This window comes from Strongylocentrotus purpuratus, unplaced genomic scaffold (genome assembly GCF_000002235.5).
Source record: "Strongylocentrotus purpuratus isolate Spur 01 unplaced genomic scaffold, Spur_5.0 spur5_scaffold_17, whole genome shotgun sequence".
NCBI lineage: Eukaryota > Metazoa > Echinodermata > Echinoidea > Camarodonta > Strongylocentrotidae > Strongylocentrotus > Strongylocentrotus purpuratus.
Genome location: NW_022145602.1, coordinates 4,873,668 through 5,017,846, shown reverse-complemented (window position 1 = coordinate 5,017,846; position 144,179 = coordinate 4,873,668). Strand labels below are relative to the sequence as shown.

At 37.9% G+C, this 144,179-nt stretch overlaps 8 protein-coding genes across 10 annotated transcripts; 3 read left to right on the top strand and 5 right to left on the bottom strand.

Moving 5' to 3' along the window:
- The first annotated feature begins 6,718 nt into the window (after window positions 1-6,718).
- LOC591260 (30 kDa spicule matrix protein) lies at window positions 6,719-10,931 on the top strand. The gene is made up of 2 exons (XM_790831.4): window positions 6,719-7,392; window positions 9,377-10,931. The coding sequence occupies exons 1-2, from the start codon at window positions 6,983-6,985 to the stop codon at window positions 9,993-9,995; spliced, it is 1,029 nt and encodes a 342-aa protein (XP_795924.3). The 5' UTR covers window positions 6,719-6,982; the 3' UTR covers window positions 9,996-10,931.
- Window positions 10,932-14,388: 3,457 nt separating this feature from the next.
- On the top strand, window positions 14,389-18,093 carry LOC592067 (30 kDa spicule matrix protein). The gene is made up of 2 exons (XM_791608.4): window positions 14,389-15,050; window positions 16,802-18,093. Exons 1-2 carry the CDS (start codon window positions 14,632-14,634, stop codon window positions 17,475-17,477), a joined length of 1,095 nt encoding a protein of 364 aa, XP_796701.2. The 5' UTR covers window positions 14,389-14,631; the 3' UTR covers window positions 17,478-18,093.
- Window positions 18,094-20,479: 2,386 nt separating this feature from the next.
- Window positions 20,480-26,324, bottom strand: LOC592088 (collagen alpha-1(X) chain). The gene is made up of 2 exons (XM_030988522.1): window positions 25,267-26,324; window positions 20,480-21,915 (listed from the first exon to the last, which is right to left on the bottom strand). Exons 1-2 carry the CDS (start codon window positions 26,190-26,192, stop codon window positions 21,240-21,242), a joined length of 1,602 nt encoding a protein of 533 aa, XP_030844382.1. The 5' UTR covers window positions 26,193-26,324; the 3' UTR covers window positions 20,480-21,239.
- An 8,216-nt stretch (window positions 26,325-34,540) lies between these two features.
- LOC100892335 (beta-1,3-galactosyl-O-glycosyl-glycoprotein beta-1,6-N-acetylglucosaminyltransferase) lies at window positions 34,541-36,974 on the top strand. Its single transcript, XM_003729365.3, has one exon. It carries the CDS (start codon window positions 35,183-35,185, stop codon window positions 36,707-36,709), a length of 1,527 nt encoding a protein of 508 aa, XP_003729413.1. The 5' UTR covers window positions 34,541-35,182; the 3' UTR covers window positions 36,710-36,974.
- Window positions 36,975-45,265: 8,291 nt separating this feature from the next.
- LOC581094 (tyrosine 3-monooxygenase) lies at window positions 45,266-79,800 on the bottom strand. The gene is made up of 14 exons (XM_781113.4): window positions 78,992-79,800; window positions 69,369-69,611; window positions 59,783-59,957; window positions 59,245-59,333; window positions 57,822-57,889; window positions 57,394-57,444; window positions 52,737-52,835; window positions 51,767-51,813; window positions 50,655-50,790; window positions 49,961-50,030; window positions 49,304-49,360; window positions 48,709-48,804; window positions 48,031-48,164; window positions 45,266-47,417 (listed from the first exon to the last, which is right to left on the bottom strand). The coding sequence occupies exons 1-14, from the start codon at window positions 79,133-79,135 to the stop codon at window positions 47,258-47,260; spliced, it is 1,569 nt and encodes a 522-aa protein (XP_786206.2). The 5' UTR covers window positions 79,136-79,800; the 3' UTR covers window positions 45,266-47,257.
- Window positions 79,801-84,579: 4,779 nt separating this feature from the next.
- On the bottom strand, window positions 84,580-108,616 carry LOC581035 (protein henna). Of its 2 annotated transcripts, XM_030988519.1 has the most exons (14): window positions 108,393-108,616; window positions 107,057-107,164; window positions 103,804-103,984; window positions 100,275-100,277; window positions 97,272-97,360; window positions 96,352-96,419; window positions 95,290-95,486; window positions 94,042-94,177; window positions 91,955-92,024; window positions 91,488-91,544; window positions 90,117-90,212; window positions 87,745-87,878; window positions 87,035-87,150; window positions 84,580-85,666 (listed from the first exon to the last, which is right to left on the bottom strand). In XM_030988519.1, the coding sequence occupies exons 1-14, from the start codon at window positions 108,471-108,473 to the stop codon at window positions 85,623-85,625; spliced, it is 1,380 nt and encodes a 459-aa protein (XP_030844379.1). In that variant the 5' UTR covers window positions 108,474-108,616; the 3' UTR covers window positions 84,580-85,622. The 2 variants fall into 2 exon arrangements, with proteins under 2 accessions (XP_030844379.1, XP_030844380.1); XM_030988520.1 differs by lacking the exon at window positions 100,275-100,277.
- Window positions 108,617-116,354: 7,738 nt separating this feature from the next.
- On the bottom strand, window positions 116,355-121,788 carry LOC584386 (protein henna-like). The gene is made up of 7 exons (XM_030988125.1): window positions 121,769-121,788; window positions 120,186-120,382; window positions 119,703-119,838; window positions 119,175-119,244; window positions 118,856-118,912; window positions 117,279-117,374; window positions 116,355-116,493 (listed from the first exon to the last, which is right to left on the bottom strand). Exons 1-7 carry the CDS (start codon window positions 121,786-121,788, stop codon window positions 116,356-116,358), a joined length of 714 nt encoding a protein of 237 aa, XP_030843985.1. The 3' UTR covers window position 116,355.
- A 4,332-nt stretch (window positions 121,789-126,120) lies between these two features.
- On the bottom strand, window positions 126,121-140,518 carry LOC764407 (putative thiamine transporter SLC35F3). 2 transcript variants are annotated; one of them, XM_001200693.4, is made up of 7 exons: window positions 139,811-140,518; window positions 133,005-133,383; window positions 131,865-132,090; window positions 130,377-130,502; window positions 129,452-129,641; window positions 128,676-128,765; window positions 126,121-127,938 (listed from the first exon to the last, which is right to left on the bottom strand). In XM_001200693.4, the coding sequence occupies exons 1-7, from the start codon at window positions 139,923-139,925 to the stop codon at window positions 127,691-127,693; spliced, it is 1,374 nt and encodes a 457-aa protein (XP_001200693.3). In that variant the 5' UTR covers window positions 139,926-140,518; the 3' UTR covers window positions 126,121-127,690. The 2 variants fall into 2 exon arrangements, with proteins under 2 accessions (XP_001200693.3, XP_030844377.1); XM_030988517.1 differs by lacking the exon at window positions 139,811-140,518 and adding an exon at window positions 137,241-137,329.
- Window positions 140,519-144,179: the final 3,661 nt, after the last annotated feature.

Sequence of the window (144,179 nt, the reverse complement as noted above, 5' to 3'; positions counted from 1 at the left end):
TGAATTCATAATTAGTGCCTGAATTATGTGGCCGAATGACAAAATTATGTTACACAACTATCAAAAAAGGGTGTCTCTAAAATATAAAAAAAATATAAAAATAAAAAAATGTGCATATTAAAGGCGGGATGCGCTTTTTGTATTCTCCTTTTGTTTTACACAACGGCCTAGCCTTATTTGTCAATTAATTTGTAGAAGTGCTCCGTTCGAAAGAAACTACGTCATTAGTTAATTTTAACGTTCGCATAGCTGTATAAACTTGTATGCCCAACGCGCATGTATGAACGTTAGTGTTGTGCACTGACGTCTGGTTCACAGCAGTATCGTCTACTGAATGATCGTTTCATAAAAATAACAAATAAATAATAACAACCAGAACAACAGCAAACAATGCGTCTTTAATGAGCTAATGACGAAGTCTTTTTCGCCAGAGTAGGATAATGGATAAGCCGCTGTGTAGACAAAAATGCGCGGGCTGGATTTTGGACAAAATGTGCAAAAACAGATGGCAGCAGAGGAGTGAACAGTGACGTTTTTATTTAAAGTAATGCCAATAAAATTACAGACTGGCTTTCAGAAAAAAACTAAAAGAAACATTATCTATTTTTTTCTTATTTTGTCGAACGATTTTCGAACATGTATTCCTAATTAAGGGGTCACCCCCGCATTTAATAGCGACTCCCAAGTAATTCATAACGTAACACTTTTTTACTTGCAATTGGGGACATGGTGGTCGTATAATCGAATTACAAGGAATATACAAGTACTATGTAAACGAATAAACGAAATTATAACGATACTAATTGTAATAATGATGAAGATTATGGTGGTGATTGTGATGTGATAATGATAATGATGATAATGATGATGATGATGATCATGATCATGATGATAGTGATAATGATGAGGATGATGATGATGATGATGATGATGATGATAATAATGATATTGATGAAAATGTTAATATACTTTTAATAATTACAACAATTTCAACAACAGTATTAATATCAACGGTAGTAATAATGCACTACAAGAAATAAATTTATTGATAAACATAATGATAGTAATAATAACGATGTAGTGACTTTGATCATTATTGAAGTGATTAATCATATATCAGGTCGCGCAAGGTACCAAGGGATGACTTCCGAAGTTTTTGTAAAAGTCATGATAGAGAAAGAAAATAAAGTAGTATCAATTCAAAACAATGCAATTCAATTCAAAACCATTTTGTTATTAAACATCAAATAAAACATCAGATTGTACATTCGTAAATGATTACATTTGAAAAAGAAAAGGAGGACAACAAAACGTATACACTTGACACTAAAAAGCCTCCAGCAAATTCAACTTACACACATTACGACACTTAAAGCCACACTGTCCTACTTGTAGCTACTTGCTCCCTCTATATAGAAAACTTCCCCAATCGATGCCTGTTGGTCCCCATGATCCTCTTTTTCTTATGTTAGTTGAGAGCTGAGTTAATGAGATAGCCACCTGTCAGTGACCTCGCTGTGTGGTCTAATCCCTTTTGGCCCAGTAGTATTGACGGTCTTTAAAAGAGCTATAAAATTGATATTTTAAAAAGAAAGAAGTGAAACTAACAATGTCAGTATCAGCAAGTTCAAGGTCAGTCATAGGTCTGATTAAAAACAACATGTGCTCCAAACTTTAGTAGATACATATTATTCTTTTACTTAAAAAAGGTATAGTTCACAGGAATGGTTATTATAATTGAGGAAGTCGGATGTGTCTTGCAGTGTCTGCCGCAACTCAAACATCCTATGGCCAGGCGTTGATCTAATTTTGCCACACTCTACCTAGGTGTAGTAACTGGGTACCTTAAGCCCATCTGTACGAGTTTACAGGAGGGATTTAACCAACCTGCAAGGTCACTGGCAGGTGGTTATCTCATCAAATCATCTCTCACTTAACATAAAAAATAAGTTCATGGAGACCAATGGTCACCGATTAGGCTTTGTTTGCTATATAGAGGGCGCATGTAGCTTTAAGTAGTACAGTGGGGCTAATAAAGGATTTATTCCTTGAACTCACTGAGCGCTCCGGTAACTGGAGCTGAAGTAGGGGTCATAATATTCCAAATCCTTAGAAAGCGCATAGAAGATATTAATATCATAATGTATGCGCTATACAAGAACGCTTAATTAGTATATAGTTATCCTGATGTGGATGCATTTGATGACAGGGAGGTAAAGTGGATGTTTGTGAAGAATTCTGTAGGGGTGAGTGTCCCTCCTGCACTGTTGTGAACTCTAAAATCGAAATATCATGAGGTCTTTAGCAAGCAGACTTGTCCAGCTGTGGCTTAGCTAAATTGAAATGGGGGACATATACCCCTCCCCTAATCGAATGTCGAAGTAAAAAAAGAACAGGGGGCCGAAGATTGTTTTTATTTTGTATTGAAATGGGTAAATGACGAGAAAGAAAAGAACACGCTGGGATCCCTCTTATATCCACCACTTACCACAGAACTTTTAAACATTAAAATGAGCGAATAATTGTTCGAGTTACCCCTCCCCTAATAGAATGACGTAAGTAAAAAAGGAAGAGGAGCCCGAAGATTGTTTTTATTTTGTATTGAAATGGGGAAATGACGAGAAAGAAAAGAACACGCTGGGATCCCTCTTATATCCAACCCCTTACCACAGAACTTTTAAACATTAAAATGAGCTAATAATTGTTCGAGTTACCCCTCCCCTAATAGAATGACGTAAAAAAGGAAGAGGAGCCCGAAGATTGTTTTTATTTTGTATTGAAATGGGGGAATGACGAGAAAGAAAAGAACACGCTGGGATCCCTCTAATATCCACCCCATTAATATCACATAACTTGTTAACATTAAAATGAGCATATGTTTATTCATTTAGTGCAATCGTCCCCCCCCCCCTAGTTGGATTTACGCTACACCGCTGTCGTAATTGTCCAATTTAGAAGTAACATATGTATACAATATGGTGGGGATTCTGTTCATATCTTGAACACGAATTCTTCCGAACTTCTTGATGGTCAACACAACCATGGAAAACATTTACAATCCAGGGAAAAACATATACGACACATGGAAAAACATTTATGACGCTTGGATATAATTTGCGACATAGCGATATCATTTACGACACAAGAAGAACATTATACAACACATGGAGATAATTTGCGACACATGGAGATGTTTTACAACACATTTATATCATTTACAACCAATGGAAAAACATGTATGGCGCTTGGAAATAACTAACGATTCATGGATATCATTTACGACACAAGAAGAACATATACAACACATGGAGATAATTTGCGACACTTGGAGATCTTTTACAACACATGGATAACATTTACGACACAAGAAGAATATTATACAACACATGGAGATAATTTGCGACACATAAAGATCTTTTACAACACAAGAAGAACATATACAACACATGGAGATAATTTGCGACACATGGAGATCTTTAACAACACATGCATATCATTTACAACCAATGGAAAAACATGTATGGCGCTTGGAAATAACTTGTGACACATGGAGATCATATACGACAAATGGAGAAAATTTACGACCCATGGAAAACATATACAGTACGACGCTTGAAGATAATTTGCGCACATAGATATCATTTACGACACATGAAGAACATGTACGACCACTGGCGTACTGGTGGGGGGGGGGGGCTTGGGGGCGCCAGCCCCCCCCCCCCCCCCCCCCAAATGAAATTGAACCATGACTTATTTGCACAAGTAATGTATAAATGTTCGTGATATCACATGATTTTCAACAAAATCCTATAGTTTCTCCATTATTTCTTGCAAACTGACCCATTCCCAAATAGCCAGGAAGAGCATATGTTTTTTTTATAGTCACTAAGGGCCTTATAGTGGCCACTAACAGTAACACTAATTCCTTTCCAGAAGCTACTGTGCAAAGCACTGTCGGGAGATAACATGCTACCCACCACTCGGGCTGAGCATGCACAGATTTGCGAACGAGCGTTTCATACTTACATCATGTAACACTGCACATATACCGTTAAGGGGCCCAGTGGGGGGAATTGAATTCAGACAAGATTAAGAGTAGAGAACGGCACAACGAATCGTCTTCTTTCTCTAATAATTTAATGAAATAGCAAAGCTTCCGCGCTTCGCGCCGGAGAGGGGGCGGGGGAATTATTTCATACTAGGATTAAGAGTCGAGAACGGTACAACGAATCGTCTTAATCTTTCTCTAATAATAACGAAACGCGAAAATTGCGACAAGGATTAAGAGTAATAATTAAATGAAAACGACAAAGCTTCCGCGCTTCGCGTGGGAGGGGGAACTGAATTCAGAAAAAGACACAATAAAATTATTCGTCTTCTTTCTCTAATAATTTAATCAAACTTGAAGGCTTCCGCGTTTCGCGCGGGATGGGCGAAAAAGAATTCCGACAAGGATTAACAGAATTAATTTATTGAAACGTCAAAGCTTCCGCGCTTTGCGCGAAAGGGGGGGGGGGAAACGGAATTCAGACAAGGATTAAGAGTCGAGAACGGTTCAACAGGACAATGAAAATGAATGAATCGTCTTCTTTCTCTATAAATTTAATGAAACGTGAAAGCTTCCGCGCTTCGCGTGGGAGGATGGAACTGAATTCAGACAAAGACAAAAGATTCGTCTTCTGTCTCTAATGATTTAATGAAACTTGAAAGGTTCCGCGTTTCGCGCGGGATGGGCGAAAATGAATTCAGACAAGGATTAATAGTATTAATTTATTGAAACGTCAAATCAAGTCGAGAACGGTTCAACGGTAGAATGAAAATGAATGATTCGTCTTCTTTAATTCTCTAATAATTTAATGAAACTTGAAAACTTCCGCGTTTCGCGCGGGATGGTCGAAAGTGAATTCAGACAAGGGTTAAGAGTCGAGACCGGTACAATGAATCGTCTTCTTTCTCTAATAATTAAATTAAACGTCATAGCTTCCGCGCTTTGCGCGGGAGGGGCGAAACAAGCTTTAAGAGTCGAGAACAGTACAACGGATCGTCTTCTTTCTCTAATAATTTAATAAAGTGTCTAAGCTTCCGCGCTTTGCGCGGGAGGGGAAAACTGAAAAATAACCTAGTTCCTGGCCCCGGGTTTAAAGGGTTAAATTTGCAGACATTTGGACATTGGCATTTTTATATTTGTCGGTAATAATTTTGGTGGCTCGTTTTGTCGGTAATCGGCGGCCTCTACACCCCTCCTCCCCCCCCCTCCCCCACTGAAAGATATCTAGCGACGCCCCTAATAACGACAGAGTTTATAACTCTAACTTTCTGACTTATCAGAAGGCCTCTTTTTTCATGAAGTGCCGGTGGACATTAATGCGCCAAATGTGGTTTTCAAATTGATGCTAATGCCCATACCCCTTGAGCTTCGGGGGCTTCGCCCCTTCGCCCCCACCGGGGCTTTGCCCCTAGACCCCACTTTAAGAAACGTAGTTCAGCGGGGCCTGCATGTTAGAGTGGGGTGATTCGGATTTTTTTTTTGTCAGCCCCCCCCCCCCAAACGTTTTGGCCCATTACGCCACTGTGTACGACACACGCCCCTGGGTAGCCACACGATGTTTCCCTATATTAGAGCCCCTGATTACACCCTTGGGCATGTCGTTTTACCCTAATCTGTTCCTCTCTAGCAGGGATTGGGTAAGAAGAATGACACGTCCCTCGAACAGGAAGAATACTGATGACGCACCCCTAAGTAATTGTTGTTGTTGTTGTTTCTTCTTTTCTTCTCCTTCATATTCTCCTTCTTCTTCTACTACTTCTTCTTCTTCTTCTTCTTCTACTACTTCTTTTCTTGCTTCTTCTACTTCTTCTTCTTTTTCTTCTTCTACTTCTTCTTCTTCCTCTTCTTCTTCTTCTTCTTCTTCTTCTTCTTCTTCTTCTTCTTCTTCTTCTTCTTCTTCTTCTTCTTCTTCCGCTTCTTCTGCTTCGCCTTCTTCTTCTTAGCGCTGTAAGACTTCGGTGGTAAGCGCTTTATAAGTAACGTTTTATTATATATATTTTTTTTTTCTTCTTCTTCTTCTTCTTCTTCTTCTCCTTCTTCTTCCTTTTCTTCTTACCCTTATCGTGTTATCAATATTATCATTAATGTAATTATCAACGTCATTATCATGATTATTGTATTATTATAACCATTATTATTATTATCAGTATCATTATGATTATTATTATTCTCATAATCATTTCATTATAATTATTATGCCATTTTAAGACGAAGTAACAGTGATAGTAATGGTAGTATTAGTAGTACTACTAGTGGTGGTATTACTTTTGTTGTTGTTGTTAATGCTGAATAACGTTGTTATTATAATCATTATAGTTATCGTAACAATTACCATTATTTTACTGCAGTAGTATTTTTTCGAAATATTTCAGTTGGTTCCCTCATCAACCAATTTGAAATATGAACGGCTAATTGCCTTGACGATGGCATGAGGCATTAAAATGAGTAGATTAAACAATATCTCGTTTGTTGCGTGAAATGAAAGGGGCGAAGAACTTTTGCTTTCGTGCAATTGATCACGCGATTAACGAATACAAACATTAAAGGCTTTGAAACATGACTAAATGTTACTCATCAGGGATTACCTTCTCTTACCCCCTCCACATCAATGTTCCCCTGTCCCAAACCATTGTTTTCAAACTGGAGACCCAGCCTTGTCCCTACGTTTCCCCCAAGACCTGGCATCAAATGTCAACAGAATTTAAAACAAAAGAGTATTCATTGCGCAATGTCACCTTCAGTCGCAAGGAAAACTGTTAGATCGGCCAAGATAGATTTGTATAAATAGCACTTTAGCAACGATCAGATCAGAGCATTATCATCATTGTTGGTTCGACTTGGTCTCGTAAAGAACGACTGTCTTCCACACTTGAAGCTTCATTCGAATATCTTTACGGAATCTTCTTCAAGGAGTCTTGTCCGTTTGAGGAGAAGATGCAGGGTTTCGTTTGTGTGTTAGTGTGTCTAGCAGCTTTAGCTGCTCAAACTCAAGGGCAGGTTGGACAACCGGGAGGACAACCGGGGAGACAACCGGGGAGACAACCGACTGGACAACCGACTGGACAACCGCGTATGCAACCGACTGGACAACCACGACAACCTGGAAGACAACCGGGACAACCGGGCGGACAACCGGGAGGGCAACCGGGAGGACAACCGGGGCTTCCCGGTGGACAACCCGGACTACCCGGTGGACAACCAGGATTTCCGCGTTGGCAACCAGGACAACCGGGTGGACAGCCCGGTGGTCAACCCGGTGGTCAGCCCGGTGGTCAACCCGGTATCCGCCCAACTGCTATATCATGTCCCGAACTATGGATACAACACAAGGGCAGCTGCTATCGGTAAGTTTTGCCAATTCCAATCATTTTTCTCTCCCCCAAATAGCAACGGGATTTTACTCATGGTCGCAGAACCATTGCACATTTTATAATAATGTTACTGCAATTCCGATGTTATCGCAAAACAAAGCGGTACACTAGGACAATGCCCTACTAAAAATCAACCTGAGACAATTTTAAATAGCCTTTTTGTATCACTGATCGGACTGTGCATTAGGTAAACCCAACAATGAGTCATTATACAAACTGAACATCATATCAATGCGATATCTTCGAAAGTATTTGTGATCGTGTTCATTATCTTTTATTTTCCCTTGTCATGAATTATCATCTAAATGGATGTCTGGCATGTGGATTCTAACTACAAATCATAGATATGGGCCTGCCCTAAATCCCATTGTTTGCGTTCCCCCCCCCCCCAAAAAAAAATAATAATAATAATAATAATAATGATAATAATAATAATAATAATAAACAAATAAATAAATAAATAAATATATAAATAAATAAATACGAAAAAAAAAAAACCTACTCTGACACACGCAAAATTAGATGAGAAACAGTTTTGGTATGGAAAACTGCTTTAGGGATAAACTCGTCAAGGTTCAGGAAGACAGATTTCAAATAATATCAAGCCTTAGAAATCGATCAATAACTGATTCTTTTAAGAAGCAAGAATAAAATCAAAAGTGAAAAACAAAGAAAAATACATAGAAACAAACATGAAAACAAAAGGAATCAAAAACAAATGTTTGCTCTCAACCATTTACTGGCATTTGTCTCTCCAGGTACGTACAAATCATGGTCACAAATCTACATTATTTATTTTTGTTGATGATTCATTATTGAAGGGGAAAATCATATCTAAAGATCAAAATGGTGAGAGCAAACAGAGGCATGAACGGCAAGCCATATTTTAGTCCAACTTAAAGTCGATTTTACTTTGTAAAATACTCCCCCGGTCTACATTTGCAGGGAACTTTTTTCAGGGACAGGGAGTTAATTTCCTGGCATTAATTCAGGTCCCTGGAAGTAGCAGTTACGGTACAGGCTCAAGAAACTGGTTATTGTAACCAAGGCGACAAGAGGAAGAAGAAAAAAAGACAGACAGAGGGAGAGAAAGAGGTTAAATCTTATGTCTGTTTTGTAAACTGCCAGACGAACTTCCAGTACAGAAGCTTTTATGTTGTCACGACTCCAGAAATGCCAATAAAATGACAAACTGGATACAAAAAATAACAGACTGGATACAAAAATAGAAAACGCTAATTTGAAAGTCATATCGAGGCTCCTGTAAGCACAAAGTTTAGCAACGAATCTACGATAAATTGCTGAGAGTTGTGTTACGGAGCCAAGATACCAGTGGAGTGTTTCACAAAGACTAAGATCGATTTAAGTTGAACTTAATTATGACAGGCCGTTCATGCCACCGTTCGCTCTCACCATAATGACCTTTAAATAATATTTGTTTCCTTCAATAAGTGAATTATCAAAAAATGTAAATTCTGTAGATTTGTGACCATGATTTGTACGTCCTTTGAGAGACCAATGTCATTTTTAAATGGTGAGATCAAACAGTGGCATGAATGGCCTGCCATTTTAATTTTTTTTACCAAATATCAGATTCCTTTCGATATGCTTTAACTCATTTTAACAGCTGAATTTACCATGTGTATATTGGTAAATAATTTCCATTCATAGATATGCAAGGAGACTGCTATTAATTATGAAAATTAAGGAAACGTAACGAGCCATAACCAAACGCAAATCAATATATTGTTTGCTTATTCCTTTGTCACCACCAAAATATATCCATATTTTGTATACTGTTTATTTTCTTTGTAATCTATGTATGAGCCCTTATTTTCATGTGAGCGAAACAAATATCTATGTTGAACGTACATTGGACAAATAGATACACTGAATGAATGAATGAATATATTCAAATATTTGATCATAGTGTCCTTTTTTTCCCTCCTGCTGGTAGTATGGAGAGTGGCGCTTCAAGTCAGATGCGGTTTGGCGCTACAGGACCTACCTTCTATGGTTACAACGAAGGGCTGACGCAGGCTAGCGCTAATAGCTACTGTGGAGTGTTACAACCCGGCTCCTCCCTCGTGACCGTCAACACCTTGGAAGAGAACAACTTCCTCTACAAGTGGGTGGTAGGGATGCTGGGTCACAACGCTAGACCCGTCTGGATTGGTCTTCATGTTGGGCCTACTGGACTGATGCAGTGGTACAGCGGGGAAACGTCTGCGTACACCAACTGGGAAGAGATCCCTGAGCCGTTCGATGGAGCTACGATGTTCGATGTTCAACCTAATAACCAAATGAATAACCAGGTTGACCTAACATCCCAGTGGAGCCGAGAGGATCCTTATAACGAGCGGATGTTTATCTGTGAGCACCGACCGAGGGGGCTGGGGGCTCCAGCACCAACGCAGCCAGGAGCTACCATGCGACCTTTCATGCTGAGTAACAATCGTAATAGCCTTATGGGTGTTCTCAGAGGAGGAGCTTTCGGAGGGTCTCGGCTCCAGGAGGTACGACGTGGACGGCCTGCAAGCTTTAGGATGAACCCATATTTCGCTGTGCGACCATAACTTTCAAACCTATTCATTGAACTGTTCAGTCTTATGCCTCAGTCACACCGCCCAACCGATTCCACACCGACCCCAAACCAAACCGACTGATTCTGCGTCGTTCGGTGTAATGTAATTGCTCCGTTTGTTGTTGGTCAGCGCCCTGTTGCACAGAACTTACCATTGATGGTAACTTTGCCATCAATGGAAACTATTATGGTAACAGGGCTCAACAGCCAATCAAAATCAAGGTTTCCATGGTAGTTACCACTGATGGCAAAGTTATCATCAATGGTAAGGTTTGTGCAACAGGGCCCTAATGTCGGTCCCGTCGGTGTGACTGGAGTATTGCAATTTTCATCCCAATGTTAATAGTCGATGGAAGGCGCAAGATCGCCAACCATATGCCACTTGAAAAACCATATACCTTTTGCCTATGTTAGCTATATATGTTTCCTTCCTGCTGTTGCACAGCAGTTCGTTTATTAAAGCTCATAGCCCCAAAATAGTGATAGTTGCATAACCGGAAGTCGTGCATCACCGAAATAGTTTCATCCCATATAGATTGTAAATTGGACGAAACTATAGAATTTTGTACACCTTGAAATAATGACCTTTAAATGAGCCCACACGTGTGCGTCACAAAATTGAGGTCCATGGTCACAACTATATCTCTTAATACCCTATATTTAAGGCCACCTCTGTGAGTTGGTCTAGCAGAAGACGGTCGGCTATCTGTTTCTCCTACAATTTGAATCTGACTGACCCCTATTTGAAACTGAGTCATGTTTTTCGGATGATGACGTTAAAGGTCAGTCCCGAGTTCGCGCCTGTCAAGAAATTTTATATTTTCAACGTTCTTGGATTGTGTACTCGTGTACGCGATTCTGTTGTACGTATTGTTTCGTTGTTGCTTTGTAAATTTTGTTCAAGAAAAGAAAACAAGTATATTACATATATTGTCTAGGCTTTTGTTGATTCTTTTCCTTGTGTGACATGACATGCTTGGTTCCGGATCGTTCGTGTGAGTAAATAGGGGCTTTTAGATTTGCACGTCGACATAGTGGACTGCTACGTGTGACGTCCTAAAAAAAAGGACGTCACACGTAGCAGTCCACTATCAGTCCACTATGTCGACGTGCAAATCTAATAGTTCATAATGGATGTAGGGTGATCAACTATACTAAACATCCCAAACCAAAATCGAAATCGAACAAATAAAACGAGATGAAAGAAAGCGATTGAACTAAACGAAACTTACAACTGGAATTAAAAACTAAGATAGATTTATATGGCCTTGATAAAAGATTGATTCTCGCTGACCCCTCCCTCGAAATTCAATTTAGCATACCCCCCCCCCCCCCCCAGGTCCCCAGGAAATCCATAAATTTGAATATTTGAGAAAGAAACTGGGCGTGTTAATAGGAACGTTGATTGTTATGTAAACTAATGTGCGTGTTATGAAGTTAGTGTTTGATATATTAAGATAATTTATGAGGTCTGGAAAATAGTGAACGTATTATGAGAGACGGTTCTGTGGTATGTAAAACTGGGTATGCTAATGTGGGAATATAGTATGTTGCATAAGACAGCAGACATCAGTGGAATGAAAAGACGAGTTTGTTACATGTGAATTTGGTGTGTGAGTCAGGAGGGCATCAGTGACTTGAGCGACCTTTCAAACGTAATGGCCCGAATTCACAAAGGAGGTTTGTAGACAAACCTAAGCTTATGTATGTCATATGACGCGTTTCAGACCAAGTTTTGTCTGAACCTTGGTCTGAAACGCATCGAAACGCTTCATATGACGCACATAAACCTAGATTTCAGTTGTCAACAAACCTCCTTTGTGAATTCGGGGCAATGAGACAGTGAGATTGTTTCAAGAGAAGATGCACAATAAAAAGCTGAATCAATTCTTATGATTTTCTTTTGAACTAGTAATATCCTTCACACGCTTTATTAGCGCAGGGGGGTGTTTCACAAAGATTCTAAGTCGAACTTAACTCTAAGTTGGACTTAAATATTATGGAGAGCCATTTGTAGCCCTTTAATGAAATATATTCAAATGCAAAACTGCAAGTATTTTAGACTTTTCATAAATTCCACATCAAGAACAAGAAATCTCCCATGATAATAACAAATATGAATGATTTAAAACAACATTTTATGCCTTTTAAAATAACTGTTACAAAATATTTTCAAGGATGCCAACGGCTCTCCATAATGTTTAAGTCCAACTTAGAGATAAGTTCAACTTAGGATCTTCGTGAAACACCCCCCAGGTGATGATGTTATCGCGATGATACCATGCCGCAGCTGGTGTTATACCCGTGGTTGAAGTTCATGGACGGAGCCTCATTTTGTCGCAGACGTGTAACTGGCACTGCGTCAGTGACTGACGCAGTCTCTAAACCGCAACGTGAGAGTGACATATCCAACACCCGCCCCCCCCCCCCCGTCTCCAAGGGGTACAAAAGGGTGCAAAGGGTATGATGGATCAGAGGCACATAAAATGCATTGATAGTCTCAATACGAAGCTAGGTAATGCGTTTGAATGGGCTACATTTAAAGCCCCACTGTACTACTTGTAACTACTTGCTCCCTCTATATAGAAAATAATGCCTAATCGGTGACCTTTGGTCCCCCATGATCCTCTTTTTATTATGTTACTTGAGAGCTGAGTTGATGAGATAGCCACCTGTCAGTGACTACCCTGGGTGGTCTAACACCTCCTAGCCAAACTAGTATAGACGGTCTTTAAATAAAAACAAAGTTTAGTTTCACAACCAAACGTTAGTATGTATTGATGCGTTGGGTAGACTCATTTCGTTTCTTTACACCTATACAGTACATTATGTTCCGTCGAGAAATTTCCGTAGAATCGTGACCACTCACAACGAAGCAACCAGTAGCTTTCATTAATGGTATTTTGGTTAGCATGATAACATTTAATTTTTCACAATATATAAATCATTAAAGGATGTGAGAGCCGTTGCTTTAATTACATATATATATGTACATATTTTTAAAATATGTATTCATATACACCTTACAACGTCATTAGAAGAACATATGTAGTGACACAAAGGAGTCATTAAGTAGACATGGTCATTAGCAGGACATTTTCGTGTCCTGTTAACGATTGTAAAAAGGATTGTCCTCTTACGTACGTTAGGCAGAGTAAATTTGAAATCCTCACAAGAAAACAATAGGTTTATTCATTAGTCTTAGTTTAATTAGTATATTGTTTTGAATTTAGGATTAGGGTCAGGGTTAGGGTAATATACCATTTTTTATGATTTCCTGTTAATGTACCATTTGGGGTTATAATATATAGATGTCCTGTGAATACAACATGTAAGGTTATTTATATATATATATATATATAAACATATACATTTACAATTTATATTTAAATATGCCCATGTGTGTCTGATCAAGAATTTCTTTGAGACCATAGCTACACGTCTCATTTTGATGCCACATTAACCTCGAATAGAATAAGCTGATGGGTTGATTCTTAGACATGCTAATAGACAGGATATGCTCATTAAATTCTCAAGTTAAAGGATAATCTTGTAATCTCTTCAGAAAGAAATTATAATTATATCGAGCACTATAATCCACCATTTGCCCCTCTTCAAAACCCCTTATGGCTTTAAATAGACACCAAACTTACGATGTTTTTGTCGGAGGGGGGCGGGGGATTGACAATTTCTCACCACTTGCTGGGTTAAGAAGACTTTACAAGCTTTCTTGATGAGGTACTTGAGAAATGTCAATGTGTTTAGTTCATTTGTCCAATGTTCGTTCAACATGGATATTTGTTTCGCTCTTATGGAAAATAAAGGCGCAGACATAGTTTACAAAGAATGGAAATAGCATAAAAAGTGGGATACATCTGGCGATGACAAAGTAGTAGTATGCAGTATATTGATTTTCGATTGGTTATGGTCTGTTTCGTTTCTTTGAAATACATAGTTTAATTGTCTTCATGCATATTTATAAGCAAAACCATTTACTATTAAACACAAAGGAGGGTCAGCTTTTGAACTGAATTGAAGTCTATCGGAATAAAACTGATAAGCTTAAACAAAAAAATACTGAATTATATTGCCAAATGATAACAGTGTTAACGATTATGAATGATTCTTATGACTTGAATAGTGTGTTTTTGTAGAAAATTAGATTATGAATCGTATATCATATTCCTTATCACCTGAAAAACGTGCTCGTATTTCGTAGATCCCATCATACACCTATGGTTGTCTTAACCGCGTGAAATAATTTTAGAAACTTGACTGATTATTAATCATCAAGCATTACTAATTGAACACCAGTCTTTTTTGTCTTACTTCCGGGAGAACCGCCCCTTACCCTTTTGTTGCCCCGGCCCAGAACTTGACGTTTGATAATGACGGATGAGGAACACATGAGTGAGCGATCTTCCATGTCATCTAAATGGAGAAGGAGACTTTCTAACAGCGGCAAGACGTTTGTATAAATAGGACCAGTACGACAGTTAAGACAGGATATACCACTATTGTAGTCGTTCGAGTTGGTCACATACAAAACCATTTCCAGTTTCCTCTTTACAGTTTTAGTCGAACCTCTTTCCGGGATTTTTGTCAAGAAGTCTCGCCCGTTTGAGAAGATGCGGGGTTTAGTTTGTGTGTTGGTGTGTCTAGCGGCTCTGGCTGATCAGACTCAAGGGCAGGTTGGACAACCGGTGCCAACTGGTGGCCAGCCCAGTGGACAACCGGTTACTCCTACAGGTGGACAACCAGTTACTCCAACAGGAGGACAAACGGGAACACCCTTTGGAACGACAGGACAACCAGGTACTACTGGAATGCCAGGACAAACGGGAATGCCGGGACAACCAGGACGTCCAGGACAACCAGGAATGCCAGGACAACCCGGTGTGCCAGGAGTACCCGGTGGGCAACCAGGACAACCTTTACAACCTCACGGCCACACGCCCCCAAACCACCCCATCACAGCTGGTCCCAATCTTAATGGCCCCGGAAAATGTCGCCCGAAGTGGACTGAATACAAAGGCCACTGCTATCTGTAAGTTCTACCAATGATTACCATTTATCTTAAATTTACTATCAGGAACCAAATGAAATCTGAAATTTGTATTGGAAAACCACCTAACACATTGCCATTCGGTCACACGAGGACATCAATAACTACGTGTACCTTTTACTTTGCGAAGAGAACCTTAGTATGAAGTTTATTTTTTGATTTGTAAATATATGTGATTTGAAATTGATGCAATTTGGCATTGGCTTACTGTTTTCAAAATAGGACCGTAAACCAGTTCGAAGTGAAGGCATACAACTCGGTATCATAAGCATGTTACAATGACTGTTACAAGTAACTGAAATCGTGGGATCTGATTTAACTATTTATTTTTTATGGAGTTCTATGAAACAGAGTCCTTGTCGTGGATAATAATTGCCAAGATTTCCGCTGAATTAAATTCCCGCACATTCTCTATTGGCATTTATGCTCGTAATAATTATGGATTTTATCATATACTATTAAGGTGAGGTTTGTATATTAGTGAGGAGAATTACTGTGAAATTTGTAAGGATCATCTTATGCAGGAACTGTGTACATCAAAGGGCAGGAATAAATCTCATTTTTCAGAATACCTACACTTATTTTGGGAGATAAGGTTTTCTGTAAGCTTTCGTTCAAAATTGGGTTTTAAAAAAAGAACTTGATCGAGGATTGCCCTTTCCTCTGTTGAACGTGATCTCAAACATGCTGCACCCATGTTCGGAATCGACTGAATAGACAGGTTTGATAACATATTCTTACCTGGGGTCCTAGTGACGAGTGATTCCATTAACCTGGAATCCAGTCTGCATACATTATTAGTTGCTATGTCGAGCAAGCCTCGGGCAATATTCCAAGTTGTCAAGAATAATCGTTGTTTAAAAAGTATGCATAACATTTGAAAATGTTATTTTACCAGTCTAGTGAAAGAATAAGGGACTATATATTTGACTAAAGAAAGTTCGGATTGTATCCGAAGTAAAGAAGAAAAAAAATATCGGTGCAAATGTATGTTTTTTGTACCTAACATGGGCTGATGACAAGCTCGTGAAATTGGTCTATTCTAATGAACGTGTTGAGTTGGAATGCTCGGATATTGAATTTGAAGTAACCTAACCAAGGGCAATATGTATGAGTTTTGGTGTCAAGACAATTGAGAAGAAAGAAATCCAGAACAAGATATACTACTACTACTACTACTACTACTACTACTACTTCTACCCATCCTAATACTACTACAACCTATTATACTACTTACTACTACTACTACTACTACTACTACTACTTCTACTACAACCTATTATACTTCTTACTACTAATACTAATACTACTTCTACTACTAACCACTACTGGTACTACTAATTCTACTACTTCAACAAAAACTCCAACTACTAATACTTTTAATACTACTTCTACTACATGTACTTACCACTACTGGTACTACTAATTCTACTACTTCAACAAAAACTCCAACTACTAATACTTTTAATACTACTTCTACTACTTACCACTTCTGGTACTACTAATTCTACTACTTCAACAAAAACTCCAACTACTAATACTTTTAATACTACTAGTCTACTAGACTTCTACCACTGCTATTCATAATTATTATTATATCTCATATGCAGTAAATGTTCATAAAATCGTAGTCTTTGATTCGTATGCCAAAAATATCGTGTGCGCTCAATTTTATATTCCTAATTGCATTGTTGTGTAATCCATCTATTTCGATTTTTTTTCTTTGACCATAGTTATTCAAGTGGCGCAGTCGAGCAGGTAGGGAATCCTGTGACACATCTTGGTGTCAACGCACAAGAAGGAAAGACCCAGGATGCGGCCAACCTGTTCTGTGCTTCTCAGCAGCTTGGCGCTACACTGGTGACACTCAATGATGTAGAGGAGAACGACTTTCTCTATAGCTGGGCTGTAGACATGATGGTTGAACCAGTCCCGGTGTGGATCGGTCTCCATGCCCACCCTACCCCGACCGGGTATGCGTGGCAGTGGTTCGACGAGAAAGAGCCAGTCCTCTTCACCAACTGGGATCGCCTTCCTGCACCTGTGGTCAGGGCTGGTTTAGGAGCAGTGCTGTTCGATGCTGACTTAACTGTGGTACCACCCAATGCAATCGAAATCAGCGGAAAATGGCTTCCGGTCGAAGGATTAGGACCGCAAGCTGAGCCTCTAGGGTTGATCTGCGAGTATTCCCTGCATGCTGGTCATATCCACACACCAACCGGAACCACCAACGGTTATGGGACAACTAAACTGCCAGCAACACCCTTCCAGCCTGTCTTGCTCAAAAACAATCCTGCTAACCTAAGAGATATTCTGAGAGGAGGACCTTTCGGAGGATCACAGCTCCATGAGGTACCACGAAAACCTGCCAGCTATAGGAAGAACCCCTACTTCGCTGTCCAGCCATAACTGCATCTTAAGCTGAACTATTTTATTTCCAGATTTCTCCATTCATACCGAGGACACCAAACCGGTGATAGCCCGAATTATGAATGACCTGTCCGTGAATGGTCAACATTATGGGTTGGTTTGGAGTCGGTTGAGAATGATTCCCTCTTTAACTTTCTGTTAACACTTCAACGGGAGTCGTAACACTTCCCAGGTACAATCTGTTATTAAGCTATCGTAGAGGGCGTCGTGCAAAGCACTGTAAGAAGGCATGTCTTTGCTTTTAAGGGTACTGTGTATAAAGCCGTTAAAAACAAAAGCAATTGCGACTGTCACACGAGCACCGGAGTCCATTGATGATGTTTGCGATAAATTGTTTTCTTAAAGCTACTACCTTGCTGTATACTGCATTTGACATTTACACCCTTTATCTCAATTGTAAGGCAAAATTGTATAGCTGTGTTCTCTCATAAAAGCAATTTCTGTCCTGTATGCAGAAGATGTCATATGACACTATTCATGTGACAATTTTAATATTTGTGTCAATTAATGCGCTGTAACGTGCGTGATCTATACGTTGTATCATTACTTCTTTGTAAATTGCATTATGAAGTAAAAATTAAAGAATTATTTCAGATATCTAGTGTGCATTGATTCTTTTTTGTTTAAGGTGAACCGGTAAAGCTCATTCGAGAAAATTGGTTCCCGAAGGCATGTGTGGGTGAATACCGCAATCGTTCTAGACAGAATGACAGAATCCAAGTCCATAATATTGACATTGCAAAGTAGTATAGGTGCAACCTCGGCCTGGTTTCTCGAAACGTCATAATAACATGATAGTTCGCTAATATACGCGTTTCAATAGGTTGTTGCCAAACTTGTCGGTTTCATGAAACTCTGCCCTGGCCTAACATTGTCCTATTGGTGACCTGACATTTGCGCCTTACAGAATTTCTATAACCGGAAGTCCTTTTATATATTATTCATAAAGAGGAAAGTGATGGGTCTCGGATTCCTCACTGCAATGAAAGGAGATACAAATACACGCTCAAAGTCCTTGATAATCATTTTAGAAAGAGAACACATTTTCAAAGGCATTTTCATTCTTTAATACGGTGTCCCTCTGACAGTGAAAATGCCCTAAAAATCATAAAGTATTACTGCCATAAATGTTCTCCAAGATTTTCAAACGTTGGCTTCATAGTGTAAAAAGGCCCACCAGAAATTAAACTTCAAAACAACTGTATATATTACAACTTTAAGCGGGTATATTGTGTAATGCCAATATGCACAAACAAATTGACGCACACACGCACACACGCGCACGCGCGCGCGCATACACATTTTAATGCAATTACGCGCTCAAAATACGTGCAATTTAAGAAGAAAAATGATGTTTTAAAAGGCATTTCATTCGGTAATCTGGTGTACCAGTCCACTGACAGAGGAAATATCGGTATAAATCAGCATTTCAAAAACATAAAGTACCAAACCTTTGATCCCTGTCAATCCTACTTGTTGTCATACGATGAAACTCGATTGAATTTTTTTTTTTTTTTTATCATTATGTACATTGTCTGCATAAATTCAGAGATCATTTTATATTTTGAAATTTATAATGCGGTTTAGCCTTTGAAAGTTTGATTGTTTGTTAGTTGATGTTACTTTTTTGTTTGTATTTTAAATTGCCACTCCCTTTTCTCAATCTCCATCTCTCTCCCCTTTCTAAATCTCGCTCTCCTTGAACAATCTGCCTCTCTCTCTCTCTCTCTCTCTCTCTCTCTTTCTCTCAATCTTTCTCTGTCTCTTCCTATCTATCTCTGCCTCTCATCTTAACCACATTTCCCCCTCTGCCCCTACAAGCTCTCGAAATAGCTCGCAATGACAAAACCACCACCTGATGCGGCAAGCAGTGCTAATTTATGATTTCCCACCTTTTTTTTATTTCGCCCTTAAAATAGAAACACGGAGCACCTCTGAGTAACCCTGGCCCAGGTTAAGGTCGGCACCAGAGTATGAATCACTAGTATTTTTCCCCACTTCACCTTGAAATAGGATCAACAGAATATTGCTATATATCAACGATAATGATATTGAGAAGTCATCGCAGCTGGACCTATTCGCTTGACGCATTGGTTCTTGACACCATTCGAAAGATGTAGACATAATAGTAAGAGTAAAGAAGATTGGGAAAATGAGATAAAAGGAGTGGACAGACAATGAACATACCAATATACATTTCAGGTGAAATGAGGAACCGGAAACGGGACACGATCGCAACTGCCTCCGAAAGATTAGGATAATTTCAATGGCCTGGTACGTCATTTTTTCAAAAGTGCAAATATTAAAAATACGTAATATGTATCACCTCCCCCCGGATGTTTTTAAGAAAGTAGTTTTAATCGTGTTATAGAATGAAAGAGAGGGTGAAAGAGAGAGGGGAAGGGGAGGTGACACCGGGAGAGAAATATACGCTTGGCGATATAGTAATAGATAGAAAATGAGAGGGGATAAAGAGAGAGGGGGAAGAGAGAGAGAGAACAAAAAAGGGGGAGGGCCCGTAAAGAGAACTACCGAGATTGATCGACAGATGGAGTTGATTCAGAGAAACGAGAGAAAGAGAGATAGAGACAGACAGACAGGGACAGAGACAGAGATAGGGAGAGAGACAGAGCGAGAGAGAGAGATGGGGAGAGGGGGAGAGGTTGGGGAAAAACGAAACGAGATGAGAGAACAGTAGTAGAAAAACGGCGTAAACAGTACCATGGACCGCAAAAAAGGACATGGAGGAAATACATTTATTAAGGAGAAGAAACCAGACAAAAGAGAGAAAATGTGGGCGTACTTAGAGTGCACTTATACATAACACAGCAACATTCAGGTACACAACAGAAGATTTACCATGCTCTTGGGTCACCTGACTCGTCCGTTCATTAACGTAGGTTTGCCACAGATTCTCCCGACAGATAATCATTCCACTATGTGGTCACAAAGCAATCACAAAAAGGATAGTCAGGAAAAGAAATGTTTAAAATAAAAAACGTGATTTTATTACTGAACAAAATGTACAATAGAAGCGATAAAGCAAACATAGGTAAATTATTTCCCAAAAGCCACTCTGTTTGACGGTGATATTCATATACACAAACGATTTGTCCTATTCTATTATGTACATACATCATACTTTCAGATATATTCTGAGAAAAAGATTGCATTACATAACAATATATTCTATATACTCTGATCAATGTCAAAAAGGTGATTTTTCCCTTTTTATGAGGCACACACAATTTCGAAAGAAAACAGTCAAGAACCATTAAGGACGAAGGTGTAATAATTTCGGTAAACATTATGGAAAGGGTTCAGTATCGGTGTTTCTGGAACAAATTGAGGAACCACTGTCTGCAATTTGACTAAATCACAAACAATTTTAACTAATGTACCCTTATCGGAAATTGTTAAAGTCTCTAGAACATTTGTTCTGCTGACAGTATGTGGAGAGAATCACTTTCAAGACTCTGAAAATACAAAGAAGGTCTTCTTTTCTAAAGAACTATTTCATTATTGCTCATTCGAGGTGGAATTCCTTCTAGCTCGGCACTAAGGACAATTAATTAGGATAGACGAGGATAGACGACGCCCTCACAGATGTCTAAGAGAGTTCCTTTTACTGTTCAATGGTAACTGTATTTGAAGGGCGACCTTGCGCCACCGATTGAGCGTTGTCTAAAGTAAGTTGAAATGAGAGTGTTACTGGATTATGAGTCCAGTGCAACTCTATGTTCATGGCTGGACGGCATAGACTAGGTTGGCATTTAGGTTTCCTGGTCTGCTCCGCGGTACCTCATGTAGCCGAGAACCTCCGAAACCACTCAGAAGACTCATGAGGTTGGAATTGCTGTTCATCATGGCAGGTCGTCGACCGGGTATACGGGGACCAGGCATCCTGGTGACAGGCATCCTAGTGGTTCGAGGGGGGTAATTCCCATGGGGGTAATTCCCAGGCAGAAGATCTTGAGGATGATATTCACAGATCAAAGCATGGGGCTCATTCCTACCCTGCTCTGGAACCCACTGCGGGGTGATCTCCACCTGGTTGTTGAATATCTGATTGATGATATCAGCATCAAAGATCATGGCTCCAAGACCCGGCTCAGCCATGGGGGCCCTGAACCCTTCCCAGTTGGTGTAGTTAACTGGTTCTCCGCTGTACCACTGCCATCGTCCCATTGGGCCAACGTGAAGACCAATCCAAACTGGAACAGGCTCAACCATCATCCTGACAGCCCACTCGTACAAGAGGTTGTTTTCTGCCAGGCTATTGACTGTGACAAGGGAGGCGTTGGGGTGCATCTGCGAGCAGTACGTATTGGCGGCGGCCTGGAAAAGCCCATCTTGGTTGTTGACGACAATGGGGGCGTTGGCGGCAACACGTCTTAAGAAGGCACCACTGTCAAATCTGTAGTCCAGCAAAATAAAGAAGAAGAAAAAAGACAATTGAAAATAATTATATGAACATATGAACATAAAAGCTATATTTAATATTGAGCACGATGTGGATGCTCAAGGCACCCACAAAGTTAAATTACCACCCTGGTTTCAGCCCAGCTGCTCTAATTTGCTATAAAAGCAATATATTCCTACCAGGTGCCCATTTACTACAATATGGGTGGAGAGTGGCAAATGTAAACTAATGTCTTGCTCTAAAAGGCATGGAGCCGTGGATGGAGGGACTCGAACCGCGAACCATGTAATCTACAGTCCGGTGACGTATCCACTAGTCTACGACACCTCTACTTAAATACACTTATCTTCCTCATTCTTTACTTCTGAGACTTTATCATACGCGTGTTTGTAATCTGAAGCGATCTACATCAAATCTTAAAATCACTCAAAACAGAAGGAAAAAGGAGGTCCCTTTTCATCACGGGTTAAAATGGTAATTAAAATGTCGGCATGCATGCCGGTGGTTTCCCGTCTCCGGCATTCGGGGGGCGGATAGGGTAGAAAGTGGTGACTCATTACCCCTGTCTCTCCCAGCGGAAAGTGAGTTTCTATCGCTGTACCTCCTGTGCGCTCCCTTTGCTACCCTATCTGAACCCCTTGCGCTCATTAAGGGGTAAAAAGAGGGTGAAGCGCCGCACCCCTAAAGGAGGTCACGCCCCACGCACCATGCGCACGCTTACGTTATCTTTAAAGGCTATCGAACACCTGCCAACAATTCCCATGTTGGAGGAGCAATTTCTATTTTTGTCTTCAAGCTATAAATGCCATGAACCCTAAATTCCAACTCTCTTTTTTCTGGAAGGTGGGTGGGTAAAATATCCGATTTCTTGAATATCATAATCAGATATATATTCCTTTGTCCACATAATACTGTAATAATGTGCCAGAAACGCTCGTGATATCCGTTACAGAGAAAAGGATAACAACCCACCCCCCCCCCCCCCCCCCATCGCCTTCGTTATGGCGATAAATATACTGCAACAAAAGTAAAGTAATGGACACTTTTCCTCTAAGGTCATAGTCGCTGGGATAAAAATTAATATCCTCAATTATTGGATGTTTTGATAAACACTAATGGGTTTGAAAGAAGAAAAAACATGGGGTAATTGATGATTAGGATTTTATTCTTGCTCACGGGGGCTAGTCGGATTTGTTAAGGGCTTGGGGATATCTAATCTGAAAGCACTATACTATCTTTTGTATCCTATAGGCCTAGTTATCAGGTTTGATTGCGGGATCACGTTATAACTTATTGTAAAGTTCACATATTGCAAAAGGTGAAGGGCAAAACTATTGCCTCATGTTTATTTTTTGAAAGTCTTCGGGCTTGTCCTTATCATTTTACAAGGATATTAATTTCAGCAAATTGGCAGGTAATCAACCCTTTCCGATGCAGGTACTACCGTTTTACTATTAGCCGTCAACTGGTAATTACCAATCCATCCTTTGCCCTTAGGTCGACTTTGTCATGTAGAATAGAAAAAATGAGCCCAAGCGAATATTTGTTCATTACGTGTGATGCAGACCACTACGGATTAGACAAGTATTGAGAGAGCCTGTTTCATCCCTGAGAAAAGTTATTTTCATCTTTATTTAAAAAAATTATTTTGTATAGAACACTTTCAAAATATCAACTTAAGGAGATTTCAAAAGTTTGTGCGTCATCTTCTGAATTGTGCGAACATTGCAATTAAATTTAACATAACCCAAACATGATTTATATGGGCAATACAAAAATTTAGTGAAAGCACCCTAAAAAAAAACTCTGGAAAATTCTTTGCGACCGTATTGCATCATGTTTCTAGTATGATCTGGAAAGGTCCCTATAGTTTCAAAGATAGCTTAGTTTTCATTAATAATGTTACTAGTCTTTTCGTGGTCGAGTGGTTAAAGCACTTCACTTAAATTGCAAAGGTCGTGGGTTCGATCCCCGGCCGACACGGTACTGATGCCCTTTCGCACGGCATTAATCTACATTTGCCACTCCATACCCAGGAGAGAAATGGGGACCTTGTAGAATGACGAAAGCCTTTGAGTTAGTAACTTCTACACGCATTGTTAACAAAATGCTGCAACTAATTTTATTCTAGGCCCCGGTGAAGCAAAATCAACCCATAACACTAACGTCCTTTAGCAAGACACTACGGACTTTTAGATTTGCATGTCGACAGCTTTGACTGCAACGTGTGACGTCATTTTAAGGCACTGCGCATGCGTCACGTCGTCTCAGTCGGCGATCGAGAATGCGTCAATCTTGATTTTCCTAAATCTAGTACGGTACTAGTATGCCGCGTGCGCATAAAATATACAGTTCCTCAGGTAGACGAAGGAACATCCGCCTTCCCTGCTATTATTTAAAAATGTGTAGAACAGGTGTCACATGCATTTTCACCTGTTGACGGTAGAATGAGGAACTGTATATTTTGTCCTCCTTCTTTGTCCATCATGATCATAGTGTTACTTCATGCATGCAAGTATATCGTCGAGTGCAATCTAAAAGATTTCTAATTGTAGTCAACATGGGCAGTTGAGTACGTTGACACGCATAATCAATCGGCGTTCGTCGTGTTCTCGTCCACTCAATCTAAAAGTCCCTACTAATTCACATGAGCCACACTCGACCGAGTCCGTCGCACTGAGCGCTCCAGTTGGAGCTAAAGCAAATATCCAAAGTTTAAACTTTCCTGATGAAACTGAAATCCTAGTTCGCCAATGAGCTATAACACATTCCCGTTTATAAATATAGGTATTTATATTGCAAACTAAGAAGGAATCTTCATGATATCGTATTGTTCATCAAAGATTTTGTTTGTGTGTGGTTAGTTTCCCCCATTTCATCATATTAACTACTCCGTTATGAGTATTTGTATGTAATAGTTGGTTTCTTGGGAAGCCCGAGTTTTACACGATAAAAATAAACCAATGTTAACCTGAAATGGCAGTTTTCTAGATTAGTTAAATAATAATAATAATGATGATGATGAAACATCGTAATAATCATTAACCCAGTAAAATTCAATTTAAGTTTAAATTTAAATTTATTGTCCAATATTGGAAATTTGTTTTGCTCACATTTTACAATTGTACAAAGAATCAAAATAAGTTTACATACACAATTTATCTTATACTTTGACATATACTCAAAAAGTTATCCTTACTTTATTACACATGTATCAAACGTAAGTTTACTTTGTCTTTCATCGATATATATATATATATATATATATATATATATATAGCAAAAGAGTATAAAATTATATTTGAATTCACAAATTGTTGGCTTTGAATGTGGTTTAAAACTTACAGATAGCAGCTGTTTCCTTCCTCCATCCAGAACTTAGCACATCTCTCCTTCCGGTTAGGATCGTGAACTACGGGATCAATACGACCAGGAAAACCAGGTTGTCCTGCACCGGGACCTGCTCCAGGCCATCCACCTCCAGGTTGGCCACCTGCTCCTGGCCATCCACCTCCCGGCTGTCCACCTGCTCCTGGCCATCCGCCTCCAGGCTGTCCAACACCAGGTTGTCCAAAACCAGGTTGTCCGGCACCAGGCTGTCCCCATCCAGGTTGTCCGACGCCAGGTTGTCCAACTCCGGGTTGTCCCCAACCAGGTCTACCGGGCTGTCCTACACCGGGCTGTCCAAAACCAGGTCTATTGGGCTGTCCAACACCGGGTCTATTGGGCTGTCCAACACCGGGTTGTCCAAAACCAGGTCTATTGGGTTGACCAACACCGGGTTGTCCAAAACCAGGTTGACCCCATCCTGGTTGTCCACCACCAGGTTGTCCGGCACCAGGCTGTCCGACACCAGGTTGACCCCATCCAGGTTGTCTACCACCGGGTGTTCCAGGGTTACCAAACCCAGGTTGTCTTCCACCGGGTGTTCCAGGCTGCCCGACACCAGGTTGACCCCATCCAGGTTGTCTTCCACCGGGTGTTCCAGGGTTACCAAAGCCAGGTTGTCTTCCACCGGGTGTTCCAGGGTTACCAAAGCCAGGTTGTCCACCGACACCAGGCTGTCGTCCGCCTACACCGGGTTGTCCACCGACACCAGGCTGTCGTCCGCCTACACCGGGTTGCCCACCAACTCCAGGTTGTCCAGGTTGGCGATTACCAGGTTGATTTGGTCGACCACCGACAGGCGGTTGCGGTCGTCCTGGGAACTGGGCTTGGGAATGTACAGCAAAAGCTGCTAAACACACCAACACACAGAGAAACCCCCTCATCTTTAACCACAACGACGGTGTCTCAACTATAAAAAAATCCTTACAGTGACTCAACTAAAGTTTCAATTGGCTAAAGTGGTTGTCGGGGTGACCAACTCGATCCTGCGATATTGGTACTGAGTGCTCTCCGTCGAGCAGGAACGGGCTTATTTATACAAGCCCCCCATGATGAAAAAAGTAGCGCTCTTCCTTCTACGTAATTCTGGTCGGAGACAGCGCACGCTCATCTGTTTAGCAGCATCCGTCATCATCAATTTCTAAATCCAATGAGGGATACCCTTGAGGAAAGGGGCGGGGCTTCACCGAGATGCCAGATAAGGGGAAAGTATCAAACGGGGATGGGGGGCAACCGCTATGGTGATGTTCAGAACTAAAATACGCCTTCACCTTTTCAAATGTCACTGTGAGTAATGCTTCCTAATTTAGAAACGTTTATAACGATTCGTTTCTACTTCTCGAGTCCCTGTATTTGACTCTCTTTTGTTTTTTAGTGATGAGGTGATTATATACAACAAGTGTTGTTTTAACAGTATTGTATTATTGTCTTTTGTTACGTTTGTTCAGTTTCTTTATTTAGATCATCCCGGATTTCCTGATATGCGAAACAAATGAAATGTTAAATAGATCGAAGTGAACTGTTGTTGAATTACTGATTTAAATAACGTATAATAATTACGACAATCAATCTTTCCCCAAAAGGAATGTACACTATCTTGTTTCTGCTCACTGTGTTTTCCTTTCTTTTGTGTTTCACCTTATTTCCAAGAAGACAGCGAAACATCAACAAAGAATACTCTGTACAACACATAAGAAATAGTGAGCCAATGTTGGCCTTCCAAAATTTCTAGGAGCATCGAGTCCGTGTCAGGGTTTACGTCAACCCTCAAGACTTTCCTGTTCCCAGATGCGACATTAGCCTCAAGAATAATACTAATACCAACAAAGAACGCCTTCTTTTCATTTCGCCCCCCCCCCCTTCCTCTCCCTCTCTTTAATTCTCACTCCTTTTTATCTCTTTCGCTCTGTCTTTCATAATGTCCCTCCTAAGCAAACTCTCTCTCTCTCTTTCTCTTTCTTATTTCACCTAATTGGGTTTCTTTCTTGGTTTCCCCCTTCTGCAATCTCGATTCCTCTCATCTATTTATCTCTTTCTTTCTCGACCTTTATATCTATTGCATTACATGTCCAGAGGCCCCTGTGATTCCTCTCTCTCTCTCTCTCTCTCTCTCTCGCTCTCTCTTCCTGTCTCTCCCTCTCTCTCTCTCTCTCTCTCTCTACCACCCAGCTGTATCTATTGAAAAGCATCCCGCGGCGAGTTTTATTGCTAATATCTCTCACTTCAGACAAGACGGGAAAAACGCAATAATGATTAATTCATATTTCCCGTTTCTGTGGTATTTAGGGTAGGCAAAAAAGGTCACTGTTGTTTTTTTTTATTCCCGCAGTGTCACAATATAGCTCAGAATAATTCCAGTGTAGAAATATATCATATATTACACCGAGTATCAGAGAAAAGGGGAATTCCTTTTTTCCGAGGAGTAATGATAGATTTTGCTCTGTGAAGTGTCTACATTTTGATTAATTCAAGAAGAAAAGTGGCAAGTGTTTGAATATAGGGAAGGGTCCGGAATGAAATCTATTTCTTGCTGTTTCGATCGGACTAATCATTTCTAGAGCCTGGCGATCTCTCTAAAACTCTTGTTCTTGAAAATATGTATCAACGCTCTGTGGTATTTAGGTAAGGCAAGAAAGGTCAGCGTTGTTCTTGGAATATTCAGGCATACATATCCATCTAATTCACATTTTGACAAAACATGTATAGTGCCTCGAGGACACGACGCATTTCCCGTTTCCAGAGGGCGGTGTTTCCTTTTCAACCATAGCGTCCTGGGATAGGTAGTTGTAACATGCGCACGCGACCGCGTTTAATGGTCACCTCACGGAGCGCCAACGCGTCCTTCGCACATGCAATCCCCATGGACATGGTAAGAGGGGACTGTCAAGGTGCTTCACTCACGATTAATTTGACGTACGAACGAGCGTGACTTCCCTTGACCTAACTCTGCTAGCTATACAGTAATTACCCCTTGCATAAGTACTAGTTAATTGATCGTAAATAGCCATAAAGTGAAGCCATCCGCAAGAGATAACTCCCTGTCTTCTCACCAAGGAATTTCCGTGATTTTGATCATCTTGATTTGAACCACGTTCGCTTTCCATATCAATAGATACATGCTCTATAATTATATCGGTCTGATTGGGGGGAAATCGTGAACAATACATACCCCTGCGACAACTGCTCATCTTAAGTTTCGTGTAATAAGCCTAAACCTAACTTGGTCCCGACAACATCCTGAAACCTAGACCCCAATCATAAACTCAATCTTAACCCTCATTCTCGCATTCTGATGTTATAAAGCCTGATGCTACTTTTTTTTCCTTCATTTTTTCATTATGTTAGCATGTGTTATTGATAACATGTTTTGTAGGGGGATATGAGGGCGAACGGTAGTCATTAATTAATCAGTAGTAGAGGGTTGGTTTCAAATACAGACAAAGCGTAATGAAGCCATGGTACCTAATACATTATGTCGTGCATCAGTTAGGGTTATGGTTTCTTACACTACTACTACTACTACTACTACTACTACTACTACTACTACTACTACTAAGTAGTAGTCGTAGTAATGATAATGATAATAATGATAACAATATTAATACAAATAAGCGTCTCAGAGCTTAGCACAACTTTTCTGTTATTGTATATTTATTCCATCCCTTATATTTCCAAAACAGCAGTCGCATTTAAATGGATATCTTTATTTTGCTTATTCCTGTCACCGAAACACTTGTTTCAAATCCTGTTTCCTTCTTATAAGGTTGCCTCTGTGTTCCACAAAGCCCACATCAACACATGGTGTCGATTGCAACAAAGGAGTTGTCACACCGCCAAACAAATCCCACATAGTCTTATCCGATTGATGCAATTGTCAATTCAGGGGAACATTATGGGGAACAGTATATTTTTCTTCTTTAAAGATGAAGTTGAGTTCTGGTCATGCGATTGCATTGTGAAAGAAACGGTGTGGAACCGACCAGAAAAGGTTGATCATCTAGCATATAAGAATTTGTGTGTATTGCAAGGTTCTGGAATCATCAAAATGATAAGAAATTTGGCAAGTCTTGGTAAAGTTACAAACACTTGCACAGAAAGATGTATATGGGACTACACGAACACGTGGCGTAAAAAGCCGGCCCCCGATTTTTACGATATAACATGCATATTTAGAATATGAAGGCATTTGAAGAGCCATGCTTTTCAGGGAACATGTCTTAACTGATGTTCTCCCACACTTGCATAATAAGAATGAGTAACGCTCACAAATTATTTTTCACCTCTTCCCAGAACTCAACCTTCTCTTTAAAGATATAAATGAAATAGTACTCCGAATCGTCCACGCATGAATGTGTCACTAATTCACGATACTTCGACTTTTGTCATTGCCTCTACAAATCCCTATGTTTTCTGTCAAGCTCTTGAATTTCCACGAGATGTTTATTTTTAAAGATAAAACATACGAATTTGAAATGATCGGATTGGATTTTCCTTGAAAGACTTCATGAATGGCTGATCATCAACGAAACGGATTTAAGTCTTTTGTCGATTATGTTTGTTACTACGGCAGGAAGCCAGGGAAAACGAATTCGTTTTAAGCATTACTTTTAACAAACGTTTTTTTTTTTTATTATTATTATTCCTAGCTCATTTTTCCTGATTGAGGTGTCATATGAAAGGGCAGAAAATTAACTTTCTAGAAATGTGATTTTCTCCTTGAAATTCAGACACCGTCCGCCAAATATCTTTTTGGTACCCTTTCTTCAAATTCATTTTAAACACTTATGCGTGAAATATGCATCATATGGTTTGCATCACATGAAATCTAAGCCTTACAAATATGTGTTCTTTATTAATTACAATTGTGTTTAGGTTATGATAAAACATCGATAATTCTCGGTTTTGTTTTTCTTGGACGCACAGTATAGCAATATGCACCTTATTCTGGGTTAACTTTCGACGAAAACAGAAAGGTTTTAGAAATTCTGTAATTTTTGCAGTCCCTCTTTTCGGGGGCTCTCCTCGCTCCCACGCGCTTCCGAAACTGCTGTTTGTATTTATCAGCGCAGCAGATACTGATCTCCAGAAAACTATTTATACCTATGACCTTTTTCCAACTTTGTTATGCTGTATTGATGTGATAGAGCTCCCTCTATAAGAATAGACAGAGACAACCTTTTCTTTTCCTTTAACTCTTGGCACCGAAACGAAAGACCCCGCACTGAAGTAATGTAGTTAAGATTATAATGTCGTTTTGCTCGTGAGATAAGTGAATCTGACGTTATAAAAAAAAGAATTTTGGAAACTTGGGAAGGATTCGATAGTTAGAAATCTCATCTGATTCCATTATGGCACACCTGGAAAATCAGAGGTGCAACATCTTGTAATAGGTATGAAAGGGATTGATATTACTCGGGCTATAACTCCGGGGGGGTGTTTCACAAAGACTAAGAACGACAATAAGTTGGACTTAACTATGGCAGACCATTCATGCCACTGTATCTTTATATCATATTTTTCCTTCAATAATGAATCATCAAAAAATGTAAATTCTGTAGATTCGTGACCATGATTTGTACGTCCCTTGAAAGACCAATGCCAGTAAATGGTGAGAGCTAAGAGTGGCATGAACGGCCTGCCATAGTTAAGTTCAACTTTAAGTCGATCTAGTGTTTGTGAAACACCCCATGCGATATTATCACGATTATCAAGGCATGGTGCACTTCTTGAGTTTATAAGGTGGCGCTGTATTGGGAAACGGGCGACAAAACTGTCATTTAAAACAAAAAAACTGTTTGGTGGCTCTCAGTTTTTTTGTTATTTTCCACCGTTTTTACCTCTGTATCAAGTAAATTCCTGTTTCTTCTGAATTTACTTTATTGTTTTCCTCAGCCTTTCTTTCCTTTCCCTTTCTGTCCTGCTTCATTTTGGTCTTCTTTTTTCTCGCTTTGGTCATGTATCTTCGCTTCCCTTCTTCACCTTTATTTATCTTCTTTTTTTTTCTTCTTTCTTGCTTCCTGAACACTGTCATTTTTGTTAAATCCTGTCTGCACAAGTTTGGCCTGGAGGGATTAGACCTCCCTGCGCAGTCACTGGCAGGTGGTTATCTCATCCAATCAGCTCTCACTTAACATTTTAAATAGGGGATCATGGGGGACCAACGGGTATCGCTTAGGCACTATCTGCTATATAGAGGGCGCAAGTAGCTGTAAGTAGTGTAGGTCAGCTTTAAAGAAAATATGATAATACTGTAAAATGTTAGTTGTTTTTCTTTGAGTATTGACATTTTTAAATCTTACATTGCTTTCCATTACGTAATTATGATAAGCATTTTATGTTGTTTTAGAACTGCAATCAATAATTGTTCAGTACAAATTTCGTTTGTATTTGCAAGCTAGGGACAAATACATGCATTTATCTTGAAATTGAGGGGTAGCTAGACGTGGTTTATGGGGGCTAACCCCTCTGAGTCATTGCAACCCGAAACATATGCAAGACAAATATAGCATAAGACAATGTTTGTAATTGGAGGGAGACGATTTTCAGACGGTGACTATCCCAGCGAGAACCGATAAATCATATTTCCTGTGTCTACAGATGCCCGGGTATTAAAAGATGGCACTTTGAACCTTCAAGAGAAGATTTAGTTCTGGTAGAGATCATATGATTTTTAAACTTTCTCGATCCTTTTTTGTTGTGATACTTTGGTGTGTTGGGGTACCAGACAGGTAAAGCACTTAATGCTATTTTCTGGTCCCATTAATCCTTTCGAAGTTAAACATTCACATTTTATATTGATGTACTTTTTGTTTGGATAATAAGACATTCAAACTCAAACTCATGTCAGTTTATAAGGAAATAATAGAAGTGTTAGGAGGATGGCTGTTAGAAATGTGACGAGAATTGGCTGACTTTAATAAGTTATTAATCTTTGTTACCAAGTCCCTCGGATAGTTGAATTTTGTTACCGAGGGCGCTACACAATTATTTTTGTTTGTGAGATAATGAAAAAATGGGTGTCAAATTTGAAAAAAAACATACAATTCTGATGACAACGTCATCGTTGTTGGATCAAAATCGGTTCAGAGACGGCTGAAATATTCATAAATATAACCCTTTCTAATATTTGTGGGGCACCACACATATTCAATAATTTTGAACCAGCCGTTGAAAAAACGAGATAACGCCTTGTACGTTTTATTTCAGCCAATGCCAATGTTGGCTTTTTGTGGGCTTTTTCGTGTTGGTTATGATACGCACAACCAGCCAGCCCGTGAATTGTTATTATTGATTAATTAATTAACGGTCACCGTATTTTTCTGAAAGCGGAGCTGATTTGGTATAATCGTATTTGATCTAAATTTCACACATTTGGGGTAAAAAAAAAATACCTTCATAGCAATTTTAGGGTCTAAAAGGGCACTAGGAATGTCATATATAAGAATAAGAGCACTAAACGTGCACTTTGAAGACATTTGAAGTCCTAGAAAAGAACTCAACTATCCCTTTAACACTGACGATCCACAGGTTGCTTACTCCGCTTTTCTCTTTAACTGCGAGCAAGCTTCAAAACCGATTTCATGTTTCGGATTATCTTCCGGGATACTCTATTGGAAATGGCAGCATTAAATATCACTTCTTGTATGCTTACCACGAGTTCACTAAAGACGATATAACTTGTGAACAGATTATAAAGCAGACTAGAAGCGGTCTTGACTGGTAAAGGAGGGGCCTAGACTGCGTTTGTGAAAGCTAAGAAGTCTGTTCAACATAATTATTGAACAAAATGGCCATTTTTTTTTTTTTTTAAGCCGACGATTTTTTAAGACAGATTTTCTAGAATCTCCACAAATTATTGTGGAAAAATAAGAGCGTAGAATGTTTTGGAGGCTCAAGCTGTACATTATTTTGATAATGGTGGTTATTTTACCTGACAGCTAAAAAAGCGATAAATGCTTGTTAGTAAGCAACCACAAGACCGACGGGTTTAGGTCCTTTCCGAGGGACCTGGTTATGAGGATTAATGCCTTTATACCAAAGGGCACTAGCGCGTCGTCTAAGTTTCGAACCCGGGTCACCGGATTACGAAACCACTGCTCTCCCGACTGAGCTATCGCGGTGAAAGACGAAATGGAGAAGAAGGAAATCTTGTTGGTGTATCTTCAAACTTGTAATCAAATTAAGATTATTTTTGCATTAACGAACAATAATCTGCATTAAGTATTTATACATACAACAATCTACGTATATAAAGGATGATAATATGTCATCGCAGAAACACAATTTTCACCTCGTTATGGTTATATTTAAAGGTAATACAAAGTTTGGGGAATTTTTGAAAATTGGGTGGATAGTGATTCATTACAATTTTGATATATTTGGATGCCCCTGTGGATGTAATTATAAGCACTAGAAAATTTAGCCCCTAAACCACTTTTGCTTTCGAGAAAAATTGAATATAAAAATTTACCGGTGCTCCCGGTAAATTTTGATAAATTTAAAATAGCGCCTACGGCCGTACAAAGGTAGCTGCGACCATGAAAATCTCAGAATATGTAGTTATGATATATAATTTCCAAAGGGGAATAGCTAAACGGTCGGTTTTAGTCAAGAAACATTGTTTTATTGCTTAATTAATATCTTGACCTTGAGAGGGAGCTATACAACATAAAGAGTTTATTATTTACAATTTCATAACTTTAGAATCGATTTCAACCGCGACAACGAGAACTGAATATTGTAGGATCGCATATGCTTCCAATATGTTCATTTGAACCAAATTGATGACCCAATACCAAAACTTTGTATTACCTTTCAGATGTAAAGAACAACAATCCTTACAAAGTATGCAATTCATTCCTGTATTTCATTGAATCAGCTTAATTCTCTTCCCAAATATGATCACATTCCTTATTTTATTAGTATCAACATGATCAATGCCCATTCCTTTCCTCTGAAAATATCGAATCTTAGAGTTTCAATTCGATAAAATTACTAGGAAACGACTTGAATGCCATTGCATTCGTGGTGAAATTAGCTAAACGTACCCTAGGCTTGGCACAACCATAGGACTTTAAGATACTTCTTATCAAAACAAGACACTCATCTTTCCCTTGTACAGACACATGTCTGATTACCAGGGCTCAATACAAACGTGACTTTTACGTTCCTCTTTTTTTATTTATTGTTCACCTTCTAGCTCGTCTTGCTAAGAGCTGATACATGATCGGAACTGTCATCAGGAGCCTACTGGCATCCCTCATACTTCCGGTTGCAACGAGTTGGCCATGGTGTCATGGTGATAACACGGTGATTAACTGGGAATTAATTTTCTGGAATAATCACAGGTTCCTTTTTTAGGATGGAGGTTAGCGGAAGGGGCAAAGAGACTCGTCGAGTCAGCTGAAATGATTAAAGACGAATCTCAAGGATTTGAACTCGAGGGTATCTTTCTTCAACCACGAGGACATGTCTCATTATGGTTTCATCAAAAACTTCCTCTCGGTGTAATTTGGGAAAAGTAAATCTAAGTTAAGTTAACTTGCTGGAAGTCTGCATTCTGTCTCCCCTCACACGTTAATTGAACAGAAGTTGAGAAGACATCATGTTGTCGTGCTTTATTGAAAGAGCTGTATTGCTTTACAATAGGGGTTGAATAGTGCATAATATATATGCCAAGGACTGCAGTTTCCATTTCATCAGATTTCAGTCTACACCTGGTCCTTGACCCATATGTGGTTCTTGATCCGGAAGCTGTATACGCGTTTGACAAACTGTATGCTGGTCGCTGCAGTTCAAAGTCGCTCGCTGCAAAGGGAAAACTGCTCTTTTTATAACTTTCTGTCCTCTTTTGAAATTAAACATATGTGTTAACATGTTTCTTGGTGGCTCACGGAATTCTTTGGGAATTCGATTTCCGAAAAAGTTGAAAATTGCCATCCTTATCTGCTTTATAACTTTTGTTTTATACGCCCTCGCACATGAACTGATGAGAACATTATGGATAAACCCTGACCAGAACTCCAATGGTATTGTGCGGGAAGCCTACAGCGGAAATATTGTGAACGCTTCAATAGGCCATGAATGTACGGAGGGTAACTGTCTCAATGAGATCGAAGGTAAGATTACTGTTGCAACAACTGTGATCGAAAGCAATGACCCAATGGGGGAAGATTTGAAGGTCAGGTTCAATGGTGGGTGGTGGGTGTCTTCTACAGTATCCCGTGAACATCATCTGCACTATGCTGTCAACTGTAGCGGTATCATCCAAGGTGACCCTGTGGCCTTAGACATGGCAGAGACCACCCTTAACTGGACTAGAGAGGAAAGACGAACGCAGATGCCTTCGGATGAGGTAGTGGCCTCATGGACACGAAACTGTGATTATTACCGGACGAAACGGAAGTACCCAACGCAGGCAATGTCACAGGAAGAGTTAGACTTTCCTTTGGCGTTTATCCTCCTCGTGCATAAGGATTCCGCTCAGGTTGAACGGTTGCTGAGGGCCATCTATTATCCGCAGAACATATACTGCTTCCATGTCGATGCCAAAGCGGATCAGGATTTCTGGACAGCCATCCTTGGACTGACGCGTTGCTTCGACAATGTCTTTATAGCTTCAAGACTTGAGAAAGTCCAATACAGGGGGTTCTCCCGTCTCCAGGCGGACATCAACTGCATGGAGGATCTGGTCTCTCGGAAAGAATTCAACTGGAAGTACGTCATCAACCTATGCGGCCAGGACTTTCCCCTGAAGACGAATCTTGAGATCGTCCGGCAGGTGAAAGCGTACGGAGGCCTTAATGACATCCCGGGTGTGTATCCGAAGCAAGATGAATGGTTCGTCACCCGAACCGAGAATCATCATCGGGTCGTAGATGGAAAATTGCAGAAAACAAAGATAAGGAAACCGCCACCGCCTCATAATGCTAAAATGTACTTTGGAAACGCCTACTACGTCGCAAGAAGACCGTTCGTAGAATACATTCTCAATAATAAAACCGCAAAGGATATCTTGTATTATCTAGAAGATGCGAACAGTCCTGATGAGCATTACTGGGTCACCATGAGTCGCTATCCGGGTGCACCGGGTGGATATCCATACTCGTCATGGAAATCAAGCACTCGGTTTATCCGATGGACTGTAGGAGACGAGTATCCGCCATGTATTGGAAAGTACGTGCGACAAGTTTGTGTTATCGGATTCAGATATCTGCCTTTTGTCACGAGTATACCACATCTGTATGTAAACAAAATACATTACGAATTTGACCCACTTGCGTTACAATGTATTGAAGAAATGTTGGACTACCGGACAGCATATCCGAGTGCAATTGCCGATTTTGTTCCGGATTACCCATTGACCGATTTGTTTCCAGACAATCCGCCGAAAAACACATAAATGAAGTCGAGAGAGGGGGGTTCCTTGGAGCCTTGTAACGTTTATTATGATTGAGAGCAGGTTCTCTTACCAATTCTCGTTTTTTATTGAATTATAGTTGTAAAATGATCATGAACATCGTAGCAAAGACTTTGAAAAGGGGATTATTATTAACAGCCATGCGTCACAGTCTACATGTATTATACTGACCATGGTTCTACATAGGCATCACAAAGGGTTATTGAGATTTCCCATGATATACTTTCTAGAAAGTCTCAGCGTCTTTTAGTCTTTACATAGATATTATAATAAATTTGCTCTCTTGAAAATTGTAACATGTATGTTTCGTTTAAATAATGTATGCTATGCTCTCAGCTTCAGTGCTCTCGCTCTAAGCCAATAATTTATTTTGAAAGTAGGACTATTTGATGTTTTCACCATTGGTATTTTCTCAAGAATTTGTCATGTTTTTATTGATTTTTGTCTTATTATCTAGAACGTAGGAAGGGCCTTCGGGTATGGTAGGAAGAGAATAGCACCCCGTCCCACCGCTTAAAGTTTGGGTTTACAAATTCACCATTTTGGGTAGCAAAATTGTGCTCCTTCTTCTTCTCCTGTATAAAGTGTATGGGAGGTATTCTCGAAAGCTTTAGTCCATGGTTTAATCCCCCAACTGAGTTTTTGAATGTTTGATATGTACCTAAATTACCATGATAATATAATTATGTTATAGTTATATTGTTGCTTATTAATTATGTTATTACATTTTATTTTAATTTAGTGACAGATTTAATTATTCAAAAACATATTTATATGGACACTTGGCATTCAATACTTAGTCGGAGGATAAATTTTCTTTCATCGTTGAAGATCAGCACACTGCAGAGTTGTGTGCATGCAGTCAGTATGGCACCAACATACTTCAGGTGCAGACCTTCTTCCTGGCGCCAGCCAACTAAATAGATCTTAACCCATTAATACTATATTTAAAAAATCATCTGGCCCTTGCATAACAAAATGATTGTCATGAAAAGTGCTTCCAAAGAAATTTGGCTACTAGTTGTTGCTGTTGCTGATGTTGTTTTTGCTGGTCGAGTTGTTGTTGTTGTTGTTGTTGTTGTTGTTGTTGTTGTTGTTGTTGTTTGCTTATCTGTTAATATGTTTGTTTATGTGTTTGGTTGGTTGGTTGTTGTTATTGTAAACGTTGTGTATGACTAAGCACTTTCAATAACTTATACCTTTTCTTTTGCAATTAATTCTGTATATACATTGGTAATAAATTAAATGACCCCAAATATTAACGTGTTTGGTTGAATCCACTGCCCTCTTTATCTAGAAAAGCACACGAAGCGATACCCCTACGTGATTTTTGCTATCCTTGACTATAGCGGTCAAATTCATGACGTATGTACAGCCATCAACCACGAACGGAAATGACCTTAGTACCCATAACGGAAGTTGTCATTTGGTACCTGATCTTAGCGATTGGTCATCCTTGGCCAAATTTCATTTTGTCTGGACAGGACGCTAGCATTCAGCTTTGGTCATCCGAGATTGTGTTTACTAGGCCATTTAATGACCTGACTCACCTTGGTTTAATATTTATGTTATGAATCATATTTTGCTGTCCCCAAGGTGTGAGATCTCACACCAAGTTTGTAAGTAGGCCCAGATATCTCATTGCGGACAGCGAATTGAATATTAATTTCGCTGTACCCACGATTTGAGACATCTCGCCGTTATGAGGAACGCGTTGTGAGATATCGTAGCGTTGGGACAGCGAAATATCATACTAAATCAAGCCTTATTGAACCAGGTTATAAAGTACCTTATAGACTAATAAATAGGGCTCACCCAAACAGTGCAGTGTTCAAGTTGAGATATTGTTATTGTCAGTTTTTAAAGGAAAAACGTTTGGTTGTGAAAGCTCTGATGGGGTCAGTCGTACATTCATGAATTTGATAATTTAATTATTCTTGTCCATAAATGTGGAAATATGCTTTCCATCAGCAATAACATACAATACAGGGAATCAAGACAGCAAAAGTACAATAAAAACACATATATAATGTAAAAAACAACCAAACCAATATCACCTGTTTACATTCTAAATAGAGATGTTATTCTACTCGTTATTGATATTCATCTTCTTAAATTTCTCTCCTCATTAAATTATAAGTGTGCTACTACTACTACTCTTCATTCATTTACATGAAAGCTATCATTAAATGTAGTAATGTCTTTCTTTTATAAATTACGTTCTCTGCTGCTCATGCATGCATATGTACATGTATATTATATCTATGGATTTATTCATATGTAGTTTGTGTATACACCAATGTTAAAGGCAACTTTTTCGTTTTGTAGCGTGGGGGGGGGGGATTACCTAAGCATTTGTATACATATATCTTTTAATTATATTACAGAGCACTTGTAACTATTTTTTTTCTCAAGGGTCTATAAAATACAAGCCATGCTTTTTAATAGACTCCTCCACTATGTTTTACCACTGTGCCAATCTTAAATCATTTATTTAAATAGTTGTATAATCATTTGTAAAATGTTTGGTCAATATTATGTTATTGAATTTATATATATTGCATATTCATTTGATTATGTTATATCATGCGGAAAAAAATAAAGAAAGCTTGAAACATTGTAGTTCATATCAAATATAGTATACTTCTCTTAATTAAACAATGGCTTATAGACTAGTTTATGTAGAAGAAAATAAACACAAAAACTAACGATTGAAGTGCGAGGCGGAAATGCCGGAGGTGGACCCCAGCTGAGCAGCGCCCTCCTTAGGTCTCACTAAAAGAGAGAATCATTAGTCTGCGGAAATTAGCGCCTGTTCTCAGGTAATTGGAGAGTACAAAATAGGGCGGTTCAGTGATACAGTAAATCTATAGCGCTAGTTCAAATGACCTGGCCGTCAAAGTTAATTTATTTGACTTGAGATGCCTTTCGCTATCCTTATTTATCAGTGCTTTCATTCATTTTATAGCCTTTAAAGTGAAACGGTAATATTGTTGAAGGTTAATGAAAAAGAATTGTACGAAATTGTACTTATTATATTCGTTTTACTGTACTAACCCTCTGAAATGCAAAAAATCCAGAAAAATTCTCAAACCACATATATATTTAAAGTTTTCTTTGGAGGCGTTATGTGTACCTCCCTCTAACAGTAAATGAATTATCCCAACCGTTGTTCATGAAATTAAGACATAAAACAGGCTCTTTAAAATCGTGTAACACTTAAAAGTTTGGAATGGTATATAAAGCCAATTCATTGCTTTGTGGCAATATACATACACCTAAAATTTATTTTAATATAATTGGGAGATTAACGAATCGATCAGACCATTTTTCCCATTGTTTATCATTAATAATGGCCTGTTTTCACTCAAAATGTTTTCACTCAAAATTTCAGATTATCTTTAATTGCACATCTAGCATTGAGGTCACTACATTAGCCCCATGTTCTCTCATCTTAACAATGTTACCAAGTTCATTAAAGTGGATCGTGGACCTATAATAATATTTTCAAAACTCAAAATGTGAACACAATATCCAATTAAAATGGTAACTGCTAGATTGCGTCCTTTGAATTAAGCGATTTATGGAGGTTTCTATATGTAGGCTCTATATCACCTTCCCCCCCCCCCCCCTCTGACTCTCTTTCTCTCTCTTTTCTTTCTTTCTCTCTCTCTCTCTCTCTCTCTTTCTCTCTTTGATTCGCTCTGTCCGTCTCTCTCGCTCACTTTCAATTCCAATCCCTCTTCCCATCTCTCTCCAATTTCTCCTCTTAATTTTATACACCCCTTCCTCGATTCTCATGCTCCTTCTCACACTCTCTACCCCTCTCTCCCGAACCCCAACCCCCCTCCCCCTCTCTCTCTCTCTCTCTCTCTCACTCTCTCTCTCTCTCTTTCTCTCTCTCTCTATCTCCCCCTCTTCCCTCTCTCTCTCTCTCTATCTCTTTATTTTTCTTTCTCTCCCACCTCTCTATCTCTCTCTCTCTCTCTCTCTCTCCCACCCCCTCTTTTCTTCCCTTACTCTCGCCCCTCCTCGTCTCCATTATTTATCAACTTCACGTTCAACAATATGTTTCCTCAAATTCACATGACTAGTCTACCATGCCCATATATGGCGCCAGAACTTTAAGAGACCACGTGATTCAAAAATAGTCGGATATGATGACGTCATAATAGATTGCCCCCTTCCTCGCCTTCGGTCCTCCGCGTCAACAATAAATTGAACCGTTCGACATTTCTAACCATTGCAACTCATTATTAGAAGACATACATCCAATGCGTCATTCTATTAAATGATTTCCTCAAATCAGTCAAACATCATTTCGACGTTAAATGATAATCAAACTCATCATGTGGTAGATCGTGCACTTTTTTGTTTTCAATTGTTACGTCATATTGTCCCTGAATCCATCAACGAAATTATGACATTTGCATGGTAACAACAATAACGATAATGAAATTAATAATGATAAAAATGATAGCAACAATAATAATAACATATATACTATAGCAATATCTTATTACAAGATTTACACCTCTTCCGCCAAAATATTACTATCCCATTAAACTGATTATCATCTTCAATTTCGGATTTTCGGATACCCATCTATGTTAAGCATGTACCGTTTCATTCCAATTGGAGATTTAACAGTTTGTTTAATAGTTTCAAATTATTTGCGTGTATGTCTGTGTATGTCTGGGGTGCGTGTGTAATTTGATTTTTTTTTAAAATAATTTTCAGATGGAAGTTGTATTCAGTCATGACAAGTATAGCTTTACAAATTTAAAATAATGTCATGTCAAAACCGAATAGTTTATTTTGTATTGACTGATATATCGGCCTCTTAGATATATCAGGAATGTATACTGGTTTTGTTATAATCATTCAAAAAATGTGTTTTTGACGCAACATTAGATGATTATGAGAAATTTAACTCTGTCAGATTGCGCCTATTAAAGCCTATCTGCAATAGTTCGGCCGGGAGGGATTAGACCTCCCTGCCTGGTCACTGGCAGGTGGTTATCTCATCAAATCAGCTGTCAATTAACATGAGAAAAGGGGGATCATGGGGGATCAACGGGTACCGCTTAGGCATTGTTGGCGATAAAGAGGGCGCAAGAGGCTACAAGTAGTGCAGTCCCGCATATAAGCTCCCCGTAAACACGTTGCGTTGTATCCGAGGGGGTGAGAGAGATGACACCCCCCCCCCCCTCCCCGGCCTCCCTATCTCTCCCCCGCCCATTGAGCTATAAATGTATTCAGACAGTGTTTTTCCGTTGGCAAAATAAGAGATTGTCATGAATTGGATTAGACTGCACCAATCATGGAAAGCCTAGCCATATGCACACAACATTAAGGTTTGGTATTTCCTCCGTCACTTCAAATGTTTAGTGACACATTTTAAAGGTGGCCCATTACCAGAATAAAGAAATTTTAAATTATCCTTCGATTAGTTAAGTCACTCCTGCCAAAGATGAGATTCGAATGATAAAGGAGTAATGATGCTAGGGAATGATGGGTAATATGGTTCAAAGCCCGCCCTCAAATTAAGTTCGCATCCATGCGCATGCACGGGTGCATGGTTATTGATTAGGAGAGTTTGGCTATCCCGGTTCGAATTGGGGGAAAATGATATGGCGAATACTGCTTTGTTGGGCAAGCACAAAACAAAAGAGAATACGCCGTGTATAGACCAACTGAAACCAAATTGGCCAAACTCTGTGTATATGTGGCTCTGAACCGGTGCGTCGACTAGCGTGTTGATAATTCGCTGTTTGTCTACATTATGTTTGAAAAACATCATGATATTTATACAGTAATTATACTACTTTTCCGGATCGACACTTATTGATAAAGTATACCGGCATGGAACCCTGAACCTTGAGAGCAAAATATTTCAGAGATGAGGAGGCCCGTCGTTTAACTTTAAAGCCCATCAGTACTAGTGTACAAGAGGGATTAGACCACACTGCAAGGTCACTGGACAGGTGGTTATCTCATCAAATCAGCTCTCAATGAACATAAGACAAGAGGATCATGGGGTACCAGCGATCACCAATTAGGCATTCTTTGCTATAAAGAGGGTGCAAGTAGCTATAAGTAGTGCAGTGGGGCTTTAACTTCAACTAACCTCAACCCCTTCAACAATAGAGGTGGGGAGAGATTTTATTAAATGAGTTAGGGAGTCTGGCAGCTAGGGTCTCTATGCGGTGCTCCGGAGTCGTCTTCTCGATATAGAATGCACACTCATCCCGAGGATTTCCGTAGCTAGACATGATCGGCGAACATTCGTGACACGTGTTTGATGCCCCAAGGATGTCATGAGGTTGACAGGAGGGTGAGGGGTAAGGCGTAGGGGAAGGGGTAAAGGAAAGGGGGTAAGGGGTAGGGGTAAGGGTAGGGGGTAAGGGGTAGGGGGTAAGGGTGAGGGGTAAGGGCTAAGGGTGGGGGTAAGGGCTAAGGGATAAGTATGATTGGGTAAGGGGAATGGGAAATGGGTAGGGTAGGGTGAACAGGGGGAGGGGTAAGGTGGAAGGGGTAGGGAAAGAGTGGGAGACTGCTGCTTTCTGTTTCGTTGCCTTTCTACTCACTTTTTCTTCTCATTGATGAATTTTTTATTTCGTATGTCCCCTTGTATTTCTTAATTCTCTCTCACTGTTTCTCCCCGTCACCGTCTGGATGTCTCTCTCTCTCTCTCTCTCTAGACTCTCCCTCTGTTTCTCTCTCTCTCTCTCTCTCTCTCTCTCTCTCTCTCTCTCTCTCTCTCTCTCTCTCTCCCTCACACACATTTCCCCCTCTCATTTCTTAATTGTCTGTCTGTCTCTATAAATATATCTCTCCCTATCTTTCTCCCCCTCGCATTCTCTTTTTCTCTCTCTCTCTCCCTCTCTCTCTCTCTCTCTCTCTCTCTCCCTCACTCACATTTCCCCCTCTCATTTCTTTTTTTGTCTATCTGTCACTATATAATCTCCCTATCTTTCACCCCCCCCCCCTCCCCCTCCCCCCCCCCCCACCCTCTCTCTCTCTCTCTCTCTCTCTCTCTCTCCCTCTATGTCTATATTTATTTTAAAAAATGCAAAATCATTCACACATAGGTTTCATTGTACATCGTTAGGGGCAGACACAGGGTGCACCGTGCATCATCCGGAAAAGGTGTGACACTTGCGTTTCAAAGGAAAGGGGGCGCGGGGCGGGTGTGCCCCCCCCCCCCCCCCCCACCCCCGCTTCGCCCTCTATCCAGCAGAGTGCATCGTCATAACATTTCAAAGTAATTTCCTTTCATAAGAGGTTAATCTGTTGTTGTTTTTTTCTAGTCTGCCCCGCGCCTAGATAAGGACAATACTGCCCCAAACATGTGATACGTGTTACGGTTAGATATATTTCATAGGAATTGAATGATCTGACATTGTTCCGGCGATGCTTGCTCCAGGATATAAATCTATAAAGAAATGATCGTTTATGGATTTCGTTGCGCTATTGTTTTATCAAGTTTATCCTAAGTTTCAATAAAGTTAGGTACGTTGTATATCTGTGTTTAGGGTCAAACTTAAAAGAGTTCAACTGGTTTTCATTCCCTATATAAAGTGTTATTATAGTCATAGTCATGACCAGTATGAAAAAGGCTCAGGGTCTGTTATGGACAGGGATTGTTGAGATTACTGACCGGATTGATTAATTTCCCCAAAAAACAACGGTTACCTACATCAAAATTTAGAATGTGATGGACACTAATATTGGTTTGAAATGCGTCATGATTTTATGGTCAATCATGTCTCTCCCTTGACCCATATTTTTATCATTCATTGTTCATCGTTCTTCTTCTTTTTCTTCCACTTCTTCTTCTCCTTGTCCTTCTTCTTCTTCCTTTTCTTTTTCTTCTTCATCTTCTTCATCTTCTGCTTCTTCTTCTTCTTCTTCTTCTTCTTCTTCTTCTTCTTCTTCTTCTGCTTCTTCTGCTTCTTCTTTTTCTGCTTCTTCTTATGCTTCTTCTTCTTCTTCTTCTTCTTCTTCTTCTTCTTCTTCTTCTTTTTCTTCTTCTTCTTCTGCTTCTTCGTATTCTTCTTCTTCTTCTTCTTCTTCTTTTTATTCTTCTTCTGCTTCTTCTTCCTCTTCTTCTTCTTCTTCTTCTTCTTCTTCTTCTTCTTCTTCTTCTTCTTCTTCTTCTTCTTTTTATTCTTCTTCTGCTTCTTCTTCCTCTTCTTCTTCTTCTTCTTCTTCTTCTTCTTTTTCTTCTTCCTCTTCTTCTTCTTCTTCTTCTTCTTCTTCTTCTTCTTCTTCTTCTTCTTCTTCTTCCTCTTCTTCTTCTTCTCCCTCTACTTCTTCTTTAATTAAACCTACCCTCTGACATAACATGTATATGCAGGAATTAGCAATATAAGAAAGAAGAAACACACTGTATTCCCCTCCAATCCTCTATCTCAGTAATCTCACTATCATTTTGTATCACACTTCACTATCATTAGTAATATTACTTGCATTTTTAAAGTACCAATTAAATCACGTGAGGAGTTAATGACAAATAACAAAGAACAACCATAATTCAAGTCTACGTTGCTACTTTATTGCTCAATAAATAACATCTAGCAGGCTTCGTTTTTTCATAAGTTTATAGACCGACAGAGATAGACTGAGGCTTAAGGAAAAACATGACGTCATTACGAAAATTATCCGATGTGTATTTCCAATCAAAATTGGCAACAATGACAAATATCTTGCAGATCAATTTCATAATTCCTAAATCACAGTAGATATCAAATTTACATACAAAGGTTACTTACTTACACACGATTTACTTTTACATTTGTCTCCCTTTTATGTTACATTCATCTTACGTCTTTTATCGACAACAAAAGTACTCTAATTCTAAAACATTTATATTCCAACCATAAATTTCTTATTGTTGAATTAATTATACACAATAATACATATTAAGTACATAAGAATTATTCTTTATGGGAAAATAAATATATATATTTGTCAATCTATAAATGGAAGCTTGCCGACAACGTATATGCCCAAATCGTAGGAACAGTAAACTTATTCGAACAAGTGGTGGCGCTCGACTTTCTGTAGGAACTCGAAAAGTTTGCTCCGAGCCCCCTTCTAATTAGGCCTTCTATCCTGTCAAAACCGTCTCTCTCCCTCCCTCTCTCTCTCTCTCTCTCTCTCTCTCTCTCTCTCTCTTTCTCTCCGTCACTTTCTCCCTTTCTTATTTCCTCTCTATATTCATGTACCTCATGATCTTTACTGTATTTAGTCATAAAATTGATATTTTGTTAATATATTGCAAGTTTCCAACACTATTCACATACTTTGTGTTTGGCATGTTCTGTACACATTTCTTTTTCACGTTATCAAAATTACAGCTTTATTTTTTTGTTCTATATAATCTACTTACAGAAAGTTTCCACTTGGGCTAATAAAAAAATGTCAAAATTTGCTCTTAACCACGATTGCAAAGACTTTCGAGAAAAAAAATCATCCTAAGGTGCTTTTAAAAGTGAAAAAAAGTTGCTCTGAGTTGACTGAAGTTATCAAGGTAATCAAAGGAATATTCACCACATGAATGTAATGATGTACAAAAGTGCACGAAAATCTTGTGTTGTCACGCAATAGGGTAAATGATTCACTTATCATTTCCATTCGAGGTTATGTTTTTAAGTAACATCTTATCAAAGTATTTTAGGAAATGATAAGAAAAAAAAAATAGGAAAAAATCTGCAAAACTATGTGAGAGACGCGAGTCATTGGCTGTGGTCAACATGAATAATCAAAACAACAAAGTGAAACGTGCCAAGTCATGTGACACCTGTCCGAAACACGTGATAGGTGACTCAGTCATGTGACGTGGGATCGCGAGGCGGAAAGATGATGGAAGCTAAACAACTTGTGAAAAAAATTAAGATCATAATCTTTATCTTAGACATATCGAAGGTCTGTCGATTAAATTTCAATCAGTCAATTTTTCCTTCTCCAAAACTCATTCCCTTTCTTTTATCGTTATACGAAAGATTACGTCACAATGGTCAACTGTCTGCTTTTACATATTTTATCGTCATGTATATCTCAAATATTTTTCACGGTTCACCTTTAATTAGGACTATTTCCCCGATTACAGAAATCTGGGCTCCATCTTGTAAAATTTGCGATTGATTCAAATCAATTGCAACTTAAAACTAATCGAAACTGTGTATTTAACTTGATTTTAGGATGGTGATAGCGTTATTTACAGTAACTGTGTGAAGTTAAAGCCCCGCTGCACTACTTATATCTACTTGCGCCCTCTATATAGCAAACAATGCCTAATCGGTGCCTGTTGGTCCCCCATGATCTCAATTTTCTTATGTTAATTGAGAGCTGATTTGATGAGATAACCACCTACCAGTGATCTTGCAGGGAGGTCTAATCTCCCTGGCTAAACTAGTGCAGAGGGGCTTTAAGCATTCTCTTGGTGTTGGAAATTGCACGCAGAGCAACTGTCGTCGGAGCATGATTGTGTCGTACGACCTTAGACCTATCATCACTTGTTGTCTACATGAGTTTCTCGATAGCGGAGGTGAGTACGACCATCTGGCCGTTGAGATCCCTGATGGCGTCACGTAGCTTGTCGACCTTGTCTATAACCTGGATACTCTGGGTGTATGGGTCGTAGCGGACGTTGTAGGGACGGGCCATCTTCATGGCATACAGCCTGGGTGATTAAAGTTTGGAGGGGGTCGGGTGAGAGAAAAGGGTAAAATATCAGATTAAAACACAATCGCAAGTATTTTTGAAAATCAACTCAATAGCAATTTTGATACCCTTATGTATGCCACGTAGAAATCATTTTCGGATTAAGGCGATTTTCAATGATAATGGTGATGCTAATGATGATGATGATGACGATGATGATGATAACGATAACTTTTTCGTGATGTACAATATGGCGATTATAAAAGGAAGAGAAAAAAAGAAAAACGAGATGAGCTAACCTCCAGAAAATGTTCAACTATCGATGCCGCAGAATTAATGCGACTGAAACGAAATTGGTGTTGCTCATACTGATGAAAGTTAATAGTTCTAAAATTAGAATTGCTTCTTTCTTATCGATGTCAACTTCGAAGCCTATGGAACTGATGGTGACGATGATGATGATGATTTTATGTCGGAGATTGGGTGATAATGTAAATATAGATGACGACGATCATGATGATTTAATTAATAATATCAAAGATGAAATTATTAATTTAAATGAAATTAATAACAAAAATAACGAAGATACAATGGTAATTACTGACATAATTCCTAACAGCTTTGTGACCTACCTGAGCTTTGACTGTGCATCACTAAAAGAATCTGCCACAAAGTAGATGGGCTGGTAATTCTTATCCTGATACTCCTGTATGGCTGTCTTATTTGGTTCAAAAGGACGATGCTCAGGCTTGTCGGAGAGGGCGTACTACACAAAATACAAACAGTGTACAAAAAACATCAAGGCTCGATGTGCAACGTGGTAAACGTTTGGAGAAAACAAAATATTTCCTTATGAACAATATTGGGTAGCTATGAAAGCATTTTTTAACGATCTTAATCCTCAATCAGTTGATCATTTCTAGCATAAATTAGAGAGGCATAGAGCAACTAGAGGTCAGTAGTGGTTCTAGAGAGGGGAAAGGGACTGGGGTTAAGCCCTCAGAATCTCCAAGAGACACATGTAAAAAATGAATGCAAGAATCTCCAAGGCCCCAATCCCCTGAAGCTCCCCCCCCCCCACCCCTTCCCTTCTTCAAAAGTAATTCTTCTATAGCCACTCTTGCTGAAGATGATTGTGTAAATAAAGATGAGAGTCGCATTGTGGACAAGCACTTTTGCTTCGAACAATAAAACGGTGCAATGATTTTCACGCTTGCTTTTTCCTCTTTAAATTCATACCCTAGCATTATCAGCTGTCAACTGTAGGAATTTGTTTTTTAAAAGAAACACTCATTTTTTATTTTACCTACCTGCAGTTCGCCAAATGCAGAGAGTAACCCAGCCCCACATGCCCGCGTCTCCCCGTTCTGCCTGCATAAGCCAAACTCTACCGTAAACCAATAGAGCTGTGACCACAAGAAACATACAGGAAAAAACAAATGAGAAATTAAAATTTAAGAATTGATGGAGGTGGACTGAGAAAGGTTTTCAACAGAGCGATGATCTGAAAAACTGTTTTATTGTAAACATGGTAAAAACGTCGGGGAGGCTAGGGCTTTACTATAAGGACGTGGCGCTGCGTCGGTCATAATATGCAAGAGAACAAAGCAATCGTGTTGCGAATGAGGGAACACCTCACATCACCTTCTTTTCAGAGCTCCTTCACACACCCTCTCCTTAAAATAATCGTTCTCTTTTCATTTCATTTTGTTTTCATTAACCTCTGAAATATTTTCTCCTCTGACAATTATCTTCTGAAATTCTTTCACGAAACCTTGCCCTCGTGCTTTTATGGCTTCACCACAAAAACAGGATTAAGCAATTCATTACCTAAGACAAAATAATTTATTTAAAATGTTTAAGATCTTTCAAATAGGAATTGTATTTAGATTGTTCTTATCCTACCGTGGCCAGTCTTGTAATGTCCTCATCTGCAACGCCTAGAGATGCGAGCCCGATCTCCTGAAAAAAGAGAAATGGTGTATTATGGTACACAAATTCACATTTCATCATTCAGTATTAGAGCCCGAATAATATGTATGTTACCTGATTTAAACTTTTGAAAATACACCTATTACGGATAGGAAAATTTCAGCAACGTAGAAGTGTCGTAGTCGAGTGATTTAAGCACTTGGCTTGAAATTCAAAGGTCGTGGTTCGATCCCCGATACGGCACTAATGTCCTTTGGCAAGGCATTAATCTTCACTTGCCACACTCGACCCAGGTGAGGTAAATGGGTCCCTGGCAGGAATTACTTCCTTGAAATGCTAGAGCGCTGTAATGACAGCTAGGGTATAGAATTTCTAGATAGACGGCGCTATAGAAATGCCTATAATTATTATCATTATTAAGGTATAATTTTTTTTAATAAAACACGCATTATGAAATGTAATTAGCGATGGATTGGATATACATTCAATAACAAATAGAATGATATGCTTACCACTGTGACAGTGATGCTTTCGAATAATTATCAAACATAATGAGTTACGGGTCACATTTTATGCTGCCTCATTGTCTAAGTAAGGCTAGTTTAAAAAATCGGTTTAGATAACAATTACCTGTGAGAACTGTGCGAAAGTTGGATCAGCTAACATTGGCACGTGCCCAAGAAGCTCATGACAACAGTCTCTGTAAAACAAAATAGAACGCATCACCATCGGTAGACAATGAAAGAATATTATTAGTCATGTATATTGATGAACTGGAGCTTTTAAAAGCTATTTCCTAAATATACAACGCTCTTTTTTCTAATAATAATAATAATAATATTTTGTGGAATAATTCAAACACCCTTGATTAATGTGCCGTTTGTCAAAAACGTTGCATTTTCACTTTTATTGATGTATAATTATATTAAGAATTAATGTATCGACTTTATCTGTAGTGATTGTAAAAGAATCTGTGATTCGGCCACCTGGCTCCAAATGATTTTCTTTTACCAATAAACCGTTTAAAATAAATAAAATTGTTTTTAATGGACTATACCGAGTTTATGGACGAATTGGAGATGTCATGTTATTGACATGGAATTAGACATTGATAATCAACTGAAAAAAATATAAGTAAAAATATATGAAAAGTAAACAATGCCGTAAAAATTGAATATAAATTATAGCAATATTGTTCATATTGCAAGGAAAATAACATGCCCCCAATAAAACGCTGTGACATAATATTATCGGATCTTATATTCAAGGTAACTATGATGCCCGTGAATGAATAAATGATTTAAATAAAATCTAGGGGACCTACGGCTCGGGTGTGTGCATGGGTGCTGATGAATGGCGCACGTACTGTGTGGCCTGAAACACCCTGAAAGCAAGACTAGCTAGGAAGTCACGTGCTGAGAGGAGTCCAGCTACTGGGCGGAGCTGAAAACCTGTCTTGCCTACGATGAACAAGAACAAATGTCATTCATATTTTTATTTATGTCTTTGTTAATTTTTACATATTCATTTTATTTCACTTGAACACAATTGCAGAGACTTTCATTAAATCAACGTGTATATAGGGACAATTTTAATAAATTATGTCGGCATTACGTAATAATAGGTAATTACGATATTCGCAGATATGTGACGCACAAGGGGGGGGGGTATAAAAAAATCTTTATCATTGTGCCTTAGTAATTGATAAATGAATATACTTAGTTTTGGTCCTGCTAGAGTCAATTATTTCAGCTAATAAGCCTATCCGTTACTCTGTAAATTCGTTATTTCTATCAATCATGACGGGTTAACCTTTTTTTATTATTATTAATACATTTATGCTTAACATTTTAAAATTTATTTTGTATTAATATATTTATTTAACGTATTTCGTATTCATATGTACACAATAGTTTTTTTTTCAGAGAAAACTGCAATAAAAAAAAAGTTCTTGCATTTCTGCCCAGTCAGTGCCAAGTGCACATAAGTCAGCAAACCTGAATATTTTTCCTAAACAATTGAAGATGTGTGGATCCAAAATGTTACTTCATTCATTCATAAGTATTTTAACATAATTATACCAATCCCAGTTATTACAAGAAATATGTATCATGATAACGTAACGTATATATTGTATCAGGGAAATCAGTAAATAAGTATATAAAAGAATGTTCAGTTATGAAATAAAACAGAAAACAGACATAACGGATTCCAGCATTCGTCATTCTTTATGATTACTGTATCTGAATGTTTGCACCGTGCACAATGTGTTATGTCTTTCCATAGGCAGACAATATCATAATTAAAAGTCATTCGCTAAATTTAGACAAATCTCTAACAGTATGATTGCCAAACATCCGCGTGTTTTATTAAGCAATAATAAGTGTTAATTAGTATTCCCGACATGGGAATGTCATCGGAAAAGTGATGACCTACCTTTCAGGAAGTTTGAGACGTCCTCATGCTGTGGAATGAATGATTCACTAGTAAGAAAATAGAAAAGGAATATGCATTAATTGGCAATGGGAGAATATTAGAGAATGTCGCATAATGATTAGAGAATACATGACTATAACAATGGTAAAAGGAAAAGAAAGAAATTACATCAATAAAAATGAGGTGGCAATTAGATGGAGGGAATGGGACAGAAGAAGAACAGAGGATGACAGTGGCATGTGATGCTATTTTGAGGATTATTCTTATAGTACGAGGTCTGAACTAGTTCTGCTTTTGAATATGATTTAACGTAATATTATGTATGTATACATATTTATATAAAACGTCCACTTTGTGACACTATGCAACCCGCAACAGTCCCCTTTTTCATCTGTCTCTATGTCTCTTTCTCTCTATAACTCCCTCCATACCCTCCGTACCCACCTCTCTCTCTCTCTCTCTCTCTCCCTCTCCCTGATTATCATTCTACCTTACCGTATTTGAAACATGGACCTAACGCGTTTGAACCCAACCGTTCCAATAGATAGAAACGACTTGCATATTTACACAATTTAGAGCTTGATTACAAAATTTAGATGAAGGAAACCAAGTTAGCCATAAACAAACGAAAGTCAATATAATTTCATAATCAATTCTTATTATAAATTATGCGTTCTTGTTAACTATGTGTAAACGAAACAAATATCCATAAACAAATTCAAGTAATACCGAACTGATGAAGTTCCTTCCTTTACCGTACTGTTTGTTGCACAGCGCCATCTCATGGTCTATTTGCCAACAGTGCGTAACCCAATCCATACTTCTCACTTCGACAAAAGAGGGCTCGAGGCAAAAATCAACACCCCAGCTACTTTACGTGACCATATACTGCTACATTTGACCTGAGATGGCGCTAGATCGGATATTGCGGTAGTGCTTCACGTAAGTACAGTACGGCTTTAATGTTTACCTGTACAACCCTTCCTTCTCGAGTATGTTGAAGGCATCAATGTGCTCTTTACATGCGTGTGTAGGGAAGAGAGCCTTCAGCTGGCGATATATCAGTCCCCTGTAGCGAAAAGAAGAAAAAGTGAATGTAAGAAATTGTTGCGTCTGTGTTGGTTTTAAAAAAACATAACCATCTAACCTTTAAACCAGGTTTCCGGTCTTTTAGAGCTCATGCACTCTTTCACCAGGTTTTTAAACATTTATTGTAGATATGATTCTGTGAGACAGGAGTTCGATGCTATAAAGGTTGGATCATGCAAACACAGGAGATATTCCGTTGGTTTTAGATTGATTTTTCATTTCGTCCTTTAGTTTCAGAATTGGATGCAATTTATCAAGATTTTAGCAGTCAACACACAAATAAAAATTTAAAAAATTTAGCAGTCAAAACAACTAAAGGCAACAGAAGGGCAAAATAATGTTAAACTCCATATTTGAATTATTTGGTGGCATTTATCGTGCACACTCAAACTTTTATTGAAATCATATGTTTACATTTTGTTTTCTGTTTTCGTGCGGGTTCTTCGTGACAAAAAATTGCTATCACGTTAACATACATTCTGTGCACACCTGCCAGAGATGGCGACATTTTTTTTACGGAAATTGCTAAATTCACACACAGATAACTCTGCCAGAGTATTGCGATTAACAGATTAAATTTCCAGACTCTTTGGTATCTCATTAAACACTTCGGCAGAGTATAATGAGATCGAATAAAAAGTAATCACTTTCGTTGCTAGTGGCCTCTTTATATTTTTGCAATGAAAACCTTTTATTTTTATTTCATAACATGGGAAATAGGCTTACTCTGTATTGTTAAACTTTACTTTCCATTGTAAAATCCGCCATTAAAAAAATGAATTAAGACTAAATGTAGAAAATTTCTGTTTGCTCTTTCAAAACATATTTGTTTGTTTTATGCATAAACCAACATTGTTCTCTCTATCTCACTCGCCCCACTTTCACTCTCTCTCTCTCTCTCTCTCTTTCTCTCTCTAAAAAATAACACATTCACAACGTACGCTCATAATTATGCGCGCTCACCTAGAGAGAAAAACATACGCAACAATACACAAAATAACGCAACAATACACAAAATAACACACCTCGTCACAAACACACGCACACAACTCATTCGCACCCACACGAAGACGCGCACATGACATCGGGAAGGACTAGGCGTTCGTTCTATAACGATAAGGATCTGTTTGGCGCGAAAGATATTTGTCTTTCTGAAGTGTCAAAAATTATATTTAGTTTCGATCGATACCGAACCACTCTACTCATCAAAATGATTTTGTCTTCACTCTCTCTTTCTCTTCTTTCTCGTTAAATACTAATTTTCGGGGGCATCTATCATTGTCTTGTCAAACCAGCTTCCAGCTCTGCAAAGCTAAAAAGTTACCATGTGCTATGATTGGCATTAATTGCAGAATAACGATTTTTGTTGGGTTATAAAGACTGGAATAATACTATCCGGTGCCATACCATCAATCACTTCCATAGAAGAATCTCCCTCTCTCTCTCTCTCTCTCTCTCTCTCTCTCTCGTTATCTTTCTTTCTCTCGCTTCTTCCTGTCCCATAGTCTCTCACTCTCTCACCTTCCTGCTCTCCTAACTCCTTTCCTCTTTTTTTTCCCTCTCATTATTATCCATCTTGTTTTCCGTCTATTTGTTTTTTCTTTTTACATTTAAATACTTTTTATCTTTTATTCATGCCTCTGTTCTTTGCTTAAAGTCTTTCACTTGTATATATGTTATGGCAAGCCAAGGGTGTGCATTATTTCTTACTTCTAACTTATGCCAGCAGTGTTTTCTCTCTTTTTTGTTGGTCCTTTTTTGTTGTTGTTGTTGTAAAATGAATTTATTGATAAATATATGCTTTTGAACAAATTAAACAATCATAGACAATCAATTGAAATAACATCGTAGCATCTGAACATAGTTCAAATAAAACATCTTTCGTTTTCTTGAATAACAGTGTTTTCAAAAATGCATAGCGTTTTTGTTTGACAGTACTTTGCCATCTTTAATCGGTTGTGGATTAATCCTTTGAAAATACAAAGAATAGAGACTTTATGAAACATAAGTTTGCGATTTTCTGCTTGAATAAAACGACTGAGTTTTCTCTCTATTCTAATACTGGAGGCTATTTTCGTCTCCCCCCCCCCCCCCTCTCTCTCTCTCTCTCTCTCTCTCTCTCTATATATATATATATATATATATATATATATACCTCTGAGTGTGTCTCTCTCTACTATATCGGTGTGTCTCTCTCTATATCTCTCTCTTTATATTTCATTATCTTCATGTCAAAAGTAATATCGTGTCTGCGTTCGCCCCTCAAGTTCGTTATGACCGATGACGTCATACCAAGAAAAGAGCGCCGCTTGACGTTCAGTGTAACGCATCCAAAATAAATAGACGGAGGGAGAAATGAAGACTTTGTGTAGACAAGATTCTTTACACGATTCCGCCTCCAAGATGACTGTCACGTGATGCCCCATGAAAAAAATTCCATGATGTGGTTCGTCTCTTTTCATATGACTAGTTTCATCTTCCCTTTTTCGTCTTGGGTTTTTGCTTCACTTGTGTTGGCATCATAACTCATACCATGTTTGATGAGTCTTTTCCTTGCACTTGTCTGCCCGATTCCATATTGCGTCATCCTTGTTTATCAATGAGAATGATCACTTAACAGAGATTGTTTGCTATTTTCTCGATCAATCATCATTGCCTAGCTGTCCTCCGTCCTAGCGCGCGGTAAATTGCCTGCTCAGTTTCATTTGATATGCAACAGGTCATGACAAAGCGAACAGACGGCGGGTTGTGTACAAATATCCATGACAAATTTTCCCGCACTTTTGTGAACCAGATATATCTTCTTTTCCATTTCAAATAACCCCGATGTTCCGCACTCGAATCGTTTGCCTTCATCAAGGAATACGTGTTTGTTCCCCCGGGCCGACAGGTGGCGCTGTAATTATACCACGGCAATCGATAATCTTCGATTACGACAATCGATCATATAGTATCTCATGGCAGGCGTCTGAATACTAAGATGTAAAGTTATGTAGATAGAGAGAGAAAGAGAGACGGACAGACATGTGATATACAAAGGTACAGGGGAGACAGAGAGAGACAGGGAGATACAGATAGAGAGAAAGAGATAGACAGAGAGAGACTGAGAGAGACTGTGAGGTGAGGAGAAAGAGACAAAGACGCTGAAGGAAAGAAAGAGAGAGACGAAGACAGCGAGAGAAAGAGAGAGAGAGAGAGAGAGAGAGACAGGAGGAGACAGGAAGACAGAAAGAGGCACACATCATGAGACAGAGAGAATGAACAAACATTTTTTCAAAAAATATTTTGAAAAGGGGAAGGAAGAGAGACATAGAGAGGGAGAGAAGAGGGAGAGGGAGGGAAGAAATGAAAAAAAGAGAAAAAGAAAGAGGCAGATACCTAAAAACAAATTGTGATTCGGTGTCGGCCTTTTCGAGAACTTCTATATCAGTATACCTCAAAGGTATATCATAGGCGGACCGGATGTATTTTGAATACGAATGAAGATTGTTTTGTGAAACTCCTATGCTATTTTCTTGTCGGGTATGTGAACTCTATGGTTCAATAAATATTTATTCATCCATTTACATCCGAACTGTTCAAATTTCGTCTCCTTTTAGTCAGACATATTTTCTCCTCCCTCTTCTTCTCCTTCTTCTTCTCCTTCTTATTCTCCTTCTTATTCTTTTTCAGTTTTGTTTTCTTTAATAATTTCTTTTAATCCATTTTTCATTTGTCTTCATCAATTTCTTTTTCTTCTCTGAAGTTTCCTAGCATGGGGGCAGGGGTTAATTTGTTATCATCCTTCTTTTTCCGTCTTCTTGTTACCCTATGCTCATCACTTTATCTATTTTAAAGAATTGTTTTGATTTAGTTTTCATAATAGTGAATTCAGTCATTAACACCTTCCGAACTATTACACGTAATAAGCACACGAGTATTGGTAGGCTTAATAACACGGGTAGCTTGGTCAATAAACGTACAGAGCTATAGTATACTTTCACGGACTTAGGCAAAACAAACAGGAATATTTGACTGCTAGTGTAATTAAGTTTGGTGCACATCTGCATGTAGATTACATTAAATAACCATTAAAACGGTGTCTGTTTAAAATCCAATTATGTAAAGTGAGTTATTGGTTTTAAAGGACCAATGGCAATATATAATTATAATTACAAGGATGAATGAAACAATACGATTTGAAGTTAGTTATGATGCAAAAGAAAATACATCTGCATGTACGTATAGTAAACATGGTATAATAAGACACTCTTCCTCCTTTCCCCTCCCCTCTCTCTCTCTCTCTCTTTCTCTCTCTCTTTCTCTCTCCCTCTATCTATCTCTCTCTCTCTCTCTATCTCATTCTCTTTCTCTATCTCTCTTTCACTCATTCACTTTACATCATACTCTATAAAAACACAAACACTTTTTGTTGTCTCTCTCTCTCTCTCTTTCTCTCTCCCATCGCTTCCTCTCCCATCTCTCTCTCTCTCTCTCTCTCTCTCCCTCTCTTTCTCTCACTCTCTAGCTCTCTCAAGTGAATAGTGATTTTAACTCACCATGTCCTCAGCTCGTCATCTGTATATTCCACTCGAGGAATCGGCTGTCCGCTAAATAAAAAAAGGGGAAAGAAAATCAGTGACGTAACTCTTTAGCGAATACCAACTTAGCATATGCTGACCGTATTGCATAACTGAGGAGTTTTAAGCGCAGGAAATACACATTGTACATCGGACCATTGTTATCATATTTCTAAATATTCAGTTTTTTGAGATATGCCATTAGATGTATTTATTTCCTTTTCCTACTCGTTTAACAGGTTAGCGTTGTATAGCCCCATCAACAGTTTATATGTCGGTTTCCATTAGATACAAACATACTAATTTAAACAAATTATTAATATACCTTCGGCTAGGGAACAACTATATTATAATTAAAATTCTTGAAGAAGAAATAAAAAAAAAATATAAAAAATCATCTCACTTACTGTTTGTATTTGAAAGCAACGTCAGCAATCCGCTGCCTGCGTTCTCGGTAGTCTTTGTCAGTAAATCCCTTTAAGATACAGGGGAAATAACTCGTTTAAAAACAGAACATAATTGTTGTAGTATCATATGACGTGATATAATTTTTTTTGTTAATCAAATTATGCATAATATTATAATGCGTTCTCGGTAGTCTTTGTAACTAAATCCCTTTAAGATACAGGGGGAAATAACTCGTTTAAAAACAGAACATAATTGTAATATCATATTACGGGATATAATTGTATAAATAATGTAATGCTTAATAAATATCATGGCAATTTCTCTTTTAAAACAGAATAAAATATAGGCTAACACATAGTTTATGTAGGTTAGTACTTCCATTGTTTATTTATTTAAAAAATCAACAATTTGTCTACAATTTGAGATTCCTTTAACAGTAATTAAGGGAAAATTACATGTTTAAAAACAGAATATTATTGTAATATCACATTACATGATATCATTTGAAAAATCATATGATGCATAACAATTAGTTTACTAATTTCATTTTAAAAAGACAAGAATATCTTTGATAAAATGTAGGTCATATTGGTAAGTAGTTACAATATTGATTTATATAATCAATCATTTTTGCTTTGAATTTGGATCAATTTCACCATTTTGCGAATAAGTATTGCGGTTTCGGGTTGATATTGTAAGAAATTTCGGATAACAGTTTTAGATGAGGATGCGGTTAACAGAGAACACTGTCTCAATTAATGGTAAGTAAACAGTTTAATAGAAGACAGACATCAGCTTGGTATCGGGTATGCACAGAGCCATTCAGGAAGACTTGTGAGGCCCAAATGTTTGTTACATATCCTTGCTGTAGTATCAAGCTTCTATTGGCCCAGGTTGTGGTTTTGAACCTTCATGTAGTGTGATATATTTGTTTTTAAGTAGCCGATGTAGATCGATGTGTGTAGCGCTTATGTAAGGAAAAGGTGTCATACCAAAACAATCAGTGCATTGGATTGGATTGGATTGGACGTCTAAGATTTATTTACGATGTATCATCTCTTTTGAAACAAAGAGGGCGGTAACTTATTTTAAAGAAGAGTTAATGCCCTTCTAGCTTAACACAGGCAATTTGTATGCCTATCATTATTATATAATTTTCTCCAAAATATACATGTATAAGCAAAAAGAAAAAGGATTGAAAAGAAAAATTCCTAAAAATTGTCATTTATGACTTATTGTATATATGAATATTTATATATTTATATATATAATTCATAAAATAGTGCGTGGCAAAAATAGTCGAATGTGACTAGTTGCCAAACAAAATCAAATCAAGAAAGAAAATAGGAAGGTACAAGCAAAAACAGACGCAGAAACATATAAAATGGAGAATAGATAATAGTAATCCACAGAAGGTCATACCGGATGTTCATCATCGAGGTCAGGTTCGTAGTTTGAGAGAAGATGAGTGCATCGATCCAACTCGTGAACTCTAGTGGGGAACCACGGACCTATGGAGGATCAAGATATGAATATGGGTATTTTCATCTCTGTTGTGCCAACATTTTCTAGATTTGATTTATAATGCAATGTTGATAATGTTTTTAAAGATCATTAAACATGAGAGAAAGGGATTTGATGCTGGTTAGCAATTTCACCCAGGATGTATTTTAATCTTTGACGTGCGGTGTGTATACACACATGTTGGTCTTGTAAACATTGTAATGTACATTAACCACATTTGAATAAGAGCCAATATTGCCACAACTTTAATAAAATCGTATATGTTTAAACCTATCGCATTGATTAAAAAAAAAAAAAAAAAACGTGCAATTAAAACCATACGGGGTCAATTCCGTTGTAGATTACGGTACGATGTTCGCACGATGTTCGTAAGAAGTTCATTGAATGGATTTTCATGTAAATAGTTGCGTACGTCATGTGAACTTATATGTATTACCTCTCTTCGTGATTTCCTCTTTCTCGAGCCGAACATTATCAGCCACCTTCTGGAGGGCGGTAAGCACGTTCTTGGAAGAGCTCCCCTTTGTCTCGCACTGCATGAGAAATTCAATCTGGCCGTCGATCTTGTTGGACGGACGAGATTCGACGTGCGTCAAAGTGACCTTCCGCTTCTGCAAGATAAAAAGAAAGGATGAAAGGGCAATAACGAAATGAAACATTAAAGGATCAAGAGTAACATTACATGGAATTAATCGAACGAGGTATATTTTAAGTTTTACGATAAGTGAATACCATTATTATTAATTGATCAATAGGTCTGGCCGACATGCAATCGTTATCCCGGCAGAGTTGTTTGAAGGAGACCCCCCCCCCCCCCCCCCCCCATCCACCAAAAAATAAACAATAACAATATATATTTGTAATACATTAGTCTAAAGGAGGCGCATGTAAATAAAATTGATTAAAAAAAAACTTCTAGAACCACTTCTGGGTCATCCTATTTTTTTTGTTCAAACCATTTGGTTTCAAATATATGAAAGCTTTGAAAGAAAAGAAATATCCATTATATAGTAAAGTGTATCACATAGTATTGATCACGCTAAACAATTAATTATTGATAGATTTCACACGAAAGCCTATTAGAAGCTTGTTATCTTTTTTTATCAAACTAAAATCACTCTCACATTGATTCCCTTGCGTTATTCCGCCTTACTAATGAAGGTACATGTATGGTCTTTTAATGATGATACAATAACAAATGCGATTACATCAAACCCGTCATGGGGTACTAAAACGGAACTGAATAATACAATCATCAAAAGACATTGGGAATTTCACGCCACTGGTGTAGAATGTAAATAAAAAATCGCTAATGTTGAACGATTTTTCATTTAAGCAACTTTCGTTGGGAAAATATTTACCGGAGTCAGCAGTGTTAATTGCCTGACTAAATATGCTGTATCCTTTTATTAGTGCAGCCTCGTAACAGTTAACTATTCGCATACATGATAGGAGTGTAGATAGCTGGTGGAAACGAATAATGGGGGTGAACATTACGTAACATTGGAATGAGAAATGAATATCGTTAGTCCGTTAAACTTCCGTCACACCGACATCCGACTTCACACCGACCGATTTTTGGCTATTGCGGGTTATGTATTTTTTTTTTTTTTGGTTCGGTCTGTAGCCAGGTTTAGGTCGGTCTGACTGAGGGGTAAAGATGATGTTTATCTCTTTGATCCCCCTAAGTATATTGCCGTATAATCCCACTCTCTTAAGCGTTATATATCTCTCTATTTCTCGGTTTCTCATCATGCTCATACTCTATTCCTTCCATTTCTCTCTCTCTCTCTCTCTCTCTCTCTCTCTCTTCCTCTCTCACACACACACACACACGCACACACACGCACACACTTTAAATCCCTCCTATACTCTCTTCTCGGTTTCTCATCATGATCATACTCTCTCTGTCTCACTCATACAACACGCACACGCACACACACACAAAATTTAAATCCCTCCTATACTCTCTTTCTCTCTCAATGTTCCCATTTCTTACTTCTCATTTCTCCTTCTCTCTCTATTTCTCTCTCTCTCTCTCTCTCTCTCTCTTTTCTCTCTCTCTCTCTCTCTCTCTCTCTCTCCCTCTTCTCCCTTTATATCTATCTGGGTGTAAACGTATATGTGTATGAGTGCGTCTGTGTGGGTGTGTTTCCCGGCCCCCCCACTCAGGTTTCAAAATGACCGCATGCGTGTTGCCAAAATGTCCTTTTCGTAACAAAAGAAAAAGGTCGAGCCGTATTGACTTTACACACCGGACTTTTGCTGAAAAGGGGGGTGCGGAAAAAGGCTCGTATACAAAAGAAAAAGGTCGAGCCGTATTGACTTTACACACCGGACTTTTGCTGAAAAGGGGGGGTCGGTTGGAACACGCATATGCGTACCCTAAATAACACTGAGTGGGGGGGCCGGGGTGTGTTTCCCCGTCTTACATGATAGTCTTTTGGTCTTCCTTACTATGGAGAATGCTCCTAATTTTAATTCATGATATTGTTTGGCTTTCTATATCTTTTCATCGTCATAATTATGTCTTATTACTTTCTTCTTCTTCTTCTTCCCCCTCCTCTTCTTCTTCCTCCTCCTCCTCCTCCTCCTCCTCCTCCTCCTCCTCCTCCTCCTCCTCCTCCTCCTCCTCCTCCTCTCCTTATCGTTCTTCTTCTTCTTCTTCGTCGTCATTCGTGTATCATCCTTCTTCTGCTTTATTTTATTTTTCTATTTCAACAAAACCATATTTATCAATCTTTTTTTGCATGTTTTGTTGTCATCCTTAGTAAGCATCTAATCCAAGGTGATATTTTCATACAAAATATATACTATTCAAAGTGCACACCGAGGATTAAAAAAAAAGCTAGGGAGATAGAAGTACGGAGATGTCCTACCAACCAATATATTACTAGCAGCATGATGTAATTCGAACACCCGGCTATGCCCCGAGATCGATGAAAACCTAGGCCTACGGACATTGATACATTATATAAGCTACGCGGACTACATAATGATGGAGGCAAGTCTCCCAAGTGACGACAATATGAATTTAGCTTGTTTTTATCTTGTCCATGAAAGATTCGGTAACAAAAACTAAAAGAATTTAAGGACAATCTTGAGCTCTGATAACAGAATTGCATCGTAATATAAATAATCATGATAATAATTATAATATTCAGCTTTTATATAGCGCTTAATACATCTCAGACGTCTCTAAGCGTTTTACAGATATACCGTTACCCAGGTCATTGGATTCAGTGCTTGCCTGCCCGCACACACTGTGTGCACAATGTCCACTCCCTGGGGAGCATTCCAGCCGGGCGTTACTTGACGATCAAAAACTGTTTGACCAACAGTGACGGTCGCATCATACCGGGTACCCATTTTAACACCTGGGTGGAGAGTAGCAAGTGCAGGTTAATATCTTGCCAAAGGATATTAGTGCCGTGTCGGGATTCGAACCCTCGACCTTTGCATCTCCAGTCAAGCGCCTTAAACCACTCGACCACTGTTAAACTCTTAGCGGTATAGATTGTTTCTCCTCCAGCCAAACACATAATACTATTCAAAATAAAAAAAATTCCTCTAGGCGCACATGTACAATACAAATATAACAAAGGGGATATATACGGGTACAATAAAAGAGTAAAATTATTCATACCCGAACCACATTTTGTAATTTTTGTAAGCATGTGAAAGAATTGGTTTGCCCCGATGTATGTTTCTTGAGAATATGACAAAATTAAAGCTTACATCTTCAAGGATTAAACGAAAGCTTTAGTGCAACAAAGTCCACCTTTTATTCTTGATGAAAAAACACGCCAAGTTTACAAGGAGTATGAATAAATCACTCGTTTACTGTACAAACGAAAATATAAATAGGAACGGAAGGAAAACTTGTGAGAAATCTTCTTCACTGTAAACGCATGAATGAAATTGGACTAGGATTTCAAGCCTCCTTTCTGTTTCTATTTTTCTTTTCTCATTACCCGATTATTATTATACCATTCCTACGAAAGATTTCGGCACACATCATTTATTTTGAGTATTGAACAGTTAGAGCAATCTGTATTCTGTTCGAATTATTTTCCGTCGCCCCATTGATATTGATGATGTTGTTCCATTTCATTTGCATCATTTTTTCGTCGCCTTTTGTCTCCCGGTTCTCTCTTATCTGCTTCCTTCTCTCTGTTTTTTGTTTTGTTTTGGTCTCCGTGTTGACTTGTGCATTAGTTTTCTTTCGACCTATGATTACATTGTAGGCCTCTAGACTATTTGGTTTTTCATAGATCAAACATTCTAGGGTAATATTATCATGTGATTATTGATCACATCATCAGGAAACTTTTTGTTAAATTAATGGAAATCTTAAAGGTATTACAAAGTTTTGGTAAATTTTGAAAATTGGCTGGATAGTGATTCTTTACAATTTTTATATATTTGGATGCCCATATGGATGTATTATAAGCACTAAAAAATTGAGCCCCTAAAACTCTTCTGCTTTCGAGAAAAATTGAATATAAAAATTTACCGGTGCTCCCGGTAAATTTTGATAAATTTGAAATAGCGCCTACGGCCAGACGATGGTAGTTGCGACTATAAAAATCTCAGAATATGCAGATCTGATATATATATTCCAAACGGTTATAGCAAATCGGTCGATTTTAGTCAAATAAAATTATTTAAAAGATAAATTAATATCTTGACCTTGAGAGGGCGCTATACAAAATAAAGAGTTTATTATTTACAATTTCATCACTTTAGACTCGATTTCCACCGCGACAACGATCACTGAATATTGTAGGATTGCATGTGCTTTCAATATGTTCATTTGAACCAAAGTCATGACCCCATACCAAAACTTTGTATTACCTTTAATGAAGGATCTGTAACTGTTTAAGTGTCGAATCAGCATGATCTTAAGACAAAATTAGCATGGTGCAAAACCAACGTGACGCCATGGACGTTATCCTTCAATTCATTCATTTATATTTCGATCTTTCCTTCAAATTTACTTAAATATACCTATCAGATCTAAAAATGACAGAAAAGAATTTCGGACTGGCCCTTTGGCATTTTCATATTAGAAAATATTTGATGAAATTCTTCTAATTTTGATTTTCATAATGGTATACGCTTGCTCACAAATAAATCAATCGAATCGCATAAATGGAAATAGCCTCAGTGAAATTTGCTCCGGGAAGGAGACACGGAAGACTGTTTGTGGGACTGCGGACGTTTATCTTCTACCGATGTTAAACTACCACAGCCGCGCTCCAGACGTTTATTAATTTCCTCATTCGTAGCTCGGGAATGTTTGCTTTGCAAAAGGAAAGTAGCTCCAGTTTAATTAAAAAGAGGCCTCAAAACTGACTTGGGCATGGCCGGGAAAAATAGAAGTAAGGCTACTGAAGTTTCGAATTTCTGACCGCGTGTGTATTGGTTGAGTTGTCTGCGCAAGAGAAACGGAGGCGATGTCGTCGGTGGCTCGGCGCGGCGTGCGCGTTTCCACTACCAGGGAAATGTCGGATGGCGTCCTTTTTTTATCTCGCAAAATCTCGTGGGGCTGAACCAATTGAAAGCATTTTGTGATGTTTATTGCTGGTTATGAACACGGTTCGAACTCGAACATTTGTTTAACTGTTCTGTTTGACTAGGGAGAAATAAAATCCAGTGCGAAACATGTGGTCACGGTAAGAAAAAATCAGGGGTTGGAGCGGAAGTCTGCGGAGAGCATTTTTGGGCGAGCAAACATTTGTTAGTCCCACCATACATGAAATCACGTTTGTACTTTACAGACCATGCGTTCGGCTTGAATTTAGGCGCCAGCGTGCAGTAGAATGAAGGGTTTTATCGCCCGATCAAGACATTTTAACGCTCATGAAGGCGGGAATGTGGCATATTTATTTGCAATAAACCTGAATTATTGGGCTTTGATTTTGGCACTCTCATTGCCTATCACTGCCGACATGAAAGAAATCGTTAAAATTCGTCTGGATGTTATTTATGACCAGACAATCAAATCTTATAATAACACGAAATTTAAGCGAATACATCGTTATCATGCAAATGAGGGTCAAGTTTCATATCTTCAACCAGCAAATCCTTTTTTGTTCTTTTCAAAGTTATACCATCATTTCTGATGATCGAGGGACAGCTTCTCGGGCAAAATTTGTTATAGTTATGATATGAGAGTCTTATTTTTAGTAAGTTTCGATCGTACTTGAAATGCGCTGCAGATCGCCTTATTTGTCAACATTAAGACAATCAAGAAATTCATGTATTGGAATTTTAGAAAATACTTAATCTATCAACAACATGAAACAAAACTGGTAAGCATTTAATAGAAGGACGTAAGTATCTCTTACGTCCTTCTATACCACGAAGTATGTAATGTGCATGTTTATATCTAACATAGTAGTAGTAGTAGTAGTAGTAGTAGTAGTAGTAGTAGTAGTAGAACCCTTATGGAACAATCACAGTGTTGCTACACTAAGTTCACATATACTGTGTGGGCATTATGTGTTCACATTGTTGTCACAATGTGAAGTTTCAGTTACCACATATTCAAACACAGTGTGGTACCACAGCGTGCTACCACATATGAGCCACTTGTGATTTTTGGACGTGTGGTAACGCTGTGGTGTACTATTTGGTGCGTACCACAGTGTGGTAACGCTGTGGTATACTGTGTGGTTGATACCACAGTGTGGGACACATGTGATTTGGGGACATGTGGTAACGCTGTGGTGTACTATGTGGTGTGTACCACAGTGGGGTAGACTATGCAGTCTACAGCGTTACCACACTATGGTACGCACCGCATAGTACACCGCAGCGTTACCACGTAGCACACTGTGGTACCACACTGTGTTTGAATATGTGGTACACAGTGTGGTTCACTATGTGGTAACACTGTGATTGTTCCATAATGGAAGTAGCAGTAGTAGTAGTAGTAGTAGTAGTAGCAGTAGTAGAAGTAGTAGCAGTAGTATCATGCCACATCGATTTCGTTTTATCCTTTTTTTGTATGAAATTCTAGGCTCTAAAGATGCTGGAATGGTATTACCTCAGTTTTATGGATGCAAGACGAGAGCGATGTCAATTTGAGAAAAGAGACAGGCAGATGTTTGATTAAAAAGAATGAAGATCGGGCTATATGAGGGACAACTTAAAGGTGAAATTCAAAGAAAATCACAAATATGTCATCTAATGTATGACTATGAACTGGTAAGCTAACAGATGGCCATCGTACAAGTTTTAGGTCAACTACATATCGGGTGATTTATAAAAATACAAATACAACTACCTGCATAGCAGCTGGGATATACGAGAGATTCGCCGGAAAAATAACGATGTTTTAATGACGTCACTATATGGACCAATACTGCCCAAGCAGACGACATCCCATAAAGAATGAACATAATTGCAAAGCTTTTATTTGTCAAATTATAATGAGTTTAGTGTATATAAATGTGATGGCATGTCAAACCATTCAAAAGGGGATATGACCCGATTCCGATAACAAAAATCTTTTGCTTGTAAATACACAGGATAGGGGTTGATTAACAATCAAAGAAACCAGACTTTTGAATTGAAAACCCCCCGAAATGATATTAAGGACGGCATTTGTTCCCTCTTGAAACGCCGAACATACCGCGGTGTGTGCAGCTGAATATTCAACGGCGTCTTATTTTGTTTACAAGCGAAGATTCCTTTATTTTTGTATCGCTGCATTTGTCATCAAAATAAAACCATGTGCGGGGTTTAGAGTGAGGCAATAGATTATACACTTGGCCTTACGGTAGTGAAGTAAGAGAAAGAACTCAAGAGAAGATGAAAACACAGGCACTAAAAATGTGTGAGATGTCATGGGACATCGTCTGCTTGTGCAAATCGTGTCCATACTGTGATCTCACACACCTAAGCAGCGTTCGGAGAGCTCTTCAGGTGCTATGCCGGGGCTGTATTTAAGCGTTTTATAATTTATAATAATCATTTCTTCGAATGTTTCCAAGCATAGAATTTTGATAACCTTGTCGATGCAAAGTTTCAACTTTGCAATAATGAAATTAAGTTAGTTTTTAAAATCAATGAATATCTACTTTAAGACACGTTCAAGAATAGATGACTGGTCGTCACTGGTGAGTAGAGGTGCAATGACTCTATTCTCAGGATTTTCATCGCAACGCGAGTGACAGAGACGAGGAGAAGAGAGGGGGAGAAGAAAGGAGATAGGGGAGAGAAAGAGAGGGAGAGAAAATGGGTAGAGAGGGGAGAGGGAAGAGGTGGTGATAGAGAGATAGAGGGAGGGAGAGAGGAACAGAGAGAGAGAGGGGGAGAGAGAAAAACAGAGAGCGGTTAGGAGGAAAGAAGGATTGATAGAACTAAAGAGAGAGAGAGAGAGAGAGGAAGGGAGAAGGGGAAAGAAAAGGGGGAATATAAAGAGATTGAAATAAGGGGAGAGAGGGGGAGAAAGAGATAGAAATACAGGGGCAGAGAGGGATAAAGAGAAAGAGAAAGAGATAGAGAGAGATCTTGAAATAGAAACCTCGAAATGTGACGTTCAGAACAGGTAATAATAGGCACACTTTAACGATCACCACGCGTCATCAAATGGGGATCAAATGGGGAATAAAAAGCGAGAAAATTAATCGCTAGCTTATTGGCTTTAATCTCGGAAATCAACCGTCTCATCACGGTGATGGTTCTGACAGACCTAGGTCACATGGGTCATTCAAATAAAGAGTAACAAACAAAAGAGGAATAAGGAGACACCTTATACTCGATGTCTTCCTCACTGCACTTTCCCCACAGTCGTTGTGCCTATCATGCAATATAATCGAGGAAATGACTGTGAAATAAGTGCAAATAGAGCAAGAAGCTAAAATATCGCAATCGTGGCAGCCTTTTGTATCTGATACCATCGGTATTATATCTAATTGGTGGAATAGTTGCGATGCTCCCTGCTTATTTCACGTAAAGATATTTCGGTGTTGGTGGAGAAGATCAAGGGGGCGTGGCTGGGGGGGGGGGGTATTTCGAAATTATTAGTCGGTTCTTTCCCGCCCTTTGTTATGTGTCTTTTCACTGTGAAACATCACGTCTATTATTTTTTTGCAAGATAATAATTACTATATTGTGGTGGTGGTAGTGGTTATTTTTAATTCCTTTAGACATTTCAGTTTGATGAAAATTGATGAAAAGCTTTAAGCTGCAGTGGCTCAGTGGTCGAGCAGTGGTCTCTTGACCGGCAGGTCCCGGGTTCGAAACCAATGCGATGCGTTATTGCCCTTTGGCAAAGCATTAATCCTCATTACCAAGTCCCCCTGAGAACACTTAAAGTCGTTGGTCCCCTGACTGATTACAAAGCATACAATGCTTTCTTAACAGTCAGGTAAAACAAAAAAACAAATAAACCAAGTATGTAATGCCTCTTATAATCAGTATTTTGATAAAGAATGCATACTGTATATTATTATTATTTCCTTAAAAATCATGTTTATTTAATGGCTTCTAACTCGTACTTCATTGAAGATGAGGTGGTTTGTCATTGTAAATATATTATTCGATTCGACTTGACATTCAATTTGTTAATGAATTTTAATAGTACTATTTGTGTACATTATAATTTCTGGTATATATTTTGTCGAGGATGTACATATCTTAGTCTTATGCGATGTAGTTTACTTCCCTACATGGGACAATATAAACATTTACTGCAAATCGGTAATCATAAACGATGATGTTGGAACGGGACACAAAATATGTTAATGAGATGAAACGAAATGAAATGAAAACAAATGTACTACAGTAAAACCTGTCTATAAGACCACCCAAGGGAGACAAGAAAAGTGGTCTGTATAGGCAGGTGGTCTTTATGTACAGGTTCATTTATTACATGTATCAATGAGAAACCATTTCAAGGAAACAAAAAGTGTGGTCATTGTAGACAGGTGGTCTTTCTATACAGGTAGTCACTATAAAAGCAGGTTTGACTGTATAATGAAGACTTTACTATCATCTTTAGAGCATACCTGAAACACACGCAGAGCCTCGGAGAGGGAACCGAAGCCCATATCTTCCTTGCTCGAGAATGTCACCGTGAAGCGTCGAATCGCACTCTCCTGCTGCGGCTCGAAAGCGTCATCGAAGACGTCGTCCTTTTCCTCGGGGCTCGAGAGGACCAGCGACATCGACGTGATGTCGAGCGACGAACGGGTGGATTCCCGCCTCGCATCTTCGATCAAACTCTTCTTGCGCGTCGGGTAGACAAAGCTCTGCCGAGAAAGGTCAAGAAAAATACAATTTCAAAGTTAAGTAATATTTTCAAAGACATTTTGAAGAAGTTGTTCTTCAATTAAATTCACTTTGTGGGAGTTGGTTACATGATATTTTGAAGAACTCCGTTTATCGTCTTGTTCGAAGAACTGAGTTAAAAGTTATTTTGAAGAATGCAGTAAAATATTACTTTGAAGTACTTGCTCGGGTTGTATGTCATTTATACATACTGTATATACGCGATTTTAATTCGACATAATTTGTCTATACAAATCGTAAACATGAAACTAAAGGGGAAATTAAATAAAAAATGAAAATCTTATTCAAGACAGACTCTAGTGTTTATGAATTATACATGTATATATGTTTTACCAAAGAACCATACCTAAAGTTTTAACATGAATCTTTATCTCCTCGTCATTATGTTCGAATTGCATAAGAATTTCATTAAAAAATATGAACCGATTTCACAACCTAAATGAAATCGTTTCTTTTCTTGCGAAGAACTCAATACGTAATCAGAAATTAAAACGTAGAAATGTATGAAGCTAATTTTCCAACATTCTTTAGTACGTGTTTATGAAAATGAATGAATTTACCATAAAGGGGGGTGGGACACCTGGACATAGCTGATAAGAGAATTCGAATGAGAACCACAATGGTATCTAGATCAAATTTTATCTCTCAATTCTATTTATAAGTTAAATTTTAAAAATCGTTATAATCGGCGTATCATTGTATCTTGCCATTCAAAAGCCTAAATAATTTCAACGAAAACAATATCTAAAAGCGATGGAGTGTGAATAAAATCATCTAATTCACTCATCCATTTCCACACGTTCGAATTTATTACCGCTTGACTAACAAATACAAATACAACAATAAAACTAATAACTCAACAAAAGAAAACTTCCACACAAACAGATCAACCTAAATCAAATGGAGACATGATTAGAAGGGAATTACATATAAAAAGTAAATCGAGTGAAAGGCTGTTAACACTTCAGTAAGTCCGTTGACTAACAATTACAAATAAAGCAGTAATAAGGATTACTTCAAAAAAAAACTTTCACAAAAACAGTTGAACCTAAATCAAATGGAGAAATGATTAGAAGTGAATTACACAGAAAAGGTAAATCACGCCATACCAAGAACCATTATTTAATAAGAAATCAACTTTAAATGGAATATTATAGAAGAGTTTTACAGTCAAAAGATATTTTATGGCTTCCATTTCTATAAAAAAAAAATGATTAAGACACCTTTCTCTTCCACAGGACTTGATTTTTAAACTGGTCAAAATGAAAATAATTATCAAAAAAGTTTTCTATTGTTTCCCATCGGGGAAAACAGTGTCAGCGCGCATCCTTCTAACCCAGCAGATAAGCGGAAGATGGTGAAATAAATCTTGCTTAATAAATGTTAGTGCAACGATGCAATGATCTGAGAACGGTTCCACGAAAACATAACGAAATTTTAAAGTGAAAAGAAGACGAGGTCGAAAAGATGGTGAAATAATGATGAATATATGAATAAATCTTGCTTAATAAATGTTAGTGAAACGATGCAATGATATGAGAATTTAACGGTTCCACGAAAAGGTGACGAAATTTCAAAGTGAGAAGAAGACAAGGTCGAAAAGATGGTAAAATAATGATGAATATATGAATAAATCTTGCTTAATAAATGTTAGTGAAACGATGCAATGATCTGAGAATTTAACGGTTCCACGAAAAGGTAACGACATTTCGAAGAGAAGAAGACAAGGTCGAAAAGGTGGTGAAATAATGATGGATTATATGAAGACAATTACCCAAATCAACTGAAACATCTTGCGTAGAACTCCGCTGCTGGAAATTAATGTTCTCCAATTAGAGGACGCTTTGTCCGCGAAAGCCCGCCAAAATGAGATCGGTCGGGACATTTAATGTTCGATCATTCTCAAATGATGTCGAAATGCGGCTCGGGGTTGTAATTAATTAAGACTAGATGAAAATGAGAGAGAGAGAGAGAGAGAGAGAGAGAGAGAGAGAGGGAGAGAGAGAGAGGAGAGGGATACATAAAGAGAGAGAGGGATCGAGATGTGTGGCCAGAGAGAGAGAGAGAGAGAGAGAGATGGGGGGAGAGAGAGAGAGAGAGAGAGATGGGGAGAGAGAGAGAGAGAGAGAGAGAGATGGGGAGAGAGAGAGGGGAGAGAGAAAGAGAGAGAGGGGAGAGAGAAAGAGAGAGAGGGGAGAGAGAAAGAGAGAGAGGGGGTCAAGATGTGTGGCCAAAGAGAAAAAGAGAGAGAGGGAGAGAGATAGTGAGAGATGAAAGAGAGAGAGAGAGAGAGAGAGAGGGGAGAGAGAAATAGAGGAAGAGGAGAAGCGGGAATTTTATAAGAAGATTCTTAGATGGAGAGAATGAGAGATAAACACACTCGGAAATATTTTAGAGAATTGGACAAAGAAAGACCCATAAAACATAAAGACAAAGTGAGTGGTGCGCTGCGGTGTAGGGATCGGGGGGGGGTAGAAAAGAGGAGAGAAGGAATAGAGAATTTTCGCTTGTGGAAGAGATGATGGCAGAGGATGAAAGGATACAGAGAAGTGTGATTCGTGTTTGAAAGAGAGAAAGGAAAGAGAGAGAGAGAGAGAGAGAGAGGAGGAGAGAGAGGGAGCTGGGGAGAGGGAGGTGGGTTTACAGCCAGGTGAAGTTTTATGATGGTATTGAATAATATTGGTTCCTGAAGGTCTCATAAAAGATTAATTAAGGTTCGACCTTTCTCTGCTGAAGATATTTACAAAATGACCTCTTACAAAAGAATCTGTCAGAAAACAACCCAACCATAAAATCCTTTGATCCGTGTAGATAAGTGCTAGAAATTGGGATACCGGTCCCTTTTTTAAGTGTTGCCTACAAATTAAAAAAAATCCGAAATTGCATAAAGTATGTTACCTGTTTCTTCTTCAAAAATCAAATTGAAAAATTGAAAAAGATGTTTGACTTTTTCAGGTGGGCTATTATTATTCATTTTTGTTCACCGTCTCTACATTGCTCTTTGAATAAAGAAAAGCTTTTGTTGTTAGGCTTCCTGAAAGGAATTTCAATTGTTGTTAAAACATTTTTGGTTGTACCCTGTAGATTATGATGATGTGTTTGATCTTGTTTTCAATAACAAGATAAAATCAGGGGCCGCGATTTCTTTTCATGACAGGGTGAGGGGGCGAAATGCGGGGGACGAGGGAGCAGTGGCATAACGAGCAAAAACGTTTTGGGGGAGAAAACAATCCACACCACCCCCACTCTTAGATGTTACATGCAGGCCCCTCGGAACGTTTTTTCAAAGTCGGAGAGGGACTAAAGTATTTACGATCAGGTATAGAGCAAAGCGAGCGAAGCAAGTGGAGCGTAAAGTGGCGTGGGGTCCAGGGGCAATGTACACATAACGATATATATGGGACTACGCGATATCTATCCAGGCCGGATAGATATAATAATTTACCAAATATATCAATTAGTAGGCGGTTTCCCGGCAATATTTGTATCATCACGTATTAGTCAAAACATTTATTTTCTTTCACATGATTGGTGATGAGAGCTTCCATTTCAATTTTGAGAGGGGCGGGGGGCGTTTCCAAATATGTTCTTTACCTTTAACAGATGATTCCCCTCGCGATCGGTTGATTCTTTTGTTCGGATTATTTGACGGGGAGAGATGCATACGTGATCGGTCTCACGCTTAACGATGTTGTATTATTATTCTATTATTCAATATGTTCATATGAACCAAATACATGACCCCATACAAAAAAAAATGTATCACCTTAACAACGGTGTATTATTATTATTATTATTTTGTCATCGTCTCTACAAAGCTCTTTGAATAAAGAAAAGCTTTTATTGTTAGGCTTCCTGAAAGAAGTTTCATTTTGTTGTTAAAAAATTAGGCTGTAGGCTATATCATGATGATGTGTTTGATCTTGTTGAATTGAATTTAATTTCTTTATTGTCATGCACAAAATAAAATGAAGGCATAAAAATCGTTTTACAGCTCACATTTGTATAAATATAACAATACATAGACAGTAAGTACAAATAACATAAATAACATAACAATGTAATATAATTTAACCTCTCTATTGAGAGCCAGGGGAATTATTTGATTATTTGTACTCCCCTGGCTCCCAACAGACAATACTAACTTAACCAGGTTTGTAACCAGGTTTGTAAAAAAACGCGTAAAAACGCGTCATATGACGTACGAAAACCAAGGTTTGTCGACAAACCTCCTTTGTGAATTCGGGCCATTATGTTTGCTCTTAAAACATGAAAACGCACAGCACATTAGGGAAAGAATGCTTGCAGACTAAGATAACCGCGATCAACATAATCCCAAGCCCTTGGGTATTTTTATTTCAAGAAACAAATCAATTCTATTGACTTCTCCAATGAATTATACATATATCCTGACATTTAAACCAACAACAAGTCCGAATGCATTCACAAAACTTCTCGAGATAATGAAGGGAAAACAAAGTCAAGGATTTTGTCCCATCGAGTGCCGCCTTATCCGATTCGTCTCGACTCTCGGATCAGTTTTCCCCAATATTTCCGTTCTTCTTCAAGATCGATTTCACGGTCTTGCTCCTGATCGCCGACACCAGGTCAAGTGCAAAGAGCCTCTCGACCACGGAGTCGTGGAACGCATTGTAATGCTGTATTTAGGCTTAGGTTGGGAAGATTATATATTTTCCGCGCGACCTCTGTTGTGTGAAGAGCGTGGTTCTCTTCGATGGTGTCACGAGATATATTATAAACACTGAGCAAAATGGACAGAAGCTAATAGAGGCAGAATAGACACAATATGTGCTGACCATTTTGAAAATGATTAGACCTCCAAATTATATTTCTTGTAAAAACGTAACAAATATATTATGATGGTCATTTCTCGAGAAAATGGATATTTTTAAACAAATTATTTCATTTTATTTAATAAGCCATTTTGTTTTCGTAATATCGTCAAATTTATGAATATGCCTTTATGAAGCGCATCGATATTATAAACTTTTACAAAGAAACGTATGTCCGTAGTCATGATTAAAACATTAGTCGCTGCTAGGTAGGACAAACATAATGGCTCGCCCTAAATAAAAACACGTATCATATGTAATTTGCATTCTGACTATTGAAATACAATTATTCGTAACAGGTAAATGAAATATTGCGTATTGAGGCACGTAAGTATAGATTTGGTTGCATTACGAAAATGGCCAATTGCATCACGCCAGGCGATGCAGTAGGGGTTCCGGGAGTTCCATAACATACATTACCTAAATTAGACCCTTTTTCGGACACCTATATTTACGCGTAACATCTGTTACATTGGATGCTGTTTGTATAAGTCGTAAAAAAGACGAGTTACCAAATGAACAAATAATTAAGTCGCGTGCGTAGATACAGTTAATTACTTATTTAATTTGGTCTTAAAATAAAACGCTATAAACAGCTGTGTTTATCAGGTGCCCTAAATGTTATGGGTTACTTTAATTAAGGTTACAAAGGGCATGTTACATCAGAATGTGGGGTGGGAACATTAAAATGGCATTTCTGATGCGGTGGTTGCACAAGTAATTAATTATGGGCTAGTTTACACAAAGGCTTTTTCCAAAGTTTTAAACGGAAATGGAAGTGGTTACTCGTCCGCAATATAAACATGTTATTCGGTATAATTTCTGTTTCTCTTGATTTTTTTAAATAAATGTTTGTGTGTTTATTTTGGTTTGATTATTTGTTTGTTTATTTGTTTGTATCACAAATAGTCTGAAATTTGGAGGTGACATTAAATTAAACACATTAAATAAATGGTTAAATCATTAATCTAACCTTTGTTAAATGTACTGTAATATGTAATACTACATGGTTTTATGAGCATTACTCTCAAATAAACAATTACAAGCTATTCTAAGAAGCATTACAACAATTTATTTAAGTGTATAGAACTCAATTTTTGAATAAGTAATGACAATAAATTTACCTGATCATAAGCTAAGCCTAAGTAAACGCTAAAGCCACCACCCCCCCCCCCCAAAAAAAAAAAGAAGAAGAAGAAGAATGTAGGCCTACCAATAAGGATAATGACATCATTTTGCGGGGGAGGGGTATTGCCTTTTTGTGAGTACCATTATTTTGTCGACATAAGCCCAAACCGTCCAAACCATTGCAAAACAAGCGAATGAAATCAATTCTTTGAGAGAGAGAAGTGCACACAAAATGTGGAGGAGGCGCGATAGCTAAGTTGGTAGAGCAGTGGTCTCATAATCCGGCGACCCGGGTTCGAAACCAAGGCGATGCACTAATGCCCTTTGGTAAGGCATTAATCCTCATGACCAGGTCTCTCGGAGAGGACCTAAAGTGGTTGGCTCCCTGGTTGCTAACTAACAAGCATTTATGCTTTCTTATAAATAAACATCAGTAAGAAGCCCAGTAAATCTCCGCCAATCAACAAAAGGGTGTGTCACATTTTGACATAACTTTTTGCCTACATGTTGTGCCGGGGAGGGGAGTATAGGGAGCACTAAATAACAGATATTTGGGGCACGCTTATTTAGAAAATGTGACACCTACTTTGTTTGTTTTTCCTCTTCTTTCTTCATGCCCTTATTTTTTCTTTTGTTTTAATATTTATCTTTTTTATTTGTTTATTGGCGTATTTTATATGGCGTATATGCGTTAACAAACAACAGCTTCAATTTTTATCGTTTTTTTCTTCTTCTGAGTTGCATGCTGCTGTTTGCGTAGTAATTTATTTTGATGGGTCAATAATGGAGCGATTAGTGAACAGAAAAGAGTGATGGGATAGTAATGGATACAGCTAAAGCCGTCAGGGGAGAGAGAGGGGGAGAATAAAAAAATAGAGACAGAGAGAATGAGGGGTAAAGAAACATCTTCTTCCTTCTTTCTCTTCCTCCTCATCTCTTTTTACTTCTTCATCTTCTTCTTCTTCCTCCTCCTCTTCTTCTTCTGAATCATCTTGTTTCCCTTCTTCTTCTGAATCATCTTGTTTCCCTTCTTCTTCTTCTTCTTCATCCCCCTTTCCTATTTCTCCTTCTTCTTCCTCTTCCCCTTCTCTAGTTCTTCTTCTTCGACTCCTTCTCCCTCCTCCTCTTCTTCTTTTTATTCTTCTTCTTCCTCCTTCCCCTTTTCTACTTCTCCTTCTTCATCCTCATCCTCCTTCTCTTCTTCTTTTTCTTCTTTTTTTCTTTCTTCTTCTTTTTCTTTTCTTTTCTTCTTCTTCTTCTTCTTCTTCTTCTTCTTCTTCTTCTTCTTCTTCTTCTTCTTCTTCCTCTTCTTCTTCCTCTTCTTCTTCTTCTTCTTCTTCTCCCTCTTCTACTCCTTTCCCCAAAATGATAACGCATGTACACTGTAAAAAAGAATTTGTTCATTGGTAATTTTTACGTATTTTTTCCATGTAGAATTTACTTGAAAACATTAGTTTTTCCACTTACGCACTAAATTTAAGTCTTGCTAACTCAAACTTTCAATTTAGTAGAACATACGTGGAATATTTAAGTAAAATCGAATACATAAGAACTTTAAGTAATATCAGCTTGTATTAATTTAGTAATTTTAACTCAAAATCAGAAATTATACGTATTACTCAAACAATTTATGTTGATTATTCTTATCTTTTTAAAGTAAGGACCGAAGCAGTGCGTAATAGAAATATTTACATAATTTATGAATATTCATTAAGACCAAATTAAACTCTTTTTTAAATAAAACGATTCTTTTTTGTGGTTGAATGAAAATTTAAGGACTTTAAAACATTTACTAATTCATTTAACATGGCTAAGCAAAGACAAGACAATTTTTAATTGTTACCCAGTTCGAAACAAATCAAAACTTGATATTTCAGGAAATTGTCAACCAATTTTCCTTTTAAGATGCTACGATCAAGTATATATACAATTTGGAGCCTTTCAATATGTGTCGAATTGAAGTGTATGTAATAGTTTGTGATGGTGGTAGATATATATATATATACGGTTAAATCTTAAATAGAAGTAGTGTTAGTGATTAGTGGATGTGACTTGTTAGATTAGATGGGTACCAAATCGTGCAATATGTAATCCTATCATAGCTTTTTTTTAATTATCTAAAATGATTACAATACTAAAATTATTTACGTTAATGTAACTCGATTTAACTGAGTAAAAATGTATTCAGCAAAATAAGTAAATTCTACTTAAGATGCCGTAGGTAATATTTACTTAATAAAAATAAGGCAATTCTTTTCCTCAATTTTATTGAGTTATTTCGACTATTATTTTTTTACAGTGTAGGTGCCCTCACGTTTCAAACTGTTTTTTTTCACCAAACAGCACGTTAACTTAAATTTAAAAAAGACATATCTGTGACAAACAGGGATGACTAAACCAAAGAATGCAAGTTCTTGATAAACGTTACGATAACTTTTGTTATTTTTTCCCTTACTACATATACTCGGCAAGTCAATATGCAACAAACCGTTAATATTATAATTACAAAAAAAAAGTTGTAAATAAAAGTATCTGACCTCGAAGTTATGTAGTGATTTGCTGTGTTCATCTGACCACTGTATGCCAGTTCATGGTTAATGGGTCCGAATAGAATTTCGGTCAAAATAAACCAATTATAATTATGTTTGTTTTGTTTGTTTGTTTTATTTCCACTTTTTCATATCAATACAAAGAAACATACAAATGAATATAATGAATAACATGTAAGTTTGACAAAGTTTTTTTCTAGTTTAAATAAAAGTTTCATACTGTTACAAAAGGAAAAAGCAGGAGACCACATGTCGTAAGCGTAAATGCTTGAACATGACCGTGGCCTCTGCCGAGTTAACAAAATAAAAGAACAACCCATGCAACTGCATTGTATTCAATGTTAAATAAGATATAAGTGAAGTGATTAAAAGTGAGCATGGCTGATTTAATTTTGAGTGAAAATAACAAAACAAATTTAGTGAAATATTTCGTGTTGAGAAGTGCTTTTGTGCAAGGTGCAAAAAATTTGTGATGTACTGATTCAATTCGATTCAATTCAATTTATTTCAACCATAAAAATACACATACAATAATTCATGAAAATATAAAAACATGGGGTTAGGAGCCCCCCAAGAAGTTTGAATATAAACCTGTGGTTGGGGCACCAGCCAGTGACATATATATCGAGGAATCACATGAAAACAAATTTATAAAGATCACTACTTTAATTCAAATGAAGAAAACTAAATATCGGCTTTGATGAAATTCCTGGTAGAAAATCTATTTGCTTTTACTAATTGCACTGGGTATGGGTTGGAATTCTCCGGCGAACCGACGGAGGAAAGGAAGAACATCAATGGTCGACTTACCATATCATCAAAGGATTTGGAGAGTTTCTCAAACGGAGTCCGCTTTGGTTTTCCCGCCGTGAACCTTGGGGGTGGTTTCACTGGTGCTAGCTCAGGCAGAGAAAAGTCGCCATTCTTTGCAGTCTTCGGGCTATCTTCTGCCATTGATGCCTTCAAAAAATCACCTGTAACCTTGAAGAATCCGTAAATGGCGTCCTGCTGTAGAAGATACTTGATTCCTGGTGAGCAACTTTAAAAGTTTTGTCTGAGCGAAGATGAAAATGTTCACAAAGGGACAACAATTTGTTTCACTGTAAATGTACTGCCTATATCATGGATAGATGATGGATAATTACGAAAGGTTAACGCAAAGTCAACTGATCGCATAAACAGTTTGCTTATTCAATAGAGCGTGAAAGTTTAGGTGAATCTTGGGTGTGGTAAATGTCGTCTCTGGCGAGTCTGATAACGATTAATGTACGTTTGAAATCCAAGTTCAAACTTCATTAATAGTTGAATGTCAAAATGAAATGTTTAACAATCCCAAGCGCTTTAAATTTGAGATTCGAATATGATTTCTTGAAGCTGTCTTTAGCTGAGTTGAGAAGAAACTCATCCCCGCTGTAACTGGTCTTGGAAATAAACCGTGTACTAAAAAGGGCGCGAAATTAAATCCAGAGTGTACATGCAACAGGTTGCTGTCAGCGATAGTTCGCTGAAAGTGTACACGTCATGTAAACGCTCGTCGGCGCGTCGTTCAGAATTTTAATAAAAGCGATCCTCTTCGCTTGGTCTTGTTTTCGCTCTCTCCCTACTCTCTTTCTCTTCTTCTTTTATTTAGTTCAACTCGCCCGGGCTCGTCGCTGAATTACAGATTGGCTTTGGATTAATACATCGGTCTCGCGTGGCGACAATCTATCAATTTATATCAATTAATAACCCGTGAGGCCGCGCGCTAATCGATATTGCGCCTATGGGCTGCATCGGAAAACGGTGCTTGAGTGTTCGCCCAACTCTGAGGGGCCTCGCCATTGGCTGAGGCTTATTATCTTCCCCGTCTCCGCATAGTTTGAAATCGAAATTCTTGTAAATATTCATGAGGTTTTGAAAATGTTCGTGGAATTCTGGATGCTGCTTGGGAAGAAGAGTTTTGGCTAATAATGTGAAGGGGGGGGGCAGAGTTTAGTTTGGTTTTGTTTTTGTTGCCGTATACAAATTCAAATGCATAGACCTACTTTAATACGACTTATAAAATAATATAAATCAAATCAAGAATTAAAAACGGCTGGATGTGCTTAAGGGTCTCCAATTGCCCACACCCACCCTATAAACCTGAACTCGTTTTTCCGAAATTATTTATTTGAAACTATTAAGAAATTATTTTTTTAGGTATATGTAGCCTATGGTGTGTAGGGGTGTACCTCATTATGATAACTCACTCTCACTCTTACTTTCTGGGTCTCTAGGGAGAACGGAGCATTAAACGATGGCTCTGAATAGATCATTCCAGCTCTGAATAGTACATGCAGCCAATGGACTTACTGTAAATTTGTAACGATTTTAAAACAATGTGGCATTAATATCCACCGGCACTACCTGGACAAAAACGAGGCCTTCTGATTGGTTAGAAGTTAGAGAAAAGTGATCCGTCACGTCATGAGACGTTGTATATGTATATGCTTCGTTTTTGCCCAATGAACAAATATGGTGGTCCGGTACTTCAGCAGTAGTACTTGCAAAGATTATCTCGAGTGTATAATCAGGGGCGTTGCTAGACATTTTTCAGTGGGGGGGGGGGGGGGGGGAAGGGTTGTAGAGACCACCGATTTACGACAAAAGTAGCCACCAATTACCGACAAATATATTGATGCCAATGTTCCAATGTCTACAAATTTAACCCTATAAACCCTAGGCCAGGAACTAAGTTATTTTTCAGTTTTCCCCCTTTGACACTTCATTAAACTTTTAGAAAAAGAAGACGATGCGTTGTACCGTTCTCGACTCTTAATTCTTGTTTCGCCCCCCCCCCCCCCCCCCGCGCGAAGCGCAAAAGTTATGACGTTTCATTTAATTTTTAGAGAAAGAAGCAATTCATTATACCGTTCTCGATTCTTCATCCTTGTCTGAATGTATATTTTAAGTCTTCGTTTTTAGGAAAAATACTCCGAAAAAGATAAGAAAATTGACAAGAAACAGGTAACAAACATATCGACTTTTAAATCATGACCTTTATTTGGACATTTGATGAATATTTACTTCATTGTTGGTATGTTATGGTAAGGTATCTCCACGCCGGAGTTACGGGTCGAATTTTGGATAGACTTCTGAACTAGCGCCGAATAAGCTTCAAATACTTTTAACTGTTGAACAAAATTACCAGCGGGGACTATTATTTAACTTCAATATACTAATATATTTCGTCATCGATCACTTTCCCCGCAGCAAGAACCTCATATTGTTTTAACGTCATGGTCAGTGTATCGACCTAATTAGCACATTAAAATGGGCTACTGAAGTCAAAATGGCAGAGGTCATTCCATTATATGGAAAGGGTTTTTGTTATTCAGCTGCTCTCTCTCTCTCTCTCTCTCTCTCTCTCTCTCTCTCTCTCTCTCTCTCTCTCCCTCTCTCTCTCTCTCTCTCTCTCTCTCTCTCTCTCTCTCTCCCTCCCCCTTTGTCTGGCAAAGAAACCCGCATTTATCTCAGCCATTCTTTTCTCGATACGTCATCTTTAAAATGTTAATTATTATGACGTCGTAGCAGAAGCCATCTCAGTCCTAAGTCCTGCTTGTCACACAATAGTGATCTATTTGTTCTAAAATCACGCTATTGTTTGGCGCTAAAACAAAATAAAAAAAGTCTTTTGTCAAACAAATATTGACGTTTAAATAGACGTTATTGTCCGCGCAGTGTGACGTAATCAGGCCACAGTAATGTCTGTATGGGGGCGTAATGAACTTATGTAACAGGCTGGATGATCTCAAGGAACGTGGAAGCTTCCGGAATGTCCAAAGAATCCTTTTCTTCCTTTTCAAAAAACTTTTAACTTCCGTTTTCATAATACTTGATACGTACTTGATGAGGTAATCTCTGAAGCAGCTTTGCCAAGCTATACTGGGATGGGATGTGTTGTGACAGCAGGTGAAGGTGCAGACAGCAAAAGGGTGTATAATTTCTATATGTAGTTATGTACAGTAAAACGGTGACGTGCAAGTAAACAAAATCATGCTGCTATATAGTTTACAGCATTCTGGAACCTACAGGAGGTTCCAACCCTCTGATGACAGGGAGGGCGGTCATCCGGAAAGCACCGACTGTTGAGGCAGTTGCTGCGGTGGCTGGTAGTTGATTCCAGATGCGAATGGTCTGGGGGTAAAATGCGTACTTACATCTTCTAATATCAAACACTTTCCTTTTTCATTTAAGAATCGTCTTTTCTATGAATATTTGTTTTTCTTTCTCTCTACCTTACTCTTTCTCTTCCCTTTCTCCATTTCTTTCATCTCGCTCTCTTTCTTCCTCTGTCTCCCTCCTATTCTTTTCTTCTCTCTTCATTTCTGTCTGTCTGTCTGAAACTCTCTTCCTCTCTAATATCTTTCTTTCTGTATGTCTGTCCGACTCCCTCTCTCTCTCTCTCATATCTTAATTTCTTTCTTTACGTCTGTCTGTGTGAATCTCTCACCCTCGTTCTTTCTTTCTGTATGTCCGACTCTCTCTCTCTCTCTCTCTCTCTCCTTCTCTATTTCTCTCTCTCTCTCTCATATCTTTTGTCTGTCTGACTCCCCCCCCCCCCCCCCCTCTCTCTCTCTCTCTCTCTCTCTCTCTCTGGGAACATGCATAGATTTGAAATTCATATACTAAAACGAAAGTGGATTGTAAGATGTTTAATGCTGAAACAAACCCCAAAATGGCAAACATAGTTACATTAACGCATAACTATAGGAATGATAAACGATTTAAATGAACGGCAAAGCATTCAAATAAAATGTTCGCCTCAAACAGAAACAGCAGTGCGATCTTCGGATAGTCTTACAAATCATATCCATGTCTGTATACATAATATGATTTTCATATGTATATGGAATACAAAGTTAATATTTTAGACAAGTACGTTTGGAACGCAAATTCACGTAAATTTATACTGCCAATTTGAGAAGTGAAATCAGGCAATGATGAATTATTCTCAAAAATCAATACCTCTATTTAATACCGATTGTCATTTTCATTTAAAACCAGTTAAGAACTTTTCAACAAACTGACGGATGCGAGAAAAATATTACTTGGTTCCGTGCATTGAAATGAAACAAAAATCCCTGATAGAGTTTTAAACATAAACATTAATCGAGGAATTTTACTTCAATAAAATCCACGAACCATCCAGTGGATAAGCTGTTTGGACAAAAAGCAAAATAATACAGACCGCCCTATTGTTTGGATCGCATGTAAATTCCTGATTTTTCCTGATTTTCAGGATACCTATGAATACCAGTCAGTGCTTGAATCCATTGAAAGTTTGGGACAGCTTATCAAAATTCATCTCTTCATAAAAATATATCTGTCTACAGTTTGTACAAAACAAAGAACTGATTTATTCATTCCCCTCGTACATTTGATCTTCAATGTTTGAATTTTTTTAAACAAGAAAGAAAGGTGAAATAGTTGAATTGGGACGTTGTTGAATACCTTCATATGTAAATTCTAAAAAAAAAAACCTAAATAGGGACAAATACATTTTATTTACATACTGTACCTTTTGTTGGTAAGGGAACAAATAATCTTAACAGTATATATCTCCTTTTTTGTATTTTCTTGAGTAGTAAAAGAAGAAAAGACATCAACAAACAAACGTAGAGAAGCACACTAAAGCTACATATTTTGGGATTTCGTAACCATGAACGACCCAACAGGCAAATTTGGAGCAATGATCGTATATAGAACATGTTAAAAGATGCATGCAGGAATACCATTTTCAGAAAATACACCACAAATATCATATTGAAAGAGATATAAAAATATACATGTAGGCTATGTGATATATATTTCTATTGTACATGGTTAAACTTTTCAAATATAGAGCGAAGATTAAAATATGATATTTGAATTCTATAAAATACAATATTTAGTGCAGTTGTTCAATTATGAATACACAAATATGTTATGAACAGAATACATGATATACATTGATATAATAATTAAATTAAATTTAAATTTGTATTTGCATTTGAATTGGTCTTTGAATATGAATTTGAATATAAATTTGGAATTGGAAATGGAATTTGAAATTGAATTGAAATTGAATTAGTTTGCCCCGCCCAAGGAATGAATGTCCAAGATGGAACAGAACATAATGGTTTGTTTCATCAAAATCATAAGTTTGAAGAAAAAAATTTAATCCAAGTCACTTATCACTTGGACAGAAGAATAAACCTAATGGATACGCATATCTTTAATGATTAATGATTTTTTAGCTGCTAAAAATACAGCTGCACAACAAATTTGAATTGATATAATGAATATAAAGCTGCAAACTACAATTCAATCAGCCTGATAAAAACCACACACAAAACCACCAACAACAACAAAAAATTGAAAAAAAAAGAAAAAAAATGTAATATAATGTAATCGTAGCGAATATCGCTTCAAGGGAATATGCAAATACACAGTACGTGTTTTGTTTCTCTTAAAGCGATATTGAACTAATTTACATGTATCTGAATGCTGATCTGATAAAGCACTCAATGGTATAAAGTATATGAACATAATATAGAAGAATACATGTATAACCTACATGATATGTATTTGGTAAAAACAGTAATATGTTTCGTTATTTACAGCTATAAGCCTTTCAAATATTTGTGATTTATCTATCACCTTTTTGCCAGGAATGTTTGTTGTAGACTTGAATGATATTCAGCCTATTCATTCAGCACACCAATGGAAAATATGGAATAAGAATAGAGATGCTACCACCAAAACAAAAAATATTTACTAAATAAAAAAATATGAATGTATACAAATTTGTCTTATCCATCTCACCAACAGTAGACTTCAATTAAAGTGAAGATACAAGTAAAGACATAATTAAGTATTGCTACCTATCCAGTCTTAAGGATGAATGTGTGTAATTTATTTTTTTACAGACATGTATTAACCAGATATGACGATTTACGTCTGGGGACCGACTTTTACCGTCACCATCCGAAAGAACCTGCGTCCTCAGCTGAATCAGTTTGTAACTTGATAAGCTGAATTACAGGTGCACGCCACAACGCCCCGTTATGTATCATGAATGAATTTATTATATTCTTATTACATTATTTAAAAAACAGTTATAGAAACAACAACAGATAAGAATATACATCTAAAAGAAAAATGTACATGTATGTTCATGATAAATTTTTTTTTTCCATTTTTTTACTTCAGTAATTCATTCTTTTATTTCAGGCAAACAACATTAATATGCTGTATCAAAATTGATACACCAAACATTTTCTAAAATGTAAAATTATTTGTGCAGTTGTAAGGGAATTATCAATCAATACAAAAATGAAAGATCTTTCTAGTTTGTGCTTTTATTCCATGTAATTTATACATGTTTGTTCGTTGGAACTTTGGTCCCTCTTAAATGGACATCATGCTCACCCCTCTCTCTCTAATGGATCTTGTCCAAGGCCTCAGTCAGAATGCTCAGTTCACCTGGTAAATGAGGTAAATAAATAAATTTAAATGAATAAAAGAACACTAATAAATAATAAGAATAATAATACAAATATTAATAGAGGGTTCTTGTATAGCAGTCATGTGTGTCAGACTAGACACTCCTGGCTCGCAATAATTATTATCCCGGCTTTAGCATGGCTGCCATTATGGCACTCTAACATTTCAAGGAATGAATTCCTGCCAGGTACCCATTTATCTCACCTGGGTCGAGTGAGGCAAATGTTGATTAACATCTTGCCAAAGGACATTAGTGCCGTGTTCAGACTCAAACCGTGAAACATTTAATCCACAATCTTGTGAAGTATCGACTAGACCACAATACCTCCATATAAAATGAAATAAAGTGGTAAGAAATACAAGCACTAATGATGCTATATGACACTCATAGCTTCTACCAAAACATGGCTAGACTGTGCACATTCAATTCATCCGGCTGTCTATCTAGTACATGTATCTCGAAATAATCAAAACCTTAAACCATCTATCAATATTTGGCATTTTTTATCTAAGATTTTGGTGACCATATCTTCATCAATTCATAATTATTAAGTAACTTTCAAAGGTAAAGACCAGTATTGGAAACGCCCCAATTTCAAAAAATGAAATGGAAGCTCTCATTACCAATCATGTGAAAGAATATGTTTTGACTATTTGTTTCTCTCATGGTCTGTGAGAGATAAAGGGTAGTCCCATATACATCTTTCTGTGTATAGTGCTTGTAACTTTACGAAGAATGGGCCAAATCTCTTATCATTTTGATGATTCCAGAACCTTGCAGATGCTAGATGCTAGATGATCAACCTTTTCTGATCGATTCCACAATGTTTCTTTCACCATGCAATCGCATGACCATAACTGGTCTTTACCTTTAAAAGATTTACTCTTCTATCCATCTACGAATCCTTCTATCATTCAACTATCCATCAATATTTGGCAGTTTTTATCTCAGATTTTTGATGGTCGTATCTTTCATCAATTAATTATTATCAAGTAACTTTCGAAACATCTACTCTTATATCCATCTACAAATCCTTCTATCATTCAACTATCTATCAATATTTAGTATATTTTTATCACAGATTTTGGTCATCAATTAAACTTTTATCCAGTAACTTTCAAAACATCTACTCTTTTATCCATCTACAGATCTTTCTATCATTCAACTATCTATCAATATTTGATTTGATTTGATTTTTTTTTTTTTTTTTTTTGTGGGGGGGGGGGGGGTGGCCATATCTTTCATCAATCAATTATTATCAAGTAACTTTCAAAACATCTACTCTTCTATCCATCTACAAATCCTTCTATCAATCATTGATCTATCAGCGTATTTCTCATAATTACCTTTGATGCTGGTGACCATATCTTTGAGCGATTCCTTCTGATCCAATACTTCTACAGACTGGGTGTAGGGATTGTAGCGAACACTGAATGGCCGTTCAATCTTCTTGGCCCATGTTCTACATTTTCATTTAAAAGAAGAAAGAAAAGTCATGTAGGAGGTAAATGGCGGCATGAACTGATTTACAAGATTTAAAAATATCCAAGTTCTTTACAGCATCTCTGCCTCACACCCTGTGGCGCGCCTGCGTGCGCTCAGAGGTGAGACTACTAAATAAAGTGTTTGTTACTGCAGACATCTTGACACATAGACATTGGCCTCCTGACTGTTATTGTTTGGGAGTTATTGTGGCGGTTTTGGGATGGATAATGCTGGTCTTTGATGGCGAATCAGATTGTCTTGGTTTTGTGTTGCCCAGGATCTGTGACACCCCCCCCCCCTCCCCCGCCTCCTCTGTCTCTTCTCTCTCTCTCTCTCTCTCTCTCTCTCTCTCATTTTTATGTGATGTCTCCCTCACATCCATATTTTGTTTAATCAGCAGAACATTTAAAAGACAGATACATGTACTACACTTGACCGTTTCCTTCAAGTCTTGTTTTCTATATCTCTTTCTGTCTCTCTTTATCCCTCTCTTTCTCTCACTTTCCTTTTACTCTATCCCTCCTTCATATTAAATCATATCATTAAATACTTCTAAGAGCAGATACTTTACCTGAGTTTTTCCTTTGCATCTTCAAAGCTCTCAGCCAAGTAGTAGATGGGCTGGAACTTAGTGACGGGATAGTCTGTGACTGCGGTCTTTTCGGGGTCAAAAGGTCGAATCTCGGGCTCGTCAGACAAGCAATACTGTAAGTCAGAAAGAAAGAGAGAGTACAATGACTGCTTTTTTTGTTTGGATTGTCCATGAATTTATTGTTAAATGGATGTCTTGATTATCAATTTTCCAAGAGATCAAAGGTAAAGACCAGTTTTGGAAACGCCCCCCTCTCAAAAAGTGAAATGGAAGCTCTTATTACCAATTATGTGAAAGAAAATGTTTTGACTAAAATGCGTGATGATACAAATTTTGCCGGGAAACCACCTACTAATTGATATATTTGGTAAATTATCATATCTATCCAGAATGGATAGATATCGCGTAGTCCCATATACATCTTTCTGTGTACAGTGATGTGATGTGATGGCTTTTTTACCTGACTGCTAAGAAAGCATAAATGCTTGTAAGCAACCAGACGGCCGACGGCTTTAGGTCCTCTCCGAGGGACCTGGTAGTGAGGATTAATGCCTTACCTAAGGGCACTAGTGCATCGTCTTGGTTTCGAACTTGGGTCACCGGATCAGAGACCACTGCTCTACCGACTGAGCTATCGCTTCTCAGTGCTTGTAACTTTACCAAAACAGGGCCAAATTTCTTATCATTTTGCTGATTCCATAATCTTGCAGTACATACCAATACTTATATGGTAGATGATCAACCTTTCCTGATCGATTCCACAACGTTTCTTTCACAATGTAATAGCATGACCAGAACTGGTCTATACCTTTAATCCACACAGATGGACTAACTGACTATTTTTGTGTCCTTTTGTTGCCAACCACATCCAAGATCAGCGAGTTACGGAAATATCTCTCTTCAAAAAGAATAGACTGATAAACAGATTTTAAACTGTACAGGCAGACAATAACATTTTCACAAAATTCCGAGAACATATACAAATATATTACATAGCTGGCTGGATTACAAAAACGTATATGATATAAATGTGTACTAAGGAAATTCACTTTAACCCTTACTGTACTGGGCTATTTCGAGCACTCTCTGACTGGGGGGGGGGGGCCTGGGAGGCCCCCCTATGATCTCAGCCGTCGAATGTCCGATGAACGCGAAAATTTGCATGTTTGTAGATATTTACGTAAGGAACAAGATGGTATAATTAGTTTTTCGCTAATATGCAAATTTTTGTCGTTATAGCCTAATTAATTATGCAAAATGCTAATTTTATGCATTTTACAGAAAACTCTACATATTTGTCCGTAGACTTGTGAAGAATCTTGAAAATGTATTGAATAAATGTTTCCTTCATCTCAAATTCATGAGGTTTCATTATTTTTATGATATTTGAAAATCAATAGGTTAATTTGCATAAATTATGAATATGCATTCATGAATATCAAATCCGGAAATATATACCGGGAACTAGAATCCTTACAAAAATTGTCAGACTCCACTTTTTGAATGTTGTTACTCATTATTCAAATGAAACTTCTTTTCTATCACAAAAAAGTTATTTGAAGAAATTAATAATGATAATTTATGCAAATTTGATGCGATTTTTAACTATTTATTTTCTTATGTATTTTATTGTTTTTTATTTCTTATTATATCTATTGTTTTATTTCTAATGTATTCTTTTGTTCTAAAATTTCAAAAGTTACTTTGAGAAACATATAAAAGCAATTTGATATCAATTCATAGATTCACATTTCTGCTTGTACATGAATATATGCAATTATAGCACTTTTTTGATGACATGCGCATACTAATTGTTATGTAACACCTTACAGGTATATCCGATTTTGACGAAAATGGTATTAAAATGTGCGTAAGACTTGAGGTAAAAAATTCATGAAACGACAATTCAAAATTCCGAGCGGTTGCTGCGCAATCTTCGAAAATGTTGAGGGGGGGCCTCCCAGGCCCCCCCCCCCCCCCCCCCCCAGTACAGTAAGGGTTAAGGGAGATGGTCGTCAGTTTAGGTCATAATTCGCTTGGAGGAAATAATATTTTTGGGTGTATAAGTCTTGCACACAGCAAACCTGTGTTCCCATCGAGAAATACCCCCTAGTATCTCAGAGAGTCTTTGGGTGAGGGAAATGTAAGATAATGCATTTTCCATGTTGGGTGATTGGTGGAAAATGCAGGGCATTACATAAGGCCCGTTGGTCATAAAACTGAAGGCTATTCCTGGTGATTGACAACACCTTTATTGGGTAAACACATGAATGGTGTCAAATTCCTGACGAAAGCCCGCTACTATGCGGTCTTTAATGACTTCAATGATAGAATTAATGATGAAGAATTACCTTCAACTCTCCAAACGAAGACAAGAGTCCAGCTCCGTAAGCTTTGACCTGCCCGTTTTGTCTGCACAGTCCAAACTCAACGGTGAACCAATAGCACTGTATTCATACAAAGAAAATAATCATATACATATAGTTTTAGCTTCTATCAACCTTAAAGCCACACTGTCCTACTTGTAACTACTTGCTCCCTCTATAGAAAACAATGCCTAATCAGTGACCATTGGTCCCCCATGATCATCTTTTTCTTATGTAATTTGAGGGCTGAGTTAATGAGATAACCTCCTGTCCAGTGACCTTGCAGGGTGGTCTAATCCCTCCTATAAACTAGCACAGATAAGCTTTAAAAATTAGTAGGCAAGCTTTCGTCCACTCCTTTGGACTTACTCAAGCTAAGTGATTATTCTCACGGTTTCTTGCTGTCTGCTGCATCGAGATCACCGGAGCGAAGATAAGTGACAATGAATAGCCAGAAACCTTAATCAGTAAATGATTAATCCTTTTTTTATCCATATGGATTCTTTCACCTTTTGTGACCAAAAGTGTGTTTCAAATTCAATAATATGGGCGTCATCCCATCCAATGTTGTGTCCAGTATTAAGGGCATGTTCTGCTACTGCTGAATGATATGAATTGCTCATCTGAGGGCTCTTTTGTGCTATTTTAATTAATAATCATGGACATGAAGATAATATCATAGTAAGAACATCTAAAAACACACATATGCAAAAGCTTCAATCCAGATAGAAAAAAAACATTAAACATGCAATAATACAGATCTTGTTCAAGACACGGAAGTACATGTACAAGTAACAGAACCCAAGGTCTAGATGAAAAGCTACGTTTTCGGCTAGATTTGAAGCAATCAAAGCTAATCATTAAGATTGTCCAAAAGGTGGTTTTAACAGAGAGGTTGCTGTATGAGAATTGAGAAGGAATTAATTGTCCAGGGGGTATTTCACAAAGACTAAAATTGAATTTAAGATGGACTTAACTATGGCAGGCCTTTCATGCCTCTCACCATTTACTGGCATTGGACAAGGGACGTACAAATTATGGTCACAAATCTACAGAATTTACATTTTTTGATAAATCATTTTTTTTGAAAAAATATTATCTAAAGATCATAATCGTGAGAGCAAAGTCAGCAAACAGTGGCATGTACGGCCTGCCATAGTTAAGTCCAACTTAAAGTTGATCTTAGTCTTTGTGAAACACTCCCCAGGTTGGGTGTAGTAGTAGTATCAGGAGTTGTTTTTTGACGGTCAGATGGGAGTAGTCAAGAGATTTAGAATAGTGTAACCCTTCGGTGGTGGATAAATGATCAAACTGGGTAACTAAATAAAAAAAGAAAGATTGAAATAAAAGACTTACCGTGGCAAGCTTCTGAATGTACTCATCTGGAGCTCCCAGGGACAGCAGACCGATTTCCTGTTGGATGACAAAAATAAATGCTTTCACTCTATAACCTCAAGTCCTTTATTGTTTGGGTTTTTATCTAGTTATTAATATAAAAATTATAATAAAAACAATTAAACTGTTATAATTCACTGATGGTTTTTCAATGAAAGGTTTGAACAATGTAATTGCACACCTAAAATAATGGTAAAGTAAACTCACTACAACATGCTTTGAGGGGCATGGAAATGGACAAAATAAAACCCAGAAAAATAATTTAGTACCAAGTGAATAAATTCATTGCAGTATGTTTTCTATTTTTACAACTAAGCCCGTGCTTGTGTACAATTGCCTCTAGAAGCCAAATTACGACACCATCATTTGTGAGAGTGTGTTGTAGGGACAGATGTGTTGGCAGTGGTAAATACTACGACGGCACTCACCTGTGAAAACTGAGCAAACTTGGGATCAGCAAAGAGAGGAACATGACCAAGAAGCTCATGGCAGACATCCCTGAAAGTACATAAGATAAAGTTGGTAAAATTCTAAATCCAGCCCCCTTAAGTACACAAAAAAAAAGGATTTGCGGGGAAAAAAATGGCATCTAACAACATTCCCCCTCTTTTGAGTAAGGAAATCAAGAAAAAATCAAGAAAAATCAGGAAAATAGGGGTAAAATCGGGAAGAAACAAAATTGGGGAAAAATCTGGAAACTGATTTAAATTGGGTAATTATCAGGCCTGTAAAACATCCATCCCACAATGTGCAGGACAGCGTATAGTACTTAAGCATCCTTGAGTGCATAATGTACAGGTTTTATTTTTACGATGTCATACACTTATACCCTTTTCACATCTATTTTTCTTAACCCCGGACTATCCTTAACCCCATACTATCCTTAACCCCATACTATTTTTTTTGCTGTTCACATCTATTTTCTTAACCCCGGACTATGTGCTTAGCCGGGGTTAAGAAATTTCACGCGATTCACACTACGTTCGCCTTAGCCCCGGACTATTCGATAGCTCATGAATATTAATGCTTTTGCTACCGCGCATGCGCCTTTCGACTAAATGAAGGGGAAAAACCCGCGTAAAAGACTAAACGTCAATACAGAGAGCATGCATGCGTAACGTGAACTGCATGCATAGCGCGCGATAAATGCAAATTCACGACCACACGACCACGCTGTCTGTGATTGGCTGTTGCTTAGCCCCGCTTCTCCTTAGCCCGGTTCGGATTCACACTACGCAGCTTAGCACCACAATTGCCCGGCTAACCCCGCAATTGCCCGGCTAACCCTGCTATTTTGCAGGGCCAGATAGTCCCGTACTATTTGTGGGGTTAGCCCACTTTGGCAAAACGTAATGTGAACAGAAAGCCGGCTAAAATTACCCCGGGTAATTGGTGGGGCTAAGGAAGGAATTGGTGGGGCTAAGAGCCCCCTTAGCCCCACCTATTTCCCGGGGTTAAGCAATATTTGGTAGATGTGAAAAGGGTATTAGGTGCCTGATTTATTGGTGTAAGTAGAGAGCTATAAAGGTGCATGGTAATAACAGCTCTGTGGTGTACATACCTTTACTGGGTGCCTGACCTACTAAGTACACCTATTCATGATGTCAGCGGTGTACATAAGCCTACTAGGGTGTCAGATCTTCTGATAATACTTTTGATATTGTCAGCATTGGGATGTACATAAGATTAAAAGGTTGCCTGACCTACCGGTTACACTAATTTACGGTGTCAGTGATAGGTTGTATATATAAGTTTACTAGGGTGTCTAATATACTGGGTACACTTAATAATTGGTGACATTGTACTTACGTAAAGTTACGCATGACTTTACGAATGACTTAAATATGAAAAGCCAAATGGAGTGCTCAAATAATTTTTAACTACATCAACTAAAGTTGAACTGTGCAGATATAGATTAACATTCTTATTATAACAAACATTTTTTTTTTAAGTATATTTTTTGCCATAATTTAATTGAGGTTATTTGAAATATAATCACACTTTGTTAAAAAATCAGGAGAAACTTTGGGCATCCTATCTGGCACCTCATATTCAAGTCGTCCGTAAAGTCATGCGTAACTTTACAAACAGCTTTATGAAACACCCCCAGGTTACGCTTTTCTAGTGGCAGCGGTGGGATCAAGTACTTACGGCTCCGGGGTGTACATAGGCTTGCTGGGGTGCCTGATGTACTGGGCAGCGTTTCACAAAACCGTCACAAGTACAAGCTCACCGACAACTCATAGAAAGGCATGTATCAAGTTTAATATGTGTTTCAATATCAGTGAACTTGTACTTGTACTCATTTCATGAAACGATGTCCAGGGGGGCATTTCACAAAACTTGTCATCAGTGACAAATGACAATTTTTGTTATTAGCTACTGAAATCCTTGCTTCTGATTGGTTATCAGCAGATTTGTCACTGATTTTTGTCATTTGTCATTGAAAAGAGGCCTTGTGAAATCCTCCCCTGGTTACATTTGTCTGGTGGCAGCGGTGGGATAGATTACTTACGGTTCTGGGGTGTACATAGGCTTGCTGGGGTGCCTGATGTACTGGGTGCTGTGGAACACACGGAAGGCCAGACCAGCCAAGAAGTCTCTGGAGGACAGGAGACCTGCTACAGGTCGCAGTGTGAATCCAGTGCAATCTGAAGGGAGAAGCAGAAATGCATATTGGAGGAAAACTTTAAATGGACGAAGGAAGATGAAAAGAAGATCGAGTAGATTGATGTACATAATAATAATAATACCCAGTTTTTATATAGTGCTCATTAGAATCACTAAGCGCTTCCAAACTTGGAGATTATTACCCCGGCTTTAGCTGTGCTGCCATTGCGGTGCTCTAGCATTTCAAAAGACTGATTCCTGCCAGGTGCCCATTTACATCACCTGGGTTGAGTGTGGCAAAATGTAGATCAATGTTTTGCCAAAGGACATTAGTGCCGTGTCAGGGATCGAACCAAGACCTTTGAATTGCAAATCAAGTGCTTAAACCACTCGACCACGACACTTCTACAAAGTACAAAGGAGGATGAAAAGAAGAGTAGCATGATGTAAAAGGAGGTTGCAATGCTGAAGAAGCAGGAAAGAAGGGAACAGAGAGCAACCCAAAAACTATTCTTCCTATTCTCTCACATGCTTTACCAAGGGCCTAGCAAAAGGTTTCTTATGATCCACCAAAAAATATATTTTCACTTCTTTCAGTCACAAACCCTACTACAAAAGTGAAAACCTATTACAAAATTCTCAAATCCAATTGACATCTCTCTAATCATGCCTTGAGTAGGGTATCTATCGGTAATTCCTGCAGTGTTTCGGGTAAGAATTATAACAATATGTACACCTGTAGGTCACCTGAAGCATATACTTTTCATTTTACATGACTCAAGTTAACAGCTTCACTACATAATTCTCTACTTCTCTTTTGCTTAATACAGGGGCAATCCAATAGACCAGTTCATAGTTGTGAGCATGAGCAGAAAAAGGTCATTGCAGACCAAATTGTGAAATACACTGGATACTGAAAGTTATGTAATCATTATTCATTTATGCACAAGCAGTGCACTCCATGATACATAGGTGGAAGTATTCTTTGAAAAGGGGAAACAAACGCTATTTATGTAGCACCTCCATCGCTGTAGGAGTGATTATTTCAAAATGTACAAAGTGGGACCTCTTCATGTTTTGAAGATCAAGGGACATATGCTAACCATGAACTGGTCTATTCCTGTGGGCATTTGGTTTAAGAACATTCTCTTACCCTTGAGAAAGTTTGAGACATCTTCAAGCTGAGGGATGTTGTCCGGTTGGTATCCACAGTTCTCCATGAGCAGGGGGAAGACATAGTTGAACTCCTGGCAGGCGTGGGTCTTGAAGAGGTCGGACAGGTTGGTGAAGATGGTGTTCCAGGTCTTGATCTCAATCTCGGTGTAAGTCACTCGCGGAATGGGCTCGCCACTAGAACAAGAAAAAACAGTCAACCCTACTTTAGCGAGCAGCTGCACAGAAAGACCACTTGCCTATAAAGGCAACATTGATTGTTTTAACGGGGCATTGTGGCGTGCACCTGTAATCCAGCAAACGATGGAAGTTACAAACTGATTCAGCCGAGGATGCAGGATGGACGTTAAAGGTCGGTCCACAGACGTAAATAATCATATCTGACTGATACACGTCTGTAAAGACCCAATTACACACACACACACACTCCCTTGAACATAATTTCTAATGAATCATGCAATAAAGGAACCTCCATACTATATATAAAAACCATCTGTTTGTGAAGATCATCTTTATCTTCTCTAATCAGTCATCTTTATATACCAGTACACATTTAAAGGGATCGTTTAACAATGTTAAATCTGAGATACATGACCCTACGTGTTATCAGTGTCTGTGATGTGGTGAAATATTGAAGCCCTAAAAAAATCGCGCTTCAAAATGATCAAGAAGTGCCTCAAAAAAGTAAAAATCTTTGAGTGACCGGTTTTACCATACTCGTTTTCCCCAATAGACTGTAGTGTTATGAAAACCGTCAGGCGAACGGTTTTCAAAATGTGTAATTCCAATCATAAATATCTTGATAATCAGACAGGCGATCGGCTTGTAAAAGTCATGGGGTTCCTGACTGACCTAAAGGTTTATAATTATCATTGCATCATTAGCTTAATCCAGAATTTTGTTTCAGAATCTGAGACAAAGTTACCGGATCCCTTTAAATGAGGTATGGATCTATTTACAGAAACCATAAGGTTTAATAAATGAAAACAACAGATCATAATGGATTCACCAATCACACTAACATTCTGCTGGTCCTACTTACTGACGGTACTTGAGAGCGATGTCGGCAAAGTGCGTTCTGCGTTCTCTATATACTGGATCAGTGAAGCCCTTGGAAAGAAGAAAAAAAATATAAAATTTGCATTAACAAAAAGTTAGTATTACATGACCACTTCCGATTGTCTCATCATTTTTCCATCTCTCCCCCAACTACCTAGACAGTTTTCAGAGAAGACCATAGATCTATATTTGTAAACAGAGTATTGTGGACAAGTGGATGTCATCTCATGCACTAATGTCCTTTGGCAAGAAATTGATCTACATTTGCCACTCTCCACCCAGGTGTTAAATGGGTACCCGGTAGGATGCGAAAGCCAATGTAGTATACTTAGCAATTTGGGCCTAGTAGCTCTTGCCGGAATGCTCCCCAGGGAGAGGAGAAAGTGCATACATTGTGTGCGGGCAAGCCAGAATCTGATGACCGTGGTAATAATGTAAAGCGCTTAGAAACTCGGACATTGCCGATGTATTATTATTGTTTGGCTCACAGTAAAAATTTGAGGTATACTTTACAAAAAGAAATAACAATTACACCAGGAGAATTACACATACAAGTACAAACGATGATACATTCAGTAGAAACCAGAATAGTATCCGAAACTGATTTTCATTTGGGTATTTAACAGGAAATACTTTTTTCTCTATTATATATTTTGTCTCTTCATCATTCTACTACTGTAGCCATATTCAGTTAAAGTTGCTCAAGCGTGGGAATATAGAGAGCAGCTCACGGACGTACACACGAGAGCGCAATACCCATTGGCTCAGTGTTATGTAGTGATCGCCAAGTTGCCTATTTCACGAACAACTATATACCCACTTTGACTCCTGGAACCGGCTGGCTCCTGTATTAAGCCTATGGAAATCAAACAATTCAGTAGTCAACGTATTTAACATACTTACCGGATGGTCTGACTCCAGGTCCCCACCAGCGTTCAGAATGTGGTTGGCAAACTCATCCAGATCCTTGATCTTCCTAGGGAACCAGGGAACTACCAGTATATAAGGAAACAAATGTGAGGTGTCGAGATTTAGGTGTTAATGTTTGGAATATATGATACTGTACTATTGGAATACCTTATACTGTGCCATTAGAATACCTTATACTGTACCATTGGAATACCTTATACTGTACCAACAAAATACCTTATACTGTACCAACAAAATACCTTATACTGTACCAACGAAATACCTTATACTGTACCAATGGAATACCTTATACTGTACCATTAGAATACCTTATACTGTACCATTAGAATACCTTATACTTTACCATTTGAAAGGAAATACTTTCATATGCATGGTATAGAGTGAACCAAGCTTTTAAGAGTTAATGTTTTAACTACCTTCTCCCATTGGGAAGATGATATATTACATGTGCACCATACACAACATGGAATTGAGTAAAGCAAGTTTAGTGTAAGGTTTACAGGTGTAAGTCTAAAGTTTAGGATACTTTGTCCAATGAAAGACAATGCTTTTCATGAATGGAGATCTGTGTTTGGTGTAGAGGTTTAGGTGTTAACTTGTATATATCTTTTTCCATTGGAAAGATAATATTATACACCAAAGAAAACATAGAATTGATGAAGCCAACGTTTTGTGTAATGGTGTAAGTATGAATATCAAGAATACTTACTCCGTAGAAAGATAAACTTGTTCACACAAAAATCATAGTATTACCCAAAAAAAACAATGCTGGATCTCAAGGTCGAGGTTTAAAATAGTAAATAATGTTTATCATCAATGGAACCACAGATTTTTTAGAAAAACCAATGTTTGGTCTAAAGAATTTTAAAATGTTTAAGATGAGAATGGTTGATCCCATATAGATAATATGTAATAACTTGCACTACAGGAACCAATTACAAAACAAATATTTGGTGTTGTAAGGGGAATAGGTATTACATTTAAACCCTATCCCACTGGAAGATTATGTTGCAAGGGAGGAACAATATATACTTCATTAAACCAATATTTTGGTGTAAAGGCTGGTAACTGTTGATCTCCCAGTTACATCTTCTGAATCGTCACCAGACCAAATATAGACCGGGAAAAATAATTACATCAGTACATGTACATGTAAGCACCAAGAATGGGTCAATTTGTAGTTGGTTCAGACTTCAGAGGTGTGACTACAGGTACATGTATATAAGAAAAGTTTCAGAAAACCTTTTCACCATGTACTGTACATATAGCATGAGAAGATAAAGTACACCAGCGATAGAACTACAAGTTAGAAAAGTAGTAATATGACTGGTAATACGACCGGTATAAAGTTAAGTGTTAATTTCCGAATTACTTAATCCCATGTGAATATAATGTCTTATAAGTAAGGACCATGGGGATAAGGAAATCAATGGTGTAAACTTCAAGTGTTAATGTATGGAACACCTTATAGTTACCTTATACAATGGTAATTATTGCCATGATATGACACTGAAGAAACCAATGTTTGGTGTCATTGCCTGTTTTAGTGTTAATTTATATAATACTACCATATAACAACACCTTCCTTTAGAACCCTGTGAAACTAAAGAAACTAGTACGGTATTCAGTGTGAGCGTTTAAGAAGTGTTTAGGTTGTTAATGATAAATATTTGTAACCTTTAGGAATTATATGATTCTAGGAGTAAAATTCTATACATGGCTATGTCAATATTTAGTAATATATACATGTAGTTAATATTTACATGTTCATGTATGTGTTGAATGCCTTATACCATGATAAGTTCTTCTATAGCTACATGTATGTAACTACAGTGGTGTATGTGTATGTGATAGAAAGAATTATGTTTTAAAGTTCAAAATACATGTACTTTTTACCAAAATATTCTCTTACTATCTGGGACCTCTTGCATATGACTTTAGATTCAACACAAATTCAGAAGTCAAGCAATATTCTGATTATTTGAAAGTCAAATAGAATTTGATTTCAGAGTTACATTCACTTGTTAGGCAAAAGACCCTCATGTTCTAGGTATAAATCATCCCATCACTTTGATAGTTAATGGTTAATAATGGCATCTACTTGATAATACCAATACAAAGAGAAAAGATCAGCAGTTTGCAAAGCACATTGCTAACAGATGATCAAATTTATCTACATTTCAGACCTACACGTTACATGTACATGTACGCCATGTAAAACATAAGCTGCTTTTAAATAATGCATGCAAAATCTACTTTCAAGCAAATATAAACAAGAGAGCAGGGGGATTTAAATATGTTTCAAAGAAAATGATGAGTTAAGCTAATTTAAAGACATTACAAAGACATTACAATGAAAATGTAGTGGTTCCCACAACACATTATTGAGGTATACACACAAATGTATCTGCAAGTTATATTGATAGACAGTACTTCCATTATAGAGGAAATGTACCATTTCATATACTGCAGTATATTTCAAATAAACATCAAATGTTTTTTTGTTTTTTGTTTTTTCAAACAAAACTGGAGTACAGTCAAACCTGTCTTAGTGGTCACCTCCCTATAAAGGTCACCTTTCTATAGCGGTCAGTGGTCACCTAAATTGTCTCTGTTAGGAAAGAAATATCACTGGCTCATGAGAACCAGAAGGACGTTAAAAGGATGCAAAAGTGTACGAGTTTACCCCCTTCTGACACTCAGTTAACATTATGCCTTGAGGAACTTTTCTCTCATGGTCAATGAAACATGAATACACTCTCCAAAGGTCAAGAACTTATTTATTGTATTCATTTATTTAAAATTTCTTTATCTCATTATCTATTCATATTTTTTATTTGTTTTGTTTGTTTGTTTGTTTTGGAAGGAGGGGAAGGGCTACCAGTATTTCAGCTAATTTCCCTTCAGTGGCCTTATAATAAACAGCTTTGACTGTACTTACATGTACATGTATATATGTCATGTTGAAAAACTTACTTTCTAGAAGTGATGCATTCATGCATTCATGTATACATGTACAGTATCCAACAATGCACATTGAAAGGGGCAAGGTGTTGTATTCACATCAAGCAGTGAGAAGCAATGTTGCGATGCAATGGGCAATTGGGGTGTTGGGATGAATGAAGGTTGGAGGGGGGGCAGGAAAACAAAATATGAATAAATGTTAAAGTTAAAATGGAAACAATTAAAACAACTACAAGAAATGGAGATGGGGATTGGGGAGAAATAAATTATAGGGTAGAAACTAGAAAGACAAGAGAGAGGGGATCGAGAGAGGGTATCGAGAGATGAGGATAGGGGAGATGGGAACACGGACAGAATAAGGCAGATAGGAGAAAGACGGGAGCGAGAGAAAGAGAGAACCAGATATAGAGAGAGCGGAGAAGGAGAGAGAGTGTCAGAGCTGGCTTACATGTACTTTTAGAGGGGTGAGAGAGGAGGGGAAAATGGGGGGGGGGGGAGAGGGTAAAGAGAAAAGAGACAGACAAGAGCATCAGATGAAACAAAGAGAGAAATAGATAGAGATAGAATGACAGATATAGAGCAAATGAGATGAGGTGAGAGAAGAGAGAAAAGAAAAATGGAGGAGAGGGAGAGACAACAATAAATGTGAGTAGTACTGAGTACATGTATGTATGTGTGTGCTTGATTGAGAGGGGGAGGAGAGAAGTGGGAAGAAGAGATAGAGGGTGGAGAGAGGAGAGAGAGGGGAGGAGAAAGGAGAGAGAGATGGAGAGAATAGAGGAGAGAATGAAAGGGTGATGTAGGAGAGGGGATCTAAGAGATTTGAAGAGAGAAATGGGATGGGGAGAAAAGAATCTGAGGATCTGGAGTGAGGTAGATGAGAGAAAACGTGAGGATAGAATGGGGTTTAGCGCCTATCAAATGGGTTGGGGTTTAAGATGAAGATCACAAAGAAAAGTAGGGCTAGGAAAATGGTCAAGAGGAACTTGGGGACAAGAAGCTAGCAAAGGTTCTACAAAACATGAAGTGAAAATGGCTCTGCAGTCAATAGAATGCCATTTTCCTAATTTAATCTAAGTTAATGCATAAATCTTTTAAGTGGCATGTTACAAAAGATTTAATTCACCTGTAACAAATAATTGTATTTCAATAGCCGGAATGCTAGAACAGGTGAATGAAATAATTTGTAGCAAGGCAGATTTAAAAAAGATTTGTGAATTTTATATTTGCTTACATTTTGAAAATGGCCTATTTCAAACTTCAAAATTTCAATACTTCATAGTTCATACATGTACCAGGACCAAGCACTACAAGGTCCCGAACCCTAACTAAACCTAAAATCCAATACCATTATCAACCCTAAACCTATAATTTTATATCTTCGACAAAATAAAGCCTGGTGCGCTAATATTCATGGAGCAAATGCCCGGTCATCTGAGCAAAAGCAGGCCTTACTGTACCCTGTATACAGCAGAATAGGGAAGGGCAAATTAAGCCATTGGTATGCACAAAAATATGGACATTGGGTGAACAGCTGTGCAAAAAAGGGAAAAGGTAAATGATAGGGTATCCAAGACTAGAGCAGGAAGTTTGGGGTCATCTGAGGTCAGCATGGGTCACAAAGGGTCACATAGCGAGCCAAAAATAACTATCGAGGTATATACATGTACATGTATGCCTACCTCTTGATTTGGCTTGATGGGTTATGATAAAGAATGCAAAATAACAAAATGAAGTTAATGATCAATCAGGTGATGTCAAACAATTAAAGCAGCTGGCTTGTGATTTCAAGTACTTTGTTGACTTCTCATCTCTCATTTTAATACAAAATTACTACCAGGTATAATATTAAGAGGTCCATGCAGGGAGCAGTAAAAAGCACTTCCTTTTGATTCATGTGAGAAAAAAAATCTGAGTACACTAGCTGTACAGAGTTTAATACTTCGTGATTGTACTGTATTCATAAATTCATCTACAAACTGTACTTTCAAGCACAATGATGTTAATAATTCAAACATATAACGCAACATGTATTGTATGCATGTTGGAACAGAAATAAATCAATATTAATGTTGACAAAGCATGCCCAAATTACATATATCATGTATGACATGTACACGTTATAATTAAAACACTGCTAGACTTTTGCTAACTAAATTTGAGCTTGTGTACATGTATCTTTTATCCTTGATTATGTGAGACATGTGAGTCTGATTTAATAAGGTTGTTTTATTTCATTTATTTTTTATATTTTTGTTGTGATGTACACTGTACATATGATGAAGGAAGATATTGATTTAGGATATTGATCAAGTTAGATTTTCAACAGACAGGAAATTCTGCTTCCTTTTCTGTAAATAGAACTATTAAATCAATACCATAAATGTATGTGATTCAGGCTAAACCTACATGTAAGTGTCCGGCCAATCAACAGCTGAGTAACGGATAACATATGGAATAGTTATTTTTTCTGTTTTATATATGTAACAATTATACACTAGGGCATTCAGTACAGGTATGTTAAAATATGTCTGGTTGTAGAACAGCTAGTCTCCCTGAGTAGCCTGCTGTTGGAATCTGATATCTTCTTTCAATTCCCAGCTTAAAACTACAGTACCTACAATACATGTACAAGTACATTGTGGTTTATTCCACATTGCATACAATACAAGGCTCATTTAAACAGTCCAAAAACCATTTTGAAAAAACATCAGGTTTTCTTCCTGCCATATACAGTACTGAAAAAATCCATTAAAAAACATTAGTGATTGCTCATTCTGTATTTTGGTGAGTATACCGGTAGTGTTTTTTTTTCCAGATTTTTTTCTGCCATTTACGGTTTTGGAAAAATCCATTTAAAAACATTGTTGTTTGCTCATTCTGTATTTTGGGGTGAGTAGTGTGCGTGTCCTACTTGTTGCTGCTCTGCATGTGATGGATTGCACAGAAGCGAGAAGAGTCACCTGACGACCTAATGTAAAACTGGTCCGGGTCATGCATTCACAGATGTTTTGAGAGCAAGCATTTCACTGCAAAATATCTGTGAGCCTTTAGATGTTAGTTGTCATATAAAGGCATCTGAAGAGCCATCCTTTTCATGGGACATTTTTCTTCTTTGATACTCTTTCACACTATAATAAAACGAATGAACAATCTCACAAATTATTGTTCACTTTTCCCAGACCTCAACCTTCTCTTTAAAGGGATCTGGTAACTTTGTCTCAGATTTTGAAAAAAAATCCTGGATTTAGCTTATGCTGCAATGATTATTATAAACCTTTAGGTCATTCAGGAACCCCCTGACTTTTACAAGCCTATCGTCTGTCTGATTAACGGTTTTCATAACACTACAGTCTATTGGGAGAAATGAGTATGGTAAAACCGACCACTCAAAGATTTGTACTTTATTGCGGCACTTCATGATCATTTTGAAGCTCAACTTTTTTAGGGCTTCAATATTACACCATATCAAAGACACTGGTAACATGTAGGGCCATGCATCTCAGATTTAACATTGTTAAACGATCCCTTTAATTCCTACCTGCATCCTTGGTATCGTGTGACCTAGAGAGGATCTGATGGTACGTGACCCGATCCTTGAGGCTGTCCAGGGTGTCCTCAAGCTCAGTAGGAGGCGCTTCACTGGTTACCAGGAACTCATAGCTCCCAGGGATCCTCTTGGATGGTCTGGACTCGATGTGGGTCAGGTTTACTCCTCTCTCCTGTAAGTGATCATACACGTTGGGAAATAAAAAACTTTGTATGCAAATGGTCAGAGGAGGGGGTAGTTTTGGGGGAGGGGGGCTCTTCACTGGTCACCAGGAACTCGTGGCTCCCAGGGATCCTCTTGGACGGTCTGGACTCGATGTGGGTCAGGTTTACTCCTCTCTCCTGTAAGTGTACATGTAAGTGATCATATACATGTAGGTAGGGAAATAAGACTTTGTACGCAAATGGCCAGAGGAGGGGTAACTATTTGAGAGGAAGGGAGGGGGGGTCGATACAACATTACAGGCCTGGTATTATTATGTAGACCAGAATCTGGCTGGTTTTATTTCATTTCATGATCTTTTCCATGATCCCATCCCGTCCCCTACATGCTGCAAGCTGCAGATGGCGTGATCAAAGAATCAAAGGAATCCTGCATCTTCAGCTTACAGGAAGTAGGGGTCGCGTTGCTTCTGTGGAGATGGTTTCAAATTATTATTTTTTTTTAATACATGGGGGCTCGGGGCGAATTTTCCCCTGAAATGCCAAAAAGAGCCCCAAAAAATTTGCATAGAGTTCAATGCAAAATGGATTAAAGAGTGTTATTTTCATCAAGCAAGCTTGAAAAGAAGCCCCTTAAATTTGTTTGGATATTGTTTGTATTATTTTTTTTTCAAGTTCTGCAATATACTGGTTAATAGACAAAATACACTGATAAGGAATTCTTTAAAATAAAATCAATTTTTAGTACTACACACACATGCAAATGTATATAATCAATGTGTTAACTAACCAGAGATTGTGTTACTAAATCATGTCTCTGGACTTAAATCAAAAGCAAAACTAGCCAATACATGCAACAAAAAATGTATCAGATGTTTATAGGCCCATTTACACAGCCCCTTATTTGAAAACTATTGGTTTTTATGACTGCCATTTACACTAGGGCCTACTGGAAAAACCCATAAGAAATCATTGGTACCGGTATATGGTAAAAAAACACAGTCCAGCGCCCTGTTGCATAAAACTTACCATTGATGGTAACTTTGCCATCAATGGCAAGTACAGTGTATCATGGTAACAGGGCTCAACAGCCAATCAAAATCAAGATTCCCATGGTAGTTGCCATTGTTCGCAAGTTACCATGGTAAGTTTTGTTGTTGTGTATTGCTTAGCAGCTTCCAACGAAACACCAGAATGTGAGAAAACTGACTGGTTTTTGCTAGCAGTGTGAATGCAGCCCTTATGGAAGTGAGGTTGGCAGGGACCCAAGCAAGAGTAGACCCTGGGAGCAAGGGTTTTCAACTTGTCACATCCAATTACCTGTCTGAGGGACTAGTCTCCTTCCTTAAACATTTTTTCTTCTTTCTGAAAGCTAAAACAGCCTACCGGTATACATGTACATGTGTACACATACAGAAAATGCTTGCGTGTAAACAGAAGAGCTAACGTGCCAAGGAAATAGGAATCAATTGCTAGATCATTTGCCAGATTTTTTTTTTCATCATGAGGAGAGGTTCAAAATGTCATTTTAATTTGATATTTGATATTTGATATTCCCCTGCACATGCAAATGCTATGAGGTCCACTTAATCACTGTTTCATTTGTTTAATGCACTACAATGCAGCACTATAAGGAACATATATGGGTGAACAACGCTCAAATTAGGCTCATAGCAGTGGGTTTTTATGGGGAATTTGACACCATTCAGGTGTTTACTGAATAACAAGTATCCTCAGTCACCAAGAGTCAACTCCATTTTTACTGACAGACAGGTCTTGTGTAATGCCCTGTGCCCTAGCCTTAGTAGCCTACCATCATAAGGAATTCTCATCATAATATCAAATTTCCCTCACTGACAAAGGCTCCGAACATATACATGTATATTAATAAATTCATGATCAATAAATGAACAGTGCGTGTACTGTACATGTATATTAACTTGTTGGCTATAAAAAAAAATAATAATTTTTCTCTTTTTCATGTTGAAACAAAAACATTTTTTTTAATTTGATGCATGATGAAAACAAGTGCAGACGTGAAGGAAAAAACTACACGTATTGGATCAATGTATGTTTATGCCCTGGACAGACTAATGACTGTTAATGAATAAATTATCCTTAAAATGACCCTGAAACTTAATCCTCACCACTGCCAAATACTTAGTTTTGACTTTGGAGTCCCGACTCAAGTTTCCAGTCTCATTAATAGCCTGTTCGCTGTTCACACTTCAACAAATTGATATGAAATAGTTGCACAACAAAAACGTACAAAGTACTATTCCATATACATGTATATGTTACAAAGGGGCTAGTATGTGAACAAGAATAAAATGGGGGGGGGGGGCGTCCGGCGAATCCAGACGCAACCCAACCAAAAAACGATATCATAAAGGAGAAATATTAATGACGTTTCGTGCTATTTCATGCTTACTTTTCCTATTAAATCTGAATTTCGTCCATCAAAAGTCCTTCAAATACTATTAAATAATTTGCATATCAACATCTTTGTATTTCAGTTTAAAATAAACTGTCCAGACAACCGACCTATCCAGACACAAAACTTGTGGGTACCGGTATATAGATGCAAAAGCTAGTTTTGAAGAGGCAGGTTGACATTAATGCCAACTTCAATTGATGGCAGCTGGCCAATCACTAGTGCATATACTCATAAGGTCCACCCAGTTCTACAGTCTTCATACAATACGATGTTCACATTACTAAAGCATACTAACAATCAAGTTTTTCATTCAAAATTTGAAGCAATACTCAATCCACTTTGCCTATACATGCACAGCATTTAAACAATAATAATTTTAATAGGTCTTACAAGGTAGCCACATCAGTATCAAGTTCAAACCCTCAACCCTTGGACTGAGGGTCAAGTGAATGAATTATGAGAATTAAATGTACCGTCTCACAACACCGCCTGCATGTATTTCATTCAAAAAAGATGCAGAAAAGAAAACACTTGCATTTCTAATATGGGTTTCATATACAGTGTACAAGTACTTATATTTTACTAGTTTGAACAGTGTGTTAGCATCAGGAAATCCTGGATGACTGTCTTGACCGATGACACTTACCTCAAAGAGTTTAAGCGTCCTGGCCAAGATTCCGACCTCTTCCTTGAGCCCAAAGCAGATGGACGTGCAACCATCACTATCCTCCTTCATGTAGTTGTTACCATGGTACTGTCAACAACAAAAAAACATCAAAACCGTTTCATCAATATTCCTCGCTGAAATATAATCTTGGTAAAATTAAAAAGTACATGCATATTAGAAAAACAAGTTAGTACTATCATCTCATGTATTATATTCCAAAAGAGGCCGTTGGCAGCACAGTTTGTTAATGTTTAAAGTAAAATGGCCTGTATAATAATAATTATAGCGAAGAAGAAGAAGCTAGAAGAAGGTTCGTCAGGTGTGAGGGAATGGTTGATTACAAACTCATTTCAGATTTTGATACAATTTTACATCACTCTTCACACAGAAATATGGGTGCCAATTAAAGGTAATACAAAGTTTTGGTAAGGGGTCATGAATTTGGTTTAAATGAACAAATTGGAAGCGTATGCGACCCTACAATATTCAGTGATCGTTATCGCGGTTGAAATCGATTCTAAAGTTATGAAATTACATGTATGAAAAATAAACTCTTTATGTTGTATAGCTCCCTCTCAAGGTCAAGATATTAATTAAGCTATTGAAGAATGTTTATTGACTAAAATCGACCAATTAGCTACTCCCGTTGGAAATTATATATCACAACTACATGTACATATTCTGAGATTTTCATGGTCGTAGCTACCATTGTGCGTCCGTAGACGCTATTTGAAATTTATCCAAATTCGCGGGAGCACCGATAAATTTTTATATTCAATTTTCCTTGAAAGCAGAAGTGTTTTAGGGGCTTAATTTTCTAGTGCTTACAATACATCCACAGGGGCATCCAAATATATCAAAATTTTAAAAATTCACTATCCACCCAATTTTAAAAATTTCCCAAAACTATGTATTACCTTTAAGGCTAGGTGATATCAATATCATACGCATAGTTTAATATCACCTGTGACTATACATGTAGCCTGTCTGTCTGGTTTACGCCATCATTCAATAATCAAAAGTTGGTTTAACTTTAGACTATAATGAATATTCAATGAAAAAAAAAAGAAGGATTATTGAAATTATACAGGTATATATATATATCTATTTCAGATGTCATCAAGTTACTGGTATTAAATGCAAATTCACTTTCCCACAAAACATCATGATACTCTTCTGCGCACTAGTCATTCGCACGCAATACACACACACCTCTTCGACAACATGCGACTGTTATGAAGGTTGCATGGTGTTTCGGATAGGGTGCTATATTCAGATATTTAAACATGTAAATATGAGTATTTGCAGAGCTTACCGCTTTCTTCAACTTTCCTTCGAGCCCATCTCCAGCATCATTGGGCAGAGACCTCTTGTTCGCAGCTTTTGTACCGTCCATGTTGATGAAAAATATAGGTTGATGCTGATTTTTAAGCAAGAAATGCAGTGGCTTCGGAGTTTCCAAACGGATCGATAAACATGTGTGTCTGTGCTGTAGCTGCTATTGCGCTATGCTAGCGCTGTCGTCTGATCTGTATAAGCTGAGGTCCGGGATGCGCGTTTCCGTTTTACACCCTGCCCTAGGCTTTTCGGCAAGAAATTACACGAAACATGCTGTATCCGAAGTCTAAGTTTGTTTATATCGACGTCAAGAATAGCGAAGCCAAAGCTTATGTACAATTTCAATTGGGGATGCGAGGGTCTTCTTGTTCAAGACGGTTTTCCCGATATATTATTGTTTTGTTATCGCTGGGCTAAATTTTGCGAGCTGATCACGCATCCTCACGCTCTTAGAGTATTGCGTATTAATGGATAAAAATAAATGATACGACTAGGAAGATCAACTAGTTAGCTAGCGCTACGTGACGTTTTCAGAGTTCTGGTGGTGTGCAGAGCGCCGAGGCAAGATGTGGACGACTAGACTCCGAATACCAGTCGGTTTGTAAAATTTTATTGGAGAAAAGCCTAGGGCAGGGTGTAAAACGGAAACGCGCGTCCGGGATCATCACAGCTGATCTGTGTGTATGACCGGACTTGTTACTAAATTGCATAGAAATTGTGCATGTGTGTGTATATAATGGAAGGGTGTGCGTGGGGGATAAAAGTGGGCGCTGTCCCGTCTCCCTAGTCTGCAAAAGAAGACCCTGATTCGAGTTGCTGTGAAATTTAACATTTCGGCCAAACCTGTCACCCGAAAATGGCAATATTGGTTATATTAGTGTCGATGCTAACTTACTCTTATACAACGACGCTGTTTGATGCTGTTATTTGTTTTTATTATTACCAAACTGGACCTCATGGAAACCACCAAATTGGTGATGTGCCACCCGTGCATAAATATCAGAAATAAATACAAAATAAATAATAAATAAATAAACGACACAGAAATTGAAAGAGGTTTGCTTCATTAAAGATGATGCATTTATTCACGAGGCCGTAATTTAAAACACATTCCGTCAGAGATGCATCGGAGGAGTCTTTTCCCCTCCCCCCCCCCCCCCCCCCCCCCCTGGCTCTGAGCTCTCTCCTTTTTATGTTCTCTCTCCCTCTTTCTCTCTCCCTTTCTGCATGCATGATCTCTCTTCACTCTCTCTCATCCTCCCTCAGTCCCTCTCCCCTCTGACTTGTTCTTCTCTTTCCCTTGATTTCCGCTAGCTCCCTCTCTCTCTCTCTCTCTCTCTCTCTCTCTCTCTCTCTCTCTCTCTCTCTCTCGTTATCGTAGACGTATAATGCCATGGACCTTATCTATTTACCATGTAGTGGCCTTTTTTAAGATTTCAGTCACACTCAATACACGAAAGACACTTCTGTATTTAACACTTTTGGTTACCTTGTTACATAAACAGGTTTCACAAAATAAACCTATATTCATTTAACTGTTTTAATCCAGAAATAATTTCAAGTATAGCAAAAACGATTAAATTCCACAAAAATCTACCAGCCTGATTTTGAAATAACATGTTGCAAAGAAGTGAGGCACTAGATATAACAATAATAATACTCAATTTTTATATAGCGCTTATTAGAATTACTACGCGCTTCCAAAGGATCACTAATGCTAACCCATCGTCGAGAAGATCGAACATGTAATTGTTTTTGCAGACTGATCTGGAAATAAAAACTAAATTATAAGTTTTTTTAAATATTATACAAGTTGAATTGTGTAACCTATGGTGGCCCTGAAGGGACATCGCGAATAGACTAAATCGTGAAAAATATGCGATAAAATTCACGATATCGTCAATTTTATCGCATATTTTTCACGAAGAAATTCACGAAATTGACGATATCGTGAACTTTATCGTGAACTTTTCACGATGAAATTGACGATATCGTGAACTTTATCGTGAACTTTTCACGATGAAATTGACGATATCGTGAATTTTATCGTGAAAAGTTCACGATATAAAGTTCACGATATCGTCAATTTTATCGTGTACTCTATCGTGTACTCTCCTGACGGGCGCTTCGTAAACAAAACCAGCCCTAGCTGGGGGAGACAGAGAGAAGGAAAAAAGGGAAAGGGAAAGAGAAGATAAAAGGAAAGAAAGAATAATAAGAAGAAAAGAGGGAAACGGGGGGGGCGAAGGGCTCTTGCCTCCTCCTCACTCCCCCCCCCCCCCCCCCCTCCCCGACAAAAAATAAATCAGAGAGAGAGAGAGAAGGGAAAGGGAAAGGGAAAGAGAAGATAAAAGGAAAGAAAGAAGAGGAAGAAGAAGAAAAGAGGGAAACGGGGGCAAAGGGCTTTTGCCTCGTCCCCCCGCCCCCCGCCAAAAAATAAATAAGAGAGAGAGAGAGAAGGAAAGGGAAAAAGAAGAAAGAAAGAGAAAAACGAAAAAGAGGGAGAATAGGAAAGAAAGGAAAAGAAAGAAAAGAAAGGAGGCAAGAGCCCTTCGCCCCCCCCCCCCCCCCGTTTCCCTCTTTTCTTCTTATTATTCTTTCTTTCCTTTTATCTTCTCTTTCCCTTTCCCTTTTTTCCTTCTCTCTGTCTCCCCCAGCTAGGGCTGGTTTTGTTTACGAAGCGCCCGTCAGGAGAGTACACGATAGAGTACACGATAGAGTACACGATAAAATTGACGATATCGTGAACTTTATATCGTGAACTTTTCACGATAAAATTCACGATATCGTCAATTTCATCGTGAAAAGTTCACGATAAAGTTCACGATATCGTCAATTTCGTGAATTTCTTCGTGAAAAATATGCGATAAAATTGACGATATCGTGAATTTTATCGCATATTTTTCACGATTTAGTCTATTCGCGATGTCCCTTCAGGGCCACCATAGTAACCTGTATTGCATTTTCTTATAACCAATGTCAACTTGTCATAATAAAGGGCTCTATATAGAATATACTTTTGTTAGAACGTCCAAATGGCCTATAAAGAAATTATATTCCTATTATTTTCTAGAAATTAAACTATGATGACTGATGATTCAATTAAATAGCATCATGAGTAAGATAAGCTAATTGACGATTTGAATCCAAGGAACTTTAAAAAGATAACTACGACACCAAAATTGAATATCATGTATAGACTGTTGCACCGTTACAAAATCATTTAAAGATAAACTTCTGGGGGGTTTTCACAAAGATTCTAAGTAGAACTTATCTCTAAGTTGGACTTAACATTAATGGAAAGCCGTTAGCATCTATGAAAATATTTTGTAAAAGTTATTTTAAAAGGCATAAAATGTTGATTTAAATCATTCATATTTTCTATTATCGAGGAGATTTCATGTTATTGATGTGGAATTGATAACAAGTCTAAAATACTTGAATTTTCACTTTTGAATATATTTATTTTTAAGGCTACGAATGGCTCCCCATAATGTTGAAGTCCAACTTAGAGTTAAGTTCGACTTAGGATCTTTGTGAAACACCCCTCTGGTAAAAATAGCCAAAAAATTCTCATATAATCCAACGCAACTTACACTGAATGTTCAAGATAACAAATAAATGACATACAAGAGCTCAAGATTAGCTTTCACTGCTCAAGAGGGTACAAAATGACGTACTGATTTATGACTACTATATTTGGATATTGGCACAAGATTATGACGTCACATTTTCAATTAAATCAAAGAATAAATAACAACTAATGGAAAGTCGATACAAATGAATACGGATGTATAAAGTGAATACAACAATCATGAAACATATGATATTATCAGACGCTCAGACACGAATCATAAGAAACATTCAGTCTAATAATAACTATATTATTATTAATATTTCAGGAAGACAACATTCGGAAGTTATAAAGTTTGATCATGCAACTCTCTGAGTGGCAGTAATATTTTTATAGCAGATACGTTACATGCCTTGATTAGAAGTTATTTCATAGAATTTCAAAGAAACGATGGTAGATCTAATCGGGTGTACATCCTTTGTCATCAATTCCAGTCACTATAGGTTGATACTGGGATATACCTCAGTGAAAAGGGTCACCTTACCTATTGAATAAACACGTTGATTATATAACCAAGTCATATTTATGAATGGAAGAAATTCATACAATTTTGCAAGCGTCAATCATTATTGTCAGCAACCAGATTTGTCTGATCTAAAACCTCTACAAACTGAGTATACTAAATTATTTCCACCTATTTCACTGATCTCTGAGTTGTCTCATATTCATAATGTATAGATTTTTCCAAAACTAAATTTATTGTAAGGAATTCTCAATTCAGCATGTAGCTACTTTAACTGTAATATCGAATAAACGATGTCAAAGTTAATTAATTAATTATAATGAAATATTTTCAGCAGGATGGTTTTAAAGGTAAAGACCAGTTATGGTCATGCGATTGCATTGTGAACGAAACGTTGTGGAATCGATCAGAAAAGGTTGATCATCTAGCATCTAGCATCTGCAAGGTTCTGAAATCATCAAAATGATAAGAAATTTGGCCCATTCTTCGTAAAGTTACAAGCACTATACACAGAAAGATGTATATGGGATTACCCTATATCTCTCACAGTCCATGAGAGAAACAAATTTACCAAATATATGAATTAGTAGGCGGTTTCCCGGCAAATTTGTTATCATCATGTATTAGTCAAAACATATTCTTTCACATGATTGGTAATGAGAGCTTCCATTTCATTTTTTGAAATTGGGGCGTTTCCAAAACTGGTCTTTACCTTTAATGATGAAATTGAAAGTCCGATGCATCGTCAGGGTTCATTTCAGACTGCCAATACGCGTCTGAGGAAGATGTCTGAACTCTATTTACATCGAAACTTTTACGGGTAATTTTTGTTCTTCTTTTCGGTGTGAAACAAGCAATTTTTTTAACAGATTAAAAAACCTTTGATATTCAATTCAAGAGTTTATTCCAGACTCAGCTGCAAGAGCAGAGGTCCATATAACATATTTATATTTAGATATAAACAATGAACAAGAATATAAGAGGAGAACTGACATAGTTACATAGATATAAACAATGAACAAAAATAATAGGGGAACACATAAATTATGAGAAACAAAATTAATAAACTTTCAAAGTGGAAGTGGGGGCACTCGCCTCCCCCCCCCAATCACAAAAGTGGGGGGGGGGGGGTGCGAAACGCAGTTTTTCCCCCAAAACCCCCCCCCCCCCCCCCCTCTAAAAAAAAAAAAAAGCAGTAAAGGAGTAAAGATGGTTTGTATTTTTAACCCAAAAGAATATAACAATAATAAAAAACTGAATTAAATCACATTTAAAATTCCATTCAAAGAAAAGGAAAGTTAACAGGAATTAAATTTCCTAAACATTCCGCATGCCACTTATATTTATCAATGGAGGTTTTTATGATAGCGATACGCGTATATCGTGGAAATATTGTGAGAGGATGGGAAAGCGTGTGTGTTTTTTGTTATAGAGGTGAGAAGACATGAACCCCTGAACGCTGGCGTACTGATAGGGGGGGGGGGGGAGGTCTTCTTATTCGATACCAGTGATTTACAAATGTTGCTGAAATGACATGATTTTCCGGTATTCTGTGTAAGTCACACATTTTTATGCTTTAATTGGAAAATTAGAAATTCCAAAATTTACAGTCGGCGAATAATATGCTTATTTAGAAGCCTTCATGTCTGGGCCTGCAGAACGATTGGGCTCAGGGAGACAGGGGCTCGAGCCCCCTCATTTTTTGAAAAAGTATGTTACAGAGAAAAAGAAAGAAAGAGAGAGAGAAAAAATAAGTGACCTGCCGCAGCCGCTGTCACAAATGAGGTATCAAAATATGCTCATCTGACCGTAATTAAATGCCTAAAACCAAAAAAAAGCTTATGGGGGCTCCGCCCCCGGACCACAGCAAAGGCCCTAACGCGGTCCCCTGGGTGCTCATCTGACCGTAATTAAATACCTAAAACCCCTGAGCTCCGGGGGCTATGCCCCCTTGACCCTACCAAGGGCCCAAAGGCGGGCCCCTGGATACCTAAAACCCCTGAGCCTCCGGGGGATCTGCCCCCTGGAATCCCTGCCGGGACTCAGGCCCTGGGCCCCACGCCAATTTACGCTCTACCTGATTGTTAATACTCCACTTTGAAAAACGTTTCGCGGGGCCTGCATGTAACGTATAAGAGTGGTGGTGATGCAGATTTTCTTCTGCTCCCCCCCCCCTTCCAAACGATTTTGCTCATTACGCCACTGCCCCTGGAAGGTGAGCCCCCTGGAATGTCCCCCCCCCCCATCCCAAACTGCTTTCGGCGCGCATGTATACTTTAATGAACCTCTGCCGACTGTGACAAAAAACGCTACTGAACCTCCACAAGTCTGAGGTGAACCCTATACTGTTTTGCGATGGGTTACCCAACATTTTAACCATCATCATTTCTGAAGTGTCGATTCTCTGTATAAACTTGTAAATTAGATTTCTTACAACAGCTTGAAATGCAGGTATATTCACATTTGCAAAGTAACATTTTAATTGCATTAGAAGAGTGTCTAGATATTAATATTAGTGGCCATTATCTGTGAAGTATTCCTTCTTATCCAGTACCTCGATGGTTTGAGTGTGAGGATCGTAACGGACGGAAAACGGTCTTTCAATTCTTTTGGACCAGGATCTATATTTAAAAAGAGAGAACAAGTGAGAAAGATCGAAGCTGCCAATATTAAACATTTCAATGCCGTATAGTCTGTAAATACTGCCCAAGAATTTGAGTGAATTTGGCCATTTCGTTGGCGTCAGAATAGCTGCATCTCCCCACCCCCTCCAATACAAAATTACACAAAAACAAAAACGACGACAACAACAAACAGATACAGGTATCTTAATGCAGTATAATTCTATGACAAATTTAATAATTACATTTTAGGTCCATTTTCAACTTTCTGAAGTTTAATTATCAAGTTTGTCTGTTGATGGCAAAAATCTTGGTCGTACGTACAGAACGAGTTGATAAAGAGGACAATTTTATTCAATTTCCCCAAACATTGCAGTCATTTTATCATACTTCTCAAAACCACCAAAGCTTATGCTACGGTCACAAAGGTTCGTACGAACAATAATTTCGTACGAATCTCCCTGTTTTTCCATTGTCTGAAAATTGTTCGTACGGTGTTCGTAGCCGTTCGTAATGGCATTTGTGACCGAGGCTTTAATGTTTGTACAAACTGTACCCCCCCCCCCCCCACTCCGAGAACAGACGGACCCCATGCGTGTTACCAAAATGTCCTGTAAAAGGGTACTTCTCGTGCGACAAAGTCCGGCCCGAGAATTGTAAAAAAAGGGGTGTTTTAACTTTTCACCCGGAGATTTCTTTAAAAAGGGGGTTTTTTTTTTTTTTTTTCTCTCATCTCTTTGGACTCCTGAGAAATTATTCCGAATTTATGGGGGGTACATTGAGCATTTTTCATGAATTAGGGGGGTCTCCAAGGCAGGAAAAGCCCGTAAAAGGGAGGTTCGGAAATGTTGGCAGTCCTCAGATAGGGGGTGCTTTCAAAAAGAGGGAACAAGCATATGCGTACCCTAAATAACACTGAGTGGGGGGGGGGCGGGCTGTACCCCCGCCCCAGATCTTCTTTCTTTCATTCTTCTTAGATTTTTTTTCTCTATGTTTTTTTTTCTCTATGTTTTTTTTTCTCTATGTTTTTTCTCTCTCCCTCCTCTCTCTCTATTATCTCCCTCTCTCTCTCTCCCACTCTCTTCCTTTTTCCTCTCCCCCTCTCTCTCTCTCTCTCCATTTCTCTCTCTCCCTCATTCCCTCACTCGCTCCCGGCTCCCAGACCCTTTCCCTCTCTGTCTATCTCTCTCTATTTCTCTCTCTCTCTCTCTCTCTTTCAGCTTTACCTGAGTTTTTCCTTTGCATCTTCAAAGCTTTCAGCAAGGTAGTAAATGGGCTGGAACTTACAGACAGGATAGTCTGTGACCGAGGTCATCTCGGGGTCAAAAGGTCGAATCTCAGGCTCATCAGATAAACAATACTGTATACAACAAGAATTAAAAAATAATAATCAACTAATTAATTAAATAAATAATTGATTAAATTAATTAATCAATGAATTACTACATAAATTTAAAAAAATGAAAAAAATAAAATGAATGCGACTGCGTCTCCAACATCCCTTTACCTTTATGTAGGTTTATATTGTTATTATTATGTTCCCCTTTTATATTCATTGATCAACGATCCTGAGTCATATAACATCTGATCTTATGAACTCTGTACCACTTAGCATCACTTAAATCAATTTCGAAAAAAGGCTGAAGTACTTACGAAATAAAAAGAATGTATGAAATGAAAAGATTTAATGAAAAGAGTTTGAGTGTCAAAGAGGTTTATCTAAAAGGTTCTGAGAAGATAAGAACTCTACCTATATCCAGAGTAAATCATATTGTCACAATCATTTCATGAAAAGAGGTAAGGGGCAAAAAAGTATTCCATATTAATTTATGGGCAACGGTATAGATAATGAAGATCTCACTATACAGTAACCAAGACATATCTCGTTACTCTTGGAGATTGTGCTTTCAGTCGCGCCGCTCAAACGCTTTGGAATAACCTAAAGAAAAGCTTCATCTGTTGCTGTCTTCAAAGTAACTAGAAGACGCACTTGTTTTCAGGAGCTTTTGAATATTTGTGTTGTGTTTTATTGTGTGTCTGTATATAAAGCAGTACTGTTGGGAGTCTCGTTTTATCAGAGCGCAGAAGAGTATATTTATAAAGTAGCTGCGATATATGAATTGATCTAATCATTGTTAATAATACCTTCAGTTCACCGAATGAAGACAAGAGTCCAGCACCGTAGGCTTTGATTTGACCGTTCTGTCGGCACAGTCCAAACTCGACGGTGAACCAAAGCAACTGGTTTTTGCAAAACAATTTCAATTTTCAATTTAAATCTGTTTTGGTTTTATCAAAAATATACCAAATAAAAAGTCCGAAGACTAACAATATTTGGTTCACATTGTATCATATAAAAAAATCAGTAATAAGTCAAAGTAGGAAAAACTTCACGAATAAGAAACGATTGTAAATTATATAATGGTTTATTAATAAAAAAAAATATACTACATTATCATGATAACGATTGAAATAGATATGTGATATATTTGATACGAAGGATAAGCTTTCTATATATTTGAAGAAAATCGTCGTGATTATCACTTAGTCAGTAAATTGGGAAAGAAAGAAGACATATAAAGTGAAATAGTGGAAGAGGGGAGAGGGAAAGGATAACTTGGAGAGATAACATTTGAAAGAGAGAAAGAAGGGGAAAAAAACAATCAAGGAAGATAAAGACTCTCATTCAAGAACATAGAAACTATTTTGATTGCACCGTGATTGATAATCGTGGTATTAAAGACAATTTCTTAAAGTACAAGTGTGTTTTGTAGTATTTGTAATGTATTTTATGTGTATTTTATTTGTTTATTTATTTATTTCTTTAAAATGGTTTATTTCATTAAAAAACATTCGCGGCCCGAGAGCCGAATTGCAGTTTCTTTTACAAAGTATACATCAGTGACAAAGTAAAATTACACGTAAAACATTATGCATGACTTTGGCAAATTGCTTTGTACAAAATTATACAGAAATTCGAATTGTATTACAATAAATGTATTTGCAATAAAATTATATATTAAACTTATACAATATAATGAATAGTAATACATTTTTGATATTCACAAGAATTAAATGTTTTATGAGTACATTACGAGCTCGTATAGGCTTAGACTAAGTGCTCACTATAATTTTGTATAAGTATAGATACATATATTATATGAAACATAATTTTAGTTGATCAATAAGGGAGTTTACAGATACAATCTGCGCATGGGCAGATAAAGGTCATTTGTACCCAAAAGGTAAAACCCACAGAGATAAATACTGGATATGCGCCCACGAAAGTTATGTAACATTATTCATTTATGCACCAACGTCTATGATACGCAGGTGGAAGTATTCTTTTCAAGAGGGCAAACAAAAGGTATTCATGAAGCACATCTAGGACTTTGGCAGTTATTATTCTAATATGCTCAAAGTGGAACTTCTCCATGTGTAAAAGATCTGTGGATATTTGGGGTCCTTTGTACCATGTGCTATCTGTAAACTCCCTTATTCTGCTGCGTGCTCGCATGTAACAGATGTTCTATTCATGTGTTCGATTTTTTTTTTAAATAAAATCTATTTGTGTTATACAGTATTCGTACAAAATACGACTAATGTAAAACAAATTATGCCACAATTGCTGATCCCTATTCGTACTACATGGAAACAAAGTATCTGGGTCATGATCAAACTGGCTGTAATGGTTACAAAGCAAGAGAGAGAGAAAAACTTACTGTGGACAGTTTTTCAATTTGCTCATCTGAAGCGCCAAGAGACAGCAGACCAATCTCCTGGAATGAAAAAAGGAAGACATAATCATCTTTTACCTATGCCAATATACATTTAAATACATCTTTTTTATAGGTAGAAAGCGTAATGGAATAATGATGAAGTATGGTCTTATTTTTACACGGGGTAATAACATCCTGGAGACCCTGCAATCAGTAAATCAGAAACTTAAAAATACCGACCTTCGGCCTCGCGAAGTTTTGACCCTCCACCTGAAATATTCCACTTATTTCATATGATGAAAATAATGAATAAAAATTAAACCTGAGCGAATTGAGCAAACTCCCGATCCGCAAAGAGCGGTACATGTCCAAGGAGCTCATGGCAGACATCCCTGGGAAAATAAGCATAAAAATCAAATTATTATTATCATTACTTTTATTGTCAGTAGTATCAATATTATTACTATTATTATTATATTACTGCTACTTCTATAACTATTATTACATTTTAATTTTAGCATCGAAATGAAAATAGTTATAATATAATAACAATAATAATAACAATAATAATAACAATAATAAAAAAATAATAATAATGAGAAGAAGAAGAAGAAGAAGAAGAAGAAGAAGAAGAAAAAGAGGAACGGGTACCTGTTGGTGCTCATTTCTGTCACATTTGACACTCCTGGCACTTAACAATTATTACCCTGGTTTTGTCTTGCATATTATGAATATTTCTTATATTGATATCTTCATCAATGCTCTTTTTTGTTGTCTTTTTTTTTCTTTCTTTGGTTGTTTGATTGTTTGGTTTTGGATGTCAGCAGTCGGATATGTTATGCATACTTACGGCTCTGGGTTGTACATAGGCCAATCGGGATGCCTGATGTACTGGGTGCTGTGGTGGACCCGAAAGGCCAGTCCAGCAAAGTAGTCCCGAGCGGACATCTGACCGCCGCCAGGACGCAGAGTAAATCCGGTCCGATCTAAGAAATAAAAATAAAGAAGGAAGGCTCTGAAATTCTTTTTTTGAGAACCATCGTTCGAAAAGGTTAGCCATGAACATTCTCCCCGTGTGGCATACCTTCAGGTGTGGGGGGGGGGCAATCGAGTGGAGAAGAAAAACTGAAGAATTAAGAGAGAGAGAGAGAGAGAGAGAGACGAAAAGGGAAAGGGGGACACCTCCCGCATCTCTTCCTGATCAGTAGCCTTGTAAATTCACATTTCAATATTATTCCGCGCAAGACCGATGTCCACCCCCTTCCCCTCCCCCTCCCCCATCTTTCCAGTGCCCCATCATTATTGTGGGCTCATGCTACGCCACTGTTCTCACCTTTGAGGAAGTTTGAGACGTCTTCAAGCTGAGGGATGTTGTCCGGTTGGTATCCACAGCTCTCAACGAGCAGAGTAAAACTATCGTTGAATTCCCGGCAAGCATGCGTCTTATAAAGATCCCTTAGCTGGGTGAAGACTGTATTCCATGTCTGAATTTCGGGCTTGGTGTATGAAATTCTAGGAATGCGATCACCACTATGAAAGAAATAATTCATTAACTTTCATCTATGATAACAAACCATCTGTTGAGAGCGAGTAGGGCGTCAACTCAATGCATGGACGAGTATTTATAACTTAAACTTAGAAGGATAAAGAAAATTTAGCTTTATATAGGTTTTCAATTCTCTTCTTCCACCAGTTTCTGTTTCTTTTTCTTTTTCCAAGGTAAACTTATGCTTAACAACTCCCATGAACTTCAAACCTATCTATGGGCACATGAATAGAAATTCACGTTTTAGGTGAAATATCGGGGGCTCCTCTTTTGAAGTTAAACCCACTCTTAAAGGCCCACTGCACTTCTTGCGCCATCTATATAACAAACAGTGCCTAATCGGTGACCATTGGTCCCCCATGATCCTCTTTTTATTATGTTAAATGAGAGCTGAGTTGATGAGATAACCACCTGTCCAGTGACCTTGCAGGGTGCTCTAATCCCTCCTGTAAACTACGGCAGATAAGCTTTAAGTATCATGATTATAGTAGATCCGCTCCAAGATAGCCCTAAACTGCAATTTTGAGAGTGGATTCCAATATTTTCAGCGTGGAATGCACTCCAAATGGAGTGATCCTTCATGCAACTCCCAGCAAAAGTGCGGGATCCACTCCAGTACATTATTTGATAAAGAGACGATCGCGATCTGAGTGGAAGTGGGGATAATAGATTTTTGGCAGGTTTCTTATCTTGTAGAATTCTTGAATATACAAGCAATAATATCGATACATGAATATATTTGATGGAAGTACGTAGTCTCATATAATACAGATTTGATGTCAATTGAGACGTTTGTTTGTTTGTTTGTTTAACGTGAGTGCTAAGAAAGTATACGTATGCTTGTAAGTAAGTAACAAAGGGACCGACGCCTTTCAGTCCTCTCCGAGGAACTATTAATCCGAGGATTAATACCTTATCAAAGGGCACTAGCGCTTCGACTTGGTTTCGAACCCGGGACCTTCAGGTTACGAAACCACTGCTCCACCACTGAGCCATCGCACCTCCTCTATTTAAATTCAACATGATGGAAATTATATTTTAAACATTTGCCACTATGACAAGGGGAGTGTTTCACAAAGGCTAAGATTGAATTTAAGTTGGACTTAACATGGCAGGCTGGTCAGGCCACTAGTTCCTCTAACCATTCCTGGCATTGGTTTCTCAAGGGACGTACAGAATAATCGTGGTCACAAAACTTCAGAATTTACATTTTTTGATAGTTCATTATTAAAGGGGAAAATATTATCTAAAAATCATAATTGAGAGACCAACGGTGAGAGCAACCAGTGGCATGAATGGCCTGTCATAGTTAAGTCCAACTTAAAGTAGATCTTAGTCTTTGTGAAACAATCCCCTGGTTGCCTACTTACTGAATGTGCTTGTAAGCCATGCCAGCTATTTGGTTTCTGCGCGATCTGTACACTGGGTCTGAGAAGCCCTTTGGTAGGAACAAAAATAAAAGATTGTCGTGCTTGTTTTCGTTTGTTTATTTCATTCATTTCATTTAAATGTATTTATTTCCACATCATTGAATATACAATGTTATATAATCTTCAAAATGCACACATAATTTTGTTATGAGATGTCGGAAATGGGAAGATCATGAAAAGCACGAAAATAGCTTGTTAAAAATTATGCTAACAAAATATACAAAAATAACAATAACATTTGTACATAACTTACATGAAATTAAATTATTTAAAAAAGGAAAGACAAAGAAAATAAAGGAAATAAGGAGGAAAACGTTGCATATATATTGGCATATTATAAGTTATTATTCCGCAATGTTCTTATTATGTTATTATTGTTCAATGAGAATTCGCATAACACTTTTTTGATAATTATTACCCTATTCCATTCTTGAATTAGTAGTACATCCTCCATCTTGGTTTAACATGACATAACTGGCCAAGAACCCACCGATAAACTACACAGAAATCTAACCTTGTACACAGATGTGGTCAAAGAAGGCTCAGTCCGGATTCTTTCAACATAAAATATTTTCTCAGCAGTCCTAGTAGCTGATACAGGGTACATGAGGGCATGTGCCGCCCCCCCCCCCCCGCCCCACCCACTCATCGTAGTAGGACTAGTATTTCAAAAAGCGAGAAGAGGCAGAGTGGGAATTGGGGAAGGGGCAATGGACGAGAAATGAGGACGCTAGGACCACCTCCAGCACCCTCCGCCTAATCAGTAGTCTGGGAAATTCCTATTTCGTTTTCCAAATAAAAGCGTTTTCCCCTCTCCCCCCCCCCCCCCCCCTCCCCAATCATTCCGGTGCTCACTCAGTGTATGGCCTCATGATACAGCACTGACTGTGCCCTTTGGTTAGCATGTAAATTCAGTAATCTTCCAACTTTAGAAATGGTTAATCATCACAGTTAACCAAGATAATTGTCTTGAGTATTTACTTACTGGATGATCTGACTCCAAGTCTACTTCTGAATTCAAATTGTGGTTGGCAATCTCATCCAAATCCTCGATCTTTATAGGGAACCAGGGAACTAAGGAAACAAGATAATATTGGTGTATAGTGCAAGTGGTATTGTTTGTAAAATCTTGTCCTATAATATATGTTTTACAACTTTGAACTATATAGAGTTGTGGAGAATAATGTGTTGAATAATATTATTGCTTACGCTTCAACATCTCGAACGTCTTGTTAAATAAGATCTTCTTTGGGAACCAACAAGCTTTTGAAAAATATCTGGTGTAATGATTTAGTGCTTTCTCTAAGTTTCAACATACGTCATATGCGTGTAATTGTCAGATAGGTTCTCCTATTTTATGTGAACTCTTAGGCTAAATGGTGGCCGCGATATTTCCACTGAAACGTCAATCAGTGAAACGTTTCATTAACAAAAATAGGTTTGACATTCCGGTACCACGTTCGTGATTTTATGCATAGACAGCAACCTACCAACCTTGCCAGCAAACCTTTTTAATAGCAGTTTTAGATAGTTTTATAATGCATTTTCACTCTATACTAATAAAATGTGGCATGGTATCTTCGGGGTCTAGACCTACCTGAGTTTTTGGACCCATTGAATCTAGGAAGCACCTGTTGGTTTGTGGCCTGGACCTCGAGACTGTTCATTGTGTCCTGAAGCACCGTTGAGGGCGCTTCACTGGTCACCAGGAGCTCATCATGTTCAGAGCTACCCGATATTCTTTTAGATGGTCTTGGGTCAATGTGAGTCAAGTCGGTTCCCATTTCCTACAATCAGGAAGTCCGGGTAGAAATTATAAATGTGTACGTGTTATCTATTCAGTGCTATAATAGGGCTTAATTCACTCGATACTTAATCACTAAAATTAAAATCCTGCTGACACTCAAGTTTAGATTTCGAAATTTTGCCGCCAATGTACGATCACCAGGAGCGTCACATCGTGACGAACATTTGCATATAATATTTCCCCTACAAGCGTTATTTATTGCAAAAATATAAAAGTAATTTTGATCTCCTTACCGCCATGGTGGCAAAAGCAGGACAAATACAGATTTTGAAAATAATATTCAAATATAAAGCGTGTACTAGCTAGTAGGCCCTATATGATTTTTGGCAGTTTACATTCAGTGTTTTTTTTTTTTAATATATATTATGCTGCACTAGTATCAGTATTGATTTTGCGTTGGCCGACATTCCTACAAATGAAAAATATTTCTATTGATATCGATTATTCAGAGAGGATATATACATGGGAATGGTGAGTGTACACGTGCACTGATGATATGACAATTTACTTGGAATATAATGATAGTAATAATAATAGTCATTTTTGTACAGCGCTTAATACTCAGTTTGTAAGCGCTATTCATTATGATTATTATTGGTCATTGGATTAAATTCCTCATCCACACAAAATAGTGCGTACCCTCCGCTCCATGGGGAGTATTCCGGGTAGGTACCAATTTACAAGCGCACACATGCCAATCCAACCACATTATGGTCCGCATCCTACCGGGTAACCGTTTAACACCTGGGTGGAGAGTGGCAAATGTACATTAATATCTTGCAAAAGGACATTTTAGAACCGCGTCGGGACTCGAACTGCGACTCGTGCGACCCACAGTACGGCGACATATCCACTAGACCACGACACCTTTACACAATATGAAAACACGGATAGTTCTAACCGAAGGCTTCTCCAATTATTCCTAAAAAGGGAAATTGCTAGCAGAAATGTGTATACTACGCTTGTCATTTTATCTCTTTCTTTCCTTTATTTCTTTCCTCTTTTCGAGTGGTATCTTTTCTAATCCTTATCATTTGCATTTCTCTTGTCTTATCTCATTAAGCTCACTATATATTGCATTAGTTTCAACTTATCTTATCTTATCTTATATCATATCATCTTATCTGATCCTTGCATATGCTATCTTATCCTATCTTATCCCATCCTATCTTTTCTTATCTTAATTAATCTTATCTCTTATGTTATCTTAACTTATCCCTTCTTTACTATTTTATTCTTTTCTATACCCCATCATATCACATCTTATCGTATATTTTCTTATATCTTTACTTAACTTATCTTATCAAAACTTACCAACGTCTTATCTCCTGCACCATCAGACAGGGCTCTCGCGCTTTCCATCTTGCGAACATCCATGCTGATGAGGATGTCGTTGATTAGACGTACCTCTTCGTCGGGACCCCTCAAACAAGTTGTAATTGATATGCTGCTTTTTCAGGTTGTAATGCTCATTCATATATTTTCATAAACGGGTCAATATTGCGAACTGGTATTACGTCATCATTAATCAATGAGTGTTTGCACACCATATAATCATGGCGCCTAGTTCGACACATTTTAAGGTCCCAGCTGGCATAAAAATATTCAACTAAATTAAGGTTGTATAATATACACAATGTCTCACCAGATCACCCTCATTTCAATATATAGGTGGGGCGACGCTAAAGTGGGATGAGGGTGTGAAGTGCCCCCCCCCCCACATGTGAGATAATTTTTATGTAGATGTTAATATCTCATTGCCCATTGTAAGAGTATGATACAGTTGCACATGACATACACCATGCATGTATATATATTATACAATTTTATATATGTTACATTGTCCCGTATATTACTCTCTATCTTCTTTACTTTCCTTTTTCACATTTTTTCGTTTGCAGCAGCCCTCCCTCCCCCCACCCCCCCCCCAACACACACACAAACACACACGCACACATATATACCCAGGACGCCGGTACGTTGGTGTTTGAGTCTTGGCGATGGCATTTTTCTGCATAATCATGTTCTTACTTGGGTGGCCTGGTTCCGCATGGTTCTCATTTCTTTCTCTCGAATCTTCCTGTCATCCCTCTTAATTTATTCTTTCTCCATCCTATCGCTTTCTCTTTTCTCCAGTTTATTTTTGATTACCATTTCCGTTATCGTTCTTCTAATCCTTTTCTTGTAATCTTTTATCTCTCTCGTCTCATGTCCATCATCATTCCCTTCCACTTTCTCTCCTCTCTCTCTCTCTCTTATATCTCTATTTCTTCTTCTTCAACTCCTTTTTCTCCTTCCCTCTTTTTTCACCGACAGAGGCCGGTGGCGTATTTGCCGACAGAAATTAGGAGGGGCGTTACCCCCCCCCCCCCCCCGAGGCGCCAGCTGAGAAGTATGGTTTACGTAAAATTTTGCAGTGCACGAGAAATAATAAGCAAATCACAACATATTACATTAGAGATTAGGTCTTTAATCTATTTAAAAAAAAACAATCTTGAATTTTATTGCATTTCATGACACAAAGAACATCAGGGTAAACCCTTGTCTTTCTTTAAATTTATTAATCTTTTCATAAAAGCAATATTTCAATTTACCAACGTGAATTAGATCATGAATATTGCAAATATTATTATTTCAATTCATCGCATTTCTAATTTGTATAATAATTCATTAATACAATAAATCAACGTTTCATATAAACATAGAAATTGACAATTTCAAATTAAAGTATCTTTGAATGTGAAGAAAATCTTTCGCAAATATGTTACGGTCTAATTTCGAAGACATGACTTATTATTTCTTTTTTAAGAACATACAAACCACTTTACATTTACTAGAACTTATCTGAATTGTGCTAAGAATGCGAAAATAATATTAAAAAATACAAATTTAGTCAAGTCCATATTTTTAAACTGACAAAGAACACCCACAAGAAGAATAGAACTAATGAATGCTCGGAGGGTAATTATTCTGATTTCAAAAAAAAAAATAAGAGCTAGGTTTTATCAATAGTCCATAGGTCGTTAAGCCTCGTTTCCTTCAGTATAATAGCGACAGAGCTAACAATTCATTTGCACAGAATAAACCTATACCAGTTACCCATTTTCTATACCTGGGTCTATAGCGGCAATTTTTTCAGAAAGCCTCCCTCCGTCGTGATACCGTGTTGGGGCTCTGGAGGATGTTCACAAAGAGTTGGTATCAATAGCCACTTTTGTGCGATTGATATCAATCGCAACTATGTACATAATAGACAGGAGAATGCAAAGCTGCGATTGATTGGATGACTTGCAAATGATTTGGATCAATCATAACTCCTTATGAGATGAGGCCCTGATCTACTTTGTTCCGCCCGCCACAATGGGTTTTAAGCTGCGATTCTTGCGATGCCTTGTCATAACATAATCAAAAATAGTATAACGCGGGACCAATACGTCACCTCAGAGATTGACTAAGTGCTTAAAATCAATTTCATACGTAACGATATACTTACACATCAATGCCCTTTTTATTAACTAAAGCACCAACCCATTTTTCCCCGACCAAGGTCTAAATCTTTATTTTATGGCAGATATTTCTTTATACAAGTGTGTACAAAAACAAGGATACCATGGAGAAAAGTAACAAAAGCATTCAGGAACAATAATAACTTTCGCTAATGAACAAAACAGCATATTGGCGCTAATTGTCCGAACACTGCCGAAAGGAGGCGCATTACCTGATCGAATATTTTTGGCAATAATATCGCTAGATCAGCCAAATAGCATTGAATTATCCTGTGAAATGGAAGACATTAACAATAAGTTTTTGATATAATACTTACTAACTAGTACCCATTGACACAAAATGATACCATTTGGCGTGCACACCCCCTGTCGGCTAGAAGCGGCCAATTGCGAATAAACCATGTTTAATGTTTTTGACAATATAGGAAAGTACATATCAATCCTTGTTAATTAAACATAAACATGAATATTCCTTTTACAAATCGAATTCAATATAAACAGCAGCTATAGATATAAAATATAAAATCTATGATAAAATGGAAACAGTCGTCACACTTTTCCATTCATCTCTTCTTTTTTTGACGCATTATTCTCCATCGTCGGGTTATCGATACCGCTATCATTGTTCGCTGCTTCCTCATCCACATTCAGCGTTAAGGAGTTACTGGATTTGCAACAGTATGCTTTCTCTTGCCATCGCTCCGGCATCAGCATAATAAGAAATCCGAAAACGATGAGAACTGTGCCGCCGATTTTCCAAGGACCAAATCCTCTCCCGCGAAAAATAAGATCGACAACTGCGGGAAAAAGAAGAAAAATTTGGTTATTAGAGAAAACATAATAATCAATTTTGCTGAAATGATTCCCATTTATAGACAGATCCGGGGAAATGACAGCAGCTTCCATCCCACTCGCATGTTTAAAAAAAAAAAAAAAATCTATAGTTATTTTTTGGAACGTGAATCCCGTTTCGAAATTGGAAAAATCCTTGTTGAAGGTAATATACTTTGGAAAATATTCCGTTACAATTAGTCGGGAGTGTGAATTTGAACCTTTACTTTTCTTCGCGTGTATCAGCATTACATTAGTTTCACTCGGTCCAAATTAAGATCTCTACGACAAAAAACAACATGTTTTTCTATTTGCCACCAAAGTTTATCTTAGAGTAAAGGCATCGTCATTTGTTCCAAAGTAGGGCTACTACATCAGTCACACTGCTAAACCGACACTTCACCAAATCCAAACCGACCGATTCTGAACTCTTCGAGTTAATGTAATAGTGTGTTCTGTTCGGTGTCGGTCTGGTGTTGGTCTGGTGTTGGTCTCATTGGTGCGACTATGGTAATTTGGGTTTCGTCTATAGAGTCGGTCTGGTGTTGGTCTTGTTTCTGTCTGGTGTCGGTCTTGTATCTTGTAAGTGTGACTTTAGGGATCATGTATTTTTTTTATTTTTTTTATTATTATTATTATTATTTTTTTATCGGTGTGGCTGGGTCGTGTGTCTGTATTTGTAATGGATGGTGCGTTCACATACCTGCATTGAGTGGGATACCGACCACGGTACCAAGAGCAATGAACAATGGGAACGTGACTGCGATCCCGAAGTTGATCAGGAAGTTGAAAACTGCCATTTACGAAATAAAAAATGAAGGAAAAAATTGTTGTAAAGTCTGTCAAGTTACTTCAGAATATTTCACGAGATGCAATACAAAACTATCATTAGAAAGTAAGGGGGAAATGAGTTTCTGACCTTTCCTGTATGGTTAAATAGAATGTCTTTTACTTTAGTTATTATTTGCATGGACTGACTTTCATTTTTTTTTAAACAATGACAAATTTCATCGGGTAACAAAGCATGCATCATACCCACAGCACATTTAAAAACACTGAATATGAAGCAAAAAAATAAAATTGTCGGTTTCATTATAGAGATGTGAAAAATAATAAACGGAAGTGAACGTAAATAGAGATGGTTAACGATACGCCAAAACAAATGCATTCAAGATCCCTCTCTTTCTCTATCTCCCCCTCTATCTCCCCCTCTATTTATTACATGGTTGATAGATTGATTAATTAATTGATTGATTGATGATCGATTGATTGACTGATTGGTTGGTTGATTGATCGGTTCGGTTATTTATTTTTTCTTCATTTATTCATTCATTGACTGATTTATTGATCTGTCTATTGATGTATTTATCTATTCATTTATCAATCTATCAATTATTGACTGATTTGTTTATGTATCAATTTAATTCATCCATTCATACATTGATCCATCCATCTAATTCATTGTCCTTTTATCCTCACCTACGGACAATGCTGAGCTGCCACAAAGATAATTCCAGGGCATATTCGTCCAGTCCCACTGCTCAAAACCAGTGTAATACACGGTTAGTAGCACAGGCCACAAAAAGACTAAATCAAAGAGCGCCAACAGCGACAAGAACAAGCAAACCTGTCCGGACGTCGCATTACCGATGTACCGTTTGAATAGAACCTGATGCGATAATAAATTAAACAAAAGATTATAAAGATTAGATTGATAGTTCTAGCGAACTTTGATACGTGACTAAGCAGTTATACCACTGTAAATATCATGCTATATTATGCAGCATAAGCTAACTCCAGGATTTTGTTTCAGAATCTGAGGTAATGTTACCGAAACACTTGAAGGAAAGGAATTCACTTTGTTTGTGTGCATGTTAATTGTTATCGAAGATATATTCCTCAGTTTCAGTTGCTAACTTAAGTTCATTGAAGAAGAAAAAATATCACTGGTAATGCAAATATATAATCAAACAATAAAGATCATTATCATTTGAAGGTAACATACATTTTCTTATCAAGCATGTTGTTATATTCGGCAACTAATTTACCATCGACTATCGATCGTATTGTTCGGTAAGGTATAATCATATTTCTCCTTCTTTCAGGAAGAGGGGATATTGCTTTCAACTATTTATACCGATAGCCCCTTTCTGTTTGAACCTTATTTACTTCTTCAGTAACTTAATATGTGTTCCTATAATATTGCTACGTATCTTGAATCTTTCTTGACCCCAAAAGTCAAGTTGACTAGGTAAGAACCCTTTGACATTAAGAAATAATTATTTGCCTCCACCTGAATTCCTTTTTCTATTCCTTAGTTTTTTAAAGTTAATTTGTCTATATATATTTCTTGCGCTCTCTTTGTTAACATGATTCTCAAACAAGATTACTTGCAAAACTTTACCTTATAGATGGCTGATCCGATAGCTGCCCCGATGGAGAGTGCGATACCGACAGCAGTGGTTCCTAGAAAACCGTCTGCGTACGATATGAGGACGATACCACCGATAGACAGAAGAACGGACATACCCTGGTGGACAAATAATGTTGATCAAAAGAAGAAAAAAACACTGATTTTATTCAAAGATTTGTATGGCCAAGGGCCACGGCAGCATTTAACTAACAAACCCGGGGGTGTTTCACAAAGATCCTAAGTTGAACTTACTCAAGTTGGACTTAACAATTACGGAAAGCCGTTAGCATAATCTATAAAATAGTTATTTTAAAAGGCAAAAAATGTTGATTCAAATCATTCATATTTTCTATCATCAAGGAAATGTTATGTTCTTGATGTGGAATTAATGAAAAGTCTTAAATACTTGAATTTTCGCTTTTGAATATATTTCGTTTTAAGACTACAAATGACTCTCCATAATATTTAAGTCCAACTTAGAGTTAAGTTCGACTTAGGATCTTTATGAATTAACCCCCAGAAGTGTTTTTTTTTAATGGGGTGGGGGTATACGACAAAACAATAACGGTGTGCAGAACAGTTTACATTACAATGCACGTTCTTCACTCCCTACGGAGTAATCCAGCTAGTCACCTTTTGACGGGCGCGCACATGCTACACTTTTATTTCCACGGAGTCAAATTTCACTCTAAATGGCGTCAGCTGGGAGTCAACTCTATTCCTAGTTAAAGTGACATGGATTCCGAATCAATTTGACTCGGATTGTGTGGCATCAGCTGAGAATTGACTCAATTCAGAGTCAAGATGACTCCTTTTCCGTGTCACTTTAACTAGGAATAGAGTTGACTCCCAGCTGACGCCATTCAGAGTGAAATTTGACTCCGCGGAAATAAGAGTGTATAATCCACCGCTCACATTGACCTTCGAGTCCACCCAGGTACTCATTTAGCACCTGGGTGGAAAGGAGCGATATAGATAAAATGCTTTGCTCAAGGACATTACAGTATTAGTATTAATAGCTTTGTATAATAGCTTTGTCTGAAACCATGATTTAACATTCCTTTTACTCAACTGCCGGCTTCTGCTGCACCCGCACCTGCAATTGCACTACACCCACTTGATCACTAGGTTTTACCAAGAAACTTTTGTTGCTAAATCCCCTTTTTTGCACGAGGCCGCCATCCATTTCCAGCCTAACCGCACATGATGGCGGTCTCCTGCGTTCTGAAATTATCTCTTTAGTTCAATGAAAAATATATGCAAATGTCCGTTATACTTGTTTATATGCTTTGTATTATGGTTATTGTATAATATTATTAGACATGATTTGCTATGTATGTAATACTTATATGTAGAAATGTATAACCTTGTATTTGTTATTTGAACGCAGAATAAAATCAATCAAACGAACATTGCCTTGCGGGGGAAGAGCAGAAGTACACAAAAAATACCTTTCACTTTTTTTCTTCAATTACTTACCCTGGCCGGAAGAAGCACGAGTCGCTCGTGAAGCCAGATCCACGAGAAGATGTAAATGAAGGCGGTGTTACTGGAGAAAAGAGCTGTGACGTCAGCAGCGGCGATCTTCCCCAGCGCGTACACGTACATGTAATTGGTCACCATCCAGCAAAGCGCGAAGGGAGCGACCAATCGGAAGTAGTTTTTGACGGTGAGTCCCTTGCTCCCGAATACTCGTTCAGAATGTCTGAAAAAGAATGAAATCGTAAGCATGTAATAATATTATCGCCTCAAGAGAGCCAGAAAACCTTAAAGCAATGTTTATCCCCTTCTGGCTAAATTCTTCTAAACATACGAAGATTTTGATATATTATTAAGGACTTTTTAATTTTGTTCCTTGTGATGCGAAATGACAATTAAAGTCGCATATTTACATAAATATTCCTTGAAAGAATGATCATTCTCAGGATCAGGCATATCAAACATAATCATTGATATACGAAGAGAAAAAAAAACAAGAAAGATCATGACTTCGGTACCTAGATTTAGAAGGACAGAAGTAGATTTCATAGGCAACAACATAAATGTTTTCAAAGTACAGTTATACCATGGACCTACTACGGTTATATAGAGAGCGCCGACTTCTGGGTAGCGTGTAGATGAAATCGGTACTTTTTTCAAAGGCTGAACAACAAATAATAACATCATTATATGTTATTCCTAACTAAAGGATTCCGTCAACCCCCTCCCCCACCCCCCCCCCCCGTTATTTCGCAAACGTAATTAAAAGCTAAACCAAACTGGAAGTGGCTTACTACAGTCATTGTTATTGACGTTGAGTTGGTAATGTTACAGTAGCGCCCGTTGAACAAGATGCGTCATTAATTTGCCTGACGTAGGGTTGCGTCACTAATGCCTTTTTTTTTTCTTTTCTTTTCTTTTTTTGACGCGCCATGTGACAGTGGCATTAAAATGAATGTCATTGCAACATGAATAGTGCAAACATATCGTTAAATTAGACTGTTGTACGGACTTATTCGATTCACAGGCTTAATTGACGCCGCTTGTTACGCAATCTTAAGGACGCCTCGTGTGCGACGGACATGCATGTTTGTACTAAACTGTTGTGAAATAGCGGAACATTTCACATATAGACTGTACCTGTATAAGTCGACGGTTCCCGAATAGCTCCGACTTTCCTTCTTGAATATCCACGAACCGAGCACGTAAAACGGATAACAGATGAACATCCACAATGTCCCAAACCACACGTTGAAGTACGGTGCGTTGAAAGTATCCGAATAGGTACTTTGTGAAAACTGAGTCGAACCGACCCACGAAACCGCGATACCCGTCACTATCACAAACCCAAAGAGCGTCTTTCGGACATTTTCGAAATTGTTCGTGATCTGTCGGGAGCCATCTTCGGATGTTTCCGGTGACGTTTCTCCATTGGGTACTATAGAGTTGTAGTTCGGAGGCTCTTCGTTGTCGTTGATTAGAATTGGTTCACTGTCATCGGTTTTCTCCATCGTCTTCACTGCAGAAAGAAGAAAACAAAGGCGTTCTAATTATCAAGGATGAATCTAACAAAAAATATTCTCCTTTCTTTCTTTCTTTCAAGGTGTCGATTTTCTACTCTAGATGTTTAATGCGAGAAAACACAACATTCTAGAGTTGTACATGTATCGCTTCCGAGTGGAGTTGGTGTTACCGTGTTGATAATAGTCGGGAGAACGAAGACTATTCCCTGCGCGAAAAGGAAAAAAGGACGTAGTCTCCTTCATGAAGACTCAATACCACAAATTGCATTGAAAGCAGACAACTGCAAAACGTACACTTCTAGAGAAAGTAATCATATATCATTATAGGACAATTCACACAACGAAGGCTTTTGAGAAATCAACTCCCGGGAAATTCCAATACCCTATTCAAAGAAATCATGTTCGGGCTACCTAATAGGTCAATGTTGTAATGGCATTGAGCATTGAAAAATTGACTCAGCTTGAATTTTTTATTCTTTCCAATTGTGTTAGTTTCACTTTAAAGACAGTGAAACAAAATTGAAAAACAAATACATAAATAAAACGTCCGGTGTATATACGTACCTGATTAAAGTGTGTACATAATAACAATATTATTGGAGCTCGAGTTAACGTGATCAAGTTACAATGTCAAGAAATTGTTAGTCTATTATAATATTAGCAGTACATTTTGATTTCATATCACAATTATGTTTCAAGTCGGTCATTGGACTCTTGGGTGATCACATGCTCAATAGCAGAGAATACAGGAAACTGTTCGTCTATCATAATATTAGCAGTAAATTTTGAGTTCATATTCAATATTTTCAAGTCGGTCATTGGGCTTTTGCGGGATTGCATGCATGCTCAATTATAGCAGAGGGCACACGGGAGGGGTTTTTTTCGTTCATGTTCTGCTGCGACAGACCCCTAACCCCAAACGAAATGCGAGCGACGCCCCTGAATATAGGCAAATAATGTCATAATGGAGTCAATAAATTCGATGACGTTCTATTTACATTGCACAATGCACATGATATATTGACATGATAATGATCGTGATCTTATCTTTAATGAGTCCATTACAAAGTAGGGAATTAGCTTTGAACCACAGTCATGTTCCCCTCTTAGAACGTACGTTGATCACCCAAAAAGCTAAATTTAATAGGCATATAGGTATCATTTCTAGCTCTTTATTTCTTCTTCTTTCTAATTTCTTTCTCTCTTTCTTCTTTATAATCTTTTTTTCTTTTCTTTCTTGTTTCTATATCTCTTTCTTTCTTTTTTCTGATCTCTTTTTCCTTTCTTTCTTTCTTTTTTCTAATCTCTTTTTCCTTTCTTTCTTGACTGTTTTCTTTCTCCTACTTTTTCTTGTTTTATTTCGTCGTCGTCTTCTTCTTCTCTTTCTTCTTCCTCTTCCTCTTTGTCTTCTTCTAATCGTTCTTCTTCCTCTTTTTCTTCTTTTTCTTCTTCTCCCGATCTTCTTCTTCTTCTCCTTCTTCTTTAGCACTCATGTATGGTGGCCCTGAAGGGACATCGCGAATAGACTAAATCGTGAAAAATATGCGATAAAATTCACGATATCGTCAATTTTATCGCATATTTTTCACGAAGAAATTCACGAAATTGACGATATCGTGAACTTTATCGTGAACTTTTCACGATGAAATTGACGATATCGTGAATTTTATCGTGAAAAGTTCACGATATAAAGTTCACGATATCGTCAATTTTATCGTGTACTCTATCGTGTACTCTATCGTGTACTCTCCTGACGGGCGCTTCGTAAACAAAACCAGCCCTAGCTGGGGGAGACAGAGAGAAGGAAAAAAGGGAAAGGGAAAAAGAAGATAAAAGGAAAGAAAGAATAATAAGAAGAAAAGAGGGAAACGGGGGGGGGGCGAAGGGCTCTTGCCTCCTCCTCACTCCCCCCCCCCCCCCCCGCCAAAAAATAAATAAGGAGAGAGAGAAGGGAAAGGGAAAGGGAAAGAAAATATAAAAGGAAAGAAAGAAGAGGAAGAAGGAAAGAGGGAAACGGGGGAAGGGCGAAAGGCTCTTACCTCCTCCTCCCCCCTCCCGCCATAAAGAGAAAGAGAAGGGAGAGGGAAAGAAAATATAAAAGGAAAGAAAGAAGAGGAAAAAGAATAAGAAAAGAGGGAAACAGGGGCGAAGGGCTCTTGCCTCCTTTCTTTTCTTTCTTTTCCTTTCTTTCCTATTCTCCCTCTTTTTCGTTTTTCTCTTTCTTTCTTCTCTTTCCCTTTCCTTCTCTCTCTCTCTCTTATTTATTTTTGGCGGGGGGCAGGGGGACGAGGCAAAAGCCCTTTGCCCCCGTTTCCCTCTTTTCTTCTTCTTCCTCTTCTTTCTTTCCTTTTATCTTCTCTTTCCCTTTCCCTTTCCCTTCTCTCTCTCTCTCTGATTTATTTTTTGGCGGGGGGGGGGGGCAAGAGTCCTTCGCCCTTCCCCCGTTTTCCTCTTTTCTTCTTCTTCCTCTTCTTTCTTTCCTTTTATCTTCTCTTTCCCTTTCCCTTTTTTCCTTCTCTCTGTCTCCCCCAGCTAGGGCTGGTTTTGTTTACGAAGCGCCCGTCAGGAGAGTACACGATAGAGTACACGATAGAGTACACGATAAAATTGACGATATCGTGAACTTTATATCGTGAACTTTTCACGATAAAATTCACGATATCGTCAATTTCATCGTGAAAAGTTCACGATAAAGTTCACGATATCGTCAATTTCGTGAATTTCTTCGTGAAAAATATGCGATAAAATTGACGATATCGTGAATTTTATCGCATATTTTTCACGATTTAGTCTATTCGCGATGTCCCTTCAGGGCCACCATACTCATGTCGTGTCTGAACGATGCACACTTTTTACTGGCTATCACTCTGTCGAGTTTTGATTAAGGAACATATTATTTTACTAAATGGTGAATATTCTATATCAACCCCCTGGAGTTTTTAGCATCACGTGATAATTCAAAAGGTCAAAGGTCGGGTATCTAAAGGTACATAAGTTCATCTATTTGTTCTAATTGACTAAATCCATTTTAAAATCTGATATTCATTCCATGCCGCTATAATAATGCATTGTTTAAAGGCCCACTGCACTACTGGTAGCTACTTGCGCCCTCTATATAACAAACAATGCCTAATCGGTGACCATTGGTCCCCCATGATCCTCTTGTTCTTATGTTAGCTGAGAGCTGAGTTGATGAGATAACCACCTGTCCAGTGACCTTGCAGAGCGGTCTAATCCCTCCTGTAAACTACGGCAGATAAGCTTTAAAGGGTGTCAAGAAGGGTTTGCACCATACCCGGCCGTGTTTTAAGAGGGAACAACAAAATGGGCCTACCTTTTCCACTAAAAAGTACAGAACATATCTGAAAGTTTATATTGATGACATAAAAAAATACTTTCAGAGGGAACAAATGTATGTGTGTAACAAAACAAAAAAATCATGTTGAGTCTCGCTCTTGCCAGGGGTAGCTCACTGAAAACGTTCTCTCCCTAATTAACCACTCCCCCCCCCCCCCCCCCTTCCTCTGAGTAATAAACAAATTACAGGGTGTATTTTTCTTAATACTCATGTATACTTCGCCTAACTGTAACATTTCCGCTGAATCCATTGCCTATGCATCTCCACTATGAATGTCCACCCCCCCCCCCCCCTCCCTATAAAATAAGCCACTTTTAAATGCTGCTTGTCCCGAGCTTTTAATGGAAACGTCCCACCAAATTTGAATTAACACTTCGCGTTCCATACTTTGACAGTCTATTATTCGGATTCGACGAAACGCACAATTAATCGAAAGCAAAAAAACCCGTCAAAATATCTGCACCAAGTTGCAACGTTATTCATAATATCACTTACGTTTGCCTCATGCATGCCCGTCATATTTCTGTACACGACCTTTTGATGCCCTGCTTAATATGATTTGGTTGCTCAGTTTGAAACGATCGATAGCTATAGTAGTATATTCTCCGCTTCCAATAGCGTACAGTGGATCGACGTGTATTATCTCACTTTCCTGCAATGTACAGTGTGTAGCGAGTGTTCGTTTTTTACCCTCGCTCTTGATCTCGTGCCGTTCTGGTTCAGTGGTTATCATATGAAACGCGATAGCGCGGGCAGAATATAAATAATATTCGGGCCGGGGGGGGGGTTAAGTGCATTAAAGTTCACGTATTATAATGGATGTTATATTCCCAAAAGAGGCAAGTGGTCTACGTTAAATTTTGCTATTCCGTTAATTGTGATTTTGACCTTGATTTGCACTCATTATCTTTGTAGACTGTATTTCTGGCACAATAATTGTGGTTTTTGTTAATCTTCGTTAAAATAGAAATAAAAATTATGCTACATATTTCGATATTCATAAATAAATTATATTTTCAATTTCAATTTTAATTCGAACGTCTTTTACATTGATTAATGTCGGCATGGGAGGAAAAAAAACAATTAATTTCACTAACAAAATGAGCGGCGGAGGTTAGCTTGTAAAAATATTTAAAAGTTTTCGTAGAAATAAAAATCTAGAGTGCATGGGGTAAAAGCAAATTCTGCCTGCCAAAGTCATCAACAGCCAAAACAACACAAGGCACATCCGAAACATCCGCCATTAATTTTAAAGGCATTTGAAAAGCATTAAACCGACTATATCCTTTATCCTAAAGCCCAACCATGTACTGTACTATAGGAATACCTATTCTATTAGATGTGGAATATAAGGTGTATAAAGTGTAAAAGGTTTTTCACATTTTTAATTTAAATTTGAAGAAGATGCAAAAATGGGTTTTTAATAGAATTACAAATTGCTGTATAATAGTTTCAATACGTAAAGAAATTATGAAGAGAAGCTCCGTTCTTTAAATCTAAGAATTTGTATTAGCTTCATTATACTTTCAATACGTTTATACATAAATTCGTTCCTATTATATTATATTACATTTTCTAATCAATTATTTTGGGTACTTATATTTATCAATTGTCAAAATAACATATTTTTAGGACCCCTCTCCCCCCCCCCACCCCTTCTAGACAAGTCAAGCTATCTATCTATTTCATTGAACCTCCTGTCAATTATTTTTTTTTTTTACAATTTTAAAACTGGGGAGCAGAAAGATAATAAAAAGATTTATTGAAGATATGTCTAACTCCAAGATAAAACACGGGGAAATTGTGTTAGAATGATAATTGATATTTTATTGATTTCTCAAGATATGAGCTGTTCTTTTGACAATTTGAGTCATTACGTTTTCTTATTCCCGCGTATCTTCATGCAAATTATGAATGCTGATGAAGAAATCAAAGTTATATGCAATAAAACCGATTTCAGAACAACAATAAAAGAGAGAAAGACCAATTAAAAGACTCAATACATGTTAGCCTGTCCTATAACTTCACGAGCCCAAAATCTATCTCTCGGAGATCGGCTGATCAATCCTTTGTTACGTCACCCAATATTGACCCTTATAATGGTAGCTGTATAAGATAGATAAAGGTTGGTGAAGATTATCATGTGATTAATGGAGTAAGTGTGATAAAAAGTCTGAAGGTCGTATCAAAGGTACCGGTACTTCGCTACAAATATTTCAAATTGGTATAACATGTGCATGACTACCTGTATATTGTCTTGGAATTTTTTTGAAGAAAGCACGGGCGGAAATTGTGCTCCGGAATTATAAAAATATAAAGAGTCACGATCATGGTTATATATCTCAGTGTTATAGTCATGGTAGTAAAACCTAGACATGACATTGGGAATACTAAGTTATCATAGATATGTAGCTTATTTTGTGCATTTGAATTGAACACCGTCTGACAATATCGTAGTTTGTATTGAAAAGTAGCACAGTCTTGAGATATTCAGGATAGCTAACAATTTCACACTTGAACAATTAATATGAATTAAAATATATAACAAAATACACTGAAGTGCTCAAAAAATAGATGGAACATATTATAAAATCACGACCGCAATTAAGGCCTTTGCAAAATCGGCCAACATTATAATGATATACATTCGAACGTGATTTCTACGGAATATTCAAAGGGTATCAAAATTGCCTAGAGTGGATAGACCTTTAAATTTTGTTGCGATCTGTGTTTGAATTTAATTAGATCTACTGAACACATGCTAAAATATCGAATGATTTCTCTAAAGTCTTTGCGATCAGGTTTAATCAAATCACTGAATTATTGAAAGAAATACAATCATTTGAGGAATATATAAAAGTTTCCTCTTTTGGCAGTTTTTATACCGGTTGAAATTACACCCATGTTATGCATCAGAAAATAACTGTATTATAAAACGGCAATTGGTGAGATTAACCTGAAAGGGGGATATATAAATCATAAAACCATTCAGTATCAGTTTAAGAATGGACCGGTCTAGTGATTTAAAACACTGAGTTCTATATTCAGGTTTTGGAAATACGTACCTTCTTTCAATTCTACCGAGGAGTCTAGCTTACTGATGTCCTTTTCATCACCAACCGAGGTGCCCCCATTTAGATGGGCTACGCCATTAGGCTTCTCACTGATGCCTCCTTCCATCTATATAGATACACTCACTTCCAAGACAAGAGATGCAAGGGTCTTCTTCTCCGAGTTTGTACCAGTGATGCTGAGTTCTAAAGACTATTTAATGTTCCTTTTCACGGGTAAAACGGTGCCGTTATATGAAGGAAATAAATTCACTTAAAGTAATCTATTTTCACAAAGGAAAAATAAATGATGTACGACCCGACGACGATATTGGCAGGATTTTAATTGCTCCTGTTGTTGCGTAGATCATCCAAGAATTCTTCCCTCCTCAAATTAAATCGTCTTGTTAAATACAGGTGTTACAGAACAAGAACAGTTGTTTCAAAGTGCAGCATTTCATTCATGTGATCCCGATTGCGAATTTGCAAATGTCTCGAAAAAGATCTTAAAGCTGGGTGTCTATACTAGACGGTGCACAACTGAAGACTAATATGCCAGCAGTTTCATTCGCTTTGTTCTAGACACTTTTCCAGGTAGTGGAGATCACTTTCACGAAATACAATTCTAGTGAGGGGAATGTTTCCCGACTTCCTGGCGAGCAAGTTCAAGAGCAATGAGTCCCCTACTGACAATATCAGCGGGTATACCTGCAGAGTACTTAATCTTTATTGCGCCGGTTAAACGATCGGAAGATACTGAACTGCATGAACACGATCAGCTGCTATTTTACTACATGGCCCAGGCACGAACTATACAGCCCTTCTATTTGTTTTACCAACACGTGTGCGGAATTAAATGAGGTATCGAAGAGACTATACTCAAGGGCTTGCATGATACGCCGAAACAATTAAAGCCTATATATAATATACGGGAGGGGGTCACCCCTTGAACTAAGTGAATTTGGCGGAGCACTTGCTTCGATCATACCAATGTGTCAGCCATGTTCAAGGTTAAATTCAGAGTCATGAATGATTTGCGGTGTATCCAGGGACGCATGCAGAAGGCACAACAACCATTCATTACAGTGGCGTATCTAGGGCCCCCTGGCAAAAAAGTATTAACAAATAATGGTATAACGACAATTGTACCTTTAAAAAAAACGGGCCCCCACCCTGGCACACACACACAAAAATGGGCCCCCTCCCTCACGTCGGCTTGATCCGCCCCTGATTCATTATTCTACTTGGGCAAATAACGCAATACTACACATTTTCCTAGAAATTCGATATCAGTGTAGGAAGATGGTTGGGCGATAATACTCCGTCGACCAAACCCAGCCTCTTTCAAATTCCCTGATGGGACGCAGATCCACACACTGTAGACGAGACTTAGTAGTTGGAGGCCCAGTCTAATTCACTAATTATAGTCATGTTGTTAACTTGTCATATTGAAAACCAGGGGATGATCCAGGATTTTTTTAAGGGGGGGGGGAGGTGCAATTCCCGAAAATTAAAGGGCATTTTTGTCTGTGACTGAAGTTATGTCAATCGGGTTTCAATGGGAACAGGCAAGAGCACGCTGCCCCCCATCCCATCCACTACTTGATACAGTATTATGTAATTAACTCTGTTGATTGAAGTAATTTCAAATTCAAACCGACTATTTTTTAAATTCAAAATTGATCCCTCAGAAATACAACCTCGAGTATATGTATATAACAAAGTGAAGCAATTACCCCCTCCCAGTCTCCCACCAATCTGTACAATAGTCATGCTAGTGTATAGTTCAGTTAATTAAACATAGATTCACGAACTTACCTATGTTTGATGATGAGGTCATATCTTCTGATGATATGCTAGCTTCCAAAGAATATTAAATAGAATCATGTGGCACTATACAGCGAAATATAAAATCAGATCTTTATCATTAATTGAAGATTGTGCCAACTGTTCTTCATTTTCAGAGACTTGAATTGGAAAAAATTAATGACATAAAATTATGATGATTATATTCTGTGTCAATATACAGGTACTATATGAGAGACCTTTGGACTAAACTTTGACATACATTCCAATCCGATTATAGACATACGTGATACTTTTACGTAACTATCAAATTTTGTCCTTTCCCGATTTGGTGCGAACAGAAAATTTAAATCTTTTAGATTATACATAATACGAGAACCAGCCGATTTGAGAAAATAAATAATAATTGCTCTCTGCTGGGAAGGGGGTGGGGGTAGGGCTTCTGTCCCAAGCAGGGGCGTCGCCAAAGGGGGGGTGTGGGGGTGCGACACCCCCCCCCCCACCTGTCAGGATATTGTCGGTAAAATTGCGCTGCCGTCGGGAAAAAGAGAAAAGGGGGAGGGAAAAAAAGAGAGGGGAAGGGAAAGAAAAGAAAAAAAGAAAAGGGAAAGAAAAGAAAGAAAGGAAAAGAAAGGAAAGAAAGGAAAAGAAAGGAAAGAAAAGAGAAGAAAGAAAGAGAAAAAAGAAAAAGAGGGGGGAGAGGAAAGAAAGGAAAAGAAAGAAAAGAAAGAAAAGGGAAAAAGAAGAAAAAAGAGTGAAAGGGAAACAAAAGAAACGGGGGATGAAAGAGAGGAGAGAGAGGAGAGGTAAGAGTCTGAGAGAGGAGGAGTGCGAGTAAAAGAGAAAAGGGGGTTGTTGGGTGGAGTCGTCTCGTCGAGGGAGCAAGAAAGACACGGGTAAATATGTTGCTGTGTCGGGTCAGCTGTGTCGGTATTCTTGCTCGATCCTCATCAATGCATAAGTTTGAAGTCGGTGAGATGTATATTGTCGGTCGGCCGACAAGTTTTTTTTCCCTACGAACTGCGACTTCTTATCCGCTGTGACGACTTCGAGAGTGACAACAACTACAATACTTGTATTTTCTCGAAGTTTCACTTTCCTATAATATCAGCTTAAGAAATCAGAGGTTTAAAATTTTCGGGGAAACTAAATTCAAACAAGGTTAAAGAGTCAACAACGGTACGACGAATCATTTTCCTTTCTGAATTCAGATGAATAGGGCTTAATAATAATAAGATTCTAAAACGGTATGAGGAATCGTCTTCCTTTCTCTATATTGTGATGAAACCCCGGAAGGGGAAAACTTCATTTAGACGAGTCGAGAACAGTACGACGAATCGTCTTCTTTCTCTAATAATTTAAGGAAACGCCAAAGCTTCCGCGCTTCGCGCGAGAGGGGGAAACTGAATTCAGACAAAATTAATAGGGCTCATTTAGAGTCGAAAACGGTACAACGCATCGTCTTCTTTCTCTAATAATTTGAGGAAACATCAAAGCTTTCGCGCTTCGCGCGAGAGGGGTAAACTGAATTCAGATGAATAGGGCTTACTAAAAGTCGAAAACGTTACAACGAATCGTGTTCTTTCTCTAATAATTTAAGGAAACGTCAAAGCTTTCGCGCTTCGCGCGAGAGGGGGAAACTGAATTCAGATGAATAGGGCTTAATAATAATAAGATTCTAAAACGGTATGAGGAATCGTCTTCCTTTCTCTATATTGTGATGAAACCCCGGAAGGGGAAAACTTCATTTAGACGAGTCGAGAACAGTACGACGAATCGTCTTCTTTCTCTAATAATTTAAGGAAACGTCAAAGCTTCCGCGCTTCGCCCGAGAGGGGGAAACTGAATTCAGACAAAATTAATAGGGCTCATTTAGAGTCGAAAACGGTACAACGAATCGTGTTCTTTTTCTAATAATTTGAGGAAACATCAAAGCTTTCGCGCTTCGCGCGAGAGGGGTAAACTGAATTCAGATGAATAGGGCTTACTAAAAGTCGAAAACGTTACAACGAATCGTGTTCTTTCTCTAATAATTTAAGGAAACGTCAAAGCTTTCGCGCTTCGCGCAAGAGGGGGAAACTGAATTCAGATGAATAGGGCTTAATAATAATAAGATTCGAAAACAGTATGAGGAATCGTTTTCCTATCTCTACATTGTGATGAAACCCCGGAAGGGGAAAACTTCATTTAGACGAGTCGAGAACAGTACGACGAATCGTCTTCTTTCTCTAATAACTTAAGGAAACGTCAAAGCTTCCGCGCTTCGCGCGAGAGGGGGAAACTGAATTCAGACAAAATTAATAGGGCTTATTTAGAGTCGAAAACGGTACAACGAATCGTGTTCTTTCTCTAATAATTTAAGGAAACGTCAGAGCTTCCGCGCTTCGCGCGAGAGGGGGAAACTGAATTCAGACAAAATTAATGGGGTTTATTAAAAGTCGAAAACTGTACAACGAATCGTGTTCATTCTCTAATGATATGAGGATACGTAAAAGCTTGGGGGAAACTGAATTCAGATGAATAGGGCTTATTAAGAGTCGAAAACGATACGACGAATCGTCTTCTTTCTGTAATAATT

Coding starts and splice junctions, on each gene's coding strand:
- LOC592067 (XM_791608.4), top strand. CDS start 14,632: ATGCGGGGTTTAGTTTGTGTGTTGGTGTGTCTAGCGGCTCTGGCTGAT. Junction 15,051..16,801: donor TACAAAGGCCACTGCTATCT/GTAAGTTCTACC, acceptor CTTTGACCATAG/TTATTCAAGTGGCGCAGTCG.
- LOC584386 (XM_030988125.1), bottom strand. CDS start 121,788: ATGGCTTACAAGCACATTCA. Junction 118,913..119,174: donor AGTTTGCTCAATTCGCTCAG/GTTTAATTTTTA, acceptor TTTTCATTCCAG/GAGATTGGTCTGCTGTCTCT. Junction 117,375..118,855: donor AAATTGAAAAACTGTCCACA/GTAAGTTTTTCT, acceptor TGCAAAAACCAG/TTGCTTTGGTTCACCGTCGA.
- LOC581094 (XM_781113.4), bottom strand. CDS start 79,135: ATGGCAGAAGATAGCCCGAAGACTGCAAAGAATGGCGACTTTTCTCTG. Junction 52,836..57,393: donor GATGACGAGCTGAGGACATG/GTGAGTTAAAAT, acceptor TTTTCGCTACAG/GGGACTGATATATCGCCAGC. Junction 48,805..49,303: donor ACATTACAAGACTGGCCACG/GTAGGATAAGAA, acceptor TTGTGGTCACAG/CTCTATTGGTTTACGGTAGA.
- LOC100892335 (XM_003729365.3), top strand. CDS start 35,183: ATGTTTCTTGGTGGCTCACGGAATTCTTTGGGAATTCGATTTCCGAAA.
- LOC592088 (XM_030988522.1), bottom strand. CDS start 26,192: ATGAGGGGGTTTCTCTGTGTGTTGGTGTGTTTAGCAGCTTTTGCTGTA. Junction 21,916..25,266: donor GAAGGAAACAGCTGCTATCT/GTAAGTTTTAAA, acceptor GCTGGACTACAG/ATTTGACAGTGGTGCCTTCT.
- LOC764407 (XM_001200693.4), bottom strand. CDS start 139,925: ATGGAAGGAGGCATCAGTGAGAAGCCTAATGGCGTAGCCCATCTAAAT. Junction 133,384..139,810: donor CTCGGTAGAATTGAAAGAAG/GTACGTATTTCC, acceptor TTCTTTCTGCAG/TGAAGACGATGGAGAAAACC. Junction 129,642..130,376: donor TCGGATCAGCCATCTATAAG/GTAAAGTTTTGC, acceptor TTATCGCATCAG/GTTCTATTCAAACGGTACAT.
- LOC581035 (XM_030988519.1), bottom strand. CDS start 108,473: ATGGACGGTACAAAAGCTGCGAACAAGAGGTCTCTGCCCAATGATGCT. Junction 92,025..94,041: donor CCTATGTACACCCCAGAACC/GTAAGTAATCTA, acceptor ATGTACTTTCAG/GGATGTCTGCCATGAGCTTC. Junction 87,879..90,116: donor CTTCGTTTGGAGAGTTGAAG/GTAATTCTTCAT, acceptor TCTGACTTACAG/TATTGCTTGTCTGACGAGCC.
- LOC591260 (XM_790831.4), top strand. CDS start 6,983: ATGCAGGGTTTCGTTTGTGTGTTAGTGTGTCTAGCAGCTTTAGCTGCT. Junction 7,393..9,376: donor CACAAGGGCAGCTGCTATCG/GTAAGTTTTGCC, acceptor TCCTGCTGGTAG/TATGGAGAGTGGCGCTTCAA.